We start from the raw sequence: 139,885 nt of genomic DNA, 5'->3' as shown, positions 1-139,885 counted from the left end.
AGAACACTTCCTAACACCATATACAAAAATAAACTCAAAATGGATTAAAGACCTAAATATAAGACCAGATACTATAAAACTCTTAGAGGAAAACATAGGCCAAACACTCTCCAACATAAACCACAACAACATCTTCTCAGATCCACCTCCTAGAGGAATGACAATAAGAACAAATAAAAACAAATGGGACTTAATTAAACTTAAAAGTTTCTGTATAGCAAAGGAAACCCTAAACAAAACAAAAAGACAACCCACAGAATGGGAGAAAATATTTGCAAATGCAGTGACTGATAACCTCTGCAGCTCGATACCAAAAAAATAAACAACCCTATCAAAAAATGGGCAGAAGATCTAAACAGACAATTCTCCAAAGAAGACATACCGATGGCCAAAAAACAGGAAAAGATGTTCAACATCACTAATTATTAGAGAAAAGCAAATCAAAACCACTATGGCCAGAATGGCCATCATCAAAAAGTCTGCAAACAATAAATGCTGGAGAGAGTGCAGAGAAAAGGGAACCCTCTTACACTGTTGGTGGGAATGTAAATTGGTGCAACCACTGTAGAAAACAGTATGGAGATTCCTCAGAAAACTAAAAATAGAATTGCCATTTGATCCAGCAGTCCCACTCATGGGCATCTACCCAGAGAAAACCATGACTCGAAAAGACACATGTACTCCAATGTTCATTGCAGAACTATATACAAGAGCCAAGACATGGAAACAACCTAAATGTCCATCGACAGAAGAATGGATAAAGAAGATGTGGTACATATACACAATGGAATATTACTCAGCCATTAAAAGGAAAGAAATAACGGCATTTGCAGTAGCGCAGATAGACCTAGAAATTGTCATGTTAAGTGAAGTCAGTCAGATGGTGAGACACCAACATCAAATGCTATCACTTACATGTGGAATCTAAAAAAAGGATACAAAGAACTTCTTTGCAGAACAGATGCTGACTCAGAGTCTTTGAAAAACTTATGGTTTCCAAATGAGACAGGCTGGGGGGTGGGGGATGGGCTGGGAGTTTGGGTGAAAGTGCTATAAAATCGGGTTGTGATGCTTATTGTACAACTATAAATGTAATAAAACTCACTGAGTAATTTAAAAAAAGAAATATAACAAACAAATGCTAGAGAGGGTATGGGGAAAGGGGGACCCTCCCACACTTTTGGTGGGAATGTAAATTGGTACATCTACTATGGAGAACTGCATGGAGGTTCCTTAGAAACCTAAATGTAGAACTACTATATGACCCGGCAATCCCACTCCTGGACATATATCTGGAGAAAACCGTAATTTGAAAAGATTCATCCTGGATGAGTGAGCAGATGATGATATATTCATCCTTGAACATATCCTTATGGGCAATGTTTGGCTACTGCTTCTGTTTGAAATGATGCTGTGTTTTGGTTGTGGCCTGAAGCTTTGAAGTGCTACTTGGCATCTCCTTTCTTCCATGGAGCGCTTAGCATTCGGCAACATCAGAGCTGGTCAAATACTATTTAGGTCACCTGAGTCTTGCTTGCCTCTACAGAGTCATCTTTGCATGAATCCAGTGGTGGGTTTTGTTTATGTTTAAAATGGTTTTTAACTGACGTTCATGAAGAGCAGTGAGTACCTAGAGCTGTGCCACCAAAGAGAGGAAATTCTATCTAAGAAGGTGTATTTCTGTACCAGAGCTGTGTCATAACTATCCTTTGGGCCCTCTGCTGGAATAGTAGAATCAAGTCTTGAATAATGCCTTTTTAATTATATCCTCTAGTATTATAGACGTAGGACAGTACTGTATCATACCTCTGTGAATATAAAATATCTTGTACCTGCTTTATGATATGTAGTCGTGACTGTGCTTTATCAGAGCTGTTTTTAATGATGTTATTCTAGAATGTTTTCTTTCCAGATGATGACTGAGAAGCTAATAAAAAAAAAATGGTGCCAGGTACCACGACAGTAGCAAAATTTTGTCCTTTTCTGGGGTTTTGTTTTTTACCTTTTTTTTTAAATGGAGTGTGCTAGTTGTCTCTATAATTTTGTTCAGATGACTGCAGAACCTGGAAAAGCTGTTGCTGCTATTGATGCATAGCATACTGCTATTGGTCTTTTTATATAAATAAATGAATAAATATATATATAAAGAAAAGATTCATGCACCCTATGTTCATTGCAGCACTATTCACAATAGCCAAGACATGGTAAGAACTTAAATGTTCATGGTCAGAGGAAAGGATAAAGAAGATGTGGTACGTGTGTAAGGAACCCGAGTAGTATCCATGGAGACGCAGGTTGGATCCCTGGCCTTGCTCAGTGGGTTAAGGACCCGGCGTTGCCATCAGCTACGGTGTAGGTCGCAGACACGGCTCAATCCTGCGTTGCCGTGGCTGTGGCATAGGCCAGCAGCTGCAGCGCCAATTTGACCCTTAGCCTGGAAACTTCCATATACCGAGGGTGTGGCCCTAAAAAGACAAAAAGTAATTAATTAATATAATTAAATATGGTACAAATGAACTTATTTACAAAATAGAAATAGTCGCACAGACTTTAAAAAAAAATCTTATGGTTACCAACGGGGAGATGTAGGGGAGAGGGATAAATTAGGAGTTTGCGATTAACATATACACACTCATATATAAAACAGATAACCAATTAAACTTTAATAAAAAATTTAAAAAAATAGATAACCAACAAGGATCTACGCTATAGCACAGGGAACTCTACTCAATATTCTGTAATCCCTTACTGAGGAAAGAATCTGAAAAAAACATGGGTATATTTATAACCAAATCACTTTGCTGTGCACCTGAAACTAAGACCGTAAATCAACTCTACTCCAATATACAATAAAAATTAAATTATAAATAAGTAAATAAATAAAGAAGAACTGTATATTTGATCTTCACCCCTGTTGCTGGCCCAGAGCTCTTAAAATGTTGGAATTTCCTATGTGATAAGAGAGATAAAGAGGTCTTTCTTATTCACAATAAGCCCCCTTCAACCACACCTGAGTTTACATTAATGAGGCAGCTTTTGGACTGCCCCAAAGCACCTGGGGCAGGTAGCCAGGGAACCAGCCAAGGGGTCAAGGGATGAGAACTTTCAGCTCCAACCCCCGTATTTCTAGGGCTGGGGAAGAGCTGGAGATTGAGTTCACCATCCAACAGCCAATGATTTTATCCATCATGTCTATGGAGCAAGGAACCCTCTGAAAAAAACCAAAAGGACAGGGTTCCGACAGCTTCTGGGCTGTTTGACAGGTGGAGATGCTGAAGGGTGGTGCCCAATGGGGGCGCAGAAGCCCCGAGTCCTTCCCCATACCTTGCCTCCTGCATCCCTTCCATCTCATTGTTCCTGAGTCACATTCATCTTTTTAAAAAAATTGAAGTAAGGTTGATATACGTTCATTTCTGCTGCACAGCAAAGTGATTCAGTTACATGCATACATATATCCAGACAAAACTCTTAATTCAAAAAGATACATGAACTCCAGTGTTCATTGCAGCACTATTTATAACAGCCAAGATATGGAACCACTTAAATGCCCGTTGACAGAGGAATGGATAAGGAAGATGTGGTACATATCCATACCCACAATGGAATACTATTTACCCATAAAAAAAGAATAAAATAAGGCCATTTGCAGCAACATGGATGCTGAGTGAAGCACGTTGTAGCCTTTTATAATAAACAGATGATCTAGTAGGGAAACCAGTTTCCCAAGTTCTGCAAGCCGCTTTAGCAAATTAATAGAACCTGAGGGGGGCAGTCCTGGGACTCTCCGATTTATAGCACTGTTGACAACCTAGCTTTTTGCTGGGTGTCTGAAGTGGGTGTCAGTCTTGTAGGACTGAGCCGGGTAGAGGATGCCAGAACTGAGCTGCAGTTCAGATACTCTGCTGGTGTCTCAGAGCTACTTGCTGTGGAAAAAAACCTCCAAATGTTCGGTTTTTGGTCTTTTTAGGGCATACAGAGGCTCCCAGGCTAGGGGTCGAATCAGAGCTGTAGCTGCTGGACTACGCCACAGCCACAGCAACATGAGATCCTAACTGTATCTGCGACCTACACCACAGCTCACGGCAACGCCAGATCCTTAACCCACTGAGCAAGGCCAGGGATGGAACTTGCGTCCTCATGGATGCCAGACAGATTCCTTTCTGCTGAGCCATGATGGGAATTCCAACACATTTGTTGATAAGGGGTGGACTAGCATGTGAGCAGGATAGTATACTGGTGTATAAAAGCTTTGAAACTAGACAGAGAGGGTGAGCGCACAGCAGTGTGAACACACTCAGTGCCACCAAATTCCACCCTTGACAAAGGCTGACTCTGCTATGAATTTCACCTCGGTGTTTTTTTTGTTTTGTTTTTTTTAACAATACACGAAAAAAAAATAAATAAAAGATAAAGCCAGACCCAGACGACTTCATAAGGAATTTCCTTCACGGTTAAAGAAAGAAGTGAATTTGATTCCATGTAACCATCCCAAGGATGGGAAAATGAGAAGCACCCAAAGACAAGGTAACTAGTGTCCCATGGGCCTCCACTTCATGTCCACAAGGACCCTCAGAATGTCACCTTATTTGGAAACAGGGTCTCAGCAGATGCAATTAGTTGAGATGAGGTTGTGCTGGAGGAGGATAGATTCCAAGTCCAATGCCTGGTGTCCCCATATGAAGTCAAAGGCAGAGGACACCAAAGACTGCCAGACCCACAGAAGCTGGGAGAAGGACCAAGAACCTATTCTCCCTTTGCAAACAGCCCTGCCTACTGACACCTTGACCTCGGACTTCTGGCCCCAGGACCATAAGGGAATACCTCTCTGTTCTGTTAAGTTCAGTGGGTCAGTGGAACTTGGTTACAGCGACCTCTGGACATTAATATAGCCGCCCTCCATTATCTTATGATATGAGCAGACCCCAATATGCAACCCCCAAAAGACAGAAAGAAAAAGCCATCTGCAGACCACCCCCACTCACTAAAGGCTGCCAAAGGATAAACTCTCCTCCAGGTGAATCTAGAAATATTGGAAGAAAAAAAAACCCACCATCATCAATTAAGGCTGATTCCAGATGGCAGAAGTTAGTGTTAGAAAATCTATTCAATTAAAAATAGACTTCACTGTCTGAAGAGACTGGAGGAGATGAACCAAGGGCTTGCCAGGAGATGCCACAAACATTTAATAGAGACTGTAGTTAAGGCAAGACTCTACCTTCAACGTGATGAAGAAATGGACAGGTCAGTAGGCATCGTTATAAACCACGTGAAATCTTCACAGACGTTGTGAAAAAAGAGGTTCCCATTAGCGTCTTGTACAACAAAAAGAATTCACTTGTGCCTTGACCAGTGACAAGGTGTTCCTGTGGAAACAGGATGCTGGGGGTGAGGTCCATACTAAAGCCTGGAACTTGCACTAGGCAACCCCAAATCCTTGGAGCCTGCACATCAAGAGTGAGGGCTGAAGGGATGTTGAAGTCCTTCTCATGGGCTCAAGCCCCCTTCTCTTTTCCACGAAGGCTTCCAGGAAATCCCTATTAGGGAAGTTGGGATTTCTATCTCACCAGTATGGGTTGACCCCATATGGAAGCTCTAGCCAGCTCCATAAAGCAGGCTAACAAATAGCCCAGGGTTAATCCTGGAAGGAGAGGTAACACTTGAGACAATCCCGACTGGGGCTATAAAATCAGTATAATTTGTCACAGCTGAAATAGGAAACAACTCACTCATTGCTATTTTCAGAGGGTGTTGTTGTATGGAGGAAACTCCAAGAGAGGTTATGAAGTGCCATCAAGGTGTTCAAGATGGGAGTTCCTGTTGTGGCGCAGTGGAAACAAATCTGACTAGTATCCATGAAGATGTGGTTCGATCCCTGGCATCGCTCGGTGGGACGGGGATCTGGCATTGCTGTGAGATGTGGGGTAGGTCGAAGATGTGGCTTGGATTCCACGTGGCTGTGGCTGTGGCATAGGCTGGCAGCTGCAGCTCTGATTCCATTCCTAGCCGGGGAACTTCCATAGGCTGCAGGTATGGCTCTAAAGAGAAAAAAAAAGTTCAAGATGGTTACAACATAAGTATGCAAAACCCACAGTAGCTTTCCACAGACCAGCAATAACATGTGAAAACATAGATTAAGCAAAAAGAATCCATTCGCAGTAGCAATGAGAACAAAAACTCAAAAGTCTTTTGGGGGGGAAGAAACACGTGTGGGACTTTTAAAAAATACAAAGCTATTGAAGGACAACAATTAACATGGAATAAATGAAAAGATGTTCCAATTACTGAGTTGAAAAGACCCAATAGTGTTAAAAATGTCAATTTCCCTCATATTCATCCATACAACTTTATTTCAATAGTGATCAAAATTCCAGATTTCTTTCCACAGGGTGAAGGAGAACTGAATAAAATTATTCTCAAGTTCATGTGGCAGAATACACCTTTGGAAGTTGCTAGGATTTTAACAGCAGAGTAGTTGAGGGTGAGGAGAGGAGGGGTTTACTGGTTTTTGCAAGAAATTGAAATGCATTGTGAAATTACAATAACTCTAAAGTTACAGTATTGTTGGCTAACCAAACTAGCTTTGAGTACAATTGAGGTGACTTTCCATGTCCAGCGGAGGAGGCAGCTGTTGGCGCAGCTGTTACCGTTACAGATAGAATGACATGGGTTTTTGATTTCCCTCCTCACACCAAGGATCTAAAATCTCTGGCAGGTGTTGAGATCATTGTATGATGCTCATGGCAGCATTCTTTGACTTGTCTTTTAAGATTGGAAATAATCCTGGAGTTCCCATTGTGACTCAGTGAGTTAAGAACCCACTAGTATCCATGAGGACAAGGATTCCATCCCTGGCCTCGCTCAGTGGGTTAAGGATCTGGCGTTGCCGTGAGCTGTGGTGTAGGTCACAGACGCAGCTTGGATCTGGCCATAGTTACCGTGACTGTGGCATAGGCTGGTAGCTACAGCTCTGATTTGACCCCTAGCCCGGGAACTTCCATATGCTGCAGGTACAGCCATAAAAAGAAAAAATAAATTAATTAATAAATAGGAAATAATCTCAATGTCTGCATCAGTCTGGCCCTGGTGGGAACTTTGCAGTGATGGAGGAGGGTTAATATCCTGCCCCTGGGCTCAACCCTGTGACTCGCTGTGGTCCAGGGGTCAGGAGGAGCTGAGACCCAAGCAGAGACCTGAAATCACCTTACTGATGTCTTCCCAGTGTTCTGATGCTTGAGTTACCCAAGGCTGCATAACCACTAACCCCACACTTAGTTGCTTTACACAATACCCATTTATGATGTAATTTCTGTAGCTTAGAATTTGGGGCTCTTGGCAGAAAGTATATAGGGATCAATTGGGCTCTGTGAAAAGTAAAACACCAGAAGTAAAAGCAGAAAGCTGATGAGGAGCTCAGTGGGTTAGGGATCTGGTGTTGTCACTGCAGCAGCTCAGGTCACTGCTGTGACACAGGTTCAACTCCTGGCTCGGGAACTTCCACATGCCATGGGTGCAGATAAATAAAAGAAAAAAGAGTGTAGGAGTTCCTATCATGGCTCAGCAGAAAAAAATCTGACTAGTATCCATGAAGATGCATGTTTGATCCCTGGCCTCGCTCTGTGGGTTAAGGATCCGGCATTGCCATGAGTTGTGGTGTAGGTCCCAGACAGAGCTAGGACCTCCATATGCCATGGGTCCTAGGGTGAGGCCCTAAAAAGAAAAAAAAAAAAAAAAAAAGGAAGAAAAAAAAAGAGTGCTCTAAATGTGATGTGGAATCCTGCACAGGATTCTGGAACAGAAAAAGGACATTACAAAAAACATGGCAAAAATCCAAATCAAGTCTATAAGATACAAATTAGCATTAATTTCTTGTGGTAACAAACCCACATGGGTGACAAGAGATTTCCATGAGAGTGGGGATAGGAGAGGCTTTGCCTTATCTTTGCAACTTTTCTGTATGTCTAAAATTATTCCATGGAGTTCCCGTCGTGGCACAGCAGAAACAATCCAACTGGGAACCATGAAGTTGTGGGTTCAATCCCTGGCCTCTCTCAGTGGGTTAAGGATCCAGCATTGCTGTGGAGCTGTGGTGTAGGTCGAAGGCATGGCTCAGATCTGGCGTTGCTATGCCTCTGGCGTAGGCTGGTAGCAACAGCTCTGATCCAACCCCTAGCCTAGGAACCTCCATATGCCACGGGTTTAGCCCTAAAAAGACAAAAGCCAAAAAAAAAAAAAAATCCAAAATAGGAAAAAAAATTCAAGAGAAGAAAACTGCTGTATCAGTTCTAAGGAATTAAATTACCAATGGTTATACTTTCTCCATTCTTTTCCATATTTTCTAATTATTTCTGACCCTGGCAACATAATACTTTTATTTTATTTTCATTAGACTATAATTGATTTACAGTATTGTGTGAATTTCTGCTGTGCAGCACAGTAACCCAGTCATACCTATACATACATTCTTTTTCTCATATTATCTTCCATCATAGTCTATCAACATATTCCTTTTTTAATCAGAATGAGCTGCTACTCTTTTAGCCCAGGTCACAGTCAATGTATGAACCATTTTTGTAACCTCCTTTAATATTCACGTACAATCATTTTACATGAATGTACATGTCTACATGGGAAAAATTGCAAAAGGGTTCTCTCTGAACGGGGAGAGGGATATTTTGTGTTGATTATCCTCATTTCACTACAATTTTGCCACCACCGACATGCAGGGTTTGTGCACTAAAAATTAATAATGGAATTCATTTTTCTACCCACGAACTTTCCCCATGGCCTCCTGCGAATTTGCCCAATGACCTTTCCCAATACCCGCAATAATTGATCCTTAATCAAATATTCAAATGGGCGCTTCGAGGTGAGACACAATGATTCGGCAACTTTGATGATAAATAATATTTCTTTGCCTCCCTCCCCCACCCTGCCAGCTGCTATGTGCCTCCCTGGTCTCCCCCACTTTTGGAGCCTGATCCCAACATCTCTTCCCCCTACTCCCGCTCCTGCCCCACTGGAGTCTTGCAAATATCTTTTGGTTTTAAGAGTTCCCCTGGGAAGCCTTGTTCTAAATGAGGTGTAAAAATCTAAGCGGCACACACAAAAAAATAGCGAGAGGTTGGAATCAATAATCTCTTCACAGCTCCATCGATTAACAACCATATTCTTCATTTATTAATTATGAAGGGGGATTTCAGAGCCGCCGTCTCCTTCTTTTGCCGTAACATGGCGGTGGGGGGGGCATCCTGCTTCTAGCGGCTGTCTCCCCCTCCAATGCTGCCCTGACTTTGGGACCTGTGGTACCCTGGAACTGCATCCCCCACAGGCCTGGGAGAAAAGGATGGAGGCAGGCATCTGCCCCCACCTGCCGGTCCAGCTGGGAACAGAGAGCTTGGGAATCAGTCTTGTAGCAAATCATTCTATTTCTGGTTTCTTGGCTTCTGGTTTCCCCTGTCTCCCCCATTAGAACACAAGCTCCAGGAGGGGCCTCACGTGCTTTTTCCCTGCCGTGTTTCAATAAAGATTTGCTGAGTGACAGTGCAGATGGAGACCAAAGAGAGAGAGCAGCCAGGGTGGGGGCAGTGAGTGTCAGTGTTACCTGGGCTGAACCTGGGTATTATATGAGGGCAAAATGTCCTCAGTCTGGGAACTCATGGGGCAAGAGCCAGGCCAGACTCACCTTAATCCCCACAAGGCAGCATCAGGATGGCCCAGAAGAGACCATAGGAAATGCCTGTGGTGGACAAATGGATGGGTGAATTGATAAATAGATGGGTGGGTGGATGGGTAGAAGGATGGATAGGTGGGTGGAAGGGTGATTGAATCAGTGGATGGGTATGAGGGTGGTTGGATGGGTGGGTGAGTAGAAGGGTTGATGAATGAATGGGTGTGTCAGTGGATGGGAGGATAGATGGGTAGATGAATGTGTGTTTGGGTGCAAGTAGATGGATGGGAGGAAAGATGAGTAGAAGGCTAAAATGATAGATGCATGGATGCTTGAATGGATAGATGAATAGGTAAATGAGTGGGAAGGTAGGTGAATGGTTGGGTGGACGGATGGATAGATGGATGGATGGATGGCTAGCTGGCTGAGCAGATAGACAGATGAATGAATAAGTGTGTAATGTATGGGAGAATGGATAGACAAGTGGGTGGATGGGTGGATGATTGGGTGGGTGAATGGATGGATGGGTAGACTCCATAGGTGAATCAATGGATGGATGGATGGACGGACAGATGGACAGATGTGTCATTGGGTATACTGGTGAATGTATGGTTTGTTGACATATGGGTGGATGGATAAAAGGATAAATAAATGGATGCATGAATGGATGGATGAGTTGGTGAATGCATGAAAGATGGGTGAAAAGCTTGGTGAAGGGATGGATGGATGGATGGATAGGTGAGTGAGTGGATAGGTAGATGAGTGAATGGGGTGGAACGTGTGGTGGAACGGGCAAACAAATTGGTGTATGGATGGATGGCTAGAAAGGTAGATAAATGGATGGATGAATGGGTAGGAGGATGGATGGGTGAATCGATGGATGTGTGGGTGGATGGATAGAAGGATGGAGGAGCCATTGCATGAATGGGTTTGCTGGTGAATGTATGGCTTGTTGACTGTCTGAGTGGATGGGTGGACAGATATTGGACGAGTGTCTTGGTGAAAAGACAGATGGGTGGGTTGTGTGAATCAATGGATAGGAGGATGGATGAATCTTGGATGGGCATCTTGGTGAATGGGTGGATGAGCAGGCATAGAGGTGAATGAATAGAGGAGTTTAAGTGTGACTATTCTACCGTACTCCCTTTCCAAGTATTGACTGTACCTGTGCAGGTGCTGTGGGAGGAAACAGGAGTGACCAGTGGCGCTCTGCAGCTACCAGAGGTCGGAGGGAAGGGGAAGGCTTAGAGGACAGTGTCACAAGAAACAGAACCAGCCCAGGCCTGGGAGGGGAAGAATGGGACTCCAAGGCGAGGAGGGATTCTTGGAAGGGTAGGGACCCTCTGCTCTCTCCCAGCTGCCTTCCCTCCTGAGGGACCCCTTGCCCCCACCTTCCGCCCACCCCACCCTCTCGCACACTGCACCTCCCCCATCTTTTGCCCCGTCTGCGTCCCCCACCCCCAGTCCTCTGGGCGGATTGCAGCAGGAGAGGCGGCGGCCCCTGGCGGGGTGCTGAGGTGCAGAATCGCGGAGCGGGAGCTGTCAGCGCCAGATCGCGAGGCGGGGGCACCTCCGCCCGGGGTCGATGGGAGTGGGGGCCCGGGCTGCGGTTTACACTGAATCCACGAAAATCACCGAAGCCTGAAAAGTGCTCAATATGCCATCGACCGCTCTCTGCTGATCAGCGCGGCCGCCGCAGCGGGCTGCGAACAGGGGCGGGGCGAACAGACCCGGCTCCCACCGCAGAGGCCCCGCCCCCCACCCCCCAGGCTCCAGCCCCGCCCCCACCCGGGCCAGGGACAAGCGTCCCCCGGTGCGCGTGCGGACTCCAAAATCCTTCCCCGGGGCTGTGGGTGACAGGGAATTAACACAGAAAACCTGGTTGCTCCACTGCCGGGCTGTGTGACTCGAGTGCGTTTCTAAGCTCTCTGGGCTTCAGTTGCCTTCTCCGTAAAATGGGTGCTGTGACATGTCCTCTGTGAGGAATGCCTGGCCTCCTTGCATCTGTGGGTTCTGCAGTTCATCCCATCTTTTTTTTTGGGGGGGGGGTGTCTCTCCTTTCCTTCTCAGCTGGGGGAAAGGGTTTCAGCAGAGGGAAGAGGGTGTGCAAAGGTGTGAAGGCTCGACACCACGCGGGTCATCAGTGAGCTCCATGGAAAAGTAGCTGCCGCCTATCTTGGAAAAGAGGGTGAGCGGGAGGGGTGGGTCTGCTGTGCGGTATCTTTGGCTTTTAACCCCGGGGGCAAAGGGGAGCCTCTGGAGGATTTGGAGAGACAGGAGTGGATCAGCACCTTTCCCCCCAGAGCTGGCCTGGCCTCTAGGCCCTTTGGTCATCACTTCCTGCCCTGACTCCACACTGGCTCCTCAGGGACCTTTCAGGTCCAACTCTGAACCGGCCCCTCCCCTGCTCCAAGCCCTCCCCTGGGACTAGTCCTACTGCATGTCTAGCCACAGGCCAGCCAGCCTGCTGTGCTCTGTGTAGTGCTCTGGTTGGCTAGAGCTGTCTCAGCAGCTGTCCCTCAGCTCTCACCTCACTGGGACCTTGTCCTCCTGCCTGGAGTTCTGCCCCCACCCAGTGCACCTGCTAAACCCCTCCTCACCCTCCCAGCCTCTTCCCCAGGGTCTCCCAGGCTGTGTCCATTCTGTGCCCCCAGCCATGGTTGAGGGGGTTGCCAGGCCAGGGGGGCTTTGTAGAAGAGACTGGGGTGGGGGCTTTAGTAACACAAAGCCAGGATCTTCCTCCATCAGCCAGGGAAACTGAGGCCCACCAGAACCCAGTCCCCAACCCATCCCTAGCGGGACCCCACACTGACAGTTCCCAAGAAGGAGAGAATAAAAGGGGATAATGAACTGGTTTCCCTTCCCCCACTCCTTTCACTGGAACCCCCCTTTCTGGTCTCTTCTGTGAGTCCTCCCCTCCCCCACCCTGGAGACTCAGCCCCACTCCAGGACCCCCATCTGACCTTTGCAGGAACAGGGCCACCCTTTCCCCACTCCTGCGTTCTTCTCCCCAAAGGTCAGGGAGCTAATTTCATTCCTGTGTATCTCTCACACCTCGATGATTAATAATTGAAGAAAATGTATTTCTTCGGGGGCCCAGGATAAATCAGAAATAACTTCAGCATTCACGTGCTGCTGGCGGGTGGGGAAGGGAAGAGCCAGGAGAGGGGAGGTGGGCTTCGGAGAGTCTGGCCTTTGTGAGGCTACTGAAGAGTCATTTCAAAATCATCACCATAACAGCAACAGCAAGAATCATTCGCTGAGGACTTGCCCTGCATGCAGAGGCACTGTGCTTTTGAAGTAAGTGAGCTTGCTGCCCCCATTTTAGAGATGAGGAAACTGAGGCCCAAATCAGGCATGGGAAGTGTCCTGCCCAAAGTCACAGAGCTGGGATTCAAACTCAGGTGGGTCCTGTCCAGAAAGTCTTCTGGCATCTTCCTTTCAGTTGGGATCTGGAAAGCACAGGCCCAGATGGGGTGGGATGGGGAATGCTTGACCCCCATATGGGGTCTGTTCACAGCCCCTAGGACTTGCCGTATGGAAACTGATGCGGTCAAAAGTCACCGAGGTACTCCCATGTTCACAACAGCACTATTCACGGTAGCCTAAAGGTAGAAACATCCCGAGGGTCCATCAACTCATAATGGACAAGTAAAATGTGGTCCATCTATATGGTGGAATTATGTGCTATTCAGCCATGATAGGAATGAAGCTCTGACACTCGCAACAACATGGATAAACCTTGAAAACACGGTGCTCAGTGGGAGAAGCCAGTCAGTCACATAAAGACAAATACTGTTTGATTGCATTCCCAGGAGGTCCCTAGAGGAGTCAGATCCACAGAGACAGGAAGTAGATGGTGGGGCCAGGATCTGGGGGAGGAGATGGGGAGCCAGTGTTTCATGGGGCAGAGTTACAGTCTGGGGTGATGAGAAGGTTCGGGAGATGACGTGGGGATGGTTGCATAACAGTGTGAATGTACTTAACGACACTAAGCTGTGCACTTAAAATGGTGAAGATGATAAATTTTGTGTTATATATATTTTACCCCAATTTAAAGTTTTTCTTAAAAAAATAAGTGAAACACTGACATATTGCCGATGAACCTTGAAAACATGATGCTCAGACACAAAGGACCACGTAGTGTGTGATTCCATTGACGTAGAATGCCCACACTCAGCAAATTCATGGAGACAGAACACAGGTTAGTGGTTGCCAGGGGCTGAAGGGCTGAAGGGAGGGAGGTTGGGTGGGTGACTGCTAATGGGGATGGGTTTTTTGTTTTTTGCTTTTTAGGGCCGCACCCGCAGCATATAGAGGTTCCCAGGCTAGGGGTCGAATCGGAGCTGTAGCCACTGGCCTACATCAGAGCCACAGCAATGCAGGATCCGAGCCGCATCTGCAACCTACACCACAGCTCCGGCAACGCCGGATCTTTAACCCACTGAGCAAGGCCGGAGATCGGACCGCAACCTCATGCTTCCTAGTCGGATTCATTTCTGCTGTGCCATGAGGGGAACTCCCGAATTGTATGTACACTTTAAGATGGTTAATTTTACATTATATGAATTTTACCTCAATTGAAATGAAAAATATATTGAGGGCAGCCCATCCTCATCCCCATCTCTGAGCGTTTGTCTGTGTTTTGGTGATACTGACTCCCCATGTAATGGGGTAATAAATTTTAAATGTTTTTTTAACCCAGTTTTAGACATTCAGGGCTTGGGGAACAGTCTTTATTATTCATGTGCTGATCCCCAGTTGATTTCAACCTGTTCCATTTACCATGTGCTATTTTGCCATTTGCCCAAACATCATGTGATCAGACTAGCCTTGCTGCCCAAGAGAGGGGGATTGATAAAGAGCAATGTCTTCTCCTCTGGTGGAATGCTGGGTGGATATTAAAGCAGATGGAGGAGTTCCCGTCATGGGTGCAGTGGTTAACAAATCCGACTCAGAACCATGAGGTTGCGGCTTCGATCCCTGGCCTTGCTCAGTGGGTTAAGGATCTGGCGTTGCTGTGAGCTGTGGTGTAGGTCGCAGATGTGGCTCAGATCTGCCGTTGCTGTGGCTCTGGCGTAGGCCGGCGGCTACAGCTCCGATTAGACCCCTAGCCTGGGAACCTCCATATGCCGTGGGTGCGGCCCTAAAAAGACAAAAAGACAAAAAAAAATTTAAAAAAGCAGATGGAGGAGAAATTTTAATGACATGGAAAGATGCCCATGTGCTAAAGTGAAAGACAGCCCATGACAGCCAGAGGTCACACCAGCCCATTTTGGTAAAGCCTCAGGCCTCTGTCAGCATTCTCTTGGGGTCCTTGCCTGGAGCCAATTGAACAGAGCAATGTCCTGAGTCTCTGGAGAAGGACATGCTCATATCCCTGACTCTATGCCCACCTGTAGTGAATCAAATTGTGTCCCCCCAAGGTCATGTGGACTTATTTGGAAATACAATATTTGTACATGTAATTAGTATGATGAGGTCATCCTGCATTAGGGTGACCCTTAAGTCCAATGACTGATGTCCTTATAAAAAGAAGAGAGACACACAGAGACAGAGAAAGAAGATGGCCAGGTGATGGCAGAGGCAGAGTCTGAGGTGACATGGCTACCACCACGCTAGAAGAGACAGTAAGAATCCTACCTTAGAGCTTTAGGAGGGAGGGGGTCCTGTGACACCTCAATATCAGAAGGAGAGAAGGGCCTTGCTCTTTTTTTTTTTGAGGGCCACACTCATGGCATATGGAGGTTCCCAGGCCAGGGGTTGAATCGGAGCTGTAGCCACCGGCCTACGCCAGAGCCACAGCAACTCGGGATCCGAGCAGCGTCTGCAACCTACACCACAGCTCACGGCAACGCCGGATCGTTAACCCACTGAGCAAGGGCAGGGACCGAACCCGCAACCTCATGGTTCCTAGCTGGATTCGTTTCCGCTGCCCCACGATGGGAACTCCAGAAGGGTCTTGCTCTTCACTGACATGCCTGCCTTGTTTTTCCTATTTAATCATCTGTAAAATGGGGATATGTTGTTACCCAATGAAGGCGTTTGAAGAACAAATGCCTTAGTACATGGAAAGTCCTTAGCATGACCCTAGCTCACTGTCAGTGCTCAATAAATAGTATGAAAAAGATAAGTCCGAAGCAGAGACAAGCAGGGAGGTGGCATGGAGACCACCCTAATTCTGTAACAGTTGCAGTCGCCCAGCTGGTGACTTCCCCTCTCTGGTCCTCGCCCTCCTCATGTGAGAACAAAACATAGCTGATGCCAGTGGAGAAACAAAGAGCTTTATGGACACCTCATTGAATCCTCAAAGCCCTACTGGGCAGGTAGGACTTTACCCCCACAGGACAAGTGGGAGCCCTGAGACTGTAGCCCACGTGCCCGAGGCCACTCAGCCTGTCCCTGGTGGGGACGCGATACTACCTCAGGGAATCTGGCCCCTACCTAAACCCCTGAGATGAGGCATTAACTGGTCCCTTTGCTGGGATGTTGGAAGATTTTAAGTGAATGGTCCACCAAGCAGGAAGCGCTGGATGAATCTGAATTACGGCCGCCGCCGTTGTTGTTGTTAGTATTATTATTGAAGGGAGCAGAAGGGGAGGAGGTGGCGGATGGCGGGGCACCAGCCCCCCTTAAGCCCTTTTCCGAGCTTATTAAGCGCCTCGGGCCGCGGCGATCGATGGCCACTGGGCGCCGGCTGCAGCATCCCTCCCGGCAGCAGGCCGCGCATGCGCGCGGGTGCGGGATTGATCGGGGCCGCCTTGGATCCATAGCGCGCCGGCCCCGCCCCTCCTCCCCGGCCCGCGTTGCCCGGCAACCGCGGCTCAGCGCGCTCCCATTGGCCGGAGGCGCGCCGGACTCCCGGGCGGCGCGTGGTCAGTTGGTCAGCTCGGCCGCGGCGTGGCCGGGGGCCTGGCTCCGGGCGCGGGTCGATGCCGCCTCCCATCTGACCTTTCCTGGCGCGAGGCGGGGGCTATGGGCGGGAAGGGGACCTGGAGAGGATGGAGCGACCCGCCCGTCTTGGAAAAAAGTTTATTGACCCGAGTCTTATCTCGGGGACGCACGGCTTCCTGGGGTGGGGGCTAATGTATAGCCAGGGTGGGGGATGAAGAGGCTGCTAGGACTCCTCCCCAGCTCTCCCCTGGCCTCAGCATGCATGGGGCCACATCTTCGACCTCTACCTGGCCACCTCCCTTGGATAGCTGGCCCCATTCCTAGCTGGGAAAACCAAGACTTGGAAGAGTTCAGCGACTTGCCTGAGCCACAGGGATTTATAGGATGGAGGTGAGCCTGTTGCTCAGAAAGTGTGACTAGGAGCTTTGAATTCTCTCTGCCACACCAGGCTTACCACTAGACACAGCCCCCCCACCCCCGCAAAGGAGACAGAAACATTTTCCCAGTTCTCCGTGGGTCCTACAAGCTCAGTGCCCCTCTAAGGAGGCACAATGATTTAAACTGTAATGTTGAAATTAACGGCTTGGGGATGCTGTGGGATCTTGGTGTTGAAAGGGCACCCCCCTTTCACAGAGGTCTGGGGAGAGAAGGCTCAAGATGAGAGACTTCAGAAGACACCGGTTGTTGTGAAAGGGGTGGGCGTGTGTGGTGCCCTAAACCTTCCAGTAAAAAAAAAAAAAACAAAAAAAAACCAAAGCGCCCAACAGTCAATTCGGTTTATTCAAATGAATAATTGGATAGTGTCAGAGAAAAGTTTATTGTAAATAAATAAGATGTTGTTTATGATAAAATGGTAGGGGTCCTGGTGTGGGGCAAAAAAGATTTCTTTGAGGGTAAAAAACACTATTGAATTATTTGAAGCAAATGTGTGATTGTTAAAAAAATGAAATGTAATAGTTGTAATATGCATACTGTACTGTGCAGTCCCAAAAGATTTATTTAAATGATCCCAGTAAATCTCCCTCCAGACACACACATCTAAAAATCAGTGTGGTTTTACAGTGGAGGAAACTCTCAATTCAGCTCTATAATCACTTTACGGGGAAAAAAAAGGACAAAACTGTTGGCCACGGGCTCACCCACCTAACATCAAATGCAGTCATTCTGCTCAGCCCTCCTCCCTAGCCTCTATGCCACACACAGACACACTCTACAAGGCTGTCAGCCTCCCTGGGTTTTGCATTCATTTAATTTTATTTTTCGCATAATGCTGCACCCAGTTTCCTTCCTCAGCCTTTGCATTTCTAATTCTTAGCAGCTGAGGAAGGTTGCATTGAGCATTGACTGGTGGAGTATGTGGGGGTTATTTTTGAAAGCAGATGCTGGAATTCAATTTTTATTTTAACCTGGTTATTGAGTGGGGATAGGGAGGGAGGCAGAGATTGGCCAATTCATGTACACGATGAAAAAGCTGGATTTTATCAAAGGATGAGCTGTGTGGACAATGGCTGCTTGGGTTTGTGATATGTGAGTGGTTGAGCAGCAGCTCTGAAAAAGTGCTGTCTGTGTGAGTGAGTGTGGAAGTCCTCGTGCATTTGAGTGTGTGAGTACAGAAATGAATATGCAGGCATGCATCTGAGTGTGTGTTCATGCATGTGTGTATGTGTGTGAGTGGCTACGTGTACATGGGAACGAGTGTGAGTGTGTGCGCACCATGTGAGGCAGTGGGGAGAGGGAGTAGGCAGAGGCTGGTCTGTGCACGTGACTGTGTAATTCTTAGTGTGTGTGCATGGGTGTGCAAGGGTGTAAGTGGGTACAGGTGTGGTGTGAGTGCATGCATGCGTGTATTTGTATGTGTGCACATGATCGTGTTGTGGTATGAGGGTGTGTGCAAGAGTGTGCATGAGTGTGTGGGAGAATTGTGTGTGTGAATGCATACCTGTGTACAAATGTGTGAGTGGCTGCAGTTGCATATGAGTATGTGTGCTTGCAATCAAGTGCCTTGTCTGTGCACACGCGTGAGCATGTGAGGTTGTGTAGCTGCACCCCCACCCCTCCTGCCTTCCTCACTCACCTAAGCTCAGCTCCCAGCTTTCTGAGGCTGCTCCGTCCCTTCCTGGCCTCCCTGCCTTCTCTCCTGATTCTCCTGCTGCAGGGACCTGGGCGCATTCATTCCATAATTGCCAGCCTCCCTTGAGCACTACCTGAGGGCAGGGGCCTGAGTCTGCAACATGGCTTGGTTCTTGGTCCCCAGAGCCCAGGACGGGGTGGCTGGACAAGAGTAGGACAATTGTAGGTGTGCCCCCTTCTATGGATGGGGAAAGTGAGGCCCAGACAACAGTCCCCCACTCCAGGATGTGCCTCCCACCCCATCTGAACACTGGCCCTGATGGGTGTCAGCTGTCCTAGAACACTTCCCCATTGGATGTGGCCAGGCTCATGGATTTCCGAAGCCATCGCTCCAGCTGGCAGCTTTATTAACCCAATTCGACTGATGGAGTGATGGTCATGTTTGCTTATTGGCTACTTCTGCCCCCTCTAGGGATCTGGACCATACCTCCATCTCCATCAGCCCAGGAGGACAGGGGACACCAGGACCCCCTCACAGGCCCATCACACTCACACAGTTACTCACAACTGTACACTTTTTATGATTGGGTCAGTTTGAGAGGACCTTTCCAGAAGGTGATGTGCCAATATCTAACAAAAATTTAAAAGCCAAATGTAAAACTCGAGTTTGGCAAAGACACAAGATTTTATCTGTCCCCTTCCCCTCTTGGCCCCAAACCCCTTAAAACCATGTCTAGCACACAGTGGAAACTCAACAAATGATAAGCAAATCCCCCTGACCTGTGTTTCTGCTGCTAGAAATGCATCCCACGGGGGCACACACAGTGTGGCAATATTTACATAAGAGCATGTTCCCAGGGGTGTTCATTGTTCCAGCAAAAATCTGGAAACAGCCTGAATAGCCCACAATAAGAGGCTGTTGAAATCAGTTACAGACCGCCCGCAGCTCCGAGCGCTATGCGGCTGTTCCAGAGGATGGTGCCAGCCAGGAAGAGGCTGTGAATGTTCCTAAGACAGATTTGGAGAAGAGGCCAGCTGTCCCAAAGGAGTTAGCCACTTAAGTCCCCACAAAAAGCTGCACAGAAGTGTTTATAGCCGCTTCACACCTAATTGCCCAAACCTGGAGGTAACTGAGATATTCTCCAGCAGGTGGACAGACTATCCAGACATTACTCAGTGCTAAGAAGTCCTCAAGTCATGGAAAGACACGGGGGAGTCTTTAATGCACAGAATTAAGGGGACGAAGCTAGTCTGAAAAGACCATACACTATGACCCAACACTAGGGCACTCTGGAAAGGCAGAACTCTGCACACAGCAAAAGGATTGGTGGTTCCAGGGGCTGGGAGGGTGTGGGGTATGGGTGAGAAGGGATGAATAGGTCAGCACAGAGGAATCATTTTAGGACAACAACAATTTTGTATGATGCTGCAATGGTGGGTATACAATATTATGCAATTAAAGCCCATAGAACTTACCACACAAAGAGTGAGCCTTGATGTAAGTACAGACCTTAATATGCCAAAACAAAGGACCTCAAACTGAATGGCTTAAATGACAGGAATTTATTCCCCCTCAGCTCTGGAGGCCAGAAGTCCGAGATCAGGGTATGAGTAGGGCTGGTTCCTTCTGAGGCTTGATGGAGGGAGGGGATTTGTTCCAGGCCACTCTCTAGCTTCTGGGGACCCCTGGCAATATTGCTGTTCCTTGGCTTGTAGAAGCAACACTCCAATCTCAGCCTGCATCTTTATGTGTTTCTATGTCCAAATGTCCCCTTCTGATAAGGACACCAATCATACTGGATTACAACACGCCCGAATGCCTGTCTTAACCTGATCATCTGCAAGGACTCTATTAGGACCAAATAAAGTCACCTTCACAGGTACTGGGGGTTAGAACTTCAGCATCCTTTGCAAGGGACTCAACCCAACCAAAAGCAATTACTCGCAATCTACTAATGTTGATTCATTCATTGTAGCCAGCTCACCACACCAACGGTGACAATAAAGGAGGTTCTGGGCAGGGGTGTATATAGGAATTTCCTACCCATGGCTTGTTTTTCCTGTGAATACAAAACTACTCCAAAGAGCGGAGTCTATTACGAAAGAAAGAAAGAGAGAGAGGGAGGGAGGGAGGAAGGAAGGAAGGGAGAGAAAGAAAGAGAGGGAGAAAGAAAGAGAGAGAGAAAGCTAGGTGCCAAACAGTCAGTAGAGATGCTCACATTTCAGTAAAGAAATGGGGGCATATCTGTGTACATGTGGAGACTCCCATTCATATAAATACAAGGACACCTTGGAACAAGGGCTGCCATGCCCCTGGGATGGGGATGGGGCCCTGCCTGATCCAGCCCCTCATAAGCCCACCCTCCTCCTATCACTAAGTCTTTGCATATGATGTTCCCCCCACCTGGAAAGCTGTCCCTACTTCACTTAATTAAGTCCTGTTCTGCCTATAGCTCTCAGGGCAATTCCTCTTCTCAGGGAGCCCCCCAGGCCACCTGTCCTGCCCCAACTCCCCCTTTCAGCCCCCCACTTAGACTGGGTCATGCTTTAAGGTCTGCCACAGCCAGACTGAATTTCTCTGTCCCCCTGTGCCATGTCCAGTTCTGGCATACAGTAGGTGCAGTAAAGATCCTTTGAGCAAGTGTAAGATTAAAATAAATGGAGACTTGGAGTTCCCGACATGGCGCAGCGGAAACAAATCTGACTAGGAACCATGAGACCGTGGGTTCAATCCCTGGCCTCGCTCCGTGGGTTAAGAATCGGGCATTGCCGTGAGCTGTGGTGTAGGTCGCAGACATGGCTCGGCTCTGGTGTTGCTGCGGCTCTGGTGTAAGCCGGCAGCTATAGCTCCAAATTAGACCCCTAGCCTGGTAACCTCCATATGCCACAGGTGTGGCCCTGAAAAGCAAAAATAAATAAATAAATAAACAAACAAACCAAAAAAATAAAATAAATGGAGCCTATATAGCCTTCTGCAGCTGGAACTCAGCAAATGGGATCACTGCCTGAAGGGTTATTAGCAGCCATCTAGAGCCCCCACTCCACGAGTCCCCAAGCCTGGGGGGGTGGACAGAGGCCCTTTAAGGGTCCATCGCCACCCAGCACCCACCCACCTGATGAGGCTCAAGCAGCCCATTAAGCGATTTTTTTCCTCCACTTATAGCTAGTAGCATCGACAGGGATACTCAATATCTGAGGGGCCTCTGGCCTTGGAAGAGAGATTGCAGCCGCCTCGATAAAATATTCCCTCTTGTCAGCGCCTCCCCCACCCCAATGAAGCTGCGTGTCTGATCCCCTCCCCTAATGAGCTCCCTTCTCTCCGCTCCAGGCGGATGAGACGCTGCCCCCTCCCAGCCTTTCAAGCTCAGCTCAAGGGTTGGGGGTGATGGTGGAAAGAGAATTATTCCCACCTCCCATCTATCCAGGTGCTGGTGGGGTCACTTCCCCCAGGAAGTCCTCCCAGATCACTTGAACCCAGACTCTGGATTCCTGTAGCCCCACTGATCTCATGCTTTGGGAAGTGGGAGGCTAGGTGTACAGAGCAACCAAGACTTGAACTTGAGTGGGGTCACACAGAAGTGTCCAGATGCCACAGTTCTCAACTGTCCACTTGTTCAACAAAGAGGGAGGCAGAGCCGGGCTCTGGTACTCCCAGCCCCATGGGGCTGACATGAGGGGCTGTGCAAGAAGGGGTGGGGGCACAGGAGATACAGAGCAGGGAGGCACCAGGCAGGGTGCCAGGCAGGAAGGAGCCCCATCAGGACACAACAGCAGCAAACTAGAGAGCAGACAACCAAATGTGACTGGACGGGGCTTGCCCAGCCAGCCTGGGGATGGGAGACATGGGGTCTGAATCCTGTGGCAGAGGAGGGAACTCAGAGCTCCAGGTTGGAGAAGAAGCCCCCTCCCCAGATGAAGACTTCTGGCCCTCGCTTCAGCACCAAGAACAGCTCCCCGCTCCTCTCTGGATGGGAGGGGTCTTCATTCATCAGGGCACTCAGAATTCAGGGTCCCTGACAGATGCCTCCTGGGACCTCTCTGGGCCTCAGTATCCCCAGCAAAATAAAGAAAGTGCCTTGCCCTCAGGAGGCATAGGGCATGGGGGGCAGCAGATGTCAACGCTGTTTGTAAACCACGAATTCCTTCCTAGACACTGGCCACGACTTTTCTCACACAGGAAGGACCTGGTGAGGGTTGGTGGAATGAATGAGTAAATAAATGATGCCAAAATTTCAAACCTGGAGTTCCTGTTGTGGCTCAGCAGGTTAAGAACACGACTAGTATCCACGAGGATGTGGGTTCAATCCCTGGCCTTGCTCAGTGGGTTAAGGACCCAGCATTGCCACAAGCTGGGGCATAGGCTGCAGATGCAACTAGGATCTGGGATCTGGCATTGCTGTGGCTGTGAGCCAGCAGGTGCAGCTCCAATTTGACCCCTGACCTGGGAACTTCCATACACTACGGGTGCGGACCTTAAAAAAAAAAAAATTCAAACCAGACCCAAACCCCTTGTGTGTAAGAAAGGGGAACTGAGACCTGAGGAGAGTATAGTTCTGCACTACCCCCCAGCCAGACTGCAGAACCTGCTCTCCAGGCCTAAGGGCTAATAGGTGGAGAGGAGGGGAGCACTGCTGCTCACAAAAATGAGCCTGATTCATTGTCCAAATACTGATCCTCCATGCTGGGTGACAACAGCTCTGGCCAAGCTCTCAGGAAGCTCCCAGGCTGGTGGGCAGAGAGGGGACACTGGATGGGCCAGAGGGAGAGCCCTAGGCCTTGGGAGTCCCTGGTGTGGGGTAAGGGTGCTGGAATAGAGGGGGCTGGGGAAGCGCAATGAGGGTTCTGTCTGGGAGGGGAAGGGCAGTTGTATAGAGGGAGAGGCATTGAGACTGGGCTGTGCAGGTAGAGTAGGAGTTTCCAAGGGTGAGCAGAGGGACTAGAAGAAGCACAGGCCGGGAGGTAAGAGAACATGATCTATATGCAGAGAGTTGGGAGGAACTCAACTGGGGAGGACGCCCCCATCCAGAGGGGAGGATAGGGGTAGACTGGGGGACCAGAGTCGCAGCTGAAGGCCCACTGGGGGTTCAGCCAGGATGAGGAGTAGGTGGGGGCTAGAGGGCCTGTTCGGAGGGACCCAGGCACCACGGGGGTGGGGAGACCAAAGCTTCACCTTCTCCCCACTAACCAGACATCAAACTCAGCCTCCTCCTCTTCCAGGTTATTAATTTTTCAGAGAAGAAAATGCTTTTTGTATTTTTTCCAGGCAAAATATTGATAATGGGCTTAATGTGCCTTTCCTGCTTTTGTGTGTTAAGAGGGCTTTTCCGTCCTGGTTGCTGCAGAGGCTGCATCCCACCGCTACACCTACACACACACACACACACACACACACACACACACACACACCACCGCAGCCCCCCATCGGCTGCTGAGGCCTGGGTGTCTGCAGAGACGGCTGGGAGTGCGGCTGGCTGGCAGGGGGGCGGGGGAGTTTTGATCGCTGCCGGGCGGGTTGGCGCAGCCCCCTACCCGCCTTGAGCCCCCACCTCCTCCTCCACAAAGCCAGACGCCCGCCCCACAGTGGGTCGATGCGCCCTGCCAGGGGAGCTGGTGTTTCCAGCGGCTCTAGGCTGACATACATCTCTGAATTGTTTGAAATTTGCCTGCCTTTCTCTCAAGAAGCAGGAAGGCAGGGAGGGCCATTCATTTGTCCTTCCACCCACCCACCTACCCATCCAGCCTCCCATCCACCTGTCCATTCACTCACTCAACTGTCACCCAGTTACTAGGCACCTACTAGTATGTGCCAGGCCAGTGCTAGGGTCACAGCAACCATCAGGTGGCCCCTGGGGCCCTGTCCTCCTGGAGTCCCTAATCTGGTGGGAGAGAAGGGTGCTAAGCCAAAAATAGCAGGAAAAATATATCCCTACAAATTGTGACAAGACTGTAAAACAGGGAGGGGCTGGGAACTCAGGGCAATGACACCAGCTGAGCCCTGAAGGGCCAGGCAGATGGCCTCTGGAAAGAGGGACGGTGAGGTGCTCAGATTTGTCTGGGGGGAGTGGTCTGCACAGGGCCCCAAGGCATCCAAATCTGCTCTGAGTGGTTCTCCACGGAAGGCTCAAGGGTGCCAGCCAGCCAGGCCTCCCCAGGGCACTGATTCAGCAGGGCAGCCTCCCTGAGTGGCACCAGCAAAGTGCCAATAACTTGGTGGGATGGAGCCAAGGGCTGAATCTCCAGGGACAGGCAAAGGAGGGCCCTGGGGCCAGACAACCTCAAGGACCCCCTTCCCTCTGTGTGCTCTGGGAGGGCTCACTTCAACCCCCAGGCCTCAGTTTTCCCATCTGGAAAATGAGTGTGGTTAGCAGCCCCATTTCCTACAGCTGGAGAAGGGACAAACCAAGGTGATCCAGATCCAGGGCTTAGTGCAGAGCCTGGCATACAGTAGGTGCTCAATAAATGTGAGGGCCAGTGATGATCACATGCATGCTTGATTAAGGAACAGGAACCCTTTACCAAGCCAGAGGCAGATCAAAATGCAGAAAGCCAGAGCATGTGGCCTCATGTATGAGTTAGCTATTGCTGTGTAACAAACCATCGCAGATTGACCAGATTCAAGCAATACCCATTGATGGCCTGTTGGGTTCTATGTCAGGAGTCTGGGCAGGACTTAACTAGGCCCTCTGCTCAGGTCCCCCAGGCCACAGTCAAAGTGTCAGCCAGGCTGAGTTCCTTTCTAGAGTTCAAGTTCCTTTTCCAAGCTGACATGGTTGTTGGCAGAATTCAATCCTTATGGTTGTAGGACTGAAGTTTTTTTGGTTTTTTTTTCTGGCTTACAGTAATGAAGGTAGCAGCTGTTTCCCAACACATATTCCCCTCAAGGGACCCCTGACAACAAGGCAGCTCATTACTTTAAGGTCAGTAGGAGAATCTGTGTCGTCTTATATAACACAACATAGTCATGGGGGCACCTCCATCATGTTTGTCATATTCCACTGGTTATACATGAGCCACACCTAGGGGAAGGGATTATACAGGATATAACACCTGCAGGTACAGATCCTGAGGCCATTAGAGTTCCACTGACCACACTCTGCTTGGGCACACACTCACATGCACATAGGCTCACGATTGTGCTTTGCAAAGGCCATGAAAGTGTGTGTGTGTCAATGGATATGTAATAGCAAGTGTTTCTCTTTTCACATTGCCTGCTGGGGATCTCAGAGCCAATACTGTGGCCTACCTCTGGCAAGGGTTTAGAACCACTTGCTGTGGGTTTTTGGACCAACTTCTCTTCTAGCTATAGCTTCTCTACACCTCATTTCTAATTTATTTTCTCTGGCTGACTTGCCTCTCTGCCACTCTCTCCATCCCAACTTTCCGAACCTCAGAACAGATGACAAGGACAGTAGCTCCCATCTGCTCAGCATATGATCACTGTTCTAAGGGCTTTACATGGATTCCCTCATTTCATCTTTGCTAAAAGCCGTTCATGGGGATGAGGGAAATGTTCCAGCTAAGTGGAATAGGGAATCTGGATTAGAAGCTGGGCTCAATGCCACAGTTTGAGATCTTGGACTACAAGCATTCATCACATAAACTAAATGAAAACACATACAGAATTCTCTGACATAAATCATACTATTGTTTTCTTAGGTCAGTCTCCCAAGGCAAAAGAAATAAAAGCAAAAATAAACAAATGGGACCTAATCAAACTTACAAGTTTTTGCACCATGAAGGAAACAATAAACAAAACAAAAGACAACCTATGGAATGGGAGAAAATAGTTGCAAACAATGCAACTGACAAGAGCTTAATTTCCAAAATACACAAACAGCTTATGCAACTCAACAACAACAACAAAATAAACAATGCAATCAAAAAATGGGCAGAAGAACTAAACAGACATTTTTCCAAAGATGAACAGATGGTCAACAGGCACATGAGAAGATGCTCCTCATCACTAATTATTAGGGAAATGCAAATCAAAACTAAAATGAGGGACTTCCCGTTGTGGTGCATGGTTAACGAATCCGACTAGGAACCATGAGGTTGCGGGTTCGATCCCTGCCCTTGCTCAGTGGGTTAAGGATCTGGCGTTGCTGTGAGCTATGGTGTAGGTCACAGACGTGGCTCGGATCTGGCGTTGCTGTGGCTCTGGTGTAGGCCGGTGGCTATAGCTCCAATTAGACCCCTAGCCTGGGAACCTCCATATGCCACAGGAGTGGTCCTAAAAAAGGCAAAAAGACAGCAACAACAAAAAAACTACAATGAGGTATCACCTCACTCTAGTCAGAATGGCCATCATTAAGAAGTCTACAAGGGAGATCCCGTCATGGCTCAGTGGTTAACGAATCTGACTAGGAACCCTGAGGTTGCAGGTTCGATCCCTGGCCTTGCTCAGTGGGTTAAGGACCTGGCATTGCTGTGAGCTGTGGTGTAGCCACAGATGCAGCTCAGATCCCAAGTTGCTGTGACTGTGGTGTAGGCCAGCGGCTACAGCTCCAATTCCACCCCTAGCCTGGGAACCTCCATATGCCTTGGGTGTGGCCCTAAAAAGACAAAAAGACCCCCCCCCAAAAAAAGTCTACAAATAACAAATGCTGGTGAGGATGTAGAGAAAAGAGAAGCCTCCTACACATTTGATGGGAATATAACTTGGTGCAGCCACCGTGGAGAACAGTATAGAGGTTCCTTAAAAAATTAAAAATAGAATTATCACATGATCCAGCAATCCCACTCCTGGGCATATATCCAAAAAAAACTACAATTCAACAAAAAGATACATGCACCACTCTGTTCATTGCAGCACTATTTACAATAGTCAAGATATGGAAGCAACCTAAATGTCCATCGATGGAAGAACGGATAAAGTTGTGGTACATATATACAATGGAATATTACTCTGCCATAAAAATTAATGAAATAATGCCATTCAAGATTTCATTCATAGCAGATTAGTTCATGAGAGCCGCAAACTCGATGTAATCCAGATGTTCATCCAACCCAAATTCCACATGATATCACTTATATGTGGAATCTAAAATATGACACAAAAGAACTGCTATGAAATAGAAACACCCTCACGGACATAGAGAAAAGACTTATGGTTGCCAAGGGGAAGAGTAGTGGGAGAGGGAGGGATTGGGAATTGGGGATTAGAAGATGTAAACTAGTATATACAGAACGGATAAACAACAAGGTCTTACTGAATAACTCAGGGAACTATATTCAATATCCTGTGATTAAACCATACTGGAAAAGAATATTAGGAAGGGAGGAAGGAGGCAGGCAGGGAGGGAGGGAGAGAGGAAGAAAGAAAGGAAGAAAGAAAACACAGAGACTGATCTGCAAAGCAACCTCGGAAAGGGTCAAACCAACCAGCAGGAAGGCTGCACAGCAGTCACCGCCTCCCCATTCTTAGAACCTGAACCCAGAGCTGGACAGCGGGGCTGCCCGGGCATAAATAATCTGTAAACACCCCTCCACCCACACATCGATCTCAGGCAGGTCGGAAAATGCTGCTTCAGGGAAACAGTCGCTCACTGGAGTGAGCAGCCAGAAGTCCTTGGCCCCTCCAGCCACTGGCCAAGGGCCTGGCCTCACGCCCCTCCCTGAGGCCCCCAAAGGGAAGCTGAAGGGCCTGGGCCAGGCAGGACGCTTGCTTGCACCACCTATTTAGCTGTTCGTGTGGGCTGCACAGGCCCTAGCCGCCCCTGCAGAGCCTTGAACAGACCTCCCAGCAGGTAACTGTCCCTACCACACACCCCTGGCCTGAGCAGGATGATGGGGACACCAGGACATGTTGGCATCCAGCTCTCCTCATTGGAAACAAGGGCCCAGCAGTTCACTTGCATCAGTTCCCAACAATCCACCATGTTCCCCTTTTTACATGTGGGGAAACTGCAGCAGAACCCAGAGTCCACCAGCCCAGGTCTGTAACTGTCGAGGTAGCAGGGGAGCTGGGGCTTCAGTCTGCTCACCCGCAAAAGGAAAGTGACTGCCCACCCTGGCCTTCCCCACCACAGGGACTGGGGGTGGAAGGTGAGCTGAGGCCCACACTCCAGTGATGCCTAAGGATGCTGAATGAAGGCCCCCCTGCCTGAGCCTGCCCCATCATTTTGCCCCATTGAGAGGAACTAGAAAAAACCCAGCCCTGGGGAAGGTCCAAGAAACAGAACTTCCGGGGCTTGGTGCACAGAAGCAGACTGGGGACTCTGGCGCCAGCCCCAAAAACCAGGGCCTGGCACTGCCTCCTCCAGAACCTCCTGTGATGTGCAGCCAGAGTGGGAGTGGGGGCTGTAGGGGAAGAGCCCGCCCCTTGCCCTCCCCTCCTGCCACCCCCCAGTCTGGCTCCCCCAGAATCAATGCATGGATCAATGCAAAGCTCTGGCCTCTTGGACCTGCTGCAAACTCTCTCCGACCCCCCCACCAACAGGTTTGCTCTACCTCAGACACAGCTTTGTGACTGCACGGGTCACAAGCAGTTCCTGAGCTTCTCCTGGGCGAGTCTGCACCATGTGTGTTTTGTGCCCATTCTGCAGATGAGCAAGCTGAGGCTCTCACAGGGTCCATGATGTGGAACATGGGGGGGGGGGTCACTGGGGTTCACATCCAGAACTTCCCCTTGAGCTTGTGGGGGCAAAGCCCATGGTACCAAGGGCCCCGAGCAATGAGGCATCCAGTTGGTGCCCCAGAGGGCAGGAGTGAGCCGCCCCAGGCCAGCGCCAGGCTCAGCCTCCTCACCTGGGAGATGGTCAGCCTCAGGAGCGCTCAGCTGACTCCACACATGTCCACCTGCATCCTGCCCATCCCTCTGCTTCTGGGACCTTCAGAGGGCATTTCCTGGGCAGCCGAGAGAGGCCTGCTCTGGGAGGGAGGAGCCTGGGTTCTGCCTTACCTGGAAAACCATCGAGGGGTTGACCAAGTGACCCTGGCCCTCCCCAACCCCTCTGTCTCCTGCCGGTGCTGTGGCTGTGGGGAGTCCCCACCCCCAGGCCTTGCAGCCCATGGGGTACCCTCCTGATGGAGCCTGGCCCTTGTGTCTTGCTCCACTTGGGTCCTTGGCCTCCTCCTCTGGTTGGAGGATGAGTGAGGAGGGATCTGGAGGGGGTCCTTCCCCAAATTCCCCAGGGAGATGCTGCCCAAGGGTGGGGGGGGTGTCTAGTTGCTTAACCTTCTGCTGCACAGGGAGATCAATGATAATAGAAATGGTTGTGGTGTGGTGTGGTGTGTGTGTGTGTGTGTGTGTGTGTGTGTGTGTGTGTGTGTGTTTTAAGGGAGGAGAAGGAGGCCGGTGTTTCCTACGCAGCCAAAGTCGGGGATTTATTACAGAGGCAATTACAGAGGGAGCCGGCTGGGACTGCTGGGGGCCAGGGTGCTTGTTAGGGAGGTGGGCTAACCAGCAGTTACAGCTGTTAGCGCCGGAGGGGAGGAGAGGGGAGGGAACTGCGGGGTGGAATAGAAGGAAGCGGGAAAGGCAGACGAGGTGGGGGAAAGGGGAGGAAGGGAGGGAGAGGGGCATCAACCCCCCTCTTCCTTCCAGGCAGGAGAAGCTGACCTTCTCAGTCAGCCCCTTGGAGCAGGGGTCTAAGCCAGGCCCTGGTCTCCCCACCCCCCGGAGCTCCCAGAAGTCAATGTGGAGAGAATTTGGAGTGGGGACAGCAGCAGCCTTTTGCGGAGGAGCCAGCTGACCCTTCCTTTCCCAGGTCCCTTTAATGATTACCTGTCTGGGTGGGAGCCACCGGGGAGGATGCAGGAGCCCCTCCCAACTTTTGTCCCCATGGCCTAGATGATGGCTCACCGGTTCCAGAATAAGGGACACCCTTCGAGTGCAGGCTGAGCGGTCACCCCCACAAAATGCCAGGGTCTGTGGGGGTCCTAGGTTCCCTGGGATGGTCCAAAGGACTGGGTGGGAGGGGAGGACCCTGAGCAGGGTCCTTCTGTGCAGCTGGACCCCCTGCCCCACGAACTCAGCCAGGACTTCATCACTGCTGCTGGAGGCCACTTCTACCACCAGCTGGACACACCAATGTGTCCACAACCCATGCAAATTGGGCGCACAGCTTGAGGCTCCCCAGTCCTGCAGGCCTCCACTCACGGGTCTCGGGACCTCCCCGAGCCTGTTTCCTCATCTGAAAAATGGGGATAATTGTGTTTCTCCCTCATTGTCTCACCTCCCCAAATGCGCAGCAGGCAGAAGGAGTAGTGGGGGGCAGGCGGATAGAACCCAGTTCCGCTGGGCTCTTGACTCCCCCAGGGTTCAGGGACCCCCACCCCCACACCTGAGGAGGGAGCAAGGAGAAAACAGTTTCCTTCCAGTACACGGTGACTCACCTGCTGGGCTCAGGAACAAACAGCTCTCCCTCCCCTCCCCCACCCCCCAATCAACGCCGGAGGGGGTGGGGTGGGGGGTGGGAGGTGGGAGTGGGGTGGAGTCATTTAAATTATGATGCTCCTTCATTTGGACTGGTGATGGAGGGAGTTGTTCTACAGGCCACTGGGACCCTCTCCTGCTGGCTTCCCAACCAGGGAGAGAAAGCCCGAGCCCTCTTAATCTGGCGTTCAAGGCTTGGCTTGACACTCACCCCCTCCCAACAGTTCCCAGCTTTATCTCACTGACTCATTTAACAAATATTTTCTTGATGAAGGCCTGTGAGGTGTCTGGGACCGAGTTAACACCAGCCTCCTGCCCCTTCTCCATCCCCTTGTGCCCCAGTTATAAGGGGTCTTTTCATCTCTTGCTTGATTCATCTATCTGACCTGAACTCCTGCACATCCTACAAAACCCAGCCTGGAGGAAATCTGATCTCAGGGGGATAAGTGCTTGTGTCATCTTTGTCTCCTCCTCCCCAAGCACAGGAGCTGCACAGGGAGGGCAGGGCTGCCCCGAGGGATTCGTTAAATCAAGAAAACGGCCCAGCTCCCTTCTTCCATCCTGGACTTATAGATTCAACGCTTATAGATGCACCCGGCCCCATGTCTTCTTCTCAGGGTCCCTCAGAGAAGTCTCCCGGGTCCTCTCAGCCCCAGGGTGCAGGCAAAGGAGACAGACCTGGAAGGCAGCTAGGAATAGGTGGGGGCTAGGCTTGGAGCTGAAGGGGGAAGCCTCCTCAACCTCCCCTCCCCCTTCCTGGCCTGGCGGAAAGGGCACGGGTGTGTTCAGATAAATTGCGCATTAATGGGGCGCCAGGCCAGGGCGCGGCTTCCCTGCCGGAAGCTGCTCAGGGTAACCCACTGGGGCCGGGCTGTCGGACCCTCCCCAAGTGGGAGGGGCGAAGTCCTCACTCGGGCTGGGACCTCCATCACGGCGTCTGGAAAGTGGGCGCTCTCCAAGGCTTGTCCTCCCCCAACCCTCGCCTCTGTTGTCTCGTCCTGGGCTCCGGGAATCCAGGGCAGGACCCTCCCGGGTGTCGGATGTCGAAGCCGGTGTGCTTGGGCTCCTCGGGCTCCGCAAAGTCAGTACCGCCAACAGGCTGAGGTGGCTCCTGGAGGCACCTTGGGGACAGCCCCGCGGCAGCCTGGCCTGGATCCCCCAGACTGGGGCCTCCCCCCATCCCATCTCCCGCGCCCTGCGCCACCTCTGTTCCAGGATACCTGGGCCGCCTTTTTGCAAGAAAGAAAGCGTTGTGGATTAAATATATATACATATATATTTACCTCTTTAATTGTCAAAGGAGCGTCCCTTCCAGGAAGGGCCAGAAGGTGCTCAGGTCCGGTCAGGACCGGAGGGCTCGCTCAACTGTTGGGGCCGGAGCTTGGCCGCTGGGGTGGTTCGGCCCCTCCGGAGCGGGCGCAGGACGCGGGTTTCGTTGTGCCGGGGAAGTCCGCGGCCTGCGGCTCCCGGGCCGCGCAGTCATCGGAGTTGGGTAGTGGGGCTCCCGACCCAAACCTTCCACGTGGCCGCAGCCCGCGCCCTGCCGGGCCTGGCCGCAACTTTCCCGACTGAAAACTGCGAAACAGGAAGTGAGGAATTCCTCACTAAAAAGGTCGTTGAGGAGTGGGCGGGTGTGATCTCGACGGAGCCCAGAGACCAAGGGTTCGGGCCTAAGGGGGACGTATTGGTGTCCCAGCCCCTTCTGGCTGCGTGTCCAACTGGGCCTCTCCGTATTTACAGCGTTGGCGTCCGGAGGCTCCGGCCCCCAGCCCGGCTCCGGGATCTGTACCGGATCCCAGGTGCGCAGAGAGAGCGAAAGTAGGCGGAGGCGACGGAAGAAGAACGAGCAGACCTCGGGCGCCCTGGGATTCCCCAGGCCCTGCGGGTCAGTTTCCACAGCGCGGGCAGGCGGTGCGGGCTCAAGTTCCCCAATCCCGGAGTCCCCCGCGCCAGCCCCGGCCTGGCGGCGAACACCCACCCAGAATCGTAGTGGCAGGGGTGGAATTCTCTCCGCTACCAGTGCCTCAAACTCCCGGCCCGCAAAGGCCGAGCGGCTGGGGGAAGGGGGCGAGGACGAGCGGCCCCAGGGACCCCCGCCCCCGCCTGCCGCGGACTCCCAGCCCCAGCGCCCCCGCGCAAACAAGCGCGGTGTTTGCAGAGAGCGCGGCGGGCGGCGCGGCCAAGGAGCGATGAGGATTCGATGGAGCCACATGCCGCGGCGGGGGTAACGGAGCCCGGGCGGGCGCGGGGATCGATCGGGCGCAGCTGTCGCCGACACGCCCGCGGGAGCATCCACCCCGCGGGCCAGCGCGACGGGGCGCCCGCGACCGCGGGCAGGCGGCTCGGAGGTTCTGCCCGCCAGCGGCGAAACCCTAACGTCTTGGCGCCCCAGGTTCGGTGCTGGGTTGTCCCCGGCACCCATCGTCCTAGAGTGGAACCTTCAGACACCGCGGGCACGGCCGGCCTGGGACCCCCGCCAGGCCAGAAAAGTCTGGCATCCTACCCCCAGCCCCCAATCTAAGTAAAGTCCTCTGACCCCGCCCGAACGAAGGCACGGGAGTCAGCTTGGAGCACGCGAGCCCAATCAGGTGCGCGCGGCCAGGATTTGGGGTGTCTGCTGGTTTGGGGAGCTGTACCTGGAACTCGGACTTGGGCAGGACTGGAGGGGGACACGAATCGCCACTATTTATTAAAACCTCGCTCTAATAAAAAGGAGGGAAGCGCGGCGTCTGGTGACTTTCATTTCTTTTCCGTGGGGGACAGATCAAATCATAGAATCAGTTGGGACGCATGGAGGGGCCAAGGGGAGGCCCGGAAAGGGAAAATTTTGAGTATAACAGCCCCTCCCCATATTTTTAGCTGCGCGGGGCAGCCAGGACAAGCAACTTTTCCTGTCCTAGAAGAGGGGAGGTGGACGTAGTGACCCGAGCTGGAGCGAGCGTGGGGTGTCATGGCGGGGGCCCCCAGGGCCGGGGAGGAAGCCTGAGCCCCAGCCAATTCCCCCTGCCGCTTGCTGGACACTGCAAGACCCCGGGTTAGCACGACCTGAGACCGCCCTTCTCGGCTTCTCCCAGGCCCAGCGGTGAACAGAGAGGGTGGGCATTGACTGGGGCAGCCCAGCATGTATGGAGGCACCTCAAGGGGCACACTCCAGGGGGCTAACTCCAATTGTCCTCAAGGGAATACAGAGGCCAGAGAGCATCCTCAACTTGGCCCAGGTGCTGGCGGGGGTGAGGATGGGGGTCGCCCTGCCCCCATCCAGCCCGCCCTTCCCGGGCCCGCAATTTGCCTAATGACCCAAGATCGATCAGGGCTTGAGCCACCGGCCAGTCCGTGGCCAGTGCAATTCTATTTTACTAATTACTAAAAGGCTGCTGGTGGGGGAAGCTGGTTCTGGGGCTCCAGGGGGCTCCTTGCTCTCTGGATGTTGGCAAATTTTTGCTCCATCTCTCACATGGAGCATAGCCTCTTCGGGATCGGCATTCCTGTCCCTGGGGCCACCCTAAGAAGGGTAGGGGCTATGTGGCCAGGCAGCCCCTGCCCAGTGAGGTGCTTAGAGTGTCCTGAGGCAGCAGAGGGGAGGGGCCCCTTCCTCTCAAAGCTGCGGTCTGCCTCTTTTCTTTCAAAATGGACGATTTCTCCGTTAGAAAAACCACACACGCTTGTTATAAAAATGAAAATGATAATCAAGCTGGAGGAAATACGTAAAGACGGAGGTGAAAGGCTGCATGCAGATCCCACCCCACCCCCTCAAGGAAGCTTGGTGGACATTTGGGGGTACTTCCTTCCAACTTTGCCTTCCTGCCCAGGGAGACCTCCCAGCCCCCACCTGACCTGCGCTCCTGGGGCCTGGGATGCAATCATTTTATGAAGGCTGATTGATTTTTAGATCCCACGATTATTTTTAATTATCTGTGATTGTTGGAGAATGGGACGGGGTGGGCTGGAGCCCCGCACAGCCAGAACCCCCTCCCAGACTTGGAATCTGCCTGGGGAGAGGGATATTCAGTTGTGCGGCCTGCCCCTCTCTGCCCCTTCTGTTTTCCTACCTGGAAGATGGGTGTACTGATGTATAACCAGAAATTACAGATAAATCCTGAATTGAGAAGTCTATGGACCCAGACCTGGGGGCAGGGTGTGCTCTTGGGCAGAACATGAGAAAGGCCACCATCACTCTCTACTTCGGGTCTGAGGCAGATGCAGAATGACATGGCGATGCAACTGCCCCTTGGGGCTGTGTGAGAAGAGACTGTGTGCCTAGTAAACAGTAGGCAGCTACTAAATGCTGAGGTCTAAGCCCAAGGCACTGAGAGGGGTCCCTTTTAGCCTTGGCCCACCCTCCAGGAAGTGGATCTGGATGGGGCTATTCTAGTCTGATCCCCCCATGCTGTGGGTTGAATCATCCAGGAGACAGCCCATCCCCTTCTCCTGCTTTCGGGTGGACACAGAGGTGCCTCATACTCTCAGTGCAGCAGGCAGGAGGGCCAAACCTAGTGCCAGTTCAGAGAAGCAAATCTCCAAGGTGCAGCCACCTTGAGTGTGTGTGTGGGGAAATCCCCTTGAAGGTGGTGGGGGTGCTGCTCAATGGTTTGTGTGAGGGGGGAACTCCTAGATCAGGCCTTCCCCTCTGTCACCAGTTTAGAGCCCTGGTTGTCCCCATGGGGTGGGGGTGCCTGGGGGACCCCAGCGGTCACCCTTCTGGATAAGGGAAAATTACCCCCTGGGGCAGGTGTAATAGAGAATGAGTGGGTTGATCTTGGAATCCTCCTCACCCCACGCTCTGGCCTTCAGATGGGGGCACCCTTTGGGGGCTGACCTGGCCACTCTGGACTCCCCTTCCTGACCTGCATCTTACTCCACTAGAGGGGTCACCTGGGGGGGGGTCTTCTGAGTGTGGGAGGCCCCCTCATTTATCCCAGGTGCCAGGGGGGCCTGGGCTTTACCTGTCTCTGTCTCTAGATGGTGAGGAAAAGGAGCGCCCTCACTCTCCCCACTCAAAAGAGAAACCCTAGAGAGGGAGTGGGGGGAAGAAGCAGCTTGGGGGGAAGCAGGGAAGGTGCATCTTTGGCCTGTCTGAGCTGAAGGGCGCGAGGGGGTCTTTAAGAGTTGTCGGAGCTGCTCCCACGCTGGAGATGGAGGGAACTAGAAGGACCTGGAATTGGGAAGTGACTTTGGCACCCCTGAAGCCAGCTGATCCATTGTACAGCTGGGGAAACTAAGGCCCAGGTGCCACCCAGGGGAGCAGATCCAGACACTTGGGGGACAGGCTGTGACCCAGCCTGAGGATCCTCCTCTCAGCACCATTCCTCGCACACAGGCCTTTGTGTGTGTGTCTGGGGGGGTGCTATGACTCCCCACCTGTGTTCCCATAGAAGGGGGTGAGCAGGCAGAGAGCCCACCTCCTGGCGGTCTGCGTGGAGGGAGCAAGTGGATCACAGTCCTCCACCCAGCCACACTCCTGCTCTCTCCCTAAAGATGGACTGACAGGTACCAGGCAGGAAAGTAACCTTCGACATCTTGGGGAAAGACAGCGTGAAGGTCCCCAGCCCCACCTCGGTGGAGTCTGTCCTCGACCCCCTTCCCTTGTCCTGGGGTACTACCGGTGCGGGGGGTGGGGAACACGGCTGTCGCAGAGTCAAGGGACCCCAGAAGCCCAGGTTCTGGCCCACTCCACCTGCCTGGCGCTCGAGGGGGCCGGGGCGGGCGGAGAGCGAGGCGGCGGGAGGCGGCGGCGAGGGGAGCCGGTGGGCGGGGGCGCTGACGTCAGACCCGGGCCCGGGCGCTGGCGGCCGCTCCCCCGCCACATCCTGGTGGCCGCGTTCGCAGCCGGGCCGGGCCGTGCGCTGCGCAGCCGGGCAGCCTCGCGCGCAGCCACCGGGGAGCGGGCGGGGGCCATGCGGCGGCCTTGAGCGCGCCGGGCAGGCGCCGAGGAGCGCGCGCGGCGGGCGGGCGGCCGAGCCGGCGAGTGGCCCGCGCGCGGCGGCCGAACATGGAGCTGAGCCTGGAGAGCCTGGGGGGCCTGCACGGCGTGGCCCACGCGCAGGCGGGCGAGCTGCTGAGCCCGAGCCACGCGCGCTCGGCAGCGGCGCAGCACCGCGGCCTGGTGGCGCCCGGGCGCCCCGGCCTCGTGGCCGGCATGGCGAGCCTGCTGGACGGCGGTAGCGGCGGCGGCGGGGGCGCTGGGGGCGCAGGCGGCTCGAGCGGCGCGGGTGGAGGTGCCGACTTCCGTGGGGAGCTGGCGGGTCCTCTGCACCCAGCCATGGGCATGGCCTGCGAGGCGCCGGGCCTGGGCAGCACCTACACGACGCTCACGCCCCTGCAGCACCTGCCCCCGCTCGCGGCCGTGGCTGACAAGTTCCACCAGCACGCGGCGGCCGCGGCAGTAGCCGGAGCGCACGGCGGCCACCCCCACGCGCACCCGCACCCTGCGGCCGCGCCGCCCCCGCCGCCCCCGCCGCAGCGCCTGGCGGCCAGCGTGAGCGGCAGCTTCACCCTTATGCGCGACGAGCGCGCGGCGCTCGCATCCGTGGGCCACCTCTACGGGCCCTACGGCAAGGAGCTGCCCGCCATGGGGTCGCCGCTGTCGCCGCTGCCCAACGCGCTGCCGCCCGCTCTGCACGGCGCCCCGCAGCCGCCGCCGCCGCCGCCACCGCCGCCTCTGGCCGCCTATGGAGCGCCGGGCCACCTGGCTGGGGACAAGCTGCTGCCGCCCGCCGCCTTCGAGCCTCACGCCGCGCTGCTGGGCCGCGCGGAGGACGCGCTGGCCCGCGGGCTGCCCGGAGGCGGCGGCGGCGGCGGCGGCGGCAGCAGCGCGGGCGGCGGGAGCACAGCTGGGCTGCTGGCGCCGCTGGGCGGGCTGGCGGCGGCCGGGGCGCACGGGCCGCACGCGGGCAGCGGCGGCCCGGGCGCTGGAGGAGGCGGCCCCGGGGCAGGCGCAGCAGCCGAGGAGATCAACACCAAGGAGGTGGCGCAGCGCATCACGGCGGAGCTGAAGCGCTACAGCATCCCGCAGGCCATCTTCGCGCAGCGAATCTTGTGCCGTTCGCAGGGCACGCTCTCCGACCTGCTGCGCAACCCCAAGCCCTGGAGCAAGCTCAAGTCCGGCCGCGAGACCTTTCGCAGGATGTGGAAGTGGCTGCAGGAGCCCGAGTTCCAGCGCATGTCGGCGCTGCGCCTCGCAGGTAGGAGCGCGGCGCACACCGCTTCACCCTAGGGTTCTGGCTCGGGGCTCCCCAGCACCAAACAGTGAGGCAGCGGAGCGCCCCGCCTCCCTACCCATTCGGCAACCTTGTACTCCGCCACTGGCTTGGGACCCCCTTGCTGGAGGCTAGAGCTTGATCAGCACCCCTGCCTATCTGTACCGTCGCCAAAAGGGAGAAAAGGATTGTGCCGCCGTCCCTCCCATAGACCCCCGCCCAGCCCCTCTGGGAACCAGAATGGGGTTCCTGGATCCTTTTAGACTCCTGGAGGATCCCCAAGACGCCAGCAAGGTCGCTCATTGTGCGTGTGTGTGTTGCGGGGGGGGGGGGTGTGCCCCAGACACGCTGCCGCTTTCAGCTCCGGGTGCCACTCCCCTCCTCGCGAACAGCCCCTCGCTGCGCCCTCAGCCCCTGGGGCAGAACGCTGGGACCATGCACCGGGCTCCAGAGCCTTGGCGGCCAGGGCAGGGCCCGCGCGCAGCCCCCGGCCCTAGCGCGCGTTTCTTTGTAGCTGGGCCTCCGCGATCGATAGCCCCCTCCCCCTCTCCGGCCTCTGGCAAAGGTCACCCGAGAACGGGCGGGGGAGGGGCGGCCCGGGGGACCCTCGGCCCGCGCGGCCAGGAGGCCTTCACACCCCAGCGGGCCGCCAGCCCCGCGCGCGTTTGCTCTTGGCTCGGGTGCGCGCACCCCTCCGGCCTCTCTTGTCCGTTGTGTGTTTCTCTCGTTTCTACTTCTCTCTCTGTCGGGGAGAACTGGCATCTATTTTTGGCTCGATCTTCGTTTTCGTCCATATCTCCTTCTTCTCTCTCCTCTCTGTCGCGCTCTCTTTCTATCCCTCTTCCCCTGTCTCAGTCTCTCACTCTCACTGATGCTCACCCCCCTCCTCCCTCCCAGCTGACAACAGCTGGGTCCACACCTGCCCCCAGCCAGCGGGGGGTGGGGTGGGGTGGGGTGAAGGACCCCTTCTACCGGGTGTGTGGGGGTGCAGGAGAGCCCCCACTTTCACTGTAGTGGCCTGGCTTGGGTTGGGGGGGGGTCTTTTCCTGGCCGTTCTGGTGAGGGGATGCAGCCGCCCCAGCCTCAGGGACAATAGCGGCCTCGGGCGCCTGATCGATTGCTTCTCTGAACACAGGGGCGAGTGGGGCTGGATGGAGTGGGCTGGGGCTCAAAGCAGGCGCCCCTTGCATAGGAGACCAGGAAGGATTTGGCTCTGCCTCCAGCCTGAGGAACCAGGCAGCAGGGCTGGGGGGGCGGGCTGGAGGAGAGGGGGTGCCCGTGGGGGATGGAGGGAGGTATCCATGTTATTTTACTTCCCTTCTCCCAGGCATCCTGGACCACCTGGGGAGCCTGCACCCACACCCAGGTCTCAGTTTTCCCTTCTGCAGTGCCAGGTGACTGGCTGAGCTTCCCATAGGCTTCCTAGATTCTCCACTTTGAGGAAGGAGGAAATCAATCCTCCTGTTATGTGGCAGGTGACCAAATGTGCCAGGAGGTTTCTGTGAAATGTTAGAAATGGCATCAGGAAGTGGGACAGTTTTGTGTAACGGGCAGGATGCATTCTGTCCTGTTCCCCACAACACATGCAATGACACAAGGGTGCTCTCAGGGAACACTCAGTCACATCAACACACAGTCTGGTGTGGTGTAGGTGACATCAGGTAGCAGGGAGCACGGCCCCAGGCTCTGGCCAAAGGCAGAGCTCTAATGCTGTAGATAGTAAGCAGCCCTTGTTGAATGGGACAACTCGTGAGGTCTGATTGCCACACTCTTTCACCTCCTCCCAGCATATGTGTTCTGGGGACATGTCTGACATGCACCTACCCACAGGACACACGCCACTTTCTTTTCTTTTTTTTTTTTCTCACTGTCATGTCATGATCGTGTAACTAACAGGACCTACCAGTGATATTTGAATGTAACATTTCCAGGCCAGCTAAGACTGACTAGGGCATCTTAGAATGACAAGCCTCAGGGGAGAAATGCCCCCACGGTGAGAGGTGAGAGGCACCTGCTGTGGGTGGGGGAGCATTGACAGCCAGTGGCACCGGCTCCCTGAGTCTGTATAAGCATGGAGGGGTGGGGCTACTAAGGCAGCAAGCCACCCCACCTCTCTCAGCCTCAGTGTCCCCCTTCAGATGGGTCAGAATAGTGGCCAGCTCAGGGCCAAGTGCGGGAAATGGAGGGGGCAAATGCAAGGGCCGGCACATGCTAGGGTCCACGGGACACTGGACGTGACTGCTAGTTTGTCCCCTGATCTTTCAGCTGCTGCCCATGCCCTGACTCCACCACCCTTGTGTTCTGCTTGCCAGCCTCACCTCTGGCGAGCCTCACCTCCAGCCCGTCTATACCACAAGGCTGGGCCTGGGATGTTAAGAGGGGGCCAGGCTGGCCGAAGGCTGTGGGGTAATTAGGTGCCGACTGGCCAAGAGGCTTTTAGTTCCGGTCGCTGCGCAAATGAAAAGCAGTTAAGTGGCGGCAAATCGCGGCAGTTAGGGGGAGGCAGCCGGGCACATCCCTCCCCTACATGCAGCCCTTCAGGACAGTCCAAAGTGCGTCCCAGGTGCCCCCGGCCCACACGACCCAACCTGAGCAGGGAGCACTCACTGCTGTTGTTCCTCCACCTCCCCATCTCAGACCCACCCAGCCTTTGACTTGGCAGCTCTGTGCCCAGTCCAGAGCTCAGCGTGAGCACCTGCCTCCCTCCTTGGCTCCTGGCTGAGCTGCCCCAGCATCCCTTAGGGTGCCTGGCCCCCCGCTAGGACCGAGAGAGAGAAAGGAGGGAGAAAGTCACACACAGAGAGAAAGAGACGGAGATTGGCCAAATCCGAGAGAAATGCAAAAAAAGAGACAATGAGAGACAGAAAAGGAGAGACTGGAAAATGAGAGGTGCGAGAGCACCCAGCGCAGCCCCTGCACTGGTCCACTTGACTGGGTCACCCCACCACCTAGCCCTCCCTCCTCCCCACCTCCCGGGCCTGGGGCTGAGGAGAGAAGGGTGGTTTCTTTGTTTCTCTGAAGCAGGCAGGAAATCCGACCATGAAGACCTCAGGGTCCCCAACTCCCGTGGCCCATGCCTGCCAGTCTTTGTGACTCAGTTTACCAAAATGTAAAGTGTGTGTGCACTGGGGAAGCCACGATCTGGGTCTGACACTCGGAGATTCTGGACCCTTCCCACAGGCCCACAACTCCACTGCCATGGGGCGGGGGCCTTCCCTACCCGACTCCAGGGTCCTGAGACTCCTGCCCCTTTGGAGCCGCCACCTCTTCCAAGCCCTCCCCAACTGGGTCTCAAGCAGTAATTACTGGAGAGGGGCTGGGGGAGGGGAGGGGCTGGCGGACCCCTCGGCGGGGGTGGGGTGGTCGATGAATTCGAATTACCGTCTCTAATTCATCACCGTCCCCTGGTCAATAGCTTTGGCCACCTTCAAATATTGTTTAAATTGCAACTCCAGAGGAAAAGTATTTAGGGTAACTGATCAGAAAATATATATATAAAATAAAACATTAGATGGAGGCGACTGATAAGGCCATCCCCTCCTTCTTGCCCACTGGTGAGCCCTGAACCCAGAATCTCTGAAGGATAGGGGAGGCCAGCCTGGGGGAAACTGAGGAAGGGAAGGAGCCATGTCTGGAGCTGGTGGGGGGTGGGCGCAGCAATGGCGGATGTCTGGGTTGGCAGTGGGTGGGCAGTGAGGTGGTGGCTGGGAGTCTGGAGGGGATGGTGATGGAAATGGGAAAAGTCACACCAGCTGCCCCCCACCCAGATGAGGGCAGGCCTGTCCCCCACCTTCCCACCATTCTGCACCCACCATCCCAGGTGTTGCACAGGGTGGGGAGGTGGGGGGCTCGTCCTGAACTGAAGAGACTCAATCCTGGGGGGGGGTCCAATCCAGGAGTCCACTTGGAGGAAGAGCATCCATCCCCCACTAGCACTCTGGACTCCCCCCCACAAAGGCCAGTGCACCTTTTGTCAAACCTGACCTTGACCACAAGGGTCCACACCTCTTACAGACCTCTCAGGAAAGACATCTCAGCAGAGAACTTGGAGACCTGGCCTCACCTGGGCTCTGTCACTGACTGATCCTGGGCAATGGTCTGAGCCTCAGTTTCCTCATCTGAGCAATGGACAGAATCAGATGCCACCTCATAGGTGCTTGATGGGGTTTTTCTTATCAACCCCACCCCTCCAGAACCCCCAGGATGCATTCACAGAGCCTGCACCCTGAAGTCACACTGCTTAATCACCCCCTCATACCCACATGCCCTTGTCTTCGGGGAGGGCCCAGGTCACCCCCCAGCACCTGTGCTTCGGGATCCACAGAGAACAGGCAGGATGACAGAAGGGGCCTGGGACCTGGAGGGGACACTGCAGACCCACGCAGGGAAGCAGGGAGTGACGGGAGACTGGGGCTGTGCGGCCAGAGCCGTGTGGGGCTGAGCATGAAGCCCAGGGTCCCCCCAAACCAGCCCCCTCCTTCCAGACCACAAGACCCAAGTGGGGCAGCCCCAGCCCTTGCCCAGGCTTTGTGATTCTGGCTCAGCCACCTCCTTGCAGAGGGAGAGGGGGAGGAGGGGCATGCTATCAGATGGGGAGGGGGCTGCTGGAATGTCCAAGCCCTCCCCTCCCTCTTATCCACCCATCAGGAATGAAGGACCTTTTAAGCCCACTTTACAGACCAGCAAGCCAAGGCTGAAAGGAAGGCAGGTGCTTGCCAAAGCCGCACACCGGAGAGTGAGGCAAAGCCTCAGCCTCCCCAGCAGTAAATGGGGCTTGAGATGCCCAGGCTCCCACCTCCTGCAAAGATGGGGAACATTCCGGGTAGATGGCCTGGCAGAGACAAAGACTAGAAGGGGAAGCTCAATGGCCTGAGGCCAGGGACAGGAGGGTGGCTCTCAAGGTCATGTCAAGGTCCAGTTTACAAAGGGCTTGGTTGACCCTCGGGGCTGAGAGGGGATGCCTGCACTTTCCTTCTGTCCCAGAAAAGGACAGGATCACCGCCCATGTAAGCCCCCCCCCCCCCCACCAGGGACAAGCAGAGACCCTTATGGAGGGTGTGTGGGTGTTGGGTCCCATCTTCCTCCTGGCCAACTCAGAGCCACTGCTTCTGTTTTTCCTGGTGAACTACCCCCTCCAGGCTGCTGGCCCTCAGGGTGAACCTGGGTGCTACACTGGAAGTCCAGCTCTCTGTGGACCCCAGGCCAATAATCCCTTCCTGCCTGAGAGACATGGATGGTCACCCCAAGTCACGGAGAAACATACAGAGGAATCTGGGGGGGGTGTCGTCTTTGCACCTTTATTCTCAAGTCCCCTTAGCCTAAAATCCTAGGACTAACCAAGCAGCCGTTCTCCCAAATCTCCTTGCCTTAACCCTGCTTCCTCCCTATCAACCATCACCACTCTAGTCCGAGCTGCCCACTTCTGGCCTCCTCCTTCTCCTCCACACTGGTGCCCAGGCTCCACTCTCACTCCTGGTGTCCTCTCTCCGAAAGCTGGAGAGGGCTTGTTATGGTAATTCAGAGCTCCTCTGCTTGGTACCCCACTGCATGACTCCCCCAGAGTTCAGAAGCCAAGGAAACTTCCTGCCACAGCCCTAACTTTCAGTCCTGCAAGGATGCAGGTGGAACCACCGAAGACAAAGGCTGGGAGGTGGGAAGCCAGAGCTGCTGTAAGGATCAAGGCTGGGCCCCTGTGTCTGGAGTCTTTATATGTAGCGGTGAGCTATGCTTAACCAGGGGAGTTCAGGCTGGTTTGAATCAAGTTTTTAATTAAATATGGCCCCTGATCAATAAGAAAGGCTGCGCTTCTAAGGGAGGGGAGAGACTGGCCAGGAGCCAGGGACTGCGTGGGAGACTCTCCTCTCCTCAGGCAGTCCCGGGACACCTGCAGTCTCAGTTTCCCCTCTGCCAGCTGGGTGTGGATGGGGTAGGAGACGACTCACCTGACACTGAAGTGTTGCCCTGTGGACGATGGGGGGCTCAGACCTAACAAGTCACAGGTCACACGCACAAAGCCACAGGCTGGCAGCGGTGGAAAGAGAAACAGGGACTCCTGCGGGCCACAAGAGAGAGGGGACAGAAGTGTACACGTGCCGGCACACAGTGTAGACGCACGTGGGGAGCACACGTTGGAGATGCAAAGGAACGGAGATGTAAGTGAAAATCCTCACGGGACACAAGTGTAGACGCTCACATTCACACCAGGACAAGTGCGTGCCGGCTCACGACCCCCACTGCCCTCAGCTCGCAGGTATCCACGGGGCAGACGGCGCGGGCGGCGTAGGGAAGAACCCGCCTCCTGCACAGGCGCCCGGGATTAATCAAGGCCCTCAGCTGGGCTGTTAGCCTGTCCGCGGCAGCCGCTGGGGGCAGTTACCCTCAGACCCCAGGCCCTACTGCTGGGGGGTTGGGGGAGGGTCGCGTCCGCCCGCGTTGACCGGGTTGGGTGAAGGGAGACCTGGTGAGGGCACAGCAGGGCTCCACGCGTCTCTACTCACCCTAGCTCACCCTCGCGCGCTGGAGAGGGGTGGGTGCCTCTGTCTCCCCAAGTAGCGCCGCCCCGCAGAGCCAGCGAAGCAGAGGAGGGTAGCGGGGGGCCTCCGCGAAGCGCACGTCTGGGTCGACAGAAGTGGATCTTCCAAACGCGAAGGGACCTAGGGTGCTTCCGCCCACCGTTGCCCGGATGGACGTGGGCGCACGTCGCCGGGTGTAAGGAAACCCTTGCCCTGCACACCCGCGGCCTCCGAGAGACTCAGGACAGGAGGGCGTAACCCCAACAGGCGCCGAATCCCACACGGGGGAAATCACTTCCGGCCCATTGGGAGCCGCTTCTGGGTTTGCCTCCCTCCTGGCCCAGTCCCGGACTTGGCTTGTTCAGCGAAGCCGAGCGCAAAGAGCCGAGCCCCGGGGCACTTCCAGAGAGATGCGCGTGGCCTCGGCTCTTGCCTGTGTCCGTGGATGAGTCGCTTCTCCTGAGCACCTCCGTTTCCCCGAATGGAGTCTAGAATCTCCAGCCTTGTGGGAGCACAAAGTGGATAAAGAAAAAGGCTCCTGCACGCAGAAAGAACGGCAAAGTCCCTCGTGTGATTCTTATTTTTCAATTTTACTTTTTTTTCCGCGTCCTTGGCATGTGGAAGTTCCCGGGCCAGGGATGGAACCCGCGCCAAAGCAGGTATCCGAGCCGCTGCAGAGACAACGCAGGATCCTCAACCTACTGAGCCACAAGGGAACTCCTTGACCCTATTCTTTAAAAATGCTGTATGGGGGAGTTCCCGTTGTGGCTTAGTGGGTTAAGAACCCAGCACAGTGTCAGTGAGAGTTCAATCCCTGGCCTCACTCAGTGGGTTAAGGATCCTATGTTGCTGCCTAGGTGGCAGATGCAGCTCTGATCTGGTGTGGCTGTGGCTGTGGTGTAGGCTGGCAGCAGAGCTCCTATTCGACCCCTAGCCTGGGAACTTCCATATGTCTTGGATTTGGCCTTAAAATAAATAAAAATAAAAATGCTGTATTTTTTTCAGACAGCAGATACAGTCACCAAGTTCAAAATCTAAGTGGAACAGGTTCTCCTATCCGCAAACCACAGTTTCTATTCCTCCTTCTAAGGAGAGGTTACACTTAATCCAGCAGCCATAACACACCTTCTTTTCCTTTTTTTCTTTTTAAAAACCACAACCAAGAGCCCCTGGTTCTGCTGTGCTTCTACTTCACGGACACCCAGAACATCCACGTCAGGAAAGACAGTGCCTTGGGCCTCTGGGGCATTTTTGCTGGCTGCATAGTATTCTCTCTGGCCATTTCCTTCTTGTTTCAACCACCTCCCCACACAGGGCCATGTAGGCTGGCTCAGCTGTTTTGTGGTCACCTCCCAGAGCCACAGTGAATACCGTTTTGCCTGTGAGTTTATCTGTGGGTTAATTTCTCAATCACTGAGATGCTGGGTTTCCCCTACCCCCATGTTGGCCTCTCTACTCCTTTTCTTATCACTGGTTCCTTTCCTGTCATCTTTTTCAAATCCATTTCCAGATGCCAGCCACTGCGACTTCTTAACATTTTGTCTTTTAATAAAAGTTGTGTGTATGTGCGTGTGTACCCGCCGATGCCGTAAGCCTCCTGAGTGTGGTGCCTGAATGCCTGAATCGCAGGAGGTGCGAGAGCAGCCCCTGGACACCCCTGTCCCCCCACCCCAGGCATTGCAACCACCAGATGGAGCCCCCCCCCCGGGAGGGGCAGCCAGAGCCCAGTGGAAAGGCTCATTTCCCTGATAAGTCTTTGAAAAGCTCAGAACTAATTTGAAAATGCGGCCATTAAAATCCCATCAGGGGAAGCAGAGGCGCGGGGGCGGGGAGGGAGGCTGGGCGACAGCCAAGGTGCGCTCAGAGGCTGGGAGGGGAGCTTCGGGCCCAGGAGGGAGGGAGGGGGGTGACTTTGCTCCTCTCACCCATGGGAACCCCTTCCTTCCTGGCTCCCTGGGTGCAGGGTGTGGCTAGTCAGGGTTGAGGGGTGTATGTACACCAGTCTCCCCTTGAGAGTGACACACTGTATGACCTTGGGCAAGTCATTCATGTCCCTGGCCTGGGGGAGCTAGCAGAGGATGCTCAAGGCAGCTCAGCCCAGTGGGGACATGCCACCAGGGTGGGGGCATCCACATGCCCCACATCTGGGGCCCTGCAGCTGGTGGCTGGGGCGGGACGTGTCACCAAGGAAACCGGTCATCATCACAGCCGGAGACCTGGCTCCGTATTGAATTGTCTGCTCTGAGAAGCTGAGCTGAGCGCAGGAGGTGGCCAGAGGGGAGGGAAACGGTGGCTCTGGCTCAGCTCCCAAACCTCCACCCCCGTGCCCAGGTGGACACACATTGCTGTGAGGGGGGCTGGGGGCAGACAAGAGCGGCTCTGGGGTAGCTTGGGACTCTGCACAGAGTGGCATGACATGAGGAAGGAGGACACTGCTGACTTCTGGAGCCATGGTCTGCCCTTGTCAGACCCAGCCTTTCAAGGTGGGGGGCGGGGTGGGGGGGAGTCACCTGGGACCGCCCTGGCTCCTGCCTTCTCTCCTCCCTGGGCTTCACTCTCCCCCCTCCCCACTGTACCCAAGTGTCCCCTCTGGCTGGGCCTCCAGTTCTGTCTTCCACACCCAGAGCTCTCTGGGCTCCCGTTGACCCCCCAGATATAGCCCACACATACCCACCTGCATCCCCATTGCTCAGCCAGGCAGCCAGCATCCCTTTTTTAAAGCTTCTCCTTTATCTGCCATTGTCAGAGTCACGTCTTTGCATCAGACTGTGGCTCTGAGGTGGGGGGCTGCATCCATCTCCAGTCATCTGTCCCCAGAAAAGCTTTGCACGTGGTGCACGCTGTAGGTGCTTGATAAGCATATGAATGAAGGAGGGAGAGGTTGCAGGGTCCCACCCTGGCACACATTTGGACCTTGCTTCTTGGATCCTCCTGATCCCTAGACGGTGGCACTGGCACCCCCGTGTACAGACAGAACGTCAGGGCCATGGGTCTCCACGCCCGCTTGATACACCAGGAAACGGATGTCCACAGAGTGTGGGCTCAAGGCCACTCAGCCCCTGGAGCCTAGGGCCCAGGATTCCCGCTGACCCGGAATGGTGAGATGGTGGGCTGACAAGAGCCTGTCCTGCATCTCTACACTCAAACTGGGGGGGCACCCACACTGGCTGTCACACTCAGCAAGTCACATTCCGTCCTTTATTCACACTGCCTGCGAGGCCCAGGCCATTCAAGGTCTTTCCTGCTGCCCCTCACAGGCCACATCCCCCTCCCCCCACCCCCCCACTGCCCCTCAGATCCCCACCCACCACCCACCTTGTTGGCCTATCTCACCAACAGCTCTGGCTTTGGTCACAGGTTCTCCCTCTACTCAAACTGCTGTGCCTGGACACCCCTCCCAATAGCAGCAAAGCACACTGCACACACCACCTCCCCCGCACACTGCCCTCCATCCGACCAGGCCCTGTGCAGCCCCACGCGCACACCCTGGACAGACTGGGCACAGACAGAGCCTGCATGGTCAGCCCACTGGACCAGGGATGGCCCTGGATAAGCACAGCGGTGACGCCCATCTCCCCCCTCCCACATTAGTTACCTGTCCAGACCACAGAGGGCCTCTGGGGGAGGGAAGGGGAGGAGGCAGAGAAGGTGGGAGAGGACGTAGAGGAACAGGATGGGGAGGTGGAGACTGGGGGAAGGGAGGGAGGAGCAGGGAGAGTAGGAGAGCGTGGGAGGGGGCGGGAGAGAGGTGTTTATCAGGCAATGATGGGGAACAGGTGCAACCCCAGCTCCCTCCATTGTGGACCTGATTCTCTTCATCCACTGAAGGGTGACTGAATCTGCACCCCCCAGCACTGCCCATGCAGCAGCAGACCCCAGCTTCTCCCTCACTGAGTGGGGTCAGGGTGCTCCCTGCTGAGGGCCCTCCCAGGGGCCCAGACTGCCTCACCTGACCCTCCAGGACAGTGGCCAACTGGGTCTCCCGGCACAGGATCTTCCAGTCTGGACTGAGTCCCCTCACTGCCCCACCACCCACACTGTGGGTGGGAAGCATCACCAGGGGTGTCACCATTAAACACAGCCAGCTGGCAGTCCCCCCCCCACCATCCATCCACTCTGTGCTGTTCCCTAAGGGAGGGATTTGGGGTTCTGCTGAGGATGGGTAGGAGAATTTCCTGGAGCAGGGGCCACCCTGGGCCTTGAGGGGTGTGTAGGAGTTCTCTGGTAGAGGCAGCCCAACCCCTCTTCCAGACCTGAGTTTCTCCATCCCTCCCCTCTCCAGGAAGATTCCAGGAGAGATGTTGAGGCTGGAGGCCTGCCCTGAGAGGGAGAGAAATTTTATGGTGGCACTGAAAGTGGAGCCCAGACCTTCCTGCTCCCAGAGGCCCAGGAATGGGAACCTCACCTCCGCCCCAGCAGAGGACTTTTCTGGTTAAATCCCCTCCCATCGCCTGACAAGGCTCATGATTAATACTATTTTCCAGCTGAGGAAACAGGTTAAGTGAGTAATTCACGGAGTGACGGTCTGCCATCTTGGGTCCTGGAGGAGAGCAACTTTCTAAAAAGGCAGGAAGCGGGAGGGGGAGAGGTGTTTGGGGAGCACATCCCAGAGGATCTGAAATGAAAGGGAACTTGAAGGACCCCCCAACTCACCTGTCTTTGCCGCCGCCTGGACTGGACCGCCGGAGCCGACCTTCCTACCTGGAGCCCCGCCCTGGGCTGGGCTGGGGACGGCTGCCCCCTGCCGGTCACAGTGGGAACCGCGGGACAGACCCGTGGAAAGGCCCGACGTTAGCTCTTGCTGGGCGCCCCGTGAGAGGGCTTATTTGGGAATGGGGGGTCTCAGTCTCTTCTGTATCTCTTTCGATTCCCTCCAGGTCCTCTGGGACCCCTGGGAGCCAGCCCAGAACCCTCCTCATCCATGGGCTCCCAAAGGACTGATAACAATGAGGGAAACAGGGAGGGGTTGGGAAACCAGAGCATCTCAGAAGCAATAGCTCCTAGTATTAGCGTCTCAGTCTCTGGGGTCACTGAGGGTGGACAGGAAAGAAAGTTGGGGCCAAAGCTCTTACTCCATGATGCCCCTGGATTGAGCGGAGAAATGATAAATGCTATGGAAAGTTTTAAGAAAAAAGCTGGGGGAAGGGGAGTGTTGCAGTATTAAATTGGGAGGGGTCAGGGTGGGCCTCATAGATACTTCAGCAAAGATTGGAAGGAGGCGAGAGAGCTGTGAAGAAACGTGGAGAAGAGCACTGCAGGCAGAGATGACAGCCAGTGCAAAGGCCCTGAGGGTGCCCAGGATAAGGGGCCCAATGAGGTGGGGAGGGGTCGGGCAGCTGACATGCACTGAAAAATGTTTGAAGGAGGCAGAGCATCCCAATTTTGCAGTTGAGGAGACGGCAGTGCTGCAAGGGAATTGACTCACCCAGAGTCCCAGAGAATGTACGAAGGCCCAACCCCCACAACAGTCCCAGGGGCCAGCCCAGCTGACGCCCCCTCTGCTGTCATGGCAACCGCGGTGGGTGGTGAGGGCCTGTGCGCGGGGCCCCGCCCTATCCCTCCACCAGAGGCTGGGAAGCCCTGGTGAGGGAACCCAGGCTGAGAGCCCGGTATTGGGCACATACAAGGTGGGCCTGGGGGTTCCCGTCGTGGCCCAGTGGTTAACGAACCCGACTAGGAACCATGAGGTTGTGGGTTCGATCCCTGCCCTTGCTCAGAGGGTTAAGGATCTGGTGTTGCCGTGAGCCGTGGTGTAGGCCACAGATGTGGCTTGGATCCCACGTTGCTGTGGCTCTGGTGTAGGCTGGCGGCTACAGCTCCAATTGGACTCCTAGTCTGGGAACCTCCATATGCTGTGGGAGCGGCCCTAGCAAAAAGGCAAAAAAAAAAAAAAAAGGTGGGCCTGATGAGAACAGAGGTGGTGTTGGTGTGGATGGAAGCGAGGGTGATGGAGGTAGGCTAAGGATACAGGTGGTGGTGGTCACGGTGGAGGTGGTAGTGGTAGATGGATACTGATGGTGGTAGAGATGAAGTCATGGCAGAAGAGGTGATGGGGAGTTCCCGTCGTGGCGCAGCAGTCAACGAATCCGACTAGGAACCATGAGGTTTCTGGTTCGATCCCTGGCCTTGCTCAGTGGGTTAAGGATCCGGCATTGCCATGAGCTGTGGTGTAGGTCGCAGACTCGGCTCGGATCTGGCATTGCTGTGGCTGTAGTTCAGGCCGGTGGCTACAGCTCTGATTCAACCCCTAGCCTGGGAACCTCCATGTGCCGTGGGAAGCGGCCCTAGAAAAGGCAAAAAGACAAAAAAAAAAAAAGAAGAGGTGATGGAAGCGGAGGTGATGCAGGTGGAGAAGGTGATAGCGGTAGAAGTAATTCAGGCGGTGGAGGTGGTTGTAGAGGTGATGCAGGTAGAGGACGTGATGGAGGTGGAAGTGATACAGGTAGAGAAGGTGGTGATGGTGGAGGTGATGGAAACAGGTCATGGAGGGCATGATGAGGTAGAAGTGACACTGACAGTGGAGGAGGAGGCACAGGCACATCACATGGCAAACCCCAGGGGAGGTGATTGTGGAAGAGGTGGCCACAGCACCGGCATCGAGGTGTGGCATTGAGATGTGAGGCCGGTGGCTGGTGCCCTGGGCAAGTCCTTCCCTCACAGCCTCGGTTTTCACTTCTGTGAAAGGGGCCCATACCCAGGCCTCTCTTCCTCCTGGGGCTGCCTCCAGGGATTGCAGTGGCCTTTGGGGCCAGGCCGAGGAGATCCTGGGCACTGGGAGGGGAGACCGATGGGGGGAGGGTAGTGATAGAGGCGGCCCGGCCACACCGCTGGGAGCTGTGGGGGATGGAAGCGATGACAAAAGCTGCTGGCGGTAAACAGCTCCGACTGGAGCCCAGATCGATCTGGGCTGTGAGGAGCTGTAATTAGATTGAACGCTGGGAAGGGGGGGCTAGCGGAGCCTCTTTTTGCTGCGATCGACAAAACTCGAAGTTTTTTCATGACTCTGCCGGGTCCGGCCCCTCCCCCAGCTTCAGCCTCTGGGGTCCCTGTTAGGCACTGGATTGGAGAAGGGAGAGGCAGTGGGAAAGAGGTGACCCACATCTTACCTCCCTCCCATCCGCAGTCCACCATGGCTCCTGCCAGGACTTGCTGAGCCACCTTGGGCAACTGGCTTGCCTTCTCTGAGTAAATAAGAAGGCAAATCCCTGCTTTATGGAATTATCATGAGGATTAAAATATATAGCACATGTAAGGCCCTGGACATGTTAAAGCTCTTGAAAGGTTTCTCCGTTAGTTCTCTGTCTGTAAATGCCTCTCGTGTATTTGTAAGTAAACTGCTAAGTGACTGCATGAGTAAATGAATGAATTGATTACAAGATTACAGCTGGTGGGCAAGAAGGGCCTCTTTTGAAATGTAAAGGCTTGGGCTGAGTTTTTGACTCTCCCTGGCCTTGCTGCCTGAGACACAGCTTTCCCTTCAAATGATGGGGACTTGCCCTCCTCCTGTGAGCCTCTCAGGCTGGCCAAGTTCCAAGAAGATGGGCTGGTCGAGGCAGTTCCTGGTGCTTCCTTCCCGCATGTCTTTATGCAGATAAAATACAAACAAATGTTCTCTCTGCCCCAGCGTGTGTACAAAAGGCTAGCTGGTATCCTGTTCATCCCATAGGCTTTGGCCCACAGAGTACTGGGATGGCGTTTCCCTTCTTATACAGCTGTTTGCTTTTCCAGGAGTTGATGGTTGCCAATCACAAACTTTCCCCATGTCTCCCCTTCCACTGCCCTTGGTGCTCCTGCTCTGACCTCATGGGGCTGCCCTCTATGTCTTGCTGCCTTTATCTTGCTACCTTCCAGGCTCTCTGCTCTTCATTGGGGGGGACCTCTCTTCCCTGTCTTCTAGATTGAATCATCTTTCCTGAATCCCATACCTTTCTTTTTCGATTTACTTCCACATTTTGATGGAACACACACTCTAGTAGCTTTCTGAGAAAGGGTACGTGGACGTCAATGTTTGAAGACCTTGAATGTCTGACTGTGTCTTTAGTCCACCTCCATGCTTGGTGTTTGGCTGGGCACCCAATTCCAGCTGCATATAGAATTGTGCTGAATTTTGAAGACATTCTTCAAATTGCCTTCAGAATTTTGAAGGCATTCTTCCCCTGGCTCCTAGTTTTCAAGAAGCCTGAAGCCACTCTGAATCAAGTCCTCCAAATGGCACATGGCTCCTCTCTGGGAGCTTTTACAATCTTCCTCCCAGGTCCCTGACATTTCATGAGGCTGAGCCTCAAGGAGTGTTGTTTTTTTTATTTTTCCATTCATTGAGCTGTCCATTAAACTGAACTCTTGGGTCCTCCAACCGTGGATTATTTTTCTCCTTATTTATTGGGCTCCTCTAGTTTCAGACAACCTCTTGCTCAGATAAAAAACCTGCTCATGGGAGTTCCCATCGTGGCGCAGTGGTTAACGAATCTGACTAGGAACCATGAGGTTGCGGGTTCGGTCCCTGCCCTTGCTCAGTGGGTTCACGATCCGGCGTTGCCGTGAGCTGTGGTGTAGGTTGCAGACGCAGCTCGGATCCTGCGTTGCTGTGGCTCTGGCGTAGGCCGGTGGCTACAGCTCCGATTCAACCCCTAGCCTGGGAACCTCCATATGCCACGGGAGCGGCCCAAGAAATAGCAAAAAGACAAAAAAAAAAAACCCTGCTCAGTTCATCCTCTAACTTCGTCATCACCTTTCTCTCATTTTCCTTCTTTGCATTCACTTGTATTTTCAGGGATATTTGCCTTATGTTCCAATTCTTACATTGACTTTATTCCAGATATATATATATACACATACAGACACACACACATTTTTTGGCTGCACCCACAGCATATGTAAGTTCCTAAGCCAGGGATCAAATCTGAGCTGCAGCTGCGACCTATGCCACAGTTATGGCAATGCCAGATTCTTAACCCACCGCACCACAGCAGGAACTCCAGCTATTATATATTTAAATTCTAGGAGATCCTGTCGTGATGCAAAGGAAACAAATCCGACTAGGAACTTGCAGTTTCCTTGAGGTTGTGGGTTCAATCCCTGGCCTTCCTTAGTGGGTTGGGGATCTGGCGTTGCAGTGAGTTGTGGTATAGGTCGCAGATGCGGCTCGGATCCCCTGTTGCTGTGGCTGTGTCACAGGCTAGCAGTTGTGGCTACAATTTGACCCTTAGCCTGGGAACCTCCATATGCTGCGGGTGTGGCCCTAAAAAAACAAAAAACAAACAAACAAAAAACAACAAAAAAACTAAGAACATTGTCTTCCCCTTTAGTTGTCCTTTTTATTGAACAGCATCTCTTTCTTGTCTCATGGATACATATTTTTCTCTTACCCCTCCAAGAATATGACTTATAGCTGTGCCTGATTTGTCTATTTCTTGTGAGATCATCAGCTCCCAATCCTTCTACCATTTTTCTCCCTCTTCCTCTCTTTCCTTCATTAGAGCCTTTCCTGAAATGTCCAATAACCTCCGACCGTCATTCTCATTTAATCATAAAACCTGAAACAGCCAATTAGAAGCGCAAGGTGTTCCAGGTCAGAGGGAGCCAGGGAGAGAAGTGGTGCATCAGTTCACACGGGGGAACCTGTCGTCCCTGAGAAATGAGCCACAGTGCAGGGGACATTCATTTATTCCTGTGGATGTGTGGACATTGATCTGGCATGCTCTCTGGTTCGGAGTGTTCCAAAACCAAAAAAAAAGTCAGCTTGGCATGTGGTCCCAGCAGGCCATCAAGGCTAGCAGCGGGATCTGCTAGTACAGCCTGTGCCAGCTGCCACTTCTGAGGGTGACGGAGTCACTGGGGACAGTGGTTCTCACAGAGACAAGGAGGGGGACAGGTTTCCACAACCCTCCACCTCTGACTAGTACATAGACGAGAAATTGAGACTCTGATAGAGTTTCTGGTGACGCTTATCTTTTCCACTCATTGGCCCCCACAGCATCAAGAGGAAGGGCCCACTCTGGCACTGGGGCAGGGAGGAGCAGGGCCACAGGTTCCAGCCTGGCTCCACCATCCTGAGATGCTGCTCTTTGCCTTTTGCAAGCATCCACTGCCCACAGGTGGCCTCCTGCAGCCTGTTCCGTGCTCCATGCTAGGTGGCCCTGGGAGAGGGAGGGGTGGACTCCCATTATCCTTAGGTCCTCCCAACTCCAGAGGGTCCCTTGAGGACCTGAGGGGAGCCAAGACTGGACCTCAGCCTGCTGCTTTTTTAGGGGGCAGAGGCCAAGGTGGGGCTCAGATATCAGAATCAGGCAGTGGATGCAACTATTAGCCTGATACAGGGTCTCTAAACTGGTCTGGCCTCAGAGGACAACCCAGGGAAGAAGGCCTGGACTGTCACCCCACTTCTGAGAACCAGTCATTCCAGGGGAAGTTTACTGGAGTTTGCAACACCCACCAAGGACCTATTAATTAACTGTTTCTTTCACCCAAGTCTACACTGAGCCAAATAACTCACATGTAGAGTTTCAACGTCATTTCCCCCTCCCTCCAGGGAGAAGGGAGGGTGGGCAGAAAGCCACCAACACTGGCAGTTGTACTATCTGGGTTCAGGATTCTTGCGGGGGGGCGTTTGGGGATATGAAGCTGGGAGGGGGCTAGCATGCAGAAGGGGGTGGGAGGGGTGGTGATCTGTGTCTGTGAAGGCTGCTCACATTGTGTCCCTTCTTTGTTCCTCCCCCCCAATCTTCCTCCTTTGTCTCCCCACCCACGACTGTCGGCCCTCCTCTCCTTCCATAACTGGCTGCCTCTCCCACCGTCTTGCTGCCTCACGGTCTCTGTGCCCTCCCTCCTCCCGTCTTCTCTTCCTCCATCACTCGCGTGCGTTTCCTCGCATGCCTGGCTTTCCTGGTGTCTCTGTCTCTGCTCTGGGCTGTGTGGTCTGTCTTCCTTCGTCCGGCCGCGGGGGCGCTCGACCTGCTCGCCCGCCTGCCCCGGGCGCTGCTCGCCCACAGCCTGCAAGCGGAAGGAGCAGGAGCAGCAGAAGGAGCGCGCGCTGCAGCCCAAGAAGCAGCGCCTCGTGTTCACCGACCTGCAGCGGCGCACGCTGATCGCCATCTTCAAGGAGAACAAGCGGCCGTCGAAGGAAATGCAGGTCACCATCTCGCAGCAGCTCGGCCTGGAGCTCAACACCGTCAGCAATTTCTTCATGAACGCACGGCGCCGCTGCATGAACCGCTGGGCCGAGGAGCCCGGCGCGGCCCCCGGGGGCCCCGCGGGCGCCTCTGCCACCTTCTCCAAGGCCTGAGGCGCCCGGGTCCCGCGCCCTCGCAGCCTCGACGGCCTGGGCGCTGCCCTCCCACGTCCCCCAACCTTCACCCTGCCAGCCCGGAGACCCGCCCCAGGGGGGGCCTGGAGGGGGTGCCGTCCGGGCCCCCGCACCCAGGGAAGGGACGCAGCACACACCCCCCAGCCTAAGTGCACAAAAGGGACCCCCTCCTCCCTCCATCCCCATCCCCTTCAGGCCAAAGGAAGCCCTCCACTCCCCAGAGGGGAGGGGGTGACAGAAAGGGGCTCCCCCGGCTCCCTTTCAATTCAGGACCCCAGAGGGCCTCGAGGAAAACCAGGGCTCACGTGTCGTCCCGAAAGCGGGTCAAGAAGCACATACTAGAAACAAACCGGGTATTTAAAAAAGGAATTTAAAGAATAACCCCTCCTTCGCCAGCCCCCGCCCCCACGGAGGGAGGCAGGGCGCCTTCCTCTCCAGCCGTCCCCCACGGACGCTTCCCCGGGAATTCTTCCCTCTCAAAGTCGCCAAAGCCCACGTCGAGCCGGATCCTCACAGTGCCCCAACCCCACCAAGACCAACCCTGATCCGCCGGCAGAACTGCCCCCACAGCCAAGAACCCAGCCGCCCTTCCCGGCGGCCAGGATTCTTTGTGCCAAGAATTGCCTGCCTTAACGTCTGGGGAGGGGCCTGCAGCGGCGACCGCCCAGCACCCATAGGCGAGCACCCTTCCCTACCTGTCCCAGACCGGAGGAGACGGCAGCTCAAACAAGCGGGTAATTCCAGACGTCTCCTTCCCCGCACCCCACTGCCCGTTCACTTTACCGCTAGGCACCTTGATGAATGACGCGCAGGGAGAGACAAGACCCCAGGAAACAGAAGAAAACACCCAGATTCCACGGAGAAACGGGCCCGGAGAAAGTAGGAGCGCACATGCGCCCCTGCGAGCTGGGGTCGCGGCGTCACTCTCTGCTCGGGACCCTCCGGAACGCACTCCACCTGCCCGCGCTCGGGAGTGCTGCGCGCGTGGACCTGCGCCGCCGCGCTCTCTCCAAAGAGAAGGAAGGCGATGAACAAGGTGGAATCTGCTTGCTCCGATTTTTGCCAAAAAAAAAAAGGAAAAGTAAAAAGACAAAGGGGAAGGAAAGGTCAGAAAAGATGAGCACGTCCCCCTCCCCTCACCTCCCCTACTGCCTCCAGGTGACCTCGGGATTGGCAGGCAGGTGGATCCCAAAAGCCCATCCCCCCCCCCGTCTGGGCTCCTAAGCTGGAGGTTAGAAGGAACCTCTCCCTACAAGCCTGTCCCCACCGCTGCCTCCTAGGGAGGTGGCCGCCCCCCCCCTTGAGAATGCAAGAGACATTTCTAGTGGAATGCCCCTCCCCCTCCCCAGGTAAAGGCTACCTCACTCAAATGTTCATGTCTGTGATTGGAAAAATCACGCCTGATACCAAAGATTTCCCCCAAGGACTTGTGCTGGATGCTAGGATTCCCTCGCCTGGGAACCGCGTGGGGGTGAGGGTCTGCTTTGGGCCCTGCCCTCCCGGGTGCCAACCGCCCCCTACCAGAGAGAGCAGAGCGAGAGAGAGCGCGAGAGCGAGAGAGAAAGAGAGAGTGGGAGAGAGAGAGCGCGCGAGAAGAGAGGGAAGGAGAGAGTGGCGAGGTCGATGAGTGCCTTTTTCTTGAACCAAAGACGTGTGTGAGATGCTCTCTTGTCCTTATCGACTCGCTACTCTCCCCGCTTTTCAAGCAGCTGGATCTGAGTGATGCTTCTAGAACCTTTGTGTGTTGGGGCAGAATCCCCTTTCCCGTCCGGCAGCCCCTCCCCCCAGACACTCACATGCACTCACGCACCTCTGTCCTTCCCGCTGGGAGCTGGGGTCTGGGTGGCCGTGGCCCCGCCCCCAGGAACACCGGAGCATCTGCTTGCCAGGCACCCGGCTTCTCTGCTGGTTAAGGCACTTGCCCATCCACGCATTCAAGGCCCAAGGCTCAAAGGCCAGGGCCTCGGTCTGTCCCGGGATGGACCGTGAGGCACTGACTCGGGACGCCTCTGGTTGTAGGACGTTCTGTTACGGTGAACTGTGGTCAGATCCGGCAAGCCCAATGGACGCCTGATTCCTAAGTCCCCTTCAAACACTTTGCTATGACACGTGCGCACACACACCATCTCCCTCCTTCCTCCCCCTCCCCCTGCTTTGGCAGCTCCCCACCCTCCCCCTCCGCTCCAGACGACCCTCTCCCCTCACCCCAACACCCAGCTGGTTGTCGCATACCAAAGACCGTTCTCCACACAGGGAATGACACCTCCAGCACAGCTCCTTTGAGCCTTTGACAATTTTCTCTGAAATACCTCAAGATATTTAATGTATAGTTTATGTGATAAAAAAAAAATCCTTAGCTAGTTTTTGGAATACGTGACTTGAAGCTTTATACCGTTAAATTATAATTTTGCAGATGATGGTATGTCATTTCTTTGGTGATTTCCGTGGGAGACACATTGAATGTCGAGGCAGGAAGCTGGGTGGTCGGAGGCAAAAGGCCAAGGGAGCGAGAGCGAGAGAGACTGGGAGAGCGCGAGGAAGGACCAGGCGTTTACAGATTTCTTATTTCAATGAGTCCTTTAGGAAAGAGAGGAGCGAGAGAGAGGTACACCTTTCTGTTCTCTGGCGTGTTCTGTTTCTCGTTTTTTGGAGTCATGTCTTATAAGAGTATTTATTATTCTATGTGTTCTGTGTTCAAATGTAATTTAAGAAAAAAAAAAGGAAGAAAAATGGAAAAAAGACGCAATGGAATTTGATTTGATGCATGACTAATGTACTTTTTCTTGAAGATAATGTACTAAGTGGAAGGGTGGGGGGTGGGGGCGGGGCTGCGGGGCCCCAGGATTGGATATGTTGCATCTTGTGTTTCATGCGGTGCAGTTCGGTGCTCCTTGGCGCTGCTCTGTATTCATTCCCCCCTTTCCAGAGATCTGTGTCCAGCCGGCTGTTGGTGTGAGGGCCTCGGGTGGAGAGAAGAGAGCAGGCAGGCAGTGGGCTCTGAGCACTCACTCCCACGTCCCCACCTCCTGGTTCCCCGTGCCTCCTGCCTGCACCCAGGGATGGGGGGGGGGAGTGCCCCGGCTCTCCTGGTCCTGGTCCTTGGGCACCAGTGGGTGTCACTGCTACCTTGGACTCCCCCATCCAGTTTCACGTTAGCATGAATTCCCAAGTGTCTTGTTCAGAGGAGAGAGACAATCAGCCAACTGGAGTTTGGTCACCCAGGGTGGTGGGGGTTGGGGTGTACCCCAACTTCCCCAGATCCCAAGGGCCCTCCTGAGACAGCCTCCCAGGCAGGCACCTGCCAGGGTCCCACCAAGTCAGCCCAGCCTCCCCGGGGTGCGTGCCTGTGGGGTCCTTCCTCTAGGCTCATGCTGGGACTCTAGAGAACAAAGGGGCCCCAGAAATCATGAAAGGGGGCTCTGGAACAGTCTCCCAGCCTGTGACTCCACTTCTGCCATGAGGCGCCCCCTCCCACCAGGGGAGAGCCCACTTTCCAGAAGAGGCCCCAGGGAGAGGGGTTGGGGGAGCCACAGGGGGTCCCTCACTCTCTGAAAGACAGAAGGTCCCTTGTGGAGGGCTGGGGGCACAGGTTCTACCCACCTGAAGTGGGGGTGGGGGCAGGGCATGTTCCCGGGTCCCTGCACCGGCTGGAAATTAGGCCACTTCACATTCTCAGCCCAAAGAAGTTTCCTCCACACCAGCCAATCAGTCAGCTCCCTGGGCTCCTCCTGTGGCCCCAGCGGGACCCCTAAGGGCTGGTCTTCTGGGGGGGAGGTTCTCTCAGTCAGGGGTGAGAGAGAGGCCACGTAGCCCTGAGTTGCAGTCAGGACTGGATGCTAGGGCTGCCTTCAGCGGGGACACTGGTCATCCAAAGTCCTTCCCCACCCCCCCACCCCACCCCACCCCAAGCTAGAGGGCACAGAAGCCCTCCCCACCCTACCCTCAGGCTACAGGCTTAAAAGTTTGAAAAACAAAACAAAACAAAACACCATTGTTAACCATTGCTGTGCTGGATTTGTTGTTTTTTCTCCAATAAATTATTTTCTAGTCACTCACCTGGGCTTGTGCATTGGCTGATGGGAGGAGCAGAGTCGGGGGTGGGGGGGAGCTGGTGTAGGAGGGGGAGGCATGGGGTTCGCCCCCCACAAAGGGAACCTGGGAAAGAGGAAATGGACCTCTCCCTGCCCACCCCTCTCTGAACCCCTACCCCCATAGGGCTCCCCCCTCCATAAGGTCTTTGAGCCAACTTAGCCCCAGATTTTGAGGGCTCTGCTTCTGAGGCATTACAGCTCTTTGCTTTCTGCAGCCTAAAGTGCAAGGTGGTTTATCTGGGGGGAAGAAACCAGGACAGTCAGGTGGAGGGAGAGGCTGGGCGGTGCCAGGACTGGGGCTCATAAACGGCCCTGGGACTGGCCAGCAGGCAGCAGTTGGGAAGCCAGGGCTGGAATGCAGAGTCTGATCAGCACCTTTCTCCTTTTGGAGAGCAATAACGTTTTATCCACACTACCCCCCTGGAGTTCCCACCGTGGCACAACAGATTAAGAATCTCATCTGAGTAGCAGCTCAGATCTCTGCAGAGGTGCAGGTTCCACCTCTCGCCGGGCACAGTGGCTTAAAGGATCCAGTGGTGCTTCAGTTGCGGCATAGGTCACAGCTATGGTTCAGATTCAGTCCTTAGCCTGGGAATTTCCACATGCCACGGATGAGGCCATAAAATTTACAAACACATTATCTACCCTTGGGTGAAGAAAAAAACCCCAAACCTTGGCCCCCACCCCGGCTTTCCCTGAAGATCCCCCAATGGGCCACTAGAGGTCAGTGTTTTGATTTTTGAAACCAGGAGACTATTCCCTGGGGCATCACAAAAAAGAAATTTAGGGAGTTCCAGTCGTGGCGCAGTGGTTAACGAATCCGACTAGGAACCATGAGGTTGAGGGTTCCATCCCTGGCCTTGTTCGGTGGGTTAAGGATCCGGTGTTGCCATGAGCTGTGGTGTAGGTTGCAGACGCGGCTCGGATCCAGCATTGCTGTGATTCTGGCGTAGGCTGGTGGCTGCAGCTCCGATTCAACCCCTAGCCTGGGAACCTCCATATGCTGCGGGAGTGGCCCAAGAAATAGCAAAAAAAAAAAAAAAGAAAGAAAGAAAGAAAGAAAGAAAAAGAAATTTAGGAAGAGGGAGCCTCAAGAAGCCCAGGTTTATTAGACAGAGAAGAACATGTAGAGCCCTCGTTCTTGGGGAAGACCTCTTCCTTGCTGAGTGACACTAAGCCCAGGCAGTCACTGCTTCTGCTCAGATGAGGGTGGCTGCCCTGATACATCAGGAGGAACTTGGCCCCCACTGGACCCTGGCAGCCACTCCACGGGTGATGGCTGCCTCTCTGCAGGCGAGGGCTCTACCTCCATCGGCTGCTGGCTTGTGGATGATTCTCTTGCACTTGGTGGCAGAGTTTCCACTGGAGCAGCAATGGTCGAGTTGGAACCTGGCACGGTCCCCTCCTTGGAGGGCCCGAGCTCCTTTTGCCAGATGTATGGCCAGTTCTTCCAGGACAGTTTTGGGATCTTCCAGAGGGATGGAATCTCCTGCAGTGGTGCTGCCTGGATCTTCAAAGACAGCTGGCTCGAAGGCAGTGACTGGCTTTCATAAAATGTCACCTGGCTCTCCTTAGATGACAGTGACCTCTCCTTGGTTGGTGGCAGACCCTCAGGCAACTTCTCCTGCAAAGACCCAGACTGTTGGTTCAAGGAGAGGGCTGAGCTTTTGGTGGGAGGGTTCTGGTTTTCCTGATAAGGAGCCGACTGCCCATCCACAGTCAAGAATGAGCTCGCCTGGGAGGCAGGCTGCATCTCCTCGGAGGACACCTTCCCCCGGTACTGGTGCCGCTTCCTTCCCAGGAACGACATTTTCCTGGAGGACCAGAGGGATTCCTTAATGTTGGAGGACAGCTCATCAGGTGGGGTTGTGTGATCAGACAGCATGTCACTGTTGACCCCTGGTGACCTCCGCAGAATTGTGCCCTGTGTGATGAGGTCCGCATAGCCCTCCCGGTGGGAGAAGGCATAGCTGGAACGACGGGTCCTTGACTCCCGGTGTAAGTAGGGCATGGGCTCCACCACAAAGACCTCTTCACTTGGCGTCTTCCCCTCCTCCTCTTCCTTCTCCTACAGAGCAAAGAGGGGATCAGAAGTCATCTGGCTCCCAAGCCGTGTCGATTGTTTCCTGATCACCTGTTCTCCAAGGGGGACCATTCAGAGTCCTTGGCCACCATCGATTGGCCAGAGTCTTTCTTACTCAATTGCCCCAAATAGAGTCCTCCCTGGGACCTGACTTTGGACCAGCCAACCAGAGTCCTTCCCTGGAACTTAACTCTGGGTCAGCCCCCCTAGGCACATTGGGCACCCTCTGCCGGCAAAGCCAGAAGAGGTGAGCCTGGGGCAGCCAGGTGTCAAGCCTATGTGGCTGAAGGTGGCAGGTTTGTGGCCCTGTCTTAGTCCACCATTCCAGTCAACTCTGGAGCCCATTCCAGCTGCAATCCATCCATCTAGGTTTTGGTTGCATGAGCCAGTAAGTCTCCGCCCCCAACTTTTTTCATTGTGGTAAAATATGCATAACATAAAATGTACCATTTTAACCATTTTTTTTATAGATTTTTTTTTTGTCTTTTTGTCATTTTAGGGCCGCACCTGTGGCGTATGGAAGTTCCCAGGCTAGGGGTCTAAGTGGAGCTGTAGCCGCTGGCCACAGCCACAGCAACACCAGATCCGAACTAAATCTTCAACCTACACAACAGCTCATGGTAACTCCGGATCCTTAACCCACTGAGTGAGGCCAGGGATCGACCAGAAACCTCATGGTCCCTAGTCAGATTCGTTTCTGATGTGCCATGACAGGAACTCCTCCTTTCTTCTAAAGACTAATATTCCAGGAGTTCCCGTCGTGGCGCAGTGGTTAACGAATCCGACTAGGAACCATGAGGTTGCGGGTTCGGTCCCTGCCCTTGCTCAGTGGGTTCACGATCCGGCGTTGCCGTGAGCTGTGGTGTAGGTTGCAGACGCAGCTCGGATCCTGCGTTGCTGTGGCTCTGGCGTAGGCTGGAGACTACAGCTCTGATTGGACCCCTAGCTTGGGAACCTCCATATGCCGCGGGAGCGGCCCAAGAAATAGCAACAACAACAACAACAACAATAACAACAACAACAAAAGACAAAAAAAAAAAAAAGACTAATATTCCACTGTATGTATATATCATACTGTTTACCCATCATCAACTGATGAACATTCGGGTTACTTCGAAGTTTCCCCTTTTGCCTACACCATTTCCAAGTCATTTCTGTCACCTCAACCCTCAAGCCCTAGTTACTTCATGCCGGGAGACCAGGCCACGTCAGCACTGGCCTTTTTCGTGCTCCCGCTGCTTCCACCCCCAGAAAGTGCAGCTTCCCCTTAGGGACCCTGAGGCCTGTCATTGAGCCCCCCTGGGGGTACTGGGTGTGTGTTTGGGTCTCTATCCTCTGAACCCCCAACCCTGTGTCTCTTTGGAGTCCCTGCTCCCAGCAGAGGCTCTGGCTGCCAGGGTTCCCCCTCCCAACCCCCCACACTGCACCTTGAGTGGTGGCCTCTTGAGGGCTTGGTAAATGACACGGAAGGCCAGCACAGGCAGGGTGTTCAATGACACATTCAGCAGGATCACCAGCAGGATGGGGGGTTGGGACAGCACATTGAGGTCAGCGTCTAGAGACAAGGAAGGGTCACAGCTGGCCTGGGGTAGAGCCTCCCCAGAGCCTGCCTGGTGCCCCACCCCCACCCCATCTGCTTCCCCTCCTCCCCACCCCCTCTGCTTCCCCTCCCTTCACTTTTGTGCAAATTCTCAAAAGAGGTTGACACTCCCTGCACACACACAACTCCCCCCACCTGCATGGCCAAGGAGAGCGAGGTTCAGAGAGGGGCAGAGAGGGTGTTCCAACCGGGTCCCCCCACCCTAGTGGCCCAACCCTACCAGGGGCTCACACAGAAATGGGAAGGTCTTGGGGGAGATTTTGAAGAGCCAGCTGCTCTGGGTGAGGCAGGTCATGACCACATAGAAGCAGAGGCTGAAGAAAATGGCCAGTATGGACAGGACCGTCCAGTACTTGATGATGAGGATGACCTGAAAAGGGAGAGGGCATTAAGGAAGGGGGGCTGAAGCCCGGGATGGAGCTCCATGGGGAGGGTAGGAGCCCAGCACTGGGAATCTGTGAAGGGACGAGTCACTGAGCAGGGAGACCTCAGTGGCCCTCTGAGGCCCCTGGGGGTGGGCAGAAGGGCAGCCACGCCTACCTCCATGGTAATGGACAGCAGGCCTGACAAGGCCACCACCACCGCGAAAGACTGGTAGTCACTGAAGCTGACAGGCCCGGCTGAGTCATGGCTGATCCACAGAGTCAGGAAGAAATTGACCAGGGAGGTGGCCATGCCATGGCCAATGGCTTGGAGGAAGACCCAGTAGTTGAAGAGCTCATCCTTCTGGCCTACAATGTACAGCTCAGGCAGCTCCAGGCTCTGCTCGGCACTCACGTCCTGGCAGGTTGGGGGGTGGAGAGGCTGGCTCTTGGGACCAGTGGGGACATCCTCTACCCTACCCTAATCCCCCAGAAGAAGGTGGGGCAGAGACAGGAGCATCTACAGGGAGGGAGGAGCTGCTCACCTGCTCGAAGAGCCCAATGTAGAGAACCGGGAGGGTGGTGTACAGCAGGTTGAAGAGGGCCAGGAACCAGCCTTCATACAGAGGCTGGGGGTGGGGGGTGTGGAGATGGGGAGAGGAGAGGGAGAACGCAGTGAACCTTCAGAGCTAAATGGCCAGAAACAAAATCAAATCTGTACCCAAGGAGTCCCACCCAAGCTAGGTCGGCACCTGGAGTGGATTCCAGGTGAGTTAGAAAGTCAAGTTGCAGTCAAGGCTGGGATAAAGATCAGGGCTGAATTAAGTGATCAGGACTGGAAGATAAAAGGCAAAGAGAAAAGGCATGGTCTAATTCTCTTTGTGTGTGTGTGGGGGGGGGGGGCATTGGTGCACCCACAGCATGCAGATTTCCCGGGGCAGGGATGGAGCCTGTGCCACAGCTGCAACCTGAGCCACAGCAGTGACAATACCAGATCCTTAACACACTGAGACACCAGGAATTCCCTCTAATTCTTTTACAGCAGCATCTTTGATTCTGTTTTAAGTGGGTGATCTCAATAAATAGTTACAGGAGGGCAAATGACTACAGAGTGTGTTTTTAGAGAATTTTCAATTTAGGAAATCACTGATGAAGAAGAGTTGGACAGGACCTCCCAGACAAACAGTACAACTCCCTTCCCAATGCGCGAATCCAGACCACTTAAAAGAATATCAGTTTCAGTTCCAAAAACCACTTTCTGTGCATTCTGGGATTGAGCAAATAGGAGTCAAAGTTTCTACCAGAATCAAGTTTCTCACTGTTGGAGATAAGAGTCACAAATGAGGACATGGAAAAGGCTAAGCTGAGACTTGTTCTGTGGGTCTGGAATCAGAGTTATCAGTGTGAACTCAGACACACAAAGATAGGTAGGTGGCTGGGTATAGATATAGATGTGTGTCTAAACATGGGTTAATGTGTGTGCATTTCCTAGCTCTGTCTGCTAAGAGGGTAATGGCATCCCAGTAGCAATAAGCACCCCCCAAACTTTGAGCTTGGTGTCTAATTACCATTCTCTAGTGAAGAGAAACGGGGCTCCTTATGGGAATGGCTCATTCCAGGCTTGGGGCAGGGAAAGGACAAAATGGGCCTGGAAGCTTGTGTAGCACCAGGAATTGAGGATGTGCTCAGAAAAGAGCAGGCACATGTCAAAGGGGCAAATCAGGGACAATCTGAGCAACAAAACATAGAATAAAATAAATACCCATGAGCCCATAGCAATCAGAATTGATAAGTGAATGAATAAGTTGGGGAGAAGGAGCAGTTCTTCCTATAGAAGAATACTAACTAACAAATGTAGAAAGACTGGACACCATCCCCTCTAAGATCAGGAACAAGACAAGGATGCCTGCTTTCACCGTGGCTATGCAGCACTACAATGGAAGTCCTAGCCAGAGCAATTAGGCAAGAAAAAGAAAGAAAAAGCATCCAAGTTGGACAGGAAGAGGTAAAACTATCTCTATTTGCAGAATCCCATATGCAGAAAATCCCAAAGGATTCACAGGAAAGCTACTAGTGCCAATAAACAAATCCAGCAAGGCTGAAGGGCACAGATAAACACACACACAAAATTGTGTTTCTACCAGCAATAAACAAGCTCAAAAGGGAATTAAGAAAACAATTCCGGAGTTCCCGTCGTGGCGCAGTGGTTAACGAATCCGACTAGGAACCATGAGGTTGCGGGTTCGGTCCCTGCCCTTGCTCAGTGGGTTCACGATCCGGCGTTGCCGTGAGCTGTGGTGTAGGTTGCAGACGCGGCTCGGATCCTGCGTTGCTGTGGCTCTGGCGTAGGCCGGTGGCTACAGCTCCGATTAGACCCCTAGCCTGGGAATCTCCATATGCCGCGGGAGCGGCCCAAGAAATAGCAACAACAGACAAAAAGACAAAAAAGACAAAAAAAAAAGAAAACAATTCCATTTATAGTAGCCTCTTTTTTTTTTTTTTTTCTTTTTTGGCCACCCCATGGCATATGGAGTTCCTGCTTCAGGGGTTAGATCCAAGCCACAGTTGTAACCTAAGCCGCAGCTGTGGTACTGCCGGATCCTTAACCTCCAGACTGGAGATCAAACCTGCATCTCAGTGCTCCCAAGAGGCCACCAATCCCATGGTGCCACAGTGGGAATGCCTATAGTAGCATTTTAAAGCATAAAATATCTAGAAATAAAAAGTAAAACAGAGCAGTTCCCATGTGACTCAGTGGTTAAGGATCCGGCATTGTCACTGTAGCAGCTTGGGTAGCTGCTGTGGCAAGGGTTTGATCTTTTTTTTTTTTTTTTTGTCTTTTTGCCATTTCTAGGGCCGCTTCTGCAGCATATGGAGGTTCCCAGGCTAGGGGTCTAATCGGAGCTGTTGCCGCCGGCCTACACCAGAGCCACAGCAACGTGGGATCCGAGCCACGTCTGCAACCTACACCACAGCTCATGGCAACACCGGATCCTTAACCCACTGAACAAGGCCAGGGATGGAACCCTCAACCTCATGGTTCCTAGTCGGATTTTTTAACCACTGAGCCATGACAGGAACTCCAAGAGTTTGATATTGACCCAGGAACTTCTGCATGCTGTGGGTGCAGCAAAAAAAAAAAGTAAAACAAATACATATTTGGGAAGGGTGCTGCCATAAAGCTTCCTCTCCAATACCTGGGTACTAGTGACAGGGAACTCCCTCCCTCTCGTGGCAGTCTATTCTCAGACAATTGCCTTATATACAGGTGACGCCACCGCCCGAGGAGTCCCCTGATATTCTGCAGAGCACATGTAGTAATCACCATGATATTGTCCAGAGTGTTGAAGCCAGGGGCCCACATTCTTATTCTCTGGGGTTCAAGCTCTCATTCTCTCTGCTTAAAGGATGTCCATTTGGAGCACCTGTCTGGCCATTGCCTCAAAGTTCAAATTTGCCAAATTTCCCTGAAAATGCTCAGCACAGAGCTGGCCATGAAACATTGCCTCCCTTTACCTGGAACCTATACCTCTATGAATGCAGCCAAATAAAAGACTGTGTTGCTCTGTGACTTCAGGCAAGCTGTGCCCCGTGTGGGACCAGAGTGGAAGCCTGCCTGCTGCCCCCAGAACAGCCCCAGAGGGAACCCCCTTCCAGCACACCTGGGCAGTGAAGCCACTGTAGAAGGAGAACCAGATCTGGACCATCATGCTGGCCAGTGTCTTGTAGACGAAGTAGCGCAGGAACTTGCAGACCCGCATGTAGGACCAACGTCCGTGCACCAGGAGCAGCCGCTGTAGGAAGCGGAACTGGGCCAGCACGTAGTCGCTGTTCTGCACCGCCTGCATGCCCTCCTGACCCGCCAGCCCCACGCCAATGTCCGCAGCTGCGGGGGTATATGCAGCCGGTTGGAGCCAGGCCCCCCCCAGTGCATTGCCCATCACCCACCTGCTGGTGGCCCACAGGCCTCCCCAACCCCTGGCCCGGGCCCTGCTCCCCATCACCCACTCTTGATCATGTTGATGTCGTTGGCACCATCCCCAATGGCCAGCGTCACCACGTTCTGGTATTTCTTGACAAGCGCCACAATCAAGGCCTTCTGCTTGGGTGTCACGCGGCAGCAGATGACCGCTTGGCACTGGGAGGCCAGTTCCACAAAGGCCCGCTCTCGCCGCTCCTCGGCACTCTCGCTGGTGGCGGAGTCCTTGTCTTCTGATGCCAACCCCGAGTTCCTCAGCTGGATCCCAAGAGTCCGCCACATCAGGGACAGGCGCCTGGCCTGCAGAAGCCTCTCCTCGCCAGGCTCCTGCCACTCTTCTGTGTCCAAGGTTGCCTTCTGGACTAGGGCCCGGGGCTCCTTGCGCAGGGACAGCAGCAGCTGGTCCTGGTCCGTGGGGATTGGAGGGACATCACCTGCTGCACCCCTTCCCTCCAGGACACCCCTGACGGGCCCTCCTTCCAGGCTGGGCCTGACCACGTCCCCACTTGCTCCGACACCACTGAGAACCATCTCGCGGTGAGGCACTTAAGGCCCTTTGCCTCTGCTTGTCCAACACGGCATCTGGGAGCCTTTTGGTGGGGGGCCCCCCAGCCCTGGCTCATGGCTCCTCCCACCCATTCCCATGTCCCAGGGCCCTGCCATCCGCCCTGAGCTGACACTGACCAGGAACTCCCCATTAATGACCAAGGCGATCTTGACCTGCGTTGGGAGCTGGTTCTTCCGGCGACCCTTCTTGCCACCCTGCAGGTTGTTGTTGTTCTCCCAGTAGGACTCCAGGATCCGCCTGTGGGGGCCCAGCGGGGGCTCAGCCCTGCCAGCCATACAGGCCTCCTGGCACCCAAACCCCGTGCTGCCTGGGTCTCCCCAATGCTGCTTGGGAGCCTGGCCAGGCAGAGGCTGAGGGCACTCTCTGCAGACCCTAGGGCCACACCTGGGCTGAGGATGCCCTGCCACCACCCTCAATCCCCCAACACGGGTTCATCCGCCAGACCCCCACATCTTACAGTATCTCCTTCTCTTCCAGAATGACCATGTTCTCTGAGAGCAGCTGGCAGGCAAAGCCGATGTTCACAGCTGTCTCTGCAAACCAGTCAGGCTTAGCCCCCAACAGCCTGTTGCCTGAGGGCCTCACCCACCCTGCCCATCACAGCAGCCCACCCCTTCCGCCCCTGGCCACTATGATTAGTTCAGAGTAGGCATGTGCCCAGGTCAGCCATGAGAGCCAGCCCTGAGACTGTGGTTGCAGCTCTGAGCATAAATGGGTTCCACTGGCCTGGCTGGGCTGCAGGCAGGAGGTGAGACTGGGGCCAGGGCCAAGGGATCATAAGGCACATCATACCTAGGGCCCCAAGGAAGTTCTAGAAGCCTACAAGAATGACTTAATTTCTTTAAAAAAAAAAAAAAAGAAAAGAACATAAAAATCCATCCTGGATATTTCTCTTTATGCCAGCACAGCTGTCAAACATCATTTGAAATATTTTGGGAATTCCTGTCGTGGCTCAGTGGTTAACGAATCCGGCTAAGAACCATGAGGTTGTGGATTCGATCCCTGGCCTTGCTCAGTAGGTTAAGGATCTGGCATTGCCGTGAGCTGTGGTGTAGGTTGCAGACGCGGCTCGGATCCCGCGTTGCTGTGGCTCTGGCGTAGGCTTGGCAGCTACAGCTCCGATTAGACCCCTAGCCTGGGAACCTCCATGTGCCATGGGTGTGGCCCTAGAAAAGACAAAAAAAAAAGACAAAAATATTTTGTGTGTATGTGCCTCCCACCTACGGAATTACTAAAGCAGCCCAGCTGGCGCCCATGCCCAGGGGGTGTCCCAGAGAGGCCTCAGGGGGTAAGAGAGTCAGGGCTCCAGGGTCTGAGACCTGAAGTTCCAGGCCAACTTGGCCACTAGGTAGGTGGGCCCCCGAAGCAGTTGCCCATGCTCTCAGAGCCCCGCTGGTCCATCTATCATGCAAAGGTGATGAGGGCCCCACCTCATGGTGCTGCCAGGGAGCCAAACACTCAGGAGGTGCTCAGCATAGCACTGGACACCCGAGGCTGGTGCCCAGGGACCCCGGCCTTTTCCATTGCTCCCAGTTCTCCCTTCTCAAGGACGAGGTGGATGGCAGGACTGAACGCAGACCAGGTGTACGGGTCCCACCCACCTCCCTTCTCTCCATGCTGGAGCGGACACCCTGGGACCCACCTTGCTTGTCCCCAGTGAGCACCCACACTTTGATGTTCCCCTGCTTGAGACATTTGATGGTTTCAGGGACACCATCCTGGAGCCTGTCCTCAATGGCTGTGGCTCCCAGCAGCTGGAGGGTGACGGATGGGGACAGACTGAGCAGGGACATGGCTCGCTGGCAGGGCTGAGGGTATGGAGTGGCAGGTGCGGGCACCCCTTCCCCCCCCCGGCTCCACCCACCTGGAGGTTCTGTTCCATCTCCTCATACACCTGGTGCAGGGCGTGGGCCCGATTCTGAAGCAGGATGCTGGCCTCCTGGTGCCTCTGGCGCCACTCTTCGTATGTGTCCTCGTTCACCTCCTTGTAGGCCAGGCACAGCGTCCGCAGGGTCTGCTCGGCAAAGGACTGGGGACCAGGCAGGTACCCCTTGTCACCACCTGCCTCCCAAGGCGCCCCTTGGCCCTTCTCCCTCTTCCTAGGCTCATCCAACATGCCCCCATCCATAGTCTGTCCTCCCCAGAGGGGGCTGGGCTCACGAGCCGTTGCTCCACACTGGCTTGGGCTTAGGCTCCCAGATGCCTGGCTTGGTTTTGCCTCCAGGCCTTGCACCTGCTGTTCCCCCTGCCAGGAACACTCCCGCCCCGAACCAACCCCACTATGATTTTCAATGGAAAAAGTTCTTTTTTTTTTTTCTTTTTTTGTATGCCCACAACATATGGAAGTTCCTGGGCCAGGGACTGAACCCAAGCCACAGCAGTGACCATGCCAGGTCCTCAACCCACTGAGCCACCAGGGAATTGCACTGTGGCAAATTCTAACTATTCCTCAAGGCCTTCAGTGAAGCCCTGGCAGACCATTCCCAGGCAGGGCTCCCCGAGACTTGGACCCCTCTCTCTGTCTCCTTTTTCAAGGGGCTGAGGCCTCTGGAAAGGGGGAAACGGGAAAGGTCCTGCGGGGCTTTGTCTGTGGCTCCAAAGGAGACCCAGAGCTCTCTCACCCCAGGGCTGCCCTGGGGGCCTTCCTTCCCTCCTACGGCCCGACTCAACTGTGCCCCAGGCTTTTTGCCACAACAAGGGGGTGGGGTGCAGGTGTCGTTTGAGATCCAGACTGGAGGTCTGCTTGAGGGCTGAGCTGGGACGTGACAGCAGCTCCCTGAGCATCAGGAGCTCCAGGCAGACCTTTGTTCCTCTCAAGCAGGGTCACCGGTCTGCTCACCGTGCCATCTCATGCCACTCCGGGGCTCTGGATCTCCTGAGTTCTGGGTCAGAAACCAGGCACCTGCCCCACTCCTCCTGTCCCCCCCTGGGGGTCCCAGAGGGTCAAGGCTGGGCCAGCACCATAGGATAGTCCCAGGTTAGGATCGGTATAGGAACAGCTCCCTGAAGGTGGGGAACCTATGGCTGAACCTTGAGAACCAAAGGATCCTGAGCAAAGAGTGGAGGAAGGCATCGGGCAGAGGGGTTTGCATGTGAAATGGTCCAGCAGAGCATGGAGGAGACTGCAAGCCAGAAATTGGGGTTCTGGAGGACCCCTGGGAGGAAGGAGAGACCAGGCTAGAGAGGACAGCAGGATACAGAAAGACAGCCTGAAAAGCTGGGACTAGGGGTTTGGGTTTCATCCGCAGAGAGGAAAGATTTGGGCTAGAAAGGCCTGAGTGTGTCTTAGAACCTAGGCCTGGCTGGGAGATGGAGGTAGCATCCAGGGCAAAAGCCCAGCCACAGGGGCTCCTGTGACTCAGAAAAAGACGTCCCTTCTGGGAAGGCGCAGCTTGGAATTTGCCTCCTTCTCAGCCGTGTGTGTGTGTGTGTGTGTGTGTGTGTGTGTGTGTGTGTGTGTTGGACAAAACAGTGCGCAAACTGACCAAATGTACATGGCCACCCTGGGTACCTGAGACCATTTCTCTGCCACTCTCCTTCCTCCTCTGTCCTTCTCCTCCTGCCCCTGTGCCCTTACCCTCCTATCCCTGTGCCCTCACTCCTGCTCATCTCCCTTCCCTTCTGAGAGGGACTCACGGCCAGGGCATCCTCTGTGGTCCACTCCATTGGGCCTTTCTTGTGCAAGCGCTCATAGATGACCGTGTCGGCACCTTTGGTGTAGAGGTAGATGGAGCCTTCGGGGGTGCGGACTGTGGAGGAACAGGCCTGGCTGCCCACAGGTGTTCCCCTTCCCACCTGCCCCCACCCTGGGGCTGTGGACACTCACCGAGCACTGACATCCGCTTGCGGATGCTGTTGAAGTCCATCATGGCCAGGACCTGGTATACCCGCTCCTCCCCCAGCTCCATCAAGGTGATGCTGTCCTGCGTGCGTGCCAGGAACACATAGCCGAAGTTCCGGGCTGCCGTGACCAGTGCCTCCTCGTCTGGGGAAGCTGCCTGATACAACAGCTGGTCTGGCCAGGAGTGGATAGGGAAGAGGGCAGGGGGCTGGGAACTTGCCCTCCATTGGGGACCGGCCATCCCTTTGCAGAAGGGCCCACTTCCATCTCCTTAACACAGGGAGGGAGGACACGGACATGGACACAGAAAGTGTCCCACAGGCATTTGCAGGATGACAGTCTCCAGGGCCAGTACAACACCTAAGCCCAATAAGGGAAGGTGGGTGGGTGGGTCCGGGTGGGTCCCAGTCTATGTGACCTTCTCCTCCCAGCAAGGAGTTTCACAGGGACCTGAGCACCCTCTAACCAGATGGGAGGTGCCCTGATTCTTGCTTGGGCAGGAGAGCATCTCGGGAGCCCAAGACCGGGGCACCCTCAGGGCTGGCTCACTGTTCTTCTCCTGCACCATCACGGTGTGGCAGATGGCCAGCACACGCCAGAACTCGCGCACTATCTGGTCCTTGTTGGCTTGCACGATGCGCAGGAGTTCTGCATCATGGAATAGCAGCTTCCCGTCGGCAAACTTGTTCCAGCGGTAGGGGTCCTCCTGGGGGTGGTGGGGGACAGGCCAGCCCTGGGTGGGTCATTGTCCATCCTCCACCATCCAGGGCTTCAGGGCAGGCATGGCTCACCTTGCGTGGGGTCTCTTCTTCCTCTGAACCTGGGAAAAGACCCTGCTTCAGGCCTCAGCTCCTAAGACCTGCTGGGGGTCCCACAGCCCCCCTCCCCAGGCCAGGCTTCCTGAAGCCATCAGACATAGCTGGACCAGCCAGGCCTGGGCTCTGGACCCAGCACCCCAAACAGCCAAAAGTCCCAGCCTCAGCTTTGCCTTCTGTATGGAAGAGAGAAAAGATGCTGCCATGTGTCCCCGGGAGGGCCCAGAATGGGGATCAGCCCTGTGGAACATGTTTGGTTTGATCTCCTCATGGTATCTGTTAAAAATTGGGACTTGGCCATCTGCTTTGAAAAATTAAGTGGTTTCCCATAAAAATATAGCTCCATGGAACATCTAGAAACATCAGCGGTCTGGCCTGGTGTTGGTGCCACTTGACAAAGGCCCCATTGCCCCCCATCCCCCCAAGACCCCGGCTGAGGGTCAGAGGCATCTACCAGAGGGCATGGGCCCAGGCCTGTGTCTTGTGCTGGTGACGACCACCACACCCAGCTATTGACGAGGGGGGGTCCTCTGTTGGCTCCTCACCTAAACCCCATCCACTACTTTTAAACTAGACCAGGGGTTGGCGAACTATGAACCACAGCACCAGTTTCTGTGTGGCCTGCAAAAACCAAGAATGCTGGTCACATTTCCAGAGTTGCGAGAAAACCAAAAGAGGAAAATTATCTTGTGATATGTGAAGATGCCATGAAATGCAATATTCGGAGTCCCTGTGAGCAGGACCTGCTTTCCCAGGACAAGGGCCAAACTCAGAGATGGGGGAGGCCTGAGCAGCCCAAAATACTTACTCCTGTGTCCTTTACAGAAATAGTATATTGAACCACACCCCCCTCCCCACCTCCCCACCCCTCGCCAAATGTGTTGAAGCCATTTGGCAATGGTTCTGGGGCACAAATCTGGGGGAAGGTTGCTGGAGGCAGCGGGGCAAGGGGGTCAGGGCGGGTCCCCACCGTAGATAACGCCATTGATGCAGCACTTCTTGAAGGTCATGATGTTCTGGGTGAGGGTGCCCGTCTTGTCAGAGAAAATGTACTCCACCTGGCCCAGCTGGTCGTTGAGGCTGGTGCTTCGCGCTTTAGCAGGAAAGTCCTGGGGCTCGTAATACATGTGCACGTCCCAGTTGATGAAGACGCTGTTCCCCAGGTAGATGAACTCGGCGCTGCCAAGGCAGACCACCTGGTGGTCACACCCCGGGTGGCAGGCACCTTCCCTCCCACGGCGGCGGTGGGCGGGGTGGATCTGGGGCAGTGGGCGGGGCGAGGAGGCGGGGCTCACATGATGAACATGGCCATGGGCACCATGACGCTGAGCAGGATGAGGAAGCCCCAAAAGATGAAGAAGGTATCCATGTCCTCGCTGCGGTCGTGCTTGGCAGACACGTAGTGGTGCGTGGCCTTGAACTCCTTCACCTTGAACCGGAAGCCCAATGTCAGGGCCGCGGAGATCGCTACCATGCTCAGAAATATCTGCTCAGAGGACCAGAGGGGGCACGGCGTGAGAGGCACCCGGGCGGCAGGCAGTTAAGACACCCCGGAACTCACCAACTGAGACACGTGCTCTCAGTGTGAGGGGACAGACACAGAGATGGGACGGCCCCCAACTCTGTCAGGTTGGGGCAGGAGGCCGAGGTTGGGGAGGGGTTGGCAGCCCCAGGAAGAGGGGTATTTGCAGGGATTTTGCTTGGCTTAGCGGCTGCTTTGTGTGTGTGTGTGCTTTTTTGGTTTCTTTTCATTTTTGGCCGACCCGCAGCATGTGGCATTCCCCGGCCAGGAATCAGATCTGAGCCTCAGTGATGACCTAAGCCACAGCTGCAGCAACGCTGGATTCTTAACCCACTGTGCAGGGCTGGGGATTGAACCTGCATCCTAGTGCTCCCCAAAACGCCACTGAGCCCTTTTTGCCATTTTTTTTTTTTAATAATAATGGCTGCACCTGCAGCATATGTAAGTTCCCAGGCTAGGAGTTGAATGGAAGATGCAGCTGCCGGCCTACACCACAGCCATGGCAATATCATATCTTTAACCCACCTAACAAGGCTGGGGATGGAACCTGAATACTTGGAGAGACAGCATTGGGTTCTTAACCTGCTGGGCCACAAGGGGAACTCTGCGGCTGCCATTTTTAAAATTACTCCTTCAGGAGTTCCCTTCTTGGCTCAGTGATTAAGGAACCCAACTAGTATCCATGAGGATGTAGGTTCAATCCCCGGCCTTGCTCAGTGGGCTAAGGATCCAGTGTTGCTGTGAACTGTGGTGTAGGTCACAGATTGGGCTGGGATCCGGCATTGCTGTGGCTGTGGCATAGGTCAGCAGCTACAGCTGTGATTTGACCCCTAGCCTGGGAACCTCAATATGCTGCAGGTGCAGCCGTAAAAAGACAAAAAGACAAAAAAAAAATCATTTAAAGTTACTGTTTCAAGGGAACGATATCGTGTCACTTATGATGGAACATGACAGAGGATAATGTGAGAAAAAGAATGTATATGTATTTGTGACTGGGTCACTTTGCTGTACAGTAGAAAACTGGCAGAACACTGTAAACCAACTATAATACAAAAAATAAAAATCATTAAAAATATAAACAAATTGGGAGTTCCCATAGTGGCGCAGTGGTTAACGAATCCGACTAGGAACCATGAGGTTGCGGGTTCGGTCCCTGCCCTTGCTCAGTGGGTTAATGATCCGACATTGCCATGAGCTGTGGTGTAGATTGCAGACACGGCTCAGATCTCACGTTGCTGTGGCTCTGGCGTAGGCCAGTGGCTACAGCTCTGATTCGACCCCTAGCCTGGGAACCTCCATATGCCGAGGGAGCGGCCCAAAGAAATAGCAAAAAGACAAAAAAAAAAATATATATATATATATATATACATATATATATAAACAAATTAAAATAAAATAAAATTACTATTTCAGTAACTTTTTTTTGGCCACATCTGCAGCATGAGGAAGATCCCAGGCCAGGGATTGAACCTGAGTCACAGCAGTGATCTGAGTTACAGAGCCACTAGGGAACGCCCCCCTGCCCCCAGAACTTTTTATAAAGATGAAGTTGATTAGGCATAAAGTTAAGGCTTGTTAAATGTTAACGGAGGAGAGGTGAGCATTTGATAATCTCCTGTGGGTTTGGCAAACGTCGGGATCGAATATTATTTTATAAAAACTTTTTTTTCTTTTTTTTTGTCTTTTTAGGGCTGCGGCCATGGCATATGTAGGTTCCCAGGCTAGGGATCGAATTGGAGCTGTAGCTGTTGGCCTATACCACAGCTATAGCAACACCAGATCTGAGCCACATCTGTGACCTACATCAACAGCTCGAGGCAACACTGGATCCTTAACCCACTGAGTGAGGCCAGGGATCGAAACTGCATCCTCATGGATGCTAGTCGGATTCGTTTCCGCTGAGGCACGACGGGAATTCCAAAAAAAGCTTTTTTTCAAATCATCATTTTAAGAAAAAGTTCTCTGGTCCACAGACCTACCATGGAGTCAGGCTGTATACTTTGCAGAGGAGGGAAGCTGAGACTACGAAATGATAGCCCAGGCTTCTGTCTGTGGTTGGGGCCCTTTCTCTCCCCTCCTCCATGTTCCCCCACCCAGGGAAGTGGCTCGGGGAAGCTCACCAGGACCACCAGTCTGTTCATCAGATGGTCCAGCTTGGTTCTCTTCAGATGGATCTTGCCACAGTTTTTCATGATCTTTGTGTCAAAACCTGCAGGGTTTCCATCCACCTAGCCATCAGTCCATGCAGGCATGCATTCATCCATCCATCCATCTGTCCATGCATTCATCCATTCATCTGTCCAAACACCCACCCATCCATCTGTCCATCCATCCATGCATCCATCCACCCACGCATTCATCCATCCATCTTTCCATGTATGCATCTGTCCATGCATTCATCCATCTGTCTGTCAATCCATCCATCCATCCACCCATCCATCCATCCATCCATGCATGCATTCATCCACCCACCCATCCATCTGTACATGTATCCATCCATACATACATCCACTCATCTGTCCATCCATCCATCCATCCATCCATCCATCCATCCACTCTTCCATCTACTCATCCATCCACCCTCTTCCCTTCCCCTATCACCCCCCATCTATCTATCCACTCGCCACTCGCCCCACCACCCATCCTTCCATCTACAAACAGCCTATTTTTTCCAGTCAAAACAAAGGCACTAGCTCAACACATCCATTTCATTTTGGAGAAACTATGCCAGGAGCCCCTTATCCTATGGCAGTAGACATGCAATAGCCCGGCCTGCCTGTGACTTTTTGCCAATGACATCAAGGCTCTCACCCACCCGCCCCCGACCTGGACAGTGCACACCCCGGGTCTGCAGGGTGGCCGTACCGGCGTAGATGACCATCCCATAGCAGGTGTCTGTGTTCCGGATCCTGCAGCCACGCAGGAGGATGTTGCCGCTATCCAGGGGATATTTCTTGCCCTCCCACTCCAGGCACCCCACGAAGTGGTGCATCCGGCTGTTGGGCTCCTCACACACCACTTTGCCTGTGGGAGACCTGGCCGTCAGGGAGCCAAGGGCACGGCTGGGCTTGGCCACACCCCTCCAATGTGCGGTGGGGGACATGGAATATTCGTCACTCTCCGGCCAGGGCCACCCTCACAGGTCCTGCACTGCCCCAAACCTTACCCACTGGCACCTCTACTGCCACCACACAGCCTCCTCCTGGATGCTCCAGACCTGGCCCTTTCCAGTCTCAGGGCCTGTGTGTGTTCTGTTCCCTATGGCAATGTTCACACCTCCTCAGGGAAGCCCTTCTTCATCCTCTATCCAGATCTGGTCCCTCCCCCGCTGGGCCCCTTCCTCCTAGTTAAAATCCTGGGAAGGCACATTGATTCTTGCAGTGGTATCATCAGTGTCTGTGAGGTTCAGGAGTCTCACCTGAGCTGGGGACCCAGGCCCAGCACCTGACACATAGGAAGTGCTCAGTAAATGAGGGAGGAAGGAAAGGACTCCCAGGTCCAGAATCCTAAACCACAGGGGACAAGAGCAGGGCATGGCACTGAGTTCCCCAGAAGGCAGCAGGGATGGGCCTGTCCACCAGCACCCTGAGACAGTGTTTTTTTTTTTGTTTTGTTTTGTTTTGTTTTGTTTTAACAAAACCAGCCCCAGGTGCAAAGGCTGGCCCAAGGCAGCATCTGGTGGGTGGCCTGGGACCCAGGAAGGGAGTGAGCTGGGGGGTGGCTACAGGGCCCTTGAAGGCCCCTTGCCTGACCTCCCTTCCTTCTCAAGGGCTGGAGCCCAAGTCTGTCCTCAATGTAGAAAGGAAAGCTGTCTGGGGAGGGGCAGGCAAAGGACGGAGGAGCCCATGGAGCAAGCCCTCGCCTCTCATCACTCCACTGAGCCTCAGTTTCCTCCTCTGGAAAAGGGTCATGCTTTGCAGGAAATGCCAGGGCAGCTGGAGCAGGTCAGGACCCAGAGAGCCGTCAGGGTAGGTGCGGCCACCCTCCACTTGAGTAAGACTTTTCCCCAGATTCATGAACAGACGTGCAACCAGTGGTTAGATGCTGGGGTTGGAAAAATTCTGGTCTGCTCCAGAACCAATTAGAGTAACTTGCCTTTGCAATACAACAAGGAGATAATAATTGTAATAGCGATAACAAAGTATCCCTGTGCCAGGCTCTGGCAAACAGGAACTGGATCCCTAGATGTGAACTTTTTTTTTTTTCTTTCTTTCTTCCTTCCTTCCTTCCTTCCTTTCTTTCTTTCTTTCTTTGTTGCTTTTTAGGGCCGTACCCACGGCATATGGAGGTTCCTAGGCTAGGGGTCAAATCAGAGTTACAGCTGCCAGCCTATGCCAGATCCACAGCAATGCAGGATCCAACCCGCATCTGTGACCTACACGACAGCTTGTGGCAACACTGGATCCTTAACCCACTGAGTAAGGCCAGAGATGGAACCCGCAACTTCATGGTTACTAGTCAGATTCATTTCCACTTCGCCACATCATGAACTCCTGAAATGTTTGTTTTTGGCCCTGTCCAAGGCATGCAAAAGTTCCTGGGCCAGGGATCGAACCCACACCACAGCAATGACAATGCTGAATCCTTAACTTGCTGTGCCACCAGGGAACTCATGAAATGTTTTACTTTCCTGGCGGAAAATAAGAAACTTGTAGGTGTAGGACAGTTGCCTGTCCCTGTGGGCTCTCCCACCGTGCAGATGAATTGCTCGCCAGTCCCCACAGACTGCCATTTCAAGTAAATAACCAAAAGCATTTGCTTTAAAGTGGTCACATGTTAAAAATAAAGTATAACATCAGGGAGTTCCCTGGTGGCTTAGCGATTAAGAATCGGCCATTGTCACTGTTGTGGTTTGGTTCACTGCTGCGGCACAAGTTTGATCCCTGGAGCAGGAACTTCCACAAGCTATGAACATAGCCAAAAAAAAAAAAAGTAACACCTGATAAAACACTGCAGCACCTTTTGTAATAACAGAAAATGCCTCCACTGCTCATGGATTTGAGGGATTGGATATAGGCCTAGAATAAGCCCATCTCTGAAAAGTCATCCCAACCCCAGTAGTCTGGGAAAAAAAGGAGAAAAAGAACAACGGATAGAGGGGGCTGGGAGATGCCACCCAACACCCTCACCACATCCCGTTACAGCCCCCAGCCCAGCAAGCTGGCAAACCTTTGCTCCCACTGCACGAGATGGGGGACACACGGGCACAGAGGGGTGGAGGAGTCTGTCAGCTCTCACCTTGGAAGGATGCCATCTTCCTTATGTTGGTCAGTTCATGGTGCGTGATTGTTGGGGCCTGCCTGAACTTCAAGTTGGTCTCCCTGAGGATGAGAAGGCCAAAGGTGAGGACAGACCGTGCCTGGGCAAGGTGTCCCCAGCCTCCTTCCAGAGTCACCCACACATTTTCCCTTAGCACCCACTGTGCTCCAGCTGCTGAGCAGGAAGCGGAGGCCCAGAGAGGGAGGGGGTCTTGCCTGAGGTCACACAGGGTGTTTCCCAAAGGGGTGAGGCAGACCCTAGGCCTTCTTGTTCTGAGGGTGGTGCCATGTGGCACACAGTGGGGCTTCCAGAAGTGGTGGTGCAAAGGTGAGTCCCTTCCCCTGGTTTCGTCTTAGTGCCCCTGCTGGCACTTCCATCCGTGCTCCCAGGGCAAAGAGCCACAATATCCAAGTGGGCAGGGTGGGCGGCCACCAGGTCCCCAAAGCCCTAGTGCCAACCCAGTCTCACCCGTCGATGTCAGCTGTCTCCACGTAGCACAAGCTGCTGGGCTCCGTGCTGGCCAGCAAGACTAAGTCAGCCTGGGGTAGGGGTGAGGTGGGAGGAGACGGAGTTGTGCATTGGGCTTGGGTGGGGTGGGGAGGAAGCTGTCCATAGGGCGTGCAGGGGGCAGCCCTGCCACCTGAGCACCCCAGCTCACCGGGACAATGCTGTCCTTGTGCAGGCAGACCAAATCTCCCACACACAGATTCTTCCATTTTCTCCACAGGAAGCTGCATGGGTGGGGGTGGCATGGATGAGGGGTGGCTCAGCCTGGGAAGCCCCAACCCCCCTCCCGCCTGCCCTAGAGGGCCTGGAAGAGGGGGTGCGGTGCAGACACCCTCTGGTGTTTTGCTTCCCACCTGCAGGTCCCTGTCTACCAGCCCTGGGGGCCAGCCCCTGAAGGATTCCCTGAGCCCCTCCTTCCCACCCTCCCTTGGCTCAACTCTCAGATCCACAAGGGTGAACAATGAATGTGGCTTCAGCTGCTGCCCCTTCATAGGCCCACTCCAGGCCTGGTAGACAGCAGGTGCCTAATAACGCTGGCCTTGGTCCCCCCCCAGGATGTTCAGGAGCATGGAGGATGCTGGATGATCTTCCAGGCACCCCTCTCAACAGTGTCCACCCCCGACTCTGCTGGCATCCCTACGCTCCTCCTCCCACCCCGATATGGACCCCACACCCACCGCGGCAGCCTCACCTCTTCCCCACCAGGATCTGGCATGGCCTATTGTTGATGGCCCTGTCGCTCCTGTGTCGCCCCTGGGCCAACAGGGGGTAAGTCAGAGCAATGCTGCTGCCCCGCACACTGCCCAGGTGCCCTGCTAGCGAGCCCACGCCCTGCTGCGTCCGTCCAGCCATCCTGCTGTCCGCCGCAGCAGGAGGGCACGTTCCGCCTCCTGCCTGCGTGGACACCAAAGCCAGGTGCTGTGGCTGGAGGGCCACTGGCACTTGTCCCTTGTGACCGCAAGGCAAAATGGGCCACACAGCCCACCAAGGCCACTGTGCCCACCTCCCATGGCTTGGCCCCCTCCCACCATACCCAGGGTCCCACCTGTACCCCCGCCCCTCCTCTCCCCCTCTAGGGCCCTGCTTACAATGTCATCCACCAGGTCTCGGGTGGCTCGGATGGTGAGGAGGCAGACCAACGGGGCGAAGAGAGTGAACCAGGGCAGCGTGGAGATCTCAGGGATGCCCTAACATGAAGAGTGGGTGACACCGGCCCATGCTCCCAGGTGCCTCCACACTGCCTCCCCGGCCCTCCCACCCAGCACACCCTGCCTCTCAACCTAGCATCCCCTGTCCCACCTGCTGACCACCTGGGCCCAAGGTCCGCTCCCCTCTGCCTGGACCTTCTCCCCACAATGCCTCTTCCCCTTCCACTCCTTCTCCTCCAGGAAGCCTTCCCAGTCCCAAGCTCCTTCCCTCCTCAGGGCCTTGGTGCTCACTGGTTCTCCTGCCTGTAACCCTCAGGGCTGAGCTCCAAGAGGCCCCGGACAAATCCAGGTGGGAGTCCCCATCCCCATCACTGGTTCCCACCACGTGATTCAATGACAGTCACCCTCACCAGTCCCTGAGGCACCTGAAGACAGGTATTCAAGTCACTAAGTCCCCAGTGCTCAGAATAGAACCTGCATACAGTAGGTGCTCCATAAATATTTATTGGATTGATAGATAAAAGCGAATGTCTCACTTTACTCAGTACAGGATAAGATTCTAGACGGGTGTTGGAGTGTTCTGGAAAATGTACATCCCACATAGGGCTCCACCCCTGCCCCACCCATCACCACCTATGATGGGCCTGATGCCAGGAAGTGACGTGGTGGGTCCCAATTCCCTGATCCTTCCTCCTTGTCCTCTAGGGTCAACTCAGCCTGGGGGCCAAAGGAGCCATAAGGCCTTCTCAGACCTGGAGGAGCTACCCACAGACCCTTATCATTCAACATATAACTGCGCCAGGCCCTGGGCCAGGCAGTGGGGACCCAGCTATGAGGGTGTCCCAGTGTGTGGGAAGCCAGACACTGTCCCAACAACCACACAGACGCACATGCAGTGGAACCACCCTGGGTCTACAGAGCCACATGGGAAGGATGGGAAGGGAGGGCTTCCCTGGAGGAAGTGACTTGAACAGGTGGAAGGAGTGGGCACAGGTGCTGACACCTGGAGCTGCCCCCACCTGCCCTACCTGGAGGACGATGATGAGAAGGAAGTAGAGGTTGGACACGCGGTGGAACTGCTCATACAGGTTCAAGGGCAGGAAGGAGAAGACGTTGTACTTAGCCGTGTGGATGGCATTCCTCTGGAACAAGAGCCAGCGTCGGGGCACTGGCCAGGCAGGGACCCCCCTGCCCACCCGGCCTTGTCCACACTGGGTGCAGATTCAGTGAGCCGAGCTGTGACCCCAGGGCTTCCCAAAGTGAGACCCATGCAGGGGTTTCAGGTGGAGCCTGCTGGACACACTGCCCTGCGAAGGTTACATATTAACTGATTTCGGGCAGAAGAGACACGTGAAGCTCCAGCCCCGGACCAGTGATTCAGTGAGGACGGTGTCGAGGCCGGCGCGCGGGGCCTGCCCACCTTGTACTTCTTCCTCCACCAGCACAGGAAGGCCTTCTGCTTGAACTGCCTGTTGTAGGCCTTGTTGTTGGCCTGCACCTCCCAGGTGAACGCTGGAGCGGGAGACAACAAACACGGGCTAACAACACCCTGGAGGAGGATAATGGGCCCTCAGGGGATCTGGCCGTAAACAGAGGGAAGGTCCACACTGCCCCTGCACACAGCAGGCGCTCCACTCACGGCACCCAAGTGGATCCGAGGGGACCCTGAGCCAACCCTGGGCCCTGGGAGACCCATTCACTCCCATTCCTTCTCTAGAGGCATACACTGAGGCCTGAGGACAGCAAGGCAGCTGAGGCTCCACGCCCAGCCCAGAGAGTTCTGGTTCACAGCCCCTGCATCCTGAGTCCACCTTTCAGTCATGGGGTTTTGAATCATCGGGAGTCCAACGAAAATGCCACGCTGTGCCTCCCACATCCCCACTTCAGCTACTACACTTTCTAATGTCACTTGGCTTGGTCCACCCTTCCCCTCCCGCACCACCCCCATCTCTACACTGGGCCCCAACAGGCACCTGAGTTCTTGTCCTCCTCAAGTTCTTCTCGGTACACGAGACTGCCCATGCTGGTGGGGCTGTCGGGGAGAGGGGCCTGAGGTCACATAAGCGGCCCAGCCCTGACTGGACAGTGCCCATCATTCCACCCTTTTTGAACTGTTGCATCCATCTGCTGTCCTCTCCCCAGCCAGTCGCTGGCTGTGTGTCCTTCCCTATTACAGTTGGCCACTGCTTCCCACTCCCACGGCTCCGCAGGACCAGGCCCCCACAGCTTCTCCTGGGATGACAGCACCCGTGCCCTCCCCGGCTGCTGCCCCTCCTGCCCCAACCCCAACACAGAGCACAATGCCCAACCTGGCCAGGTGCTCGGTCAATGTTTGCTGATGGACTAAACGGGGTCCCCGGGTTCTCCATCATATCCTGAAGCATGTATACGAGAGCCAATGTGCTCTGAAAGGTCTGAGAATGGTCTCAGAGCAGCCAAGCGTGATGGAGAAGACAAGGGGACACCAGACTTCCACAGAGCCTGGGAGTTTCCCATCAGTTAGTTCCTGGTAACCCCTAGTCCCTCCAAGCCACCCCCAGCACTCGGCAGCTCCTTCTTCTCCATGACCCAGCCCCGCTGTTCCCTCGGCCAGGAGCACCCCACCCGCCGACCTGGCCAGAGCCTCCTCACCCTTCTGCTCTCAGCTCATACTTCCCGGACCGCCCAGGCTTGTTCTGGCACCTCCTCTGGGCTCCCCCTCTGCCTGCAGTGTCCCCCATCCCAGTTCTGATCACCCTCACTCCTCTGCTTCTTCCCCTGTCTGGGCTGCCTGCTGAAATTGGAACCTCTAGGTCAGGGACTGCTGGCGTCTGAGTCACTGGTGTCCCGGGGGGGCATGGAGGGAGGGCCTGGCTCAGGGCCAGCTCTCATGCTCCTGGAAGCCCAAGCAAGGCCCTCGCCCATTCACCAGATGAGGAAAAGTAAGGTTCAGGGTGAGTGAGGCTCAGTCAGTGGGGCCCAGAGACAGGGGGAACCCGGCCGGTAACAGAAGGTGTTGGAGGGATGCTGATGGCCAGAATACACTCAAAGTTTATCTGGGGCAGGAACACCCCCCTCCCCCGCTGCCCCCGGGCTTGCTTCCTCCTCACTCGCACTCTCAAGCTCACCAGAACGCCCACCAACCCCCGCCCCGGAAATCCGAGCATTGCCGTAGCGAAGCAGCGCAGGGTTCGATGACCAGTCCACCCCCCTACGCCCCGAGGCCTCCCTGGACTGGGCGATCCGGGTCCACAGGACACTGGGCGCTCGGGAGCCTGTCCGGACCCCGCCGAGCGCGAACCTCTAGGAGGCGCCTCCTCCGCCGCGGCTACGACCTGTAGCCCTCAGGCTGGGCGGAGTCCAGAGAGGGTGCGCAGGCGTCCGGGGACGCACAGCTGCAGGAGGGCCGCCGTTCACCTGCGCGGGCCGGGGCGGACGGGGCCGGGCTGCCTGGGGCGGTCCACGGGCGTCCAAGGCGACCGATGTGGTGGAGCTGTTAGCCCAGTTCCAACGGGCCTGAAACGGGCGGCGCGGGCTTGCGCGGGGTGGGGCGGGGCCTAGGGGCGGGGCCGGGTAGGTGAGGGCGGGGCCATGGCTTGTGGGCCAGAATAGAGGCGGGGCGGGGCTAGGGGGCGGAACCTGCAGAAAGCGTGGCCCGGGGCGAGGTCAGGGCCTAAGGCAGGGCCGAGCAAGGCCTCCTAGCCCAACGGGGTCAGACGTGGGCAGGGCCGAGGGGCGAGGCGGGGCAGAAGGCGGGGCTGAGCGTGACCTCGAGGAACCTGGCCCGAGGGAGAGAGGCCAGGGGTCGGGGAGGGGCAGAATACCGGGGTAAGCGGAGACTTGCAGGATGGGGCGGGGCCCCAGGGAGCCTTGACCAGGTTGCGCCGGACCTTGCAGAGAAGGTGGGCGGGGCCCTGGCAGAGGCAGAGGAGGGTCTCTGGAGTGATGGCAGCCTATTGGTGGGCCAAGATGGGGGGGCTTGCAGAGAACAAGGGGTGTCAGGGCAGGGGCGGGCTGAGGCTGAGGCTGAGGCGGGTCAATGGAGAGGATCCTTCACAGCCGGGTAGCATGGAGGGGGTCTTAATCTAGGCTTCGGTTATTAAGGGCCTGGTCATTTAGGAGCAAAACCTTGTAAAGCGCTGGGTGGGGTGGATTGGACCCTGCTGAGGCTGGGCGGGGCAGGTGTGGGGTAGGGGCGGAGAAAGGACTCATTGGTAATCGCTGGTACAAGTGGATAGATCCTGAGTTGCCTGCCTGGATTCTCATTCATTCATCCTGGTCCAGTTCAGGGAGCATCTCCTATGCGCAGGTGCAGTGTTGGGGGCCAGGCTGGGGGAGGCTCTTAGAGCCCAGGAAAGAGCCCATAAGGTCCTGGTCTGGTGTGTGCCCACCCAGGGTGGGCTGGGCTCTGGGGGCCTTCCTGAAGGTACCAGAGGGGTGGGAGCCAGCAATGAGGGTAGGGCAGCGTTCAGGCCAGAGTGGGGGACTTGAGCCAGGGCAGGAGGTTGTGTGGGAGGCTCTAAGGAAAGTAGTGTCCACCTAGGAGGGGCAAACTCGGGGGGACAAGAGAGATGATTAAGCTCTGTTTTTCATAGTCTTTTAGGAACCCTCTGAAGGACAGAACTAGAAAGGTATTGGACAGGGAGTTCCTGTCATGGCTCAGCGGTCACGAACCCTACTAGGATCCACAAGGATGCAGGTTGGATCCGTGGCCTCGATTGGTGGGTTAGGGATCCTATGTTGGCTGTGAGCTGTGGTGAAGGTTGCAGACTTTCAGATCTTATCTTAGCCGATGTGGCTGCAGCTCCGACTCCACCCCTAGCCTGGGAACTTCCATACCCCTCAGGTTCGGCCTAAAAGTAAGAAAAAAGAAGAGAAAGAAAGAAAGAGACAGAGAGAGGGAGAGAGAAAGAAAAGAAAGAAAAAAGAAAGAAAGAAAGAAAGAAAGAGAGAGAGAGAGAGAGAGAGAGGGAGAAAGAGAGAAAGAAAGGGAGAAAGAGAAAGGTAGGTAGGTAGGTACTGGGCACTTCCACCACCCTTCCCTGCCCCCCAGCCTTGGGCTGGGTCCTTCCCTCTGGCCCAGCCTTGACCCAACAGACCTTTATGCCTGTCTGACTGCCCAGTCCTCCTGCCTGCCTGGAGTGGGAGCATCATCCAAGCTGATGTTGAGTGAATGATACGGGTGAATGATGTGGGTGGTGACAGCACACAGGAGCTGACCTCCCATCATAGCAGCAGCCTCTCACTCCCATTTCTTGGGGAGCCCTGGGGTGCCCTTCTTCATTTCACTCATTCTGCCAGCCCTACCCAGCAGTTACTGAGAAAGACTCTGGGGGAGGGGCTTGGACAAACTGCTCTAACAGCCTCTTGAAGAGACAAGTTTCCCCTGGGATGGTGACAGAGAAGGGAAAACATGGGTTTGCAAAGGCTCTTCTGCCTCCAAGAGCCAGCAGGTTTGACATGCTAAAATCTCGCATACCCCCACCATGGGGAGCAGGACAGACACTACATAAACATGGCTTCTGGGATGCTTCTTGCATCTTTTATTTAGAAAACCACTACTTATTTACAGAAGAGGTGGGGGAAGGTCAACTGGTCACAAGAACAGCCCCAAAGGGACAAGACTGTGGCAGAGGTCTGACTCCACCAAGAACATTCTCTCAAGGCTCCTATGGATGCAAAATGTTGCCCACCATTGAGCCTTCTGCCACCGCAATGTCTCCCTAATGAAGTGCCCTGAAGGACTTGGGATGGAGAAAAACAGTATACTGACCCTAGATAGTTGAAGTACCCATCTAAGGAATAATTTTTCTTTCTTTCTTATTTGCTTTTTAGGGCTGCACCTGCAGCATATGGAAGTTCCCAGGCTAGGAATCGGAGTTACAGCTATTGGCCTATGCCACAGCCAAAGCAATGCCAGATCCAAGACGCATCTGCAGCCTATACCACAGCTCACGGCGACACAGGATCCTTAACCCATTGAGTGAGATCAGGGATCGGACCCACATCCTCATGGATACTAGTCGAGTTCCTTACTGCTGAGCCACAACAGGAACTGTAATAATTTCAATGAGCCCATCTTCCCATGCAGAGAAAAGCACGACCACCATTAACTGGAGATGCCTGTTTTTTTGTGATTAGCAGTAATCTTTCCATGTTTTGACTACATGGTTTTTGGTTTTGGCTTTTTTCCCAGCAAAAATCTCTATATATCTAAGCTCCTCCCTTAGCCTCTATGGAACAGTTCCTCTGAGTTGAGGGGCTATCTCTCCAGCCACAGTCCTCAGCGAGTTCCTAGAATAAAACATAACTCACAACTTCTTAGGTCAAGGCTTTATTTACTTTTCAGTTGACACCCCCAGGACCCCCAGTGGTCCTCCTATGCAGCCCTGGCCTGTGAGGCACTACCATGTCCTCAGCCAGGAACCTGTCCTCTTGGCCTTTAGCAGAAACCCAAATGACTTCTGCTGAAGCAGTGGAGTGGCAGGGGGCCTCCTCCAGGCAGCCTCCTTCCAGCACCTTTGTGTTCCTGCCTTGGGGCCTGGGGTGCCCCAGCATCTTCCAGTCCATTAGGCTCTTCTGGCTTCACTTTTTGCTTCACACAAGTGGCCACCCTTCCCTTCCCAAGTTAGCTTCTCAGATGTGCAACGTACAGCAGCTGTCTGAGTCTCCCACCCTTCAGCCCTTGGCAGCAGCCCCCACCTCACGGGTGGCAACTCCATCCACAGGACCTGGCTGCTGGCTCTATTGTCAGCACCTTGAGGGAGCCAGAGCACACAGCCCTGGGTCTGCTCTAGGACACTAGCCCTGGGACAGGGGCTACTTGGGTACTGGGCTGGCTGTCATGAAGGAGTAGGTCCCACTCCTGATCCCCACCATCAGGGGTGATGTGACCTCCACTGCACGTGTAGAGCCACACCTGGCACCAAGAACACCTCAAGACGCCATGAGCTCTAAAATCCATACAAACATTTATTCCGTCCCTGCCTGGGGGGCTGGGGAAGGGGGTCTGGGAACTGGGGGGCTGCAGGCCTTTACAGACAGCCCCCGGATGAGGGCGGGGCTCTGGCGGGAAGACAAGTGTCCAGAGGCCAATGGGCCCTGGGGCATCCGGAAGGCGAGGTCCTGGGGGCTCATGGAGGGGCTGGCTTGTTTCCCAGAAATTTTGGGGTCCAGGTGGGCTAGAGGAGGCCAGTGCACACCTGTCCAGGCCCAGACCGAGCGGAAACTCCAAGGCCTGGCAGCTGCTGGGGTGACATCTGGCCCCTCCCAGCCCTATCCCCACCCCCCAGCAGGGAAGGCAGCACCAGGGTCTTGCTCCTCTGGGTGGGGGAAGACAACTGTGCAAGTCATCAGGTTTAAATTAAGAATAATAAAAATAACAATACAAAATAAAAAGACAACCCCTGTCACAAACAAACCTTTGACAAGCCTGCCCAGCCGCCTTCCGCCCCCGCTCCCCACCCCCACCCCCCACGAGAAGGGGCAGGAGTAGTGGTCTCGCCTCCGCCCGAGGTACCAGCAGGGCCCGGCTGGGGTGCCGGGTGGGGTGGTCCCGGCCTCGCCCGTCAAGTCAGCAGCAGTCTCCAGAGGACAGAGGTCTGGGGCAGGGAGGCAAAGACGGGCGAGAGGGGTAAGGCAGGGGCTCAGGACTCCGGGTGGGGTCAGTCTCAGCGTTGGGCTCTCTGCCGCCGGCTCCTCCCATTCTCGGTTTTCCATGTCTTGGCGATGTGGACAGGGTTAGCTCTCGAGATTTATTGCACTGTTTTGGAAGAGGCCTGGGGTAGAGGACGGGCCGGGGCTGCGGGAGAGGTGGGCGGGCAGGCGGCGGTCACCGCTTGGTCTTGGCGTCTTCTCGGATCTTCCAGATCACCAGGTGCATGCAGGCACTGGCATCCTCACTGGAGCTGTGCCCATCCACTGTGGGGCAGACAGAGGCGTCAGGGTGGGAGCCCATGGGACCCACCCCACTGCCCCCACAGCCCAGGTGCTCACCATTGTCCTGGATGATCTGTCTGAGGTAGTCGGCCATGAGATTCCGCAGGGAGCGCTTGTACGGGAGGCCCAGGCGATGCGGGAACAACACGGACGTGTCCACCACGGTGCTGTGGATAACCTATGGGTGGGTGGGCAGCCAGTCAGGGATCCCAGGGTCCAGGGCCCTGGGAGGGCTGGGGTGGAAAGATGCCCAGTCCTGGACCCCAGGCCCCCTCCCTGGGCGCCCCGCCTGCCTTCTGAGGACCCCTAGGGAGCCAAGGATGTGGTGGGCCAGGGGGTACCTTCAAGGCCAGGAGATCGCTCTCCAGGCTGTGGCCAATGAGGATGGTGTCCGAACTGAACATGCTGAGCAGCACGGCCTGGACATCCCGGAGTGAGATGCTTGTGTCTGCGAGGTCAGCCTCAGTCACCCCTGAAAACCTAGGGTGGAGGATAGAGGCCTTAGGGAGCTGGGGAGGGCATGGGGACCCCACCCTGGGTGCCAGGCTGCAGGCAGGTGGGCTGGGCCCTGGCAGAGGGCGCACCTGGTGTTATAGTCAACGATCTCGTTGTCCGGCCTGACGAAGGTGTCGTACACAACTTGTAGGTCTGTGTCCACCACCGTGACCCGCGTCAGCTCCAGGCCGTACGTGGTGTAGGACTGCAGGGGCCAGAGGACATGCCTCAGACAGAGCATCCTGGCAGTCCTCCCTGGCCCCACACAACAATGATCACGACCAAGCCCCCCTGGGTCCCTGAACCCCGAAGGCAGAGGCTCAGACCCTGCTTTCAGAGGGGTTTGTGTATGCAGAGCAGGGGTGGACCCAGCGGCTGTTCCCCTCTATCCCAACACCTGCGCTGGCTCCAGGCTCTGGGCAGAGGGACCAGGACAGCCCCACTGGATAGCAAGGCCCCCATGCTTGACAGGGCTCCTGAGGACTTAGGAAGTCCAGGGTCAGCAGGGTCAACTCACCATTTCACAGTCAAGGGCATAGATTCCTGGGTGCGCATCTCCTGACAGTTCTTTCTCAAAAGTCTTCACAAACCCTTCAAGGCTTTCCTTCCGGCCATCTTGCACGTGTTGCTAAGGGTGAAGGTGAAGGAAGGTCAGGGCGGCAGGTTCGGGAGGGCAAGGCTGGGCTCACGGGACGGGGCCGGGCAGCTTTCATGGACCGTTCTCCTCTTCCCCAGGCCCCCAGACCAGGCAGATAAATCAGGGATGGAAAAGGGAGCTGGGGGTCAGGGCTTAGGCCAGGATCAGGGATGGGCTTCCCAGGATCGGGGTCAGGGGTGGGGAAGTGGCCCAGACACGTACCTTGGCAACCTGACAGCCGGTGGAGCCGATGGCAGCCGAGCAGCACATGTACTGAGTCTCCCAGCCACCAGCCACTGAAAAGGAGACATGGTCAGCAGAGGCTCACCTTGACGCCAGCCTCATGCCTCCCGGAGAGTTAGTCTGCCTGGTCAGGGCGCCAGGCCCGAGCAGTAGCAAGGAGCCAGTATGGCCTGTGCAAGCCCCACCCTGAGAGAGAGGGCATATACCTGGTGTGCCCCCGGGGGGCCCGCCTGCCCAGGTTGGTGTGCAGGCAGCCAGAGGGCAGCTCAAGGAGCCCCGTGTGCTCCCATGAGAGGGACTCTGGGCACATCGGGTCGACAACCAAATGAAACAAGCAGCCTCAGGACAGGACAAACCCTTCATTCCCGCCAGGGCAAAACCACCCCCGTGTCTCCATGGGAACAGGCGAGGACAGGCCAGTGGAGGAAGCCTTTCTTTTATCTGCCTGTGAGCCAGACAGGAAGGCCTTTGTATCACTTTTTCCATAAAGAACAACAAAGAGAAAGAAAGTTACAAGCGGTCAAAGCAGGCAGCCAGCCACAGCCCAGCCGGGGCCTGGGATCTCACCTCGGTTTCGGCGGAGCCGTCCCCAGTGGTAGTAACACTCCTCATCACGCACACAGCGCCCAGAGGAGGACACAAGGTACTCAGCGCCACAGCGGCAGCAGACCCTGCAGGAGGCTGCGGGCAGGGACAGGGAAAGAGGGGACAACGTGTCAGGACAGCCCACTCCCTCCAGAGGGCTCTGCCCAGCCCCCAGGAGGGTGGGGTGTGGGAGGGACTCACAGTCCTTGGGCTTCTTCTCCTCCGCCGTGAAGATGACAGCGCCTCCTGGGCGCTCGGGGTGTGGGAAGGGGTAGCCGTTCTCCTTGAGCTGGTCCTCGGTGAGCAGGTACTCCTTGAGGCGGCTGTACAGGGCGGCCCCTGGAGACAGCAGGAGAGGGGTCAGCCCTAGACTGAGGCCAATGGGAGGCTGGACCCAGAGGCTGGGCGAGCCACCAGGGGCTGCGCTGGAGGAGCCAGGCTCACCCTTCAGATCTTCCACACGGGGGCTACTAGGTCTGCTGAGCGAAAAGCTGGTCTTGGCAGCCAACTTGCCCCCCAGCACGACTTCATGAGACACAACTCTGCAGCTGCTGGTTTCTGGAAGGGGGGATAGGAAGGTAAACTAGGTTCCGACACCTGGTCCCCCCCAAGGGCTCCCCACCCTCCTCCAGAAAGGGTCAGCTTGACCTTGTGTGACCCCCCCAACCCTGATTCTTTGGGGACTAGCAGGCTGCCTGGAAGCCCCTCTACTCCCCCGGATCTCCCCCTTGCAGGAAGGGAAGAACTTCATAGGAGATCTAATGGCCTTCTCGGGCTATTTGGAGCCCAGGGGTGGGGGGAGGCAGAGCAGAAGAGCTGAGGAGCGAGACGGGCAGGCGCTAATGCATCCTTCAAGAGGGGTCAGGAGATGCCCTCCCGCACTCAGCACAGAGAGGCGGCCCAGACACGCACTGTGAAGAAGCCCCCCATTAGCGGTGGCCCCTCGGCTCACAGAGGGCGGTTAATAGCGAGAGGAAGCTGTTCTGAGTGTGTGGGGCCAGTGCCATCCTCCGCAGAAGCCTGGCAGCTGGGGAGCTGGCACCCAGAGCTTTTGTCTGGCGAGCTCCTGGAGCTTAGAGCTACAAAGAGAGCAAGGGAGGCCCAGAGTGTGGGGAGGGGGACCTGTGTTGAAGGCTGGCCCGGGTCTTATGCATGTGACTTACTGTTGAGACCAGGCCCGGTGCGGGGGACCAGGCCCCGCAGCTTCTTGAGGGTGTTCACAGCAACATTCAGGTAGATGTTCTTGCTGGGACTGCGGTCGTAGGCCACCTTCTCCTCATTGAGCGCCTGTGGGCACACACGCAGCTCAGCCCTGCCTGACCCGGCCCCACCCCCATCCAGCAGCTGCACCCCCACACCCCAGGTCACGCACCTTCTCTATGGCTTCCTGGTTAGAAGAGCAAAATTTGAGGCACTCCTCAATAAATAGGTTGAGATACCGCTGACGAATGACAGTAGGGACTTTGCCACCAAACTCTTTTGGGATAATGGGCTTCTTTAAACTCTGGAGGAACAGAAATCAGCAGAAGTTGGGACACTCCTGCCTGCATGCATGAGGCACGAGGTACTTCTCAGAGCTCACGCGTGAACTACACACCAGACAGACCCTACCAGCTTAGAGGCACCAACAGAGGACCAGCCAGTGTTGACAAGAGAGGAAACTGAGGGCGGGGGGGGTGTGTGTGTGTGGCAACTCTGTGACCCTGCTCAGTGTTTGTAAATGGAATCGCTCTGAGAGAAATCTACTAAGAGAAAAGGACAGAGGGAGTGGGCAGACGGGAGAGGAAAGCCCAAGTGAATGGGCATGGTTACCTGTAAGGATGGGCTGTGTGCCACGCGCTTGGGGGTGACAGTGGTGGTGGTCTTGGATGCCATGCCGGACAGTGTGCGCGTCTTCAGGGGCTGGCTGCCCAGCTCAGGGCCATTGGGAGTCTGGCTGGTGCTGGCCGAGAGGGTCCTCTTGGCACCTGTGGGGGCTGGAGGGGGACAAGGAACATGAGGACAGGAGGAGAGCACACCCATCACCGAGCTGCAGAGCACCAGGCGGCCGCGGCCGTTCAGCGTCAGCAGGACGTGCATCTCGGAGCACAGCGGGAAGGGCCGGGGTCTGGCCTGTGGGCTGTGGAATGACATTAGGTTCTATCTGCTTTCAGGCAAGTCCATCGAGGCAGGGAGGCAAAAATGGGACTTTGGAGGCCGGCTCAGGCAAGGTCGCTGCCAGGGTGGTCCAGCGAGTGGCATGGGGCGAGGGGAGCCTCTGCCACATGTTCCGGCCCCCGACTCTGAAGCATTGAAGTGTGAGGGAGGAAAGGCCCTGGCTCCCAGGCTGAGGACCAGAGGGTACAGGACACCCCAAGCCCACTCATTGTGACCACCGGCCGCTGAACAGCTGCCTCTGTATTCTGCCTCTCCCTTTGATGAGGTCACAAACCACACAGTCTCCTACCCCCAGGGTGGAGACTGGTCACCAGCAGGGCTGTTTCTAAGGGCTCCAGGCAGGGTGGCAGCAGGCAGTGCAGCCAGGGAAGGGGTGGGTGGTGTTTTCGCCTTGAGGAAGGGCAGGGGCGGCAGGGTCAGGGCCTGTCCCATTCCAGGGTCAGCCTGGCAGGCCACGGGGGAGGAAAGCTGCCACCTGGCCTCATCGCTAAGGATGTTTGCTTTTCAGTGATGGAAGGAGAGCTTTCAGGGTCTTTTACGGCACGAGGCACCAGACATCAGGTGAGTCCCCCGGGGTTGCTTGATTCAGTCAAGGGTGAGGGCCTCCAGGGACACCCCTCAGCATTATGCCAGATTCAAGGCACAGCTGGTGGGAGCCTCCTAGGAACCAGGCAGGCGGGGCAGAGCAAGGATCACAGGGAGAACCCCAGGTCAGGCGACAGAGGGGGGAAGGGGCAGACACACCACACCCAGCCTCCACCCCTAACAGAGAGGCCCAGAGCCCCAGACATGACACTAGGCCTGACTTAGTCTCCTTCTGACAGCTGGGGAGACTTCTATCCCCATTTCACAGATAAGCACACTGAGACCCAGATGGGCCCTGCTCAAGGCTGCTACCACTGGCATAAAAAGGAGACTGGGAGTTCCCATTGTGGCGCAGTGGTTAACGAATCCAACTAGGAACCATGAGGTTGCGGGTTCGGTCCCTGCCCTTGCTCAGTGGGTTAACCATCCGGCAGACGCGGGTGCAGACGCGGCTTTCAGATCCCACGTTGCTGTGGCTCTGGTGTAGGACGGTGGCTACAGCTCCGATTCGACCCCTAGCCTGGGAACCTCCATATGCTGCGGGAGCGGCCCAAGAAATGGCAAAAAGACAAAAGAAAAAAAAAAAAAAGGAGACTAGCCTTGAGCTCCTACTGGGTGAGAAACACTCCTGAGACCAGGGCCCTGGGGCTTACCTGCAGCCAGGAGGGGGTTGGGGACGTGGGCGATCCTCTTCTTCTCTCCAGGGGCCGAGATGTGGACTGAGGACGGCTGCTGGACAGCCTGGAGGAAGCTGACTGACTCCCTCTGTGCCTGCTGGGCCCGTCGGTAGCACACCTCCTGAGCAGTAGGAGGCCGGGCAGGAGGCACTGGGCCTCGCCTCATGGGCTCTGCCTGGGTGATAATTCCCAGTTCCAGAATGCATGTCAGAGGTACCCAGAGTGGGCTGTCCAGGGCAGCAGGATTAGGGTAGCACTGAGGGCCGAGTGGCAGGGGCTCCAGGGCTGGGATGGGGCAAGCCTCCCAAGCTTGCAGGTGTCCTGGAAGGAACTGCCTGGCTTCCTCCTGAGCTTTCAGATACTCTGGTGGGAACCAGCTGGGAGCTTCAGCTCTCAAATTCACCATGATGTTTTCACTATCCTAGAGTCCTTCCAAGCCCTGCTCTCCTGGTTGCTGAGTGTCCAGACCATGCCCTGGACCCTTTATATAGGGACAGGGTTGGTGGAGCCCCCAGCCCCTAGATTAGATCTTGCTTAATCCAATCTTCTCTGGACTGTACCTCTGGAATCCCTCCACAGGGGTCCAGTAATTAGATCCAATCTAGTTCTTAGACTGGAGCCCTGTCTTTTGCCCTAGCCTTCTCTGTGCTAGCTCAGGGCTCAGACCACCCCCACAGTGACTGACAACAATTTTTGTCTCTGGACCACAAGGGAGGAAAGCTAGGCTCAGAGAGGTTACACCACTTACACACACACAGCATGTGTCCCCTGGCAGCCCTGATATATAGGCACAGGGTGGGTGGAGCCCCCTGCCCCCAGATTAGATCTTGCTTGATCCAATCTTGCTTGATCCAATCTCATCTGGGGAAAGAGATGATTAGATCACCGGCAGTTCCCAGGCTAGAGCCCTGTTTTCTATGCCAGCCTTCCCTGCTCACGCCACCTCCACTCCCTCTGGTGACTGACAACTATTCCTGTCTTCTTCAGACCACAATGGAGGAAACCTGGGCTCAGAGATGTTGTTCCACTTGTCCAAGATCACACAGTACCTTGGAGCTGGGACTGGAACAGGGCAGTGTGACCCTGCTGTAGGGCTACTCTCCCCTTCCTGTCTCTGCTGTGTGCCCCGCTCCCCACCGGCACTAAGCACAACTCAATGACTAGAGGGGGGTCTCAGGCACATCTCTGTAGGACACAGGTTGCCAGAAGCAGCCATCAGCAAGGGCACACGAGGTCCTTGTTTCTGCAGAGGGAGATCTTGTCCCTGCTGCCAGCCTCCCCCCAGGACCCAGAAGTGGACACTTACCCCCTTGCTTTGCTTGGAGAGGTGCGAAATCCTCCTTTTCTGCCCCGGGAACAGAGTGGCCAGCCCTGAGTGCCCCTTATCCTCAGCCTTCTCGTCCTTGAGAGGCTGGAACACACACCCGTCCCTCAGTGAGGCACCCCCCACTGCTGCCCTGGCCTTGGGCAGGTGGGGGATGTGAGACTGGGACAGGGAGCGGTGGGAAGACAGTGACTTGCTTGAGGGAGTAGCTGCCGCCTCTCCCTCCTTGACCTTAGGAGGTGTACCAGGCCCTGCCCCACAGGTGAGGAAACAGACTCGGTGCCCCAGAGCCCACCTCTCAGGCCTGCGGAGGCAAGTTCTGCAGACATGGCCCAACCCACTCTCAGGGCCTGCCTCCTGCTCCCTCTGTTCCAACCAGCACAGGATCAGAATCTGGGAGTGGAATGGGAAAGCAAAGGGCTAGGACCAGGGTCCCACTGTGAGATCCCTCAGAAGCTGTAGGTTCTATGCTTGGACTGGCAAGGCCTGCTTTGTTTAGAGTAAGCTCCCTCTGGTGGCTGAGGTGAGGACACTGGAGCAGGGCACCAGAAAGGCTGAGGGTGGTAGGGCTGGGGGTGGAGAGGGGAGGGGGACTGAGTAGGGAAGAGACAGGGAAAGACAGAGGGGAAAGTAGGGGCCAGGAGAGGAGAGAGGCTTCAGGGAGGTGGCAGAGGGCAGCAGAGCAGGCCAGGATGGAAGGTGGTGCCCAGTACCCCTTGGCCGGAAGGCTCTCATGAGCCTGTTGCAGGACCCTGCCAGCCAGGCTATAGCCAGCGTCCTCTTCCTGGATGGGGCGCAGGAGGCAGCAGGCAGCCAGTGAGGGGTCCTGAATTCTTAACAAGCTAAGAGGCTGACACTGAGCAAGTCATCACGGAGACTCCAGTCCTAGGGAAGTTGGGAAGGAGCCCAGTCCACCCCAGCCCGGGCCCGGCCTGCCCTCACCTGCCGAGCCAGCCGGCCCTTGTCCTCTGTCTTGACAGCAGTGGACTCATTGAAAATTCGCAGGCACTCTTCCATGGGGTCAGAGTCAAAGTCGACCTCCTTCTCCAGGGCAGCATAGTCCACGTCAGAGCCCGCCCCCGAGGAGGAGGAGGATGAGGGGGAGGACTGGCCAGCTGAGGGGGGCGGGGAGGCCTTGAGGCGTTTGGGCGGCCCCTGAGCTGCAGAGAGACTCAGGCTAGAGTCTGTGTCAGAGTCGGAGTCAGAGTCGGAGCTGAGGCTGGGAAGGGCAGGTGGCCGGAGTCCTGGTGCCTGGGACCCGGGGTCCTCGTCCTCACTCTCATCCCCGAAGAGGTCGGCGTGGCTCAGAGCCCGCCTCTGCAGCTTGGGGGCATCCCGGGGGGCGCCCTCATCCAGTGAGCGGGCCTTCCGCTCTATCAGCTTCCCTGATGGGGTCTTCCCACCCGTCCTGTCTGGCGGAGGGTGGGTGCCCACCCTTGTGGGGCTCTGCCGTGGTCCCGAGCCATTGGGCCGGCCTTTCCCTGAGCTGATCCCCGCAGTGGCTGAAGATGGCTTTTTCTTGGTCCCATGGGGCCGTTCCGCCCTGTGCCGGGGGCTGCTGGCCTGCGGACCCCTCTTGTCTCCACAGGACTTCTCGGCCGGCCTCCCACGTTCTGCATCCCTACTCTTGTCTGACTTCCGGACACTGTCCTTATGGCCAGTGGCTGGCAGCACCCTACTTTTCTTCTTCTTGGGCTTCCCTTCCTTGGGGCTGCTGTGCTCCTGTGAAGGCCTGGCTGGGGAGCTGGGCTTGGCAGGGGGTGACCGGCCTGGGCCCGTGGGTGGCTGCCCAAGATCCCCCACATCATACTGCACGGCCATCTCCTTAGTCTCCCGGAGGCTGACCTCCTCAGGCTCTGGGCCCTCCCTGGAGCCTGGCCTCCCTGGGGCCTTGCTCTCAGGGCCTGCTCGGGCTCTTGGGGGGCTGGCAGTGGTGGGCCTATCCCCAGGAGCTGCGGCAGCGTCATCGTCTGAGTCTGAGAACCTGGCATCACAGCTGCCAAAGGGGTCACAGGGCTTCTTGGGTGCAGGTGTGTATGGCTCACTGCTGCGGGAGCCCCTGGGCCGCTTGGGGGCCCTGTCATCCTTGGCGCTGGCCCTGCTGAGCAAGCGGGCAGAAAAGTTGGACAGTGGGTCGTATTCCAGGTCTGTAGACGGCTTAGAGTTGTCCACCACGTACTTGCCACTAGGAATGGGGCGGCCATACCGCCGTGGCTGGCTCACAGCCTTGGGAACATACTCCAAGGCACTGCCACCCCCTCCACCATGACCCTGACCCCGGTCCAGAGAGGCCAGCGAGTACTTGCTGCCAGAGTCAGCAGGGGCAGCCAGCGGGGTGGGCTGGTAGCCGCCATCAGGGCTTAACAGGCCATGGCCGCTGGGGTTGTAATCGAAGGACAGTGGGAAGGTGTCCCCATCCAGGCCAGCAGCGGGGCAGGCAGCAGTGCCGCAGGGTGCTAGGGCAGGGGCCTCCACTGAGCTGTGCTCCCGGGCCGTCTCCAGGAGCTCCTGGTACCGCCTCTGTTCGAGCTCCACCTCAGAGCGCACAGCCTCAATGGCCTGGTTGACCAGCTCCAGCTCCAGGATGTCTGAGTGGGGCTCATCCCCTCGGCCCAGGGCCCCATTCTCTCTCTGTGAGGAGGGCTTGGGCAGCTCGGGGTTGTATGGGTCATAACCGAGCCCTGGAATGGGAGAGGGAGAAAATAGCAGTGAGTAGGCCTGCTACAGCAGCGGCCATGGGAGCCAGCAACCAGCCACGTCTTGGTTCTTCCCAGGGCCGGCAGGGAATAACAGAGAACCAGCTTTCCAGAAACTACCAGGGAATGAGAACCACTGAGGTACTAGTGGCAACTCAAGGTTAACAGGGGGCCCATCCATGCAGGCACTGCCCCTGGGAGGCTGCCAGGTGGGGTGAGGGGCACAGAACCCTGGCCCCAGAGAAGACCACAGGAGCTGGGTGCTTTACCAACTGGGATGGGGTGGTGAGGTCTGGGGAGCTGGGCTTTCTGCAGCTGGGGGAGACCAGACATCCAGCCAGGGCGGAGAGCACAGGGTGCAGAGACACCTGACCAGGGAGCTTCCCAAGCAGAGGGTGTGGAGTGGAGAGGGAACAGAAGGCTGGGCTGGCCCCAACCCACCCAGAACAGTGGCTGGATGCACGCAGCCCTGCCTGGTAACAGTGCCTGTAGGCTCTGTCCCCCACTTGCTTTCCTGCCTGCAGAAAAGCCCACTAGCAGAGCAAGATGGAGAAAACAGCCCCAAAGTGTCTACTGCTGAGGAGCACCAGGTATACAGAGGGGAACTGAGGCAGAACATCAGCAGTGCAATGCCAAGGGCGTAAAAGATGTTCAAACAACATGTAACGTTGGGGAAACAAAAAGTGGGGTGGATGGAAAAGTGGGCACACTTGTGTCCATCTGAATGGGGGCAGTGGGTGGGCAGCTCCTGTTATTTGCCCAGCTCTAGAGTGTATTTCCACCCATGCTGGCACGAAACTTACAGGAAACTCACTTATGAACAGAAGTGCAGAAATTCTCAGTAAAATGTGAACAAATAAAGCCCAGTGTTCCAAGAAAGGAATAATATACTGTATTCAAATATTCCAAAATCTAAAGATAGTTCATCAAGACATTCACAGGGGAGTTCCTGTCGTGGCGCAGTAGTTAACGAATCCGACTAGGAACCATGAGGTTGTAGGTCTGATCCCTGGCCTTGCTCAGTGGGGTGAGGATCCGGCGTTGCTGTGAGCTGTGGTGTAGGTTGCAGACAAAGCTCAGATCCTGCGTTGCTGTGACTGTGGTATAGGTCAGCAGCTACAGCTCCGATTCTACCCCTAGCCTGGGAACCTCTATATGCTATGGGAGCGGCCCAAGAAATGGCAAAAAGACCAAAAAAAAAAAAAAGACATTCACAGGACATAATTCTGTAAAACCTCTAAAGAAAAAAAATGAATCGATCTGATGACCTGTGGTTGTCAGAGTGACGGCCAATTCTCCCAGGAGCCTCCATAAGGAATCAGTAGTGCCCACACTTGGACTGGAGTCCGGGGAGACCCATCTTGGACCTCTGACCTCCAGAAGTGCCAGAAAAAGCTCTGTGCTATTTAAAAGCACTCAGTGAGTGGTGTCTTGCTGCAGAAGCCCCAGGAAACTCCTGCATCACTGAATGAGGAGGTACCTGGAAGATGGGTGCTGTAGGGGCCATCAGCCAGGCCAAGGTTGCCTGGGGGCTCAAGGTAGGACAGGCTCCACTGCAGGCCTATGGTCTGTCTTTTAACTTGGAACTTATTTTTCAACTGATACTTAGGAGAAACGACGCATGTACACATGTATCTGTGCTTTAGACCACTAAGGACAAGCTGGGGATGAGCCGGGGCTGAGGGTTATACATGGGGAGATAAAACCAAGCAGCAGGAGTTCCTGCCGTGGCACAGTGGTTAACGAATCCGACTAGGAACCATGAGGTTGCGGGTTCCATCCCTGACCTTGCTCAGTGGGTTAAGGATCCGGCGTTGCCGTGAGCTGTGGTGTAGGTTGCAGAAGCGGCTCAGATCCCGCATTGCTGTGGCTCTGGCGTAGGTTGGCAGCTATAGCTCCCACTGGACCCCTAGCCTGGGAACCTCCATATGCCGCAGGAGCGGCCCTAGAAAAGGCAAAAACACACACACAAGAAAAACAAGCAGCAAAGGCCACAGGGGGCAGAGGGACGGGGCTGCCAGGGAGCGGTCCTCCATGCCCTCATCTTCCAGCTGCAGATGCCAGGGTGAAGGGCGTTGTGGAGCCCAGGTCAGGACATGTGGCTACTGGGCCCTCGGCCCTAAGCAAAGGTGAAGGAGCTGTCCAAAAGGAAGGCTTCTAAACCTCAACAGCAAGATCCAAGGCCCCTCTCCCAGCCCACCTCAACCCACAATGGGTCCAAAGGCACTAATGGCAGACCCACTCCTGGCCCACCACCTGCCCAGGTGAAGTGAGTAGCCAAGGTCTCCCCTCCCTGTCTAAGTCCTGGCTCAGTGAGGGGTTACTTGAATCCTGCAGGTCTCTGGGGGCCTCCAGCCCACCTGCCTCACTCTCCAACCTCCCTCCTGAAGCTAAGAAGGCTCTCATCCCACCTGGCTCCCCCAGGTGGTGGAAGTGCCCCCCAGGGGCGGTGGGCACAGCAGGGTGAGGATCTAATGGATGGGGTCCTTTCTCACCCTTCACCCGCTCTGTTGGCAAAGGGCAAAAGCCATGCACAAGTAACCAGGAGTGCCCCTAACCCTCGCCATCAAGGGCAGAGTTGAGACCTCTGCACTTGGTTGTTTTTTGGGGTTTTTGTGTGTGTGTGTTTTTATGGCCACACTCTCGGCACATGAAGGTCCCCAGGCTAGGGGTCTAGTTGGAGCTGTAACTGTCGGCTTACACCACAGCAATGCCAGATCTGAGCCGCATCTGAGACTTACATCACAACTGACCGCAACACCAGATCCTTAACCCACTGATCGAGGCCAGGGATGGAAACTGCGTCCTCATAGATTACTAGTCAGATTTGTTTCCGCTCAGCCAAGATGAACATTCCATGCATTTTGGATTTTTAAAGCATTCCCCTACCACCAAGTCTGTGCTTGGGAAGTAAGGAGAGGAAGGGGGTGCCCTAGGGCCCAGTCCCCAAGCAAGGAAGGGAGGCGCAGGCTGCAAGGCTGAGAAGGGCCCCCCCACCCCCACACCCCAGCATCCTGGTGGAGAGTGGCCCTGCTTTCTGAGGTGAAGCCTGTAACAGCATCAACTGACTTTAAGGGAAATTGGCCCCCTCCACTCCCATTAGCCTCCAGGCAGCCTGCCCTCCCAAGGTGCAAGTGTTCAGACTCTGGAGGGGGCGTAGCTCCTGGCCAGGCCCAGCCCTAGCCCCCAGCCCCTTGATCTAAACATCAGGAACCCTGCTAATGTGGGATACTTTCAGACTTGGGGGAGGCTGCCTCCCCAACTCAGCTACACCAAAAAGCAAAACAGCCCTGGGAGGGACTGAAATGGTCTAGGTCAAGACTCTCCCCTAAGGCCTATTTCCCCAGTGTCCTATAAGGCCACATCACCTGCCCAGGGGCTTGGCCACAGCCCCCTGGGGCTCAGGAGTGAGTGCACTGGCCCCTAGGCCCCAGCCACAGTTACCTGAGGCTGGCTTGGGGATAGGAGATAGACAATGGAGAGGGTATTTGTGATACCTAGCCCCTGCCCCAACCTGCCTCTGGGGTTTGGTCCCTCAAGGGACCAGTTGGAACTGGAGAAGCTCCCCAAGAAAATATTTTACAGGCAACTCTACAGGTGATCCTTGAGAGCTGGGGAAGGGCCATGGGGGGGCCTTAGAACATACCTTCCAATTATTGGGGAATTCATTTGAGTAGAAGCAAATGAGCCTCCTCTGGGGTTTGTACCAGGGAAGCATGCCTTTGGTAAACAAGATTAATTGGGCTGTTTTTCGGAAAGGGAGCCAATCTTGGATGATGGGAAAGCTCTTTGAAGGCCTGGCTGATGGGGTTACACTCTCAGGGGCAGTGGGGACCCCCAGGCCCAGACCTGCCCAGCAGTCACTGGAGTGACGCCCCTTGGTGTCAGGTGGGGAAGCCTCGCAGAGGCCTCTCCCCAGACCCCTAGCCTTCTGGAGCCCCAGAGAAGGGAGAGGGCTGGTTCCCCCTCCTGGCTCTGGCCATGAGCAGCTCTCCCAGTGACCAGACCAGTGCTGACTGGCTCTCTGACCAGCTTCTGAGCAAGTGTCCAGCACAGGGGCCAGGCCTGTTTCCCCAGATCCACAGCAGGAAGAGCAGACGTGGGGCCACAGTGTTCAGGGAACAGATCGCACAGAACCGACAGAGTCCACGGGGAGTTGAAGGGCAAAACAGAGTAGTGGTCCTTCCGAGTCCCAGGTGGCCACCTCCAATCCCTCCAAAGCGTCCCTTGGCCAGGAAGCAACCCCCACCCCAGGTCCCATCCATACCTCTGCTGCTCTGCTCCCACCACAACCCTCCATTCCAGAAACACCTTACCCTCTGAAACCACACAGACACCCATCCCATGAGCTCTAGCTACACATGGAATTAATGACAAGTGGAAACAAGCAGACCAGCCAGCATGAAGACCCCAGTGGGAGCTCATGACCCCACCACGAAGGCTCCAAGGCCATCCTCTCTAATCCTCACAGTTGAGAGGTCTGACCCAAACCCAAGGTTCTCTCCACTCAGACCACAATGCCCAGCCACTCTGTCCTCTCTAGCCAGAAGGACCCTCATCACCCACCCCTCCTCTTCTGGGTCCAAAGTGATAAGCACCCAGCTACACAGAGGTCCTGCCTCCTGCTCTGTGCCCTGACAGACTTCAGCAGGGATACCTCCAACCCAGAAGGCAGTCACAACCCAAGGGGGTGGGCAGGGTGCCGGGAGGTGACTAACAATGGTCCCTGAGCAGGACACAAGGACCAGTCACAGGGCAGAGCAACTAGACTCCTCTTGGCCCCAGTAAGCTGCCCAGGTGGCAGAGGCCCCAAAGGTGGAAAAAGGAAGTCATTTCCACAGGGGCAGAAAAGATGCAGCTAATGACAGGAATGCAGGGTGGGAGGCTGATGGGGGAATCACAAGATTTGAGCACCCTCCATCTACACACACACACTTTGGGCTTTCTTGGGACGTGGGACCTGGCAGACAGTACCCCCCAAGGTTACCCCCCAGTGGAGGTTGGAGTAACCCCCAGGTCCTCAGAGGGGCCAAGTCTGCCCCTGGGCACCATCAGCCAGCCCCCTGGGTGGGGGGACTTCCTCACACTCCACTCTTGGACATCAGGTCAGTAGCCTTAAGCCCAGGGGTGGAGGCACTTAGCCATTCACATATTCCAGATTGGAAGAGCGCCCCAGACACCAGTGGGAGAGAAACACAGCAACCACCATGAGGGGGTGCTTGGGTGCACACAGGGGCCGTCCCAGACATGCCCACTGCTGCGGCATGGCTGTGTCCAGAGAAGCAGGGTCTGGAGTCCTCCTCCCCACTTGAGGGCCTGGGAGGGCCTCCTTCTGCCCTGACAAGGCTCCCAGCTCCTTCAGCTTGAAGCCCCCGCCTCGGGGAAGCAGCACAAGGTGCCACACAGCCAGATCTGGACCAGCCACTCAGGGGCAACACTGGTCACAACTGCAGACCACCTGCCACTCTCCCCGGAGGACCAGGGGGTCTGCTCCTTTCCACTTCTCTGTCCTCACTGATGGTCCAAGATGGGTCCAAATCACATTCATGGTAAAGAAAATTTTAAGAATCCCCTGACCAGATCCCCAAAACAGGTTTCCAATGGGTGTTTCTTCCAAAGCACAGGCTTCCTGAGGGCCCCTGGTCTGGAGGCCCAGCAGCGCAGCTGTGTCAAGTAAAGCGAGGCAGGGACATAGGCCCAGTCAGGGAGACAGCACCTTCTCCCTTAGGGTGTTCTAAGGACTCAGGGCCAAGGTGAGTTGACTCCATCCTCTAAGAAAGTTCCCCCATATTTGTTACATTGGGGCAAATTTTTAAAGGCACAAGAGGCCCCAGATTTCTATGAGGAAGTAAGGACCAGAGACAAAAAGGGAGTAACTATTCCCAGTCAGAGGCACTATGTGTAGTATTATAGCTACCTGTTAAAGAATCATCTGGATTACAGACTAGTGGCACTGTTGTTTCACAAGATGATGTTTGAAACTGATCCAATGTTCAGTGGCGGAACTTGCAATCCTCAGTTTGTGGTCTGTCAGCTAAAGGTGAAGATATATTCCTCCAATTCAGGACCCACACGACGGGAAGACAAGTTCATGTACTTTGAGCTCCCTCAGCCATTGCCTGTGTGTGGTGACATCAAAGTAGAGTTCTTCCACAAACAGAACAAGATGCTAAAAAAGGACAAAATGTTTCACTTTTGGGTAAATACATTCTTCATACCAGGACCAGAGGAAACCTCAGAAAAAGTAGAAAATGGAAGTCTGTGTGATCAAGAAAGTGATAGTATTTGCAGTATAGAAAGTGCAGATAATGACAAGGAATATCTAGTGCTCACTTTAACAAAAAATGATCTCGACAAAGCAAATCAAGACAAAGCCAACCAATACTTTTCTCCAAATTTTAAGGTGAAGCTGTACTTCACAAAAACAGTTAGAGGAGCCATCAAATCCAGAGGCTAGCAGTTCAACTTCGGTAACACTAGATGTTAGTGACAATGAACCTGATCATTACAGATATTCTGACACCACTGTCTCTGATCCAGAAAATGAACCTTTTGATGAAGATCAGCATACACAAATTACAAAAGTCTGATTTCTTTTAATAAAGAGGGATAAAACACCATAAAAAACAAACTTGAATAAACTGAAAATGGACCTTTTTTTTAAATGGCAATAGGACATTGTGTCAGATTACCAGTTATAGGAACAATTCTCTTTTCCTGACTAATCTTGTTTTACCCTATACATCCACAAGGTTTTGACACTTGTTGTTCAGTTGAAAAAAGGTTGTGTAGCTGTGTCATGTATATACCTTTTTGTGTCAAAACGACATTTAAAATTCAATTAGGATAAATAAAGATAGCACTTTCCCATTTAAAAAAAAAAGTCTCCCCATAGGGTCACAGGTGGGCAGCATTGGCTTTTATCAGTCTACCTTGAAGGCAAGTACTGGGGAAGGTGACAGAGGGCTGGCCATCGAGGTGGGTCAGCCCTATCCCCTCCTGCAGGCCACTTTGGTGAGCTTTCAGGTCTCTGTGGACAAGCAACTGTGATGTGTGACCATTAACTAGGCAGGGATGCATCTAGCCTCAAGAACACACAAGGACAAGCAATGCCAGAATGTGCTGAGTGAATCTGGCCTCGGTGCCCCTTAGACACAAGCTTCCCATCCCCTGCCACCCAGCAACTCAACATGCTGACCCCTGGCTCCTTTCTGCACCCCAGCCTCAACTATGCTGCCAGCACAAGAATCTGCAAAGGTTACACCAGCCAGAATGGCCATCATCCAAAAGTCTACAAACAATAAGTACTGGAGAGGGTGTGGAGAAAAAGGAACCCTAGTACACTGTTGGTGGGATTGTAAATTGGCGCAACCACTGTGGAAAGCAGTATGGAGATTCCTCAGAAAACTAAACATAGAACTACCATTTGATCCAACAATCCCACTCCTGGGCATCTATCCAGAGAAAACCACGACTCGCAAAGACACATGTACTCCAATGTTCACTGCAGCACTATTTACAATAGCCAAGACATGGAAACAACCTAAATGTCCATCAACAGAGGAGTGGATCCAGAAGATGTGGTACATATACACAATGGAATATTACTCAGCCATTAAAAAGAACGAAATACCAGCATTTTTTGCAACATGGATGGACCTAGAAACTATCATGCGAAGTGAAGTCAGCCATACAATGAGACACCAACATCAAATGCTTTCACTGACATGTGGAATCTGAAAAAAGGACAGACTGAACTTCTTTGCAGAACAGATGCTGACTCATAGATATTGAAAAACTTATGGTCTCCGGAGGAGACAGTTTGGGGGGTGCAGGGATGTGCCTGGGCTGTGGGATGGAAATCCTGTGAAATCAGATTGTTATGATCATTATACAACTACAGATGTGATAAATTCATTTGAGTAATAAAACAGAAAAAAAAGAAAAAAATCTGCAAAGATTTGTAGAATGAATAAAATATCAACCACGAGCCACAGACCCCACAATGCCTTAAGCATGTACACTCTTGCAGACACAAGCTTGGTGCTGACCAAAAGGGACAGTCCCCTCAGGACAGATGGCACCCAGCAGCCACACAGGAAAGTTAACTGGCTAGAGAACAAGTTACAAGTTAGCATGGTCCCCTGCCAGGCCTGCTGCAGGTAGGAGCAATGCTGGGAGTCAGCCCCTCCTTCACCTCCTAGGCCCCTTAAAAGCAGAGCCTGAGAGCCCCCACAGGCCTTTTTCTGCTCCCTCTCCCTGCCCAGAATATTGGATTGCTGCCCACCACCCTCCCCTCTTCAAGCCACCGGGCAAATCTCTATTCACCCTTCAGAGTCCAGCCCAGTAACTGCTTGCTCAGGGACAGCTGCCCAACTCCCTACAACCTCAGGAGCCAAGAGCTCTCTCTGGATACGGGCCCACGCCTGTGCTGCTCAACACCCCCTCCCCTTGCAGAGTCCCCACAGCCTGGTTCACAGATAAGCACTGAACTCAGAAGACCCCAAAAAGCCGGGGAGGGCCGAGGGCCAGGGCCTGATTTTACAGGTAGCACCAAGGCCACGGGACACCTGCGTGTGTGCGCAAGGCCACACTAAGGCCACGCCTTGCGAGATGGCCAAGTCCCAACCAGTCACCCATCCTGCTCTCCTCCAACAACTAAGGCAACAGACAGGAGAGCTCTTCCCTCAGAAATGCTCTGGGCTCCCAATCCTGCCTGCGACTCATGTAGCCCGCCTGGGAAGGGCGCTCCCCATGGCCCTTTCGAGAAAGCTGGCACCCAGAGGAAGCCACAGACCGATCACCTGCTGGCACACCGGCCTGCTTGCTTCCTCAAAGGCGCAGGCTGGCCACTGCAGGACCTGCCACCATGAAGGAGGCCAAATGGTCAGGAGACACCTTTGAGGAGGTCCAGCTGGCACCTGCCCTGACCAGCGACCAGCCTCCAGCTCCTGCAACCCTCCTTCCACCATTCTTCTTAGTGTTCCAGTTTTTCTTGTGACTCAGGCAGACCAACAGGAGTCTGGCTTCAGCACACGGACAGCCTGAATGAATCAAACTCCTAGGCACCCACCGCTTGGCTTAAAAACCACACTCTACAAAAAAAAAAAAAAAAAAAAAAGGAGTTCCCGTCGTGGCGCAGTGGTTAACAAATCCGACTAGGAACCATGAGGTTGCGGGTTCGGTCCCTGCCCTTGCTCAGTGGGTTAACGATCCGGCGTTGCCATGAGCTGTGGTATAGGTTGCAGACGCGGCTCGGATCCCGCATTGCTGTGGCTCTGGCGTAGGCTACAGCTCCGACTAGACCCCTAGCCTGGGAACCTCCATATGCCGTGGGAGCGGCCCAAGAAAGCAACAACAACAACAACAAAAAAGACAAAAAAAAAAACCCACACTCTTGTCACTAGAAGTTATTTTGTCAAGAGGATTCTGAGGCAGAGTGGGGGTGGAAGACGACGGCAAGGCAGGAACAAAGACTCTGCAGCACAGCTGAGCGAGACGGGGAGGTGCGCCGCCTGCCAGGGGTCTACGTTGTTACTCCATTTTGCAGAAGAGGTAACTGAGGCCAGGCCTCCCAGGCCAGGCTCTTGGCACCATGAAAGTAAAGCCTAAATGCCTTCATCTGGGGCCCCACTCTTTCTGTAGGGGTTGGAAGTCAGCCATGGTGCTTGCACTTCTTCTCTGAACAATGCTCTGGGGGTGACGCACACCTGAGCACCACGCACGGTCCCGAGCTCTCCCAGCTGGCTTGCTGTCTCTGCCAACCTCAACCTGAGCACCTGGGCTGCTCTGCCTCTCCTCCAGACTTGGAGAAGCCAGAGGAAGGTGGAGATTTTTAGGGCTTTTCTCTTCTTTACCGGCCTCAGCCAGCCTCTTCCCCAAATACAAAATAGGCCAGGGGCTGGGGTACTGATCAGCCTCCTCAAGTCTTGCTTGGCACCACCAATGACACTCAGGGGTGGGGGGTGGTGTGTGTGTGTATAGGGGACCAATCTGAGCACTGCAAGACACTCAGCAGCATCCCTGGCCCCCACCCTCTCATCACCAGGAGCACTCCCCAGCTGTGACAACCACACAGGTCCCTACATCGCCCTGTAGCCCCTGGGGATCAGGATCGCATGCAGTGGGAGACATGGCTTTACTGACACTAAGCAAAGACTCCTAAAATACCCAAACAGCTAAGGTGCAGATGCATCCTTACTCAAATGGCCCAAGCCTGGATCTGGGCAAAAAGGCAGGTTTTTAAAGCTCGCCAGGTGCTTATTGAGGAGCTCTGAGGTGTGGGGACCATAGGTCTTTGGACGGCCTCTACCCTCACTGGGGTTTGCAAAACCTCAGCAATAGAATCCAACTTAATCAACAGGGCAGGCTCACCACTACAGCAAAAAGACACAAAGCCTTTTGTTTCCAAGGCTGGGAGGAAGCAGAGCAAGCTGGCAGAGGCGGGACTTGGGGCAACATACACATAAACATTTTTCTTTTGACTTTTTGGTATTCTCTGATGTTTCTAATGACTACTGCTGGGAGTCCAGCAAAAAGTGCTCTGAATGGAGACAAGGAGCCCAGGCTGCTGCCAGCTAGAACACAGCCCTCGAAGACAAGGGGTGCTCCTAGGCAGGGTTGAACTGGTAATAAAACCTGTTTGTGCTCCTCCTGGTGTTGAGAGACCTCTACAGAGAACTACTCTGAAAACCCACAGCACCTCTCCTCCACTCCCTCTTTACAGAAAAGTCAAGAACAAAAGAACAATAGAACCACCCACTGGATGGCAGTGAAGCTCCTCCTCTGGGAGGCTGAGGCTCTGGCCCCCTGAGCCTGGCGGCACACAGCTCCTTGGGAGGGTGGGGAGGTGAGACTTGGCTCTCACCAGGGGTGATCCTGCCCCCAGGGGACATTGGACCACTCCTGGAGACATCTGTGCTTGTCACAACTGGCAGGCTCCTGACAAGGAGGGGGTGGGGGCCAGAGATGCTGCTCTACCTCCCACGGTGCTCAGGATAGCCCTGGGAGTGACCAATGCCCAGAGTTCCTGCTCCTCCTCTGGCTGGCTTCAGAGTTCCCACCTCAGGTGAAAGGCCCTGGCTGTCCTGACCAAAGACCACACTGACAGCCGGCTGGTAAAAACCCTCTGGTCCTCAAGTACCCTGGCCGGGCCTCCAGACAAGAGACAGCATTGCTCTGGGCTGGGGCTCTCAGCACCAGTCTCTCCCGGGAAGAAGGGGGAAGTGTTCACCGTAGTTCACGCTGGAAAAGAAAACATCAGTTCGAGGAACACACTTGTTCAGTCCCTGAAGGCGCCGTCATCAGGGCTGTGGGAAGTCAGCCCAAGGGGAGGACAGCTAAGGGGCTGCGGTGAGTGCCGCTGCAGCCCTCCTGCTTCAAGTCAGCTCACAGATAATACAACACAAAACCCCACCTCTTCAGGAAGCACTGGTTTCTCTGGTCCCAGCCTCTCTACCCGGCTGGCTCTCCTCGCTTGGAGCTCCTCTGTAGAAGCATGGCTTGCAGACTGCAAGGGGCCGCTGGGGGCCTCATCTGAGACCGGGGAGCAGGGGGACGAAAGATGATGCTGTCACTACTACCCAGCTAGGGTCACCCTGGCCTCCCCCACAAGCAGGTCTTCCTCCAGGCCCATCCTCAATACTGCCTCTCCCAGGTCTCAGTATTACCTCTTGGCCTCAGGGGAAGATGGAGCACAATGCGTGATGGGACCCAGGTCCCACGGATGTTGACAGGAGAAACTGGCAAGAAGTAGTGAGGGTCAAGGGCCTGACAGCCAAAACTCCACCCCATGTCCCCCACTTACCAGCCATGTGTACACAGGCACGTGGCTTTCCCTCTCTGGGACCCAGTTTCCTCATCTGGGAAATGGGGATGACCATCCCGCCCACTGGTCAAGGTCAAGGATGAAGAACATGAGGGTATGCGGCAATAACTGGGCACTCCCCCTAGTCCAAGGGCAGGAGGTAGGGGTCCTGGAGCACAGGAGGATGGATCTGAAGCCAGAAAGAACGGTATGCCTGCCTAGCACCTGCATGGGCCTCAGACCCTGCTGGAAGGTTCAGGAGGCCATCAACCCAAGGCCACTGGTGCTGGGTCACACAGGGCTGCACACCCCACCTGCAGGCAGGCAGCCAACACCCAGGACCTCAGCATCCCTGCCCAGCCCACACTTGCCAGAGCACCTCTGCTTGGGCTGTCTATCTGGTCACAAGTGGACCCAGCCAGAGCCTGGACTGCTGTAGTGTCCCCAAGCCCAACAGGAAACAGGGTTATCAAAATCTGGAGCAGGGGGCAGCTGTAAGGGAGGCGGAGGTCTAGGTGCACACTCTCCCCTGGCCCACTCAGAGGGCTACCCCGTGAGCATGACCAGAAGATGAAACAGAGTGTCAGAGAGGCCCCACGGCAAGAAAGAGGCTGAGCTGGGCTCTGACCCTGCCTCTCTGTAGGGCAAGGCAGCATTCCACCAGAAGGTAACCAGAGGCCACCCCCCACCAGAGACGGGAAAAGGACTGCTTATTCTCACCTGCGAAACAAAATGCAGATGCACGGGGATCGGGGGTAGGCAGTGGCCTTTTTTCCTGTGGGAAGGGAAGCAGACAGGGCAACATCACCAAATGGGCTCTCAAAACCTGGCCTCTGGGAAAGTCACTGGCCATTCAAGAAATGAATAGCACAGGATGAACGCCCAAGAAGAGAGACCAGAGCTCCAGAGTTCAGAAGGCTGGAAGGCCATGTGGAGTCTGCAGACAAGTTGCTGCTGGGGGCATGGTCCCTCCCTATCTGTCCCAATGGTAAGGAGCATCACTCGCCAGGCCAGGCCAAGTTGGTCAATAGATGGATTGAGGAGTTCCCGTCGTGGCGCAGTGGTTAACAAATCCAACTAGGACCATGAGGTTGCAGGTTCGGTCCCTGCCCTTGCTCAGTGGGTTAAGGGTCCGGCGTTGCCGTGAGCTGTGGTGGAGGTCGCAGACGCGGCTCGGATCCCTCGTTGCTGTGGGTCTGGCGTAGGCCAGTGGCTCCAGCTCCGATTCGACCCCTAGCCTGGGAACCTCCATATGCCGCAGGAGTGGCCCAAGAAATAGCAAAAAGACAAAAAAAAAAAAAAAAAGATGGATTGAAAACTGCACTGTCTTGAGTTGAAAAAGGACACCGGGAGGCCGTTGACACTCAGCTGAGGATAAGGCATCGCAGGAAACCAAGGCACCTGTGGGCCAGGCCAGCTTCCCTCCTCAGGGGTAAGTTCCTGAGAGCAGGGCCCACAATGCACACAGCCCCAGGCCTGGCACAAATGTGGAGCCAGGCAACCAATGCTTGCATCTGGCTGGCTGTGAACAGTGGGTGGCAGGTGCAAGAAGTCAGGGCAAACTTACAATGGAAATTTGAGAAAATGCTACCCCCTCCTTTTTTTTTCTGGCAAAATGGGAGAACAGGCCCATTATTTAATCTTAGCAAGGGCGCTCCTCTTTGAAAGTTAAAAGGTTCTGAGATGGGGATTCTTTCATGGGGAAAAAGAGAGGATGCCGAATGAAGAATATGGGCCTGAAAGAAAAGGGGAGCTCAGTCCTGAAGGACAGGAGCCCCAGTGAGAGCCCGAGTTCCCCTCCGGAGTAAGGACATCCCTGCAAGCCTTTCCTCGCGGTGCCCCTCTTTTTGCCCCCATTCTTAACAGCTCAAGTCCCACACTCCCCACAAGCAGCGTGACCCCGGGCAGCTCTCACCGAACTCTGCCGCGACATTGATAATCACCACGGTGCTGTGATGCTCAATCTAGAAACGTTCACTTAGAAGCCTGATCCCCACCCCAACACACACACAAGCAAGTGGATATGTTGGCACACGGCTCAACACACAGCCCAGGTTCCTAAGCAAGATCCTCTAGACTTCTACTGTAAACAAGGGAGGCCACAATCAGCGGCGCGGCGGGCGAAGAAGCGCGGAAGTAAACAAGGGCTGCCACGAGCACTCTGGGCCGGGGAGGCGGCGGGAACGGTTCCCCCGGCATGAGCTCGGGCCTGCCAACCAGTGTCGGCCGCGCTCCTTTCCCGAGCCCGGCGCGCTCCACCCTTGCGACGCCTCTAGGAGAACGGGTCCTTTCGTTGTTTACGTTTTGCACTCGTTGAAGCAGAGGTTTGCAGAGGTCGCTCAACTTGGGCCCCGGGTGGGTGGCCCGGGATTGGGGACACGTCGCCCGCGAGCGAGAGAGAAGAAGGTTGGGCGGGGAACTGGGGGCCAAGGAAGCCCGGGCGCCGGAGTGTTGAGCCCGGGGCGGGCATTACCTGCTGCGGGGGACGCCGCTCCGCCTCCCCCAGGAGCGCCCGGGCTCCGGGCCCCGCGGTGCCGGAAGTGGCAGTAGGGCCGCCGGCAGGGCCCCCCGGGAGCCCCAGCCCAATACGGGCAGTCGATGGCCCGGAAAAAGCCGGTGGAACGTAGCATGGTCCGTCCCGCGGCGGGGCCGCGGCCCGGAGCCGCCCGGGCCCACGGGCCCCTCACTGGCGCCGCGGTCGCCGCCGCCCGCGCCTCACGGACCCCGCTGCCGCCGCCATCTTGCTCCGAGGTCCCCGGAGGCCCCCGAGACGCCGTCGCAAGGGACCTCGGGAGCAGCTGCCCGAAGTGCGCCTGATCAGAAACACCTGCTCCCGCGGCCCCAAGGAAGGTCATGGACCCATGGCCCAGGACAGGCAGTCGCGGGGATAGGGGTGGTGGGGGCGAGACGCCCTGCCTACTGTCTCCGGGAGCCTCGCCGGCGCCGCCGCCTGGCCCTCGGTGGCGGCAACAGCGCCATCTTGAGCCCCAGGCCCCTGCGGCGCTTGGAGCTGTCCACGGCACGCCTGATTAAAAAAAAAAAAAGGGCCCCCCTCATAGTCCAGCTGTGGCTTATGTGCATTTAATTAGTTTTATTAGCACGTCTCCCTGAGGCGCCCTCTGCTGGTCAACACGAGTCCCGCGGGCGTGTCGCACCTGCACCTGGGGATCTGCACCGGAGTTACCCAGCTCAGGCTCTGAAACTCAACTCCGCCCGGGTTGACTTCGAATTAGTGCTCACGTTTTGCACTCGTTGAAGCACAGGCTTGCAGAGGTCCCTCGACTTGGGCTCCGGGTGGACTCCCACTGGACTCTTGTCTGAAATCTCATCCCCAGGTCCACCAGCGGAGCCCTATTCCGATTTACTCATTTGTCCACCAAATATTGAGCCCTTACCGTACACCATGACCCTAAACCGTATTTTATCTGTTCATCAGATAATAGATGTTCAGGTGGTTTCCGCCTGTTTGTTGTGAATTGAGCCTCTGTGAACATGTGTGTATATGTATCTGAGTACCAATTTTGTTTCAGTACTAGTTTTTCAAATGATGTAAATTTGTTTGTTGCCCTTTATTTAAATTGGGGGAGATGCTTCATAAAACTACAATTCCCAGCCTGCCCGCCAGCTGTCAATTGCCAAGGATCCCCGTGTGAGCACAGGGTTGGGGTGGGGGAGTCTGTGCAGGTCATCTCCTCCCTCTCCCAGTCCATCTATCCTTACCTCAGCCACCTGGCCCCGGTGGCATTTGGGCCTGAGACCCCTCACCCCAGGGGTCTCTTGATGCCAGCGCCTCTTCCACCGCCAAGAGGAGGGAGGACCCCTCAGCCTGGCCCTGACAATGCTAGTGAGGTGAAGTCAGGTCACCCCTGAGCTTGCACTTACTAGATGCTCCCTCTGTACTCACTGACTGACCTTGGTTACTTACTCAACAAATATTTACCAAGGACCTACTATGTGAGTGCCAGACCCAGTGCGAGAGACATCAGTGAACAAAGCATAGATCCCCACCCTGGCAGTAGTAGCGTTCTAGGAGAGAGACAACAGGAGATCAGTAAAGGAGATACTTAAGTACAAGGCCGAGAGTGCTCTTCTGGAGAATGGGTGATAGGGAGAGTAGGGAGCTGGGGAAAGGGGTGGTCCATGGAGTCTGATGGGGAAGTGGAATTTGAGCAGTTCAAGGAGAAAGCCAAGCAGGCATCTAGGGTAAAGGCATTCCAGGCAGAGGGCACAATATGTGCAAAGGCCCCAGGGCAAAGGCGGCACCAGGCTTGTTGGAGGAACTGCAAGGAGGCCTGTGTGGCTGCACCTGAGTGAGTAAAGGGGAGAGAGGGAGAAGGTAACAGCGGAAGAGAGGGGGCAGGGGCAGGTCATGCAGGGCCTGGTTGGCCTCAGGGAGGACTTGGGCGATTCACCCTGGAGGGAGGTGGCAGCCTGGAGCGCTGAGTGCAGAGGAGGGCAGGGCCTGACTCACAGAAAATGATCACAGACGCCTTCTGGTGGCTCCAGCCGGGAAGGCAGACTGTGAGGGCCAGGGCGGGAGTCCGGATCAAGGGTTGGTCCAGGTGGGCCATGAGGTGGGATTAGGTGGAGGCAGGAGAAATGGACTGGTTCTGGGTATGTTTCAAAGGTAGATGTCCAGTTAGAATTCCAAATGGACCGGATGAGGGTGGTGAGACAAAGAGGGGAGTCAGGGGCGAGCCCAAAGATTTTGGCTGAAGCTGCAGTGACTGAAGGGGAGCAGACCAGAACAGACTAGGGGTGGGGCTGAGAACATCTCGGGTCTGGAGTTGAGGACGAGGTCCAGCTGGCATGGACCAGGGGGTGTCCTCAGCACACAGGGGACCTGAGCCTAGCGGGTAGGGCCAGGGGTCCTCGGGGCCACCTGCCGACGGAGCATTCAGGAGGCAGAGGGGAAATCTCCAATCTGCTTCCGGGGCCCATGATAGTGCGTCCAAGAGAGACTGAAGGGAGGGCCTGCACGTAAGGACCTCAAAGGGACAGAGAAGCCTGACAGCTTCTTGTCCCTGGAGCGGACAAGGGTCTAGGGAGCGACATCTGTGGGCTTTCGGGCCAGAATCCAGCAGAAAGGGAGTAAAAGGGTGCCAGATGGGGGCCATCTTAGAGTAAAGGGCTCCGTGCCGATTGGGGCGACCTTGACGGCCCCAAGGGCAGGACCTTGGGGAGGGGGTCGGACGGAGCAGGTGGCGCCATACCAGGGACGGCCGCCAGATGGCGAGGCTGCCGCCTTCCCGGGGCGAGAAGTGAGGAAACCGGTGCGGAGGGTCTACGCTCCCCGCACCACAGCCCCACCGGCCTTCTGGGCTCCGGAGACTGCAGAAATCTGGGATGCACTTTTCCCAAGAAGGGGTTCAGAGTTCTCACCAGTTTCTCAATGCTCTCGAGGCCCCTTTTCCTCCCAGCCCTCCACCCAATTGGGAGCCGGCAAACGTGAGCAGTCGGGCGGGGCACGGGTGGCCGCGTGAAAGGAAGCCGGGAATGCGGGGGACCCTCCGAGGAGGAGCCTTATAGAGCCCGCGAGTGGCCCGCGAGGAGCTGGCTCCTCCCGCCCCCGGAAAAGGGCGGGCAGCGGACGCCCCCAGGCGCCGTCACCGCGCCTTGGTTGCTGGGTAACGGAGAGGGAAGGCGGGCCGGGGGCGCAGCTGCGCGAGGCGTGGGTGCTGCTGGACTGCAGCGCGTGGCTGAGGGCGGGCTACCCCCTGGGCCTTAAGGCTGTCGGGCGTCACTATGCGTCCCTGTCAGTGGGTCCTTGCCAAGACCTCCACCGGGTCCCGGGACTCACTGCCTCAGTTTTTCCAAGAGGAGGCTGGGGACCACACTGACCAGGGGGACAGGGGAGTCCGAGGGCCCACCGGCTTGGAAAAGACCACACAGGCTCTGGAATCGGGTTTAAAAAAAGCGTATTTAATTAAATACCGGGATGAAGCCAGGCAGGGCAGGGGGCCCCCCCTCCCCCCATCTTGAGAGGCCAAACTGGCTGGAACCAGGTCCCAATGACCACCGGTCCCTCCAAGCCCCTGAACACTGGGAAGGGGCCAGGGACCTGGGTCCTCAGACCACAGTCCACCTTCTGTGGACAGGAACCGGCTGGGGCTGGGACAATCATAGGGCTGTCCAGACAGTCACAAAGGGAAACAAGGCCCTGGCACCACCCCCACCCCCAACTAAGGCATCTCACCAAGGGTTTTGGGCAGATGGACCAGCCCAGCAAGTACCTGCCCAGAAGATCCACCCGCCCCCCTCCCCAGGACCCCGGGCACCTGTCCCTGGATCCTGCCAGGGCCAGTGAGGGTCCGCACCAGTGCCATCCAAGTACCCCGGCCCCCAATGAGGACAGGAAGGTTCTGGAACAGATGGGGATGCCACAGACCTCCTGCAGCCCAAGGCAGGATAGGCCCTTTCAGGGTCTGGGACCGGGAGCCTGGGTCCCCTCCCCATTCCAGGGCGGGGGGTCTTCGGTCACTGTCCAAAATGAAATCCAGAGGCAGCCACAGTGGGAAGACACCAGGAGAGAGGTGGCATTTACCCTTCCCGATCCAAAGCTCAGTCCATGCAGACCCTCCCCCCACACCCCCTAAGGACAACAGACCACTCGTGGGGCCCAGATCAAGGAAGGGATTGGCGCCTGAAAAAATATTCTACCCGGTCCAAAAAAATCGAGCTATCCCAAGGAGGTTCTGGGATCAGCCCTCCTGCTTCCTCCCACATGGGCAGAACCTCAACCGAGGGTCTAGGGGCCCTGCTGCCCAGGGGGTCGTGCAAGGAAGAAGGGTGGGGGATGGTGCATTTCTCCCACTGGCTGTCCTGGCCCCAAAAAGAAGGGACTGATTGTCACGTGATGCTGCACAAGGCCAATGTCGGGGACTCTTCCCCTTCAGGAGGGGAGCTGGTCTCCCCCCCAAGTCTCTCTCACTCATACACTCGCACAACCACCCAGAGGGAGCAGTGCAGCCCCCACCCCAGCAGAGACAGGAAAATAAATAAGCCTGCATTCATACCCACCCATTGTACCCCCCCCAATGAGTTAAACTGCTCTTTGGCAGACCCCGTTTCTTTCCCCCACCACGAGTCTCAGAAGCAAAACGGGGACCCCTATGGAAACCCTACCACCTCCCCCCTTCCCTGCCCCGCCCTTGCTGCTGGGGAGCTAAATGTCCCCCCACCGTGGGTAGTGGGGCAGAACCTGTGGACACCTGAGATTGAGTACCCGAATGGGGGCAGCCGGGCTGCACCCCGTTTCCCTGAACGTCTCCATGGCTTTCAGTGGGGTGATGGGTGCCCCCCCTGGGGGGGAATGGGGGACAGGAGGCAGTCCGGGGGTAACCCCTGGTTCACCTATGGCTCTTTGCACACTTCATCCCAACCTGGAGAGAGGGGCCTGGGGGCCAAGTCTGAACACTGGTTAAGGGGTGCCTTTCCTGGGCCACCTCCCCCCAAAGCCCACACATCCCCCAAAGCAGGGAGGTGGCAAAGGGGTAAGGGGAATGCCTTCTGGCTACCCACCTGGGGTCCCTGTTTAACAGCTGGGAAGAGAGTTAACAATCATGGCTATATACAGACACGGGGCCCCAGCTACCCCTCAGGAACAAAACCTCCAAGGCCCGGATAACCCCGGTCCAGTCTCAGGCCCCCTCCTTGTCTTCTTGAAGGGGGCAGGGGCATTTGGGGGGCCCCTATGGGGTCACTGGAAGGGGCTGGACTGGCAGTCAGTCCGGCCCCGCCCCAGGCCCGGGACAGCAGACGTGTTGCTGGTGCTCCATGCCCAGGCCCAGCGGGGGCGTGCTCAGGGCGGCTGGACCAGGGCTCTACAGGCCGGTGGAGGCCGGGCTGGGCACCGGGCTGGGCGCGGGGCTGCCTGCCAGGCTGCAGGGCAGCGAGTCGCTGGGCGAGGTGCTGCGGGTGCCCGGGCGCCGGAGCAGTTCCGGGCGGAAGCCGGGGTGGCGGCGAGCGTGCTTGGTCAGGTGGTCGCTGCGTGTGAAGCGCTTGGAGCAGAGCGGGCAGGGGAAGCGCTTCTCGCCCGTATGCGTCCGGTGGTGGCGGGCCAGCTCGTCGGATCGCGCAAACTTCTTGTCGCAGCCTGGCCAGTCGCAGGCAAAGGGGCGCTCACCTGGGCGGAGGGGACAGAGGCCAGACAGAGTTCAGTGTGGGGAGAGGGGATATTCTCCCTTCTACTTCTTATGGCTAACAACCATTACAGACCCGGAGCAGGTGCCACAGGTTAAAGGAAAGAACCTAGAGTTCTCCCAGGCCTGCCTGCCCACTCCCCCACCCCCAGGACCGGCGCCACCTGGCTAACATGTGTCTCCTGGTGTACTTGCCACACACACGTGCCGGCTCTGGAAAGCAAGTTGACTTTCTGTGGGGGCTTCTCCTTATGCAAACGAGTCCTGCTGAACCCCACCCCGCGAAATTCCCTTATACCTCTCCGGTGGGGCATTCCCGCCCTCCCAGGTGCTGGCGGCCCCAGTTAACCCCCTTGCTTTTGGAAATGACCACCCGGCGCGCCGGTGTGAGCGTCGTCTGGACAGCTTCCCCTGCCTGACCGCTGACCCACATGGCCCTTCTATGAGCACAGGATACCAGCAAAAGGACCCGACCCCACCCCACCCCCACCCCGGGCCGCGCTCGAGGGGTGGGGAAAGGGACGCACGGACCACCGGGGACGCCCCAGGGTTAGGGCGCGGGAAGGGGCGGCGCCAGGAGGCAGCGCGGGACTCGTCCCGCCCCCGCGGAACAGACGGCGGGGAGGGGCGGGCCGCCGCCGGCAACTTCCTCCGCAGACCCCTCCCACCGCCGGGCCGGCCTCGCCCATCCTGCCCCTGCTGCCGCCATCCCTGCTCGCCGGTCCCCACCCGCTAATCCTGTGGGGATCCCTACCCCAGAACAGTGCCGCCCGACCCCTCATCTAACTCGGTCGCGAACCCGCAGCCTGTGTTGTCAGGTCTCCCAGGCTGACCGGGGGCACCCTCACCACGCCCCAGTCCCAGGGGCCGTGAGCACCCCCGTTTGCAACCTTTCGGACCCAGCGCCGGGTACCTGGGACTCTGGAACCCCCCGTCGTTATTTTGCCTAAAGACCAGGGGTTTTGAAGGGTGTTTGGGGGGTTGTGCAGATAGAATGTGGACACACGGGCAGAGTCACCCTTGGGCTTGAGAGACAACCCTCGTGGCACTGAGGGAGTCCAGCAGAGGAAGAGGGGACAGCCAGATGGGGGCAGGAAAGGAAGAGCCACAGGGGAGTCAGGGTGGTACCTCTTGTGTACATTGGAAGGCCCACACCGAGTACTGGATGGCTGGGACTGCAGTGACCCTAGCTGACCCTGCCTCAGGGGACCCACCTGAGGGGAAGTGTGACAGAAGAGTGTTCCCTCAAGCAGCACCCTCGTGGGGGATTGCAGAGCCAACCAGAAAGCAATGGCAGGGAGGGTATGACACACCCGCGGCCTTCGGGGAGCAGAGCCTGGATCCTCTCGGTGACCTAGTGACAGACATCTCTGATCTTAGCTCAAGGCCTGCTCCTGGGGAGAAGGGCTGGGAGGGGCGAGGGGTCAGGAACGCAGAGGGGCACTGGTGGGCTTCAGAGCAGCTTCTGCCCAGGACAGAGCTAGATTAACCCCCCATCCCTTTCTCCTGGCCTCACTCAGCCAGCCCTACCACCCACAGCCACGGAGAGGGATCAAAGGCCAGCAGGGCCTCCCCAAGAGAGTTTCTTGTGGGGTACCTGTGTTATGCCCACAGCTGAGGGAGGGCCCCAGGAGGCGGCAAACCCAGCTGTGCTGATGCTACCTCCGGTGGGGGGCGTCACAGACAAGTGTGCTGCTGGGGGGAGAGCAACTGTCCCCAAGACCACAGGTGGCCCCAAATCCCTGGGGGCTGTCGTCTCCACACCCCATGCCGCCCCTGCAACAAGCCAAGAGGCGGAGTCCGCAGCAGTTGGGGGAGGGGTCCCAGTGGGGACATACTCAACAGAATTTCAGGGCTCAAAACACCCACCCCGTTTGGCTCCTGAGGGCTGAAGTCTGGGGGAGGGGAGTCAGGTATGGGGTCAGGGCTGCAGCTTTAAACCCACCTGGGGCCTGGGGGAGCGATGCCCCTCGGAGGGGAACGCAGTCCTGTCGCCATCTTACAGGGCACAGGCAGGGTGCAGCAGAAGGGGAGGGGGCCATCCCACCGCTGGTGCGTCCCGCAGTTGGCTCACTTCCCCATTTCGAGCGGCGGGGCTGGTCCCACCCCACCCCCGCCCCGCAGCTCTACTTTGCAAGGAGCAGGTTACAAGCGCGGTGCCAGTGCCCGCAGGAGCCGGTCGAGAGCAGGGGCCGGTCGAGAGCAGCCCACGGGAACAGCTGCCGCACGTAGCTCAGCGGTGGCAGGGACAACCGCAGCCCAGCCCGCTCTACTCACGTGCTCCTGCCGCCAGGGCCGGGGGTCGCCTGCCAGCCCCGCCCCGCGCCGGCACGTGGATGGCAGGACGCGGGAGCATAGGCTTCCTGCCCCCACAACTTTGGGCGAATGCCTGCAAGATGCCAGGCCCTGACACCCTCTCACAGACACTGGCCGGGAGCAGGGGGCAACGCTCTCAAGGCTCAGAGCCGGCTCGCCCAGGTGCCACCACCTGTCTGCTCCGGCTAGACTGGGCGCGGGACGGGACGTGAATGGGGTGGGCGGGGCTGCAGTGGACTTGACCCTCTGATTTGGGCTGGGCCTGTGGGTGAGCTCAGGACAGCCGGAAAATGGAGGCCAGGAGGTCCTGGAGACCTGTCAGAGGGGAGCCTCAAAAGGTGGTACCATGCTCCAGGCCTGGTTCAGCCTGCCCCACCTTCACCCAGGGAGAGAGTGTGGGACCTCCCTGGGCTGGGAAGGGGGCCAGGGCCAAGGGTCTGACAGCTAACCTGCACTATAACCTCCTGAGGTCATCTTTAACCTAAGAGTTGAAGATGGAAGTGTGGCCCGCAGCTAACACTTGCACAAATGCCCACCTACCGGGTGGGCTGGGCTGGGGGAGGGGCCCATGGAAGGAAGCATTTCAAGAGAGCTGGGGAAGCTGGAGCTGCAGCAGATGGGGGGCGGCGGGCGAGGCGGCGTGAGGCCTGAGAGGCCGCAAGGAACCCAGAGAACAGAACAGAGATGCCACTGAAAGCTGAAGGACTGATGGTGAGGACTGCAGGGCAGGGCCCAGGATCCTCCAGCCACTCGCCATCCTGATGTCTTAAAAAAAAACAATCTGCGGGAAGTTCATCTGCTCTGCGACCTTAAACACTCATTAAACTTTGCACCCCACCCCCACCCAAGACTTCCCTCCTAGCCCTACTCCTGCAAGTTTTCCATTTCTTCTTCTTTTTTTCCCTTAAGTTTTTATTTATTTATTTTTTGGCCAATGGCAGCATATGGAGCTCCCAGGCCAAGGATCAGATCTGTGCCTTTGCTGCAGCAACACCACATTCTTAACCCACAGTGCCGGGCTGGGGATCGTCCCAGGGATCCCAACACACCATCAATCCCATTGCCACAGCAGGAACCCCAAGTTTTCCATTTCTTTGGCTCAGCTGTGTTGCCACCAAAAGCATAAGCAGAGGTCTCCCCCGCCCTCAACTCCCCATGTGGAACTTGGCAGCAAATCCCATCAATGCCCCATCAAATTACCTCCAGCTCCCACCCTGGCTCCTCTCAGCTCCAGCCCCCAGCTCAGGCGTGGACTGGTGCAGTAGCCAGTGAGTGGGCTGGTATCTGGGCTGCCCAGTCTGTGCTCTGCCCCCTGGTTCAGAGTCAAAGCTGAAATCTTTACCTTAGCCTGGGCTCCTCTGTAGCCCCACTAGTTGCTCCTCACACACTAGGTTCCTGCCACCTGGAACCTCCCCCATGTCACTCGTCACACACTAGGTTCCTGCTCCATGTCACCCTTCAGTGCAGTCTCTCTCTCCTGCTGGTGTACCTCCCCCTCCACTGTCTCCCACATCTCAGCTTTTCTTATCCTTGTGCCCAGTCTCTTGGTGTGAAATCTGCCCCATGTCCCATTGTAAAGCTGAGGGCACAGGCCTGACACACCGTGGGGTACTTAATATATCCATGCAAAGTCTACAGACCCAGAGAAGGGCGCTCAGCTCACGGGTTCCAGCAGGCGCTAATGGCTAACCAGCTAGCCACGATCTGGTCTACTCCCGTCCCTCAGGTAGGATCTGTGGCTACCCCCCATTTATTTAAAAGGTGGGCCCCCTGCTACCAGCTCTCCTCACTCCCAGAGAACCCAGGCTACCCTGACTTACTTCCCCACCTAGACAGGCATCTCTGCCACAGAGGGGGACACTCTCAGTCCTGGGGCACCGCTCCCACAGGCTCCCCAGAGCATGTTTGTTCCAGAGGCCTGCTGTTCTGGAAACAGGACTGGGGGGGGGGGGCCTCTCTAGGAGGCCAGCTCTTCGTGCTGGTATCATGTGCCAACTCCCGGGCCATCTGGGCCACCTTTATCAGGAAGCCTGGGTGGGGGCTGGTTATCGCCCCCCACAATGTGGGGGTGCTCCACCCCCACCCCCAGCTAGGGCACCGGCACTATGGCCAATCCCAGCTGCTCACCAAACCCCAATGCTGGAGGAGGGGGCGAAGTGGGGAGGCAGTCCTGGGCACTTGCACCCCTTGGGCATGGCACTGCCCCTCCAGATAAACCACTGGGACTCCTGAGCCCCACCTCGTCCTGGAGAGCTCACAAGCTTTGCTCAGATAGCCCTGGGGGGATGTGGTGACCATGTCCCCTCTGGCCTCAGTTTCCCCATCTGCCTCTCCTCCTGGGGGTCTACTCAACAAATACCACCCCTAACCCCAGCTTGGGCTGCTAAATCAACAAACGGGGTTACCGTAACTGCCTCTTGTCCCCCATGTCTGGGGCTTCCCCCTCCCACCCAATCGTGGACAAGCACACCTCTCTCCCTCCCACACAGCTCCCCCAAACCCCTCTCCCATCCTAATCCCTTCCTCATAAACGGATTTTCCCCTGCTGGGAGGCCTGCCTCCCCACCCACCCCTACCCTGCCCTTGGGATTAAAGGGAACACTCACCTCACACTTACCTCCCTGGCCCCCTCCCCACCTCCCACTGCAGCCTCGCAGCAGCAGCCTCCCAATCTTCACCGAGGGCCCCTGCCCCCACCCCCTGCAGCCGGGTGGTGTCCCTTTGCTTAGGACACACCCTTCCCCACTTCTTCCAACCTCTTCCTCCGGGAAGCCTTTTCCTCCATCACCGCTGCTGTCAACAGCCCCCAATGTTCTAGGAGCCCCATGGAAAGGGCACTGGGCCATGCCCACAGTGCCTCGCACACACAGAAAACCCTCAGCGACTTCTCAGGCTTAAGCAGACAAGGTTTTACAGGGGGTCTCAACTGGAGGTGAAACCACAACCCCCAGGGATCACTGGGTGATGTCTGAGGACATTTGTCCTTGTCACAACTGGGGGTGCACCTAGCATCCAGTGGGTGGGGGCCTGGAAGGCTGTCCAGCACCCCCCACAGTGGCCAGGACGCCCCAGATGGAGAATGACCCAGACTCAAAGTCGGCAGCTCAGAGGGGGGGGCCCCGGACTAACTGCTCCAGATCCAGATCTAAGCCCCCGTGAGAGGAGGGTCTGAGCCCCCCAGAAGGTGCTGTGTGCTGGGGGCTCTGGGACAGGGGAGCAGTCCAGAGATGGAGGAGGCTGAGAGAGCAAGTAGACTGCCAGCCTCTCCTCCACCCCCGCCCCACCTCCCTCCAGCTCCCTCGGTATCCACGGCAACCGTGTCAACATCTCCTGCAGCTTCCAAGTCTTTCCCTGCCCCAAGCCAGAGTCAGGAGACCTCATTCTGGGCCAGGGGCTGCAGGCCAGACGAAAGGACTAAAGCACAGACCTCCTCACTTCCCTGCAGCTGGCGGGGGGGGGGCGCCTGTGAAAGACCCCGTGGCCTCTCCTGGCTTCCCCACTCCAACCCTCTCTGCCAAATGGAACAGCGAAGATGGGGGCACCACACTCCACTTGCCTGACTCCTGCTGTGCCCGGTGGCTCATCTGTAAAATGGGGCCAGGCCAGGATGGGAATTCTCTTCACAGAAAGGAGGGCGGTCAGGCAGAGACAGGTGGGACAGGACACCCTCCCAAAGACCCTCAGGGAACACCGGCTCAGCAGGGTTCCTCAGCAGATTCCACCCCAGGCTAGCCCCCATCAGTGGACAACACCATACACACAAGCATGGCTTCCCCACCCCTCAACAGGCACAAGGGCAGCTGCCCCCTCCCCTGGGGGCTAGAAAAGCCAAAAAACCTGAACGAAGACCCTGGGCAGGGTTTAGAGGTTCTGGGGGCCAGAAAGGTAGGGAATTAATCATGAAGCACGGGGGTGCCCCAAACCCTCCAGGACCAAATCAAGGGTGCCTGGGTGCAGGCTTTCACTCCCAGAAATGTCATTTTTATCAAGGGGGCTTCGGGACAGCACATCTGCAAGCACAGGTCCCTCAGGGGGCAAGGCACAAGGGCTGGCACCCTGCCCCCCATCACTGGGACACCCTGACTGACCCCGGGGCCTCGGTTTCTCATTAAAAACAGGAACAGCAATGCTGAGATCCAGATCTTTGACTAGGAGTCTTTCCTTCCTCATGGGCTTAGGGGGGCGGCCAACACTGGCTGAGGGCCTAGGGGGCTTCTGAGGATCCCAGGAAACGCTGGGAAAATGTCCCTCAGGAGCCATAATGTGAGGTGCACTGGCCGCCCTCTTTCACCAGACCCAGGAAGTCTGACAACATAAAAAAACAAAAACAACCAAACCAGGGAACTGGAGGGTATCAGCGGCATTCAAGGGTCATGGCATCCCTGTTTCCACCACACTGCTGGGACCAACCCTGCTTACCCCCACCTTCTCCGCGTGTTCCTACAATGGGAGCAGGTCCACCGAGCCGCGCGGACACACGCCGCTGCCTAACGTGACCCCCATAAGGATCCCTCAGGGGAAAGCGGCCACAAAGCCTTTCATACAGACAGAAAACAGACCTGCAAGGACTAGATCGTGTGCTATCAACTGACAGAGCCCTAAATCCAAGTGCACGCCCACCCAGTCGCCCCTGACCTTCCCAACCAAAGGAAGACCGCCAATGCTCAAACCCTGGCTGCCGACCAAGGCCCACCATCCCCTGCCTCCCAGCACAGGAAAAAATGCTGAGGATGAGACTCCATGGGGGACACTGGGGGAGGATCCACAGGAGGAAAAGGAGGCCAGCGCCTCCTGCCTCCAGTTTCCCCTAGAGGCCCAATCCCTACACCCGGGTGGGCTGAGACATGACAGTGTCGCCAAATCCACCCCCTACCGGCTCCTGCAGCAGGTGGGGGGAAATGCGGTGAGGACGTAACACCCTCAGGGATCTCCCTCCTCCGCAGACTCAGGCCCTAACCCGCATTTCCAGCCCACCTTCCGCCTATTAACACAGGAAAAGGAAAAGGAAACGTGCCCGGCACCCCCTTAACCTGGCCCCGCACCAGGCGCTCAGCCGCCCTCTGGCGTGAATCCTCGCGGCTACCCCGGAGGCAGCGCCGCGACTCCTTCTGCTTTTCTACAGATAAGAAAATCGAGGCATGGGAAGGAAAAATAACCTCACAGCTGGACGTGCCCAACACTCAAATTCGAAACCAAAAGAAAAGAGAAATGAAGCCGAAAACGAAGAGGCCCGAGAGGCCGGATCCACCAGCAGACCCCGCCGCCACACGCGCCGCGCCCCCCCCAGCTCCTGCCTCCGCGCCCGCCATCCGCTCACAGCCTGCCCGACCGCGTGGCCGCCACGCCCCCCGCGCGCGCCCCACCCACTGAGGCCCCGCCCTCCCGGCCGGCGCGGCAGCAGCACGGGCGCGCCCCCCTCCCCGCCCCCGACGCGCCACGCAGTTTCGGGGTCCCAGCGGGGGAGGGGGCACGGGAGGCCGCCCCCGCGCGGACCGAGCGCGCGGCCGGGCTCACCTGTGTGCGTCCGCAGGTGCGACTTGAGGTGGGAGGATTTGTAGTACGCCTTGGCGCAGCCCGGGAAAGGACAGCGGTGGCTCTTGGCCGCGGCGGGCGCGGCGCCGGGGGCGCGGCCAGAGGACGGGGACGAGGCGGCCGAAGAAGACGAGGCCGGCGATGCGCCCCCCACAGCGGCGCCGGGCCCGCCGCGCAGGTCGGCCAGAATGCTGGCGGCCAGCAGGTGGGGTGCGGCGGCGGCGGCGCCGGGGCCTGGGGCGACGGGAACCGGCGGCGGCGGTCCCGGGGGCCCGGGTGGGGCGGCCTCGCGGCGCGGCGCGCGCACATCTAGGCCGGTGGCCGAGCCCGCGCCCTCGGGGCCCGGCCGACCGCGGTGCACCACGGCGCCCGAGGAGATAGCCATGAGCACGTCGGCGGCGAAGTAATCCACGCACGCCACGGCTGCCGACATGCCAGGCAAGGGCGCGCGGCGCGGCCGAGCAGGCGGAGCGGAGGCGGCGGGAGCAGCGCCCGTCCGGCCGGCAGCGGCTGCTCGAGTGCGGGAGGCGGAGGAGGTGGAGGAGGAGGCCGGCGCGCGCCGCCGCCGCCGCCGCCCGCGCTCGGCCCGCCCCGCCCCGCCTGACGCGCCCTGACGCACCGGAGCCCGCGGGGGCGGCCGCGGCCCGCCCCGCCCGGAGGACGCCCCCTCGGGGCGCGCGGCCACGCCCCCCGCCCGGCGCGCCCTCCACCACTCTACCCGCCGCGCGAGGCCGCCGGGGGGCGGGGCCCTGGGCGAAGGAGCCGCCCCCTCGGTGCGCCCACTCGAGCCCTGGAGCACGCCCCCTCCCCCTTTCCCGAGAGCGCCTTCTATACGCGAGGTGCCTTCCACACGGGCGCGGCCGCCCGCCTCCCGGTCCGCTACCCGCAGCACCAGTTCCTCACGCCAGGAGGCTCCGCCCCGTCCCCGGTACGGTCCCACCCCCGGAGCGCGCCCCGCCCCATCCCGGCACGCCCCTCCCTCCTCGGACGGGCGCGCCCATCCCTGCTCGGCGCGCGCCCCGCCTCCTCGCGGGCTCGCCCACCCCCGCTGGTGCGCGCGGCCGGCGGGAGCCCTCCCCTTCCCCGGGCTCTTCCACCCCTGCCCGGGCGCGCCCCAGGTCGCGATGGGGAAGGGCTCCGCTCCCCACGTGGCCCGGTGGGGTGCGGAAGCGGCCAGCCCCGCCCCCTGGCCACGTGCGCGACCCTCCCCCCTCACGTCCTCCCGGGCCTTTGGCCCTGCTAGACCGCGCTCGCCTGTGTCCCGTCGCACCCTTTTGTCCGGGGTCCCACTCGCCATTCCCTGGGATCCGAAGCTAGACGGGGGTGGGGGGGGGGTGGCCACTCCCGGCCTGGCTGAGTCGAGCGAGCCTGCGCTCTTTCCTCTTTTTGCGCCCCATTCGAGAGTCACTAGGTGAGGAGGGCCAGGGTCACAAAGGGCGGGGCTCGGTGCTTTGATGGGGCAGAGTATCCCATCCTTGCTGGGACATAGGAACGTCGCTTCCCGGTGCCCGGGATGGGGAAAGTGGGGCCTCGCCAAGCTTCCGAGGACGTCCAGCCCAAATTGTTTAATTTGGAACGCAGATGCCCGGGGTCCGCCTGAGCCGCAGGCCTGAGTCGGCAGGCGCGTGGAAATGGGGCGATGGGGTGGCCCCCTCCAGTGCGACCACGCCCCTGCCCCTTCCTAGGCGGGCCACGGGGGCTGTGCAGTGACCGGAGCGGCCTCCAGGGGGCCTTCCTGCACGGGTTCCAGTCGGCTCACTAACCCTCCCTGGGTTGATGTGAACAGTACTTTATACTCACCCACCCCACCTGCAAACCCCTCCCCGCCACACCAACCCGCACACTAGCCCGACATGGCCTCATTTCAGCTACTCGTTACCAGGCTGGTCACTGTCCCATGGGTACCCCTGGTCTAGACCTGACCACGATTGGTGGTGCCAGCTTGTGCCAGCTCCTTTTGGGCACTTGCCCTTGCACAAGGCTGGACAGGGAGGAGGAGCACTGAAGTACCGATTTCAGGCTGCAGACAGTACATGCAACACCATCCTTTGGAGCTGAGCCCACTCCAAAGGACCACTATCCAGGTGAGCACTGGGGGGCACTTGTGGTCAGCATTCCTACTGGCCTGGGTCTCCTGTGCCTTTGAAGCCTAGAGGGTAGACCACCTGGGCAAGCCCCCACCCTCCACCATCTCACCAGCTGTCTGGGGCCTCAGAGCACCAGCCACTGACTGGTCTTTCCCAATCCTTAGGCCTGGTCTCCCACAAGTCAGGAAGGGCTTTGCAGGTCCCCCTCCCTGCCTCCCAGCTTACCCCAGCACATGGGAAGAATCAGGGCAAGAAAAGAGGCCAGGACCCTTTGTTGGTTCCTTCCACTGATGTTTATTGGACCCAGAGCAAGATACCTTTGTGGCCTTACCCTCTGGGGGCTCACAGTCTAGAGTATGATGATGTCACAGGTGGAAGGTCACAGAGCTGACAAGTGAAGGAGATAGGGGCAACATCCCAGAGAGGGCTCTACCTGGGGTCTGAAAGTCAAGTAGGCAATCGCAATAGGGAGAGCCATGGCAAAGAAGAAATCAGGACCATGGGACCCAGACAAAACCTCCTAGAGCCCCTGGTGGACACCCACTCCCAGAGAAACACAGGGTCTTGGACCCATGACTTTTATTTGGGGGCCCACACTCTGCCCGTGGTGTTTCTTGTTCACACCTTGGGTGGCCTGCGGAGCCTCTTGCCCCCCCTTCCCTCCTCCCCATGCTCATTTCTGCCTTGTGTGCTGTCACCTTATCCTCACTATGACCCTTGAGTTGCCACCCCCATTCCATAGGTGAAGAAATCCAAGTTCCCTGGTGGCTCAGCAGGTTAAAGATTTGGTGTTGTCACTGCTGTGGTGCAGGTTTGATCCCTTGCCCAGGAACTTCCCCATGCCTCAAGTGCGGCCAAAAAAGTAAAAAGGAGAATAAGATATTAGGGCTGGGAGAGGACCCAGAAGTGGCCTGAAGCATCTGGACCATGTGCAAAGCTAAGAGGCAGCAGAAGGTTTGGGGGCCTGAGCTTCTCTCCTGGCTGGTCTCCCACATGGCAATCAGTCCTTTCTTCAAGCCTCAGTTTCTTCCTCTGTAAATGGGGGCTCATCTCCAGCCTTCCCTCACAGCACTAAGAGGCTCGGGGGTGGGGGCTCTTACCAGGCCACAGGGCCTATGGGGCGGGGCCAAGGTGAGCAGGAGGCTGACATGGATGTGTAGAAGAGGGAGGCCTCAGGGGGGTAAGAGCATAAGGTTGGTGCTGGAGATGAGAAGGCCACATAAAGTGGGTGGTGTCCAGAGCATCAATGCCCTGGTCCAGACAGTTCAGGGGCAGATTGAAGGCTTGCATATGTAAACACGTGTGTACAACACTCGTCTATATGCACAGACATGCTGAAAGGGCCATAGGTTTTGGGTTTTTTGTTTTTTATTTTTTTGCTTTTTAGGGCTGGACCTACAGCATATGGAAGTTCCCAGGCTAGCAGTCTAGTTGGAGCTGCAGCCACCGGCCTACACCACAGCCACAGCAACTCAGGATCCGAGCCACATCTGTGATCTACACCACAGCTTACGGCAACGCTGAATCCCCGACCCACTGAGCAAAGCCAGGGATTGAACCCCCATCCTCATGGATGCTAACTGGATTCATTTCTACTGCGCCACAACGGGAGCTCCAGCCATTTTTTTTTTTTTTTTTTTTGCTGCACTTGCAGCATGTAGAAGCCATTTTCTTGCAGTATGTTCAAGCCAGGGGTCGAACCCATAACACAGCAGTGACAATGCTGGATCCTTAACCCACTGAGCTACCAGGGAACTCTGTGCCTTTTTAATAGGACTTTCTGTATAGTTCAATCTTTTCTTTTTTTTTTTTGGTCTTTTTGCCTTTTCTAGGGCCGCTCCCGTGGCACATGGAGGTTCCCAGGCTAGAGGTCTAATCGGAGCTGTAGCCGCCGGCCTACGCCACAGCCATAGCAAAGTGGGATCCGAGCCACGTCTGCAACCTACACCACAGCTCATGGCAACACTGGGTTCTTAACCCACTGAGCAAGGCCAGGGATCGAACCCACAACCTCATGGTTCCTAGTCGGATTCGTTAACCACTTAGCCACTATGGGAACTCCTAGTTCAATCTTTTCTTTAAATCCGTGTGCTGCATTTATTCTGTTTTCTTTAAAATGTCAGCAGGTATGCAAGCAGTGCAATTATGGGCAATGGGTGCTTTCCTTTTATAGTCCTCTGTATGAAAAATTATTTTCTAAACAACTCCCTTCCCTTTAGTGTGGACTGATCAGGGAATCCTGGGGCCCTCACCCTAGCTAATAGGTCAAGGTCAACTTCAGGGCAGTATCAGGGACCCCTGGTGGGAGGTGCTGAGGAGGGTACCTCACCTTGGCATGTTCTTCCTCAAATCCAGAAGTGGTTTGACCTCAAGAAAACCTCAGATGGGCCCAGATTAGGGGGCTTTTTACCAAACACCCAACCAGTCCCAAACTGTCTAGGTCATGAAAAACAAGGGAACACTGGAGCAGTGTCACAGATTTTAATAGACTAAGGACACACGATGTCTAAACAACAGGTGGGTTCCTGGGATGGACAGTGGGGCAGAAAAGGATGTCAGTGGGAAAACTGCTGAGACAGGAGTGAAGACCGAAGCATGTAAATGGGCAGGAGCCCAAGACTGTTCTTGGTTCTGACAAGACGGCCCTGGGAGGGCACTGTGGGGAAGGGAAGACATGACACCTTTTCTGGAAATCCCAGATTAGTCCAAGATGAACCTCTGAAAGCAAACAGGAAGAGTGGGTGCATCCACTTAGGATCCTAGCATCTGACATCAGAGGCACCCTTGGAATCTGACATCATCACCACTTTTGTAGAGAGCCAGCAAAACAGTAAATGTGGTACCTTTGACCCAGCAATTGCACTCCTGAAAAAATACCCTAAAATTATTCTTCAGGAAATAGGTGTGCCTGTGTATGGCTCTGCTGTGATAAAGGGAAGAAAGGAGAACCCATGGGGGGTCATTGTGTCATGGAGCGTATGGTCACGAGAGATCCAGAACACAGTGTCAGCAGCGGATGTGGTAGGGGGTCTGGGGAGCAGGTGATCTGGCAGCACACACCCATTTCTGCCACCTGCCTACGGCTGTGACCCCCACCTCCTGTGTGGGTCCTGCTCTTACAATACAAGAGCCCCCACACTACTGGAGCATGGAGCTGCTGGTCCAGCAGGGTGTTATACTCTGACCACAAAGCATTTTTAGAATCCAGGTACATTACATGAGCTCCCTCGTGGCCTAGTGTTTAGGACTTGGTGCTTTCACCACTGTGGCCTGGGATCAATCCCTCCTCTGGGAACTGAGATCCCACATCAGGCTCCTGCACATCGTGGCTAAAAAATAATAATAATATTAAAATAAAATTTAATAATAGGAGTTCTCCTGTGGAGCAGTGGGTTAAGGATCCAGTGTTGTCAGTGCAGCAGCCCGAGTCACTATTGTGACACAGGTTCCATCCCTGGCCTGGGATCTTCCACATGCCACTGGCGTGGCCCCCCCACCAAAAAAAATTTTTTTTTAACTTTTTTGTTTGTTTTTGTCTTTTTGTCTTTTAAGGGCTGCACCTGCAGCATATGGTGGTTCTCAGGCTAAGGGTCCAATCAGAGCTGTTGCCGCCAGTCTATGCCACACCAACACCAGATCCGAGCTGCATTTTCGACCTACGCCACAGCTCGCGGCAATGCTGGATCCTTAACCCACTGAGCGAGGCCAGGGATAGAACCTGCAACTTCATGGTTCCTAGTCAGAATCGCCTCCCCTGCAACACGACGAGAACTCCTTAAACTTTTTTTTTACAATCATCGCATTTTGTATTCTCCTCTGTAATGCATCCATGTTGATTTCTTTTTCTTTTTCTTTTTTTGGTCGGTCACAGCCATGGCACGTGGAAGTTCTCCAGTCAGGGATCAAACCTACACCAGTTTCAATCTGTGCCACAGCTGCAGCAATGCCTGATCCTTAACCTGCTGCACAACAGGTTAAGTTGTGAGACCTTTCTTTCTTTTTTGTCTTTTTAGGGCCTCACTGCAGCGTATGGAAGTTCCAGGCTAGGGGTCCAATCAGAGCTGCAGCTGCTGCCCTACACCACAGCCACAGCAATGCCAGATCCAGACAGTATCTGCAACCTATACCACAGCAAATGGCAACGCTGGATCCTTAACCCACTGAGCGAGACCAGGTATAGAACCCATGTCCTCAAGGATATCAGCTGGGTTCATTACTGCTGAGCCACAACCGGAACTCCTTTTTTTTTTAAGGGCCATACCTGGGGCATATGGAGGTTCCCAGGCTAGGAGGTGAATAGGAGCTGTAGCCGCTGGCCTACTCCTCAGCCACAGCAACACCAGATCCAAGCCGAATCTGCAACCTACACCACAGCTCAAGGCAACGCCACATCCTTAACCCACTAAGCGAGGCCAGGGGTTGAACCTGCATCTTCCTGGATGCTAGTCAGATTCATTTCTGCTGAACCATGATGGGAACTCCCTCCTTTTTTTTTTTTTTAATTAGGTCGTATTTATTTTTGTCTTTATTTCCATTATTCTACATCTGAATTTATTTATGATTTACAATTTTTGAGATTTTATTTTATTTTATGGCCACACTTTAGGGTACATGGAAGTTCCTGGGCCAGGGATTGAATCCAAGCTACAGTTGCAACCCTATGCTGCAGCTGTGGCAGTGCCAGATCCTTTAACCCACCGTGCTGGGCCAAGGATTGAACCTGTACCTCTGAGGTGACCCCAGCCACTAAACTCAGCTTTTTTTTTTTTTTTTTTTAGGGCTGTACCCACAGCATAGGGAGGTTCCCAGGCTACAGGTTGAATTGGAGCTGTAGCCGCCAGCCTGTGTCACAGCCACAACCACACCAGATCCCAGGAGTGTCTGCAACACTAGATCCTTAACCCACTGAGACCAGAGATCGAACCTGCATCCTCATGAATGCTAGTCAGATTCCTTTCCGCTGATCCTCACAGGAACTCCTAAACTCAGATTCTTTTTTCTTTTTCTTTTTAGGGTCGCACCCGCGGCATATGGAGGTTCCCAGGCTAGGGGTCAAGTTGGAGCTACAGCTGCAGGCCTATGCCGCAGCCACAGCAACAAAGGATCCAAGCTGGGTCTTTGACCTACACCACAGCTCATGGCAATGCCAAATCCTTAACCCACTGAATAAGGCCAGGGATCAAACCCATAACATCACAGTTCCTAATCAGATTTGTTTCCACTGTGCCACAACGGGAACTCCTAAACTCAAATTCTTAACCCACTGCACCACAGTGGGAATTCCAACAGGAGACCTTTCAATCCATGTTTATTTCTAAGGGGTCAGATGTGGCCTGGGTGGTCTGCATGCAACAGGAGACCTTTCAATCCATGTTTATTTCTAAGGGGTCAGATGCAGCCAGCCCCAGGCCAAGCCTAGTGGTGGGGGGCTGGGGGCTGGGGTCTGAGGGTGGATGTATGGCTGTCTTCCTCCACGGGATGCACCAGGCCCCTGCTCTGAGGTACTAGAGGGAGAGCCCAGGACCCCAGCCCTTCTCTAGAAGGCAGGAGGAGGCAGGCTCTGGACTGAACCTGGTTGTCCCTCCCCAAGCATCCTTTTCATCCTCCACTCCTCGGCTGGTCCAGGTCTCTGGAAAGCAGCAGATCCCAGAGGCACTTTTCAGATGGCCAGTTGCAATGGGGGTCACCCATGGGGATAACCACTCTGTGACCTGCTGAAGATAACAGGCCTTCTTCAAGACTGTCTCCTGTAAGGTGGGTCAGGTGGCGCTCTGTAGGCTTCCCAGAGCGTGCTGGCTCAGCTCCTCCCAGCCGCAGCCATGACCACAGCCAGGCCCGTCCATCTCACCTGCACCTGGACACATGTGGCTCTGACCTGGGCACGGCCCTGGAGTCTGGCAGCACAGAGCACAGTGTCCAGCAGGGACACCCCTGCGTCCCAAGCTGACTTGAGCACAGGGAAGGCCAGGCCTTAGCCATCTCCCCTGAAGTGGTGATAGTCGGGACAGCAATCCCGGCAGTCCTGCATTGTCATCATTTAGATCCACTTGGCACATGGCAGGAGCTTTGAAACATAAAGAAGGGGACCCTGATGCTGGGCTGACACCCCCATCTGGTAGAATCTCACAGGTAACAGGTAAGCCCTGAACCCTGACCCTGAACCATACAGACAAGTACCCGTCCTGGGGGAATGCCCAGGCCTTCAATCCGGGTGCTTGGGGCCCTGAGGGATGCATCCACCCTGAGACCCCATCTTGGATCTGGGCGCTGCAAGGCCACCCCTCCTCACACAAGCACGGCCACCTCCCCCTGCTCCTCCTGGAACCTCTGGGGCCCCCAGTTCACACCAGAACCAGAGGGGTGGGTTCCACCAGCTCAGCCTAACAGCTGGTCAGTGAAGTAGGGTCACCTGAGGAAGGGAGGGGAAGACAGAGGACTGGCCCTCGGGGGCTGGGCCCGCAGGAAGTCCAGTCTGGGTTCCATGCCCCAGACCCCACCCTCAGGGAGGCCCACACCCGGCTCAGGCTGAGGCCATCCCTGCTGCAGACACACACCCTGGGTGGCTGCATCCCCTGGGGTCTCTGAGTGCCGGGGCTACGGAGGCCAGAAACAAACAGCCTGGATTCTGCTTCTGAGACCCAGGGGCCCCTGTGTGAGGTGGGCCAGGCCCGGTGTCCATGCAAGGACCAAGGTTCCTGCGAGCTGGAGTGCACCCAGTGAGTGGCAGGAGAGCACTGCCGGGTGTAAACGTTTGTGTCCTGGGAAGTTCACAAAATGGAGAACCGAAAGTTGGCGGTTGTCCCAGGCGGCCTGGCCCATGGGCAGTACCAAGTGGAAGGGAAAGGGGAACGCATCCTGGAAGGTACCAATGGCTTCCCCCCATCACAGCCCCTGCCTCTGGTTCCCCAGAGGCCAGAGGCTGAGACCCAGAGGAAGGGCAGAGTCCACGGGCCGGATCAGCCTGCGAGCCTGTGGTCCCCAGGGCCTGCCTTAGCTTACCCCTTCCGTGCAATGGGCAGGCATGGGGGAGAAAAGCTCCTGTTGGCGCCAGCACCGAGCACTGGGGCTATCCGAGCCAAAGAGGTAGCGGAGTGGGGAGGCACCAAAGACAACTTTTCCAAATTCTTTCTATGACAGTGTCCTGTGGAACCAGCACTACATGGAATACCTTCAAGGCACCAACTATTCATTATGACAGTGGGGCCTGCGGACATTCAGTAAAGAAGACAGCAGGGTTTGGACTAACGGGGATAACAGGGCCTGGAAAGAGATCCACCAGCACGAAGCTCTTGGAGCACAATAAAGGTGGCCCTTCAGCCTGGAAAGAATGGCCTTTTTGGGAAACGGGGTCTGGGCAGATGATTTGGAAAAAAGCAGTTTGGGTTCCTACCTCTTTCCCAGAAGTCCTTTCTAGAATTAGACCAAAAAATTAAATACATATTTAAAAAGCAAACCATTCCATTTACAGAAGAAAACATGAAATGTTTTAAAATCTCGCAGTAGGAGGCTCTCTGAGCAGGATACAAAAATGCACAAGCCGTAACTGGTAATGACTAATAATGATTTTAAATGCCTGGCAAACCTAAGTAATTAAATAAAAGTAGGAGTTCCCGTCGTGGCGCAGTGGTTAACGAATCCGACTAGGAACCATGAGGTTGCAGGTTCAATCCCTGCCCTTGCTCAGTGGGTTAACGATCCGGCGTTGCCGTGAGCTGTGGTGTAGGTTGCAGACGCGGCTGGGATCCCGCATTGCTGTGGCTCTGGCGTAGGCCGGTGGCTACAGCTCCGATTGGACCCCTAGCCTGAGAATCTCCATATGCCGCGGGAGCAGCCCAAGAAATAGCAAAAAGACCAAAAAAAAATAATAATAAAAGTAACAAAAAGACAGTCACATACACAATCCAAGTCAAATACAAATTCAGGTTGGAAAATACATATATATATATATCTTGGCTGCACCCGCAACACATGCTAGTTCCCAGGCCAGGGATGAACTGCACTACGCAGCCACAACGCCAGGTCCTTAACCTGCTGAGCCACCAGGGAACTCAGGAGGTTCCTAGGCTAGGGGTCAATTCAAAGTTGCAGCTGCTGGCCAAAGCCACAGCCACAGCAACACCAGGTCCGAGCTGCATCTGCGACCTACACCACGGCTCACGGCAATACTGGTTCCTTAACCCACTGAGCAAGGCCAGGGATCCAACCTGGGTCCTCATGGATACTAGTCAGATTTGTTTCTGCTGTGTCACAATGGGAACTCCCAAAATACTTAAAAAAAAAAAAAAAAAGACAATGGGCTAATTTTCTTTTTTTTTTTGTCTCTATAGGGCCACACCTGCAGCATATGGAGGTTCTCAGGCTAGGGGTCCAACCGGAGCTATAGCTGCCAGCCTACACCTACAGCCACAGCAACACGGGATCCGAGCCGCATCTGTGACCTACACCACAGCTCAAGGCAACGTTGGATCCTTGACGCACTGACAGAGACCAGGGATCAAACCCACATCCTCATGGATGCTAGTCGGGTTCGTTAACCACTGAGCCATGACGGGAACACCCTAATTTCCTTGATATGTATAAAAGTGCTCCTAGAAAACAGAACATCAAGAACTGAATAGAAAAATGGACAAATACAAATATTCCAAATATGTTGGAGTTACCATTTTGGTTCAGTGGTAACAAACTTGACTGGTATCCATGAAGATGCAGGTTCAATCCCTAGCCCTGCTCAGCAGGTTAAGTATCTGACATTTCCAGGAGCTGTGGTGTAGGTCACAGATGTGGCTTGGATCCAGTATTGCTATGGCTGCAGTGTAGTGTGGTTTGGATCCTTAGCCATATGCTGCATATGCCATAGCTGCAGCCATAATAAAGCAAATAAAATAAATACATGTATGTAATACATACAGATATTTTTCACTTTTTTTTGGTTTTTCGGTTTCTTTTTCTCCCCCCCCCTTTTTTTTTTCTTGCCACACCTGCAGCATGCAGAAGTTCTCAGGCCAGGGATCCAAACCACACTACAGCAGTGACCCTAACCACAGCAGTGACAATGCCAGATCCTCAACCACCAGATCTCCAGGGAACTCACTAGACTTTGCCACTTTCTATATTAATGGTAGAAATGATCAGCATAAAAATAAATCTAACAGAAGCAATGAGGTGTTTGATTATACTTCTGGGAAATACAGACAAAGTTGCAATGAAATGCTATTTTTCTTGTATTTTAGGGCCACACCCATGTCATATGGAGGTTCCCAGGCTAGGGGTAGAATTGGAGATGTAGCTGCCAGCCTACGCCAAATCCAAGCTGAGTCTGCAACTTACACCACAGCTCACAGCAACGCCAAATCCTTAACCCACTGAGCAAGGCCAGGGATCGAACCTGCACCCTCATGGATGCTAGTCAGATTTGTTTTCATTGAGCCACCACGGGAACTCCCTGAAATACTATTTTAAGAGCTCATAGGAGTCCCCTGGTGGCTTAGTGGGTTAAGGATCTGGTGTGGTCACTGATGTGGCCATGGTCACTGCTGTGGCATAGGCTGGATCCTCGGTCAGGAACTTTCCCATGCTGCAGGCACAGCCAACAAATAAATTTTAAAAAGTCACATACCCATTTAGAGATTGATGGAGAGAAAGTCCTTCCACCTAGCCCTTCCTTCCTAGCAGGAAGGAATTCAGCCTACAGAAAAACTACTACTTGGGTAGGAAGACATTTGGACAAGGATACTGGACGTAGCACTGTCTGTTACAGAAAACTGGGGGAAAAAAACTAAATTTCAACAAAGAAACAGGATAAATTACAGTGCTAGTAAAATATGCTGCAGCCACTAGAAGGACTGAATCCAATCTATATGTTGGAACATAAACACTCTCCAAGCCACCGTGAGTAAGCTCACACTTTCACATAAACTTATTAGATACACAAGTATACTTTCTTTGCTGAAACATAAGAAACTCTTTTATCTCTGCCCCAGAGGAAGGGAACTAGGCCTGGACGTCCGGAGTGGGAAGAACACAGAGTTTTCACCCAAAGCTCTTTTACACTCAACTTTTTTTTACTGTGTGTCCCAAAACATTTTTCTTCACTTGTAAGCCATCGCTTTGGACTTAAGGAACTTGCATCTGATGAGATGAAAAGACAATGGTCTCTGCGACAAGGGCAGCACCAGGAGTCAGTGGGAGCACTGGGCAGAGGGTCAGGGTCGGGGGCTTTGGGGAAGAAATGCTGCAGCAAGAGGCTGAGAGGGGCCAGACGTGTAGAGAAACGTTAGCCTTGCTGAGACGTATGGGCACAGAGATCACCCTGTGCAAGGACCCCGCGGCGGAAAGGACGAATGAACGAGAGGACCCGCAGTTCGCGGCTTTCCTGAGTGCACATCCCATGTTCAGATTTGCTCCTAGACGTCCTGGATTATCAAACACGACCTTAGACTCGCAGCAAGAGGGTCCGTGGGGCTCGGGAGGGACGAAGGCACAGAACCTTCCCGCCCACCACCAGGGTCAGGCACCATCCTGGGTTAGAGACGGCGGGACCGAGATCGGGACCGGGGGCACTCCCGGCTCTTCGAGCGCCCCAGGAACAATTCCCAGTTGCGAAGCACAGAAAGCGCTGCGAGGCCTCGCCTCGCTCGGCGTCAACGCTGACACACAGCCACGCCGGCGTCTGTCAGCCCACTGGATGAGCCCTCACGGGCGGAACGGCGGCAAGGGCAGGGACGGCTGGCCGGGGTCCGAGCCGCCGCCACTTACCGCCGAGGCCACGGCTTCCTCCAGTTCCGCCGCCTGCCGCTGCATCTGCGCTCGCCACCCCACTTCCGCTTCCGCCCCCGCTGTGCCCCCTTAGCGCTGTCCCGCCTCCCAACTGGCCGAAACACCGCCCTCTCTTAAAG

General features: G+C 55.6%; 4 protein-coding genes and 1 pseudogene across 6 annotated transcripts; 2 read left to right on the top strand and 3 right to left on the bottom strand.

Moving 5' to 3' along the window:
- The first annotated feature begins 36,996 nt into the window (after positions 1-36,996).
- On the top strand, positions 36,997-55,996 carry ONECUT3 (one cut homeobox 3). Its single transcript, XM_047774448.1, has 2 exons — positions 36,997-38,188; positions 55,704-55,996. The coding sequence occupies exons 1-2, from the start codon at positions 36,997-36,999 to the stop codon at positions 55,994-55,996; spliced, it is 1,485 nt and encodes a 494-aa protein (XP_047630404.1).
- A 5,218-nt stretch (positions 55,997-61,214) lies between these two features.
- ATP8B3 (ATPase phospholipid transporting 8B3) lies at positions 61,215-84,718 on the bottom strand. The gene is given in 28 exon segments (XM_047777669.1): positions 61,215-62,176; positions 63,619-63,746; positions 64,023-64,161; positions 64,332-64,571; positions 64,699-64,782; positions 67,816-68,039; positions 68,162-68,537; positions 68,817-68,937; positions 69,158-69,233; positions 70,343-70,454; positions 70,565-70,729; positions 72,337-72,449; positions 72,527-72,721; positions 73,085-73,247; positions 74,295-74,535; positions 74,652-74,842; positions 76,999-77,087; positions 77,744-77,902; positions 80,117-80,199; positions 80,606-80,676; positions 80,796-80,868; positions 81,336-81,397; positions 81,733-81,831; positions 82,821-82,934; positions 83,213-83,304; positions 83,766-83,824; positions 84,424-84,565; positions 84,597-84,718. Coding segments are annotated over 28 exon segments (4,593 nt in total). The 5' UTR covers positions 84,697-84,718; the 3' UTR covers positions 61,215-61,294.
- A 4,005-nt stretch (positions 84,719-88,723) lies between these two features.
- On the bottom strand, positions 88,724-113,623 carry REXO1 (RNA exonuclease 1 homolog). Of its 3 annotated transcripts, none has more exons than XM_047777665.1 (16): positions 113,388-113,623; positions 97,355-99,093; positions 96,395-96,805; positions 95,065-95,263; positions 93,482-93,645; positions 93,042-93,173; positions 92,833-92,956; positions 92,114-92,227; positions 91,871-92,008; positions 91,652-91,765; positions 91,064-91,137; positions 90,722-90,832; positions 90,294-90,409; positions 90,051-90,189; positions 89,767-89,887; positions 88,724-89,691 (listed from the first exon to the last, which is right to left on the bottom strand). In XM_047777665.1, exons 1-16 carry the CDS (start codon positions 113,542-113,544, stop codon positions 89,603-89,605), a joined length of 3,942 nt encoding a protein of 1,313 aa, XP_047633621.1. In that variant the 5' UTR covers positions 113,545-113,623; the 3' UTR covers positions 88,724-89,602. The 3 variants fall into 3 exon arrangements, with proteins under 3 accessions (XP_047633621.1, XP_047633622.1, XP_047633624.1); XM_047777666.1 differs by having other exon boundaries at positions 96,395-96,499; positions 113,388-113,621; XM_047777668.1 differs by lacking the exon at positions 96,395-96,805 and having other exon boundaries at positions 113,388-113,621.
- On the top strand, positions 104,901-105,718 carry LOC125125939 (phosphatidylinositol 3,4,5-trisphosphate 3-phosphatase and dual-specificity protein phosphatase PTEN-like; annotated as a pseudogene).
- A 3,192-nt stretch (positions 113,624-116,815) lies between the features above and the next one.
- On the bottom strand, positions 116,816-127,439 carry KLF16 (KLF transcription factor 16). Its single transcript, XM_047777664.1, has 2 exons — positions 126,886-127,439; positions 116,816-119,039 (listed from the first exon to the last, which is right to left on the bottom strand). The coding sequence occupies exons 1-2, from the start codon at positions 127,334-127,336 to the stop codon at positions 118,738-118,740; spliced, it is 753 nt and encodes a 250-aa protein (XP_047633620.1). The 5' UTR covers positions 127,337-127,439; the 3' UTR covers positions 116,816-118,737.
- Between the last annotated feature and the right edge of the window lie 12,446 nt (positions 127,440-139,885).

The sequence above is a fragment of the Phacochoerus africanus genome, chromosome 4, assembly GCF_016906955.1.
Source record: "Phacochoerus africanus isolate WHEZ1 chromosome 4, ROS_Pafr_v1, whole genome shotgun sequence".
Taxonomy (NCBI): domain Eukaryota; kingdom Metazoa; phylum Chordata; class Mammalia; order Artiodactyla; family Suidae; genus Phacochoerus; species Phacochoerus africanus.
This window is presented reverse-complemented; position numbering and strand designations above follow the sequence as displayed.

What these genes read in the sequence shown, in the direction of transcription:
- ONECUT3 (XM_047774448.1), top strand. Translation starts at nt 36,997, where the DNA reads ATGGAGCTGAGCCTGGAGAGCCTGGGGGGCCTGCACGGCGTGGCCCAC. An exon ending in GTCGGCGCTGCGCCTCGCAG is followed by an intron (nt 38,189 to 55,703) that starts GTAGGAGCGCGG and finishes GCTCGCCCACAG; the next exon opens with CCTGCAAGCGGAAGGAGCAG.
- REXO1 (XM_047777665.1), bottom strand. Translation starts at nt 113,544, where the DNA reads ATGCTACGTTCCACCGGCTTTTTCCGGGCCATCGACTGCCCGTATTGG. An exon ending in CCGTGTGGAAGATCTGAAGG is followed by an intron (nt 92,009 to 92,113) that starts GTGAGCCTGGCT and finishes TGCTGTCTCCAG; the next exon opens with GGGCCGCCCTGTACAGCCGC. An exon ending in GCGATCTCCTGGCCTTGAAG is followed by an intron (nt 89,888 to 90,050) that starts GTACCCCCTGGC and finishes ACCCACCCATAG; the next exon opens with GTTATCCACAGCACCGTGGT.
- KLF16 (XM_047777664.1), bottom strand. Translation starts at nt 127,336, where the DNA reads ATGTCGGCAGCCGTGGCGTGCGTGGATTACTTCGCCGCCGACGTGCTC. An exon ending in GCACCTGCGGACGCACACAG is followed by an intron (nt 119,040 to 126,885) that starts GTGAGCCCGGCC and finishes CCCTCCGCCCAG; the next exon opens with GTGAGCGCCCCTTTGCCTGC.